This window comes from Ornithorhynchus anatinus, chromosome 2 (assembly GCF_004115215.2).
Source record: "Ornithorhynchus anatinus isolate Pmale09 chromosome 2, mOrnAna1.pri.v4, whole genome shotgun sequence".
Taxonomy (NCBI): domain Eukaryota; kingdom Metazoa; phylum Chordata; class Mammalia; order Monotremata; family Ornithorhynchidae; genus Ornithorhynchus; species Ornithorhynchus anatinus.
In genome coordinates this window covers 91438843-91583021 of record NC_041729.1, presented here as the reverse complement: position 1 = coordinate 91583021, position 144179 = coordinate 91438843, and the positions used below count along the sequence as shown (strand labels likewise).

Here is a 144179-nt window from a genome sequence, read left to right as displayed (position 1 = left end):
AGGGGAGGAAAACGTTTGCAGTTTTCCGGCCTGCTGAGATGGAGTCTGCTACTCCCTTAGACTGTGAGGCCTAGGTGGGACCGGACCTGTGTCTCATCGGATTGTATCACTTAGAACAGTGCTTGACACATAGTAAACGTTTATCAAGAACAACGATAACAATAATAATGATAATAATAATCTCACCAGTGGTTAGAGCACTGGCACGGGAATCAGAACGATCTGGGTTCTAATCCCAGCTCTGCCCCTTTCCCCCTGCCTGATGCTGGACAAGTCACTTCACTTCTCTGGGCCTCTGTTATCTTATCTGCAAAATGGGGATTAAGACTGTGAGCCCCACGTGGGACAGGGACTATGTCCAACCTGATTTGCTGGTATCCATCCCAGCTCTTAGTACAGTGCCTGGTACACAGTAAATGCTTAACAAATACCACAATTATTATTACCTACCCCAGCGCTTAGTACAGTGCCTGGCACATAGAAAGTGCTTAACAAATACCACAATTATTATTATTATTCATTCATTCAATCGTACTTATTGAGCACTTACTGTGTGCAGAGCACCTACCCCAGCGCTTAGTAGAGTGTCTGGAACCAAGTAAGTGCTTAACAAATACTATGAAAAATAAAGGAACCAAAGGTGCAGTGGCCAGATGGCGGGCATCCCTTGGGTGCCCAGGCTGGAATGCAGCCCAGTGGCACGATGCCCTAGGAACATAGTAGCCCAGCAGCACAGTGACCCAGCCACATCTCTGCAAGCCCAGCCTGGAGCCGAGAGCTGAGGAGGGGAAAGGCTACTGGGAAGGGTAAGGAGAAATGGAGATAAACCTAAGTCTTTGAACATTGAAAAATTCAGTCAAACCGCCTCTTCCTGCCCCACTCCCCTTTTCCCTCCAGTTCTCCTCATTTCCCCGTAGGAGCAGCTACACGAGTCAACTTGTTTTGGGGATGGGCAAGGGGAACATCTCAGCGGTGGGTTAGTCATTCGTACACAGGCTTCGACTCACTAATGCATTTATTTGGGAGACTATTAATAGATGAAAAGGAAATGACATCGGTCAGGAGAACTAACTGTTATTTTCTGGGGTAAGAAGAAAGGGGAGAGAGAGAGAATCAGGGACAGAGGCAAAGAGATATGAGAGAGATTCCAAAGAAAATAAGAAGAAAGGGGAGAGGGAGAAAAATAGGGACAGAGGCAAAGAGGTATGAGAGAGATTCCAAAGAAAACAGAGACCAACGAAGACTTAAAGAGATGGGAAGAAATAGAGAAGCACCCATGAGAGGGACACAGGCAGGGGCAGCCACCCTCGCCCTTCCCAGATCGTTTTTTCTCCTTTGGCAGCAAGAAAACATCAGGAGCAGCAGCAGGAGAAAGAGCAGAAGTAGCAGCAGGAGAAGGACCAGGAGAAGCAGCAGAACAGCAGCAGGAAGAGGAGCAGTAGGGGAAGGAGCAGTAGCAGCAGCAGGAGGAGGAGCAGGAGCAGCAGGAGGAGAAGGATCAGGAGGAGCTGGAGAAGAAGCAGGAGCAGGAGGAACAGCAGCAGGAGCAGCAGCTGGAGGAGAAGCAGTAGGGGAAGGAGCAGGAGCAGCTGCAGGAGCAAGATCAGGAAAAGGAGCAGCAGCTGTAGGAGTAGGAACAGGATGGGGAGTAGGAAACAGGAGCAGCCGTAGCATTAGGAGCAGGAACATGCTGGAAGAGACTCTTTCTCCACATTTGCTCAACCGCCAGCCCTAGGTCCGGCCAGAAGTGGCTGAAGCTGTCCTGGGTCTTTTCCTCATAGGGTCCGCCCCAGAGCCTCCAGAATGATCCCGGGGAGCAGCAGGGGAAGCACTAGTCCTTTCAGCCTGGACCAGGGCCCTGAAGCCCGAGGCAGACCTCATTTCCTTCACCTCCTTCACTGAGACAGCTGGATGCCCTGCGAGCCTCCCAAAGCCGCTGTGAGTTTGACAATCGCGTTTTAAGGGGTGTCCCGGCCGACGCAGCCAAATGCATCGCCCCTGGTCTAGACCAAGGTCGGGCTGCGATGGTGGGGAGATTCCTTTTGGAGCTGCGAAGACTGACCGCATCCCCTCAATCCCGGCTGCACTTTGACGTTAAAAAAAATTATTTCTAATGCTAGATATCCAAGTATAATAATAATTTTCTCCTACACACTGGGTTTTCCCTGTTCCTCCATTAGCATACATCTCGAATAGAGTAGTCCCATCCCTGGATCTTGCTAGGGGAATCCTGTAAATAACTAATGAAAATATTTGAGAAACACTTGGCAAAAGACAACGGTCTATAACCCCTTAGTAAAACATGGAACTAAGCCAGGGAGTAAGTAAAGCAATTAAAATTCTTTCTCTCGGCGGGGTGGCATCTCTTCACACGGGCTCACAATTCAGCAACCCATGTCTCTTATTGTATATTATCGAGTGTCCAAAAGGAGTTTAGTCCATTTTGTTTTCTTCCCCTGGCAAGATTAGAGTGTTGTTGATGATGATGATTATAAGGATGGTGTCCCTAAGAAGGTCGTGTTCCCTAAGGTTTCCAGAGTCTACGTTTGATGATTAATTCATTCAATAGTATTTATTGAGCGCTTACTATGTGCAGAGCACTGTACTAAGCGCTTGGAATGTACAAATCGGTAACAGATTAATGATATAGTTTTGATTTGAGAGGCATATCGAGAGGTTTTGATTCAGGTAAATTGAATATGTATTGGACTGCATCGTAATTCACAGGCTCTTTCACAAGCACCCTGCTGCATTTTTACAGTCCTGAGGTTGTGGAGGTTTCCTAGGCTAGTAACGAAAGAGAACAATTGCTAATTAACGTCGAATCCTCAGAGCTGTCTTCCTAAGTGTCTCTTTGAGCTTAAGGAGCTATCAGTCCCTTTGTAATTGAAACTAATCTCTGATTCCCAGAGTTGGCTCTACCAGGAAGGCCTAGGGGCTACACGAGCCTGCTAGTCAACTAACTATATCTCTTTTCTCTTTTTGACTTCGGCTTCTCAGTCTTCTTGGATGTAGTTTTTCAGACAAAGATCAATCAATCGTATTTATTGAGCTCTTACTGTGGGCTTTCCCTATGGAGCCAAAGTATTTTGAGCCCATGCACTTATGTATTTGTAGCGATCTTTAGCACAGACTAAATTTGCCTATTCGGTTACTTATTCTCATATTTCATCCTGGCGTATTTATCCTAAAAGTCTAATTCATTTTTATTTGCCCAAATCAGTCAGTCAATCGTATTTATTGAGTGCTTACTGTGTGCACAGCACTGTACTAAGCGCCTGAGAGGGTACAATATAACAATATAACAGATACAATTCCCAACCCACTGCACGCTAACAGCCTAGAGGACTTGTAATTTGACTTTATTTGCCTGAATAATAATGTTGGTATTTGTTAAGCGCTTACTAAGTGCAGAGCACTGTTCTAAGCGCTGGGGTAGATACAGGGTAATCATGTTGTCCCACGTGAGGTTCACAGTTAATCCCCATTTTACAGATGAGGTAACTGAAGCACAGAGAATTTAAGTGACTCGCCCACAGTCACACAGCTGACAAGTGGTAGAGGCGGGAGTCGAACTCATGACCTCTGACTCCGAAGCCCAGGCTCTTTTCCACTGAGCCCTCACACTTAACTTATCCAAAATAGAACATTCATCTTCTCACCCAAACCCTATCCTCCCCACTCACTGCTGACAATACCACCCTCCTGCCTGTCTCACATGCCCTAAATTTGGCATTATTCTCGACTCATCTCTCACATTCAACCCATATATTCAATCTGTCACCAAAGCTTGTTTGTTCCTCCCTTCACAACATCACTGAAATCAACCCTTTCCTCTCCAACCAAAGTGCTAATATGCTGATCCAAGTACTTATCTTATCCCACCTTGACTACTGCATCAGCCTCCTTTGCTGACTTCTCTGCCTCCTCCCAACTCTAGTCCTTACTTTTTAATCAATCAATGGTATTTATGTGCAACTATTCATTCATTCATTCATTCATTCATTCATTCATATTGTGTGCAGAGAATTTAGTACAGTAATATACTAAGTGCTTGGGAGAGTAAAATGCCATAGAGTTGGTAGACAAGCTCCCTGTCCACCAGGAGCTTACAGTCTAGAGGAGGAGACTGACATTAAAATAAATTTTGGATATGTACATAAAGTGCTGTGGGGCTGAAAGTGGGGTGAATATCAAGTGCTTAAAGGGTACTACAGATCCAAGTGCCTAGGCAACAGAAGAGAGAGCGATAAGGGAAATGAGGGCATAATCCAGGAAGGCTTCTTGGAGGAGGTGTGATTTTAGTAAGACTTTGAAGATGGGGAGAGTGGGGGACTGTCAGGTATGAAGGAGGAAAGTGTTCCAGGTCAGAGGCATGAGTTGCTCTTTTACCCTCAATCTGATCCTGATCACCCTGGAATGGCTCACGTGTCTCATCCATCTTCTCTGCATTAGCCCAGTGACCTAATCTATTTCTTTTCCTCCTTTGCCTGTTTATCTCACTGGGAATTTACCCTAAATTAATTTGCTCCCTATTACACTTAGCTACTTTCCTACCCTTCTCATCTATCTCTCTTTCCATCCATTCCTGTCTCCTACTACTTCTCACTTTCCACACGCTTCTCCTGCCCTGATAGCTCTTTTACCCTTCCCCTTTTCTTCTTGTAAATACTAAGGGATTCCCCTCTCTCCAGCATAATTAGTTCTTTTTTAATTAGTTCATTCTAGCCTTTTAAGCTTGTTACAGTTCTATGCTGTAATTAGTTCTAAACTGTAAGCTCATGAGCAGGCAATGTCTACCAACTCTGTTATACTCTCACAAGGGCTGAGTACAGTATTCCGCACACAGTAAGTGCTCAGTAAATGCTACTGACTGATTGATTTTTGCCTGAAAACGTACATCCAGGAATAAGGTGAGACAGATTCAGTCCTTGCTGACTCCTTTGCCTTTTTTGACAGGCTTCTAGTTGTCTGCCAGATGCACTCTCAATCTAGTCTAGACCGGCTGGTACAGGAAGTCCCAGAAATCAATGGATAGTACCTGGGCTCAGCAATTGACCCCTCTTACTCTGATCACTTATCAGAATTCCTGTTTTTCCCTGACAGGTGCAACTAAGAAAAATACTCTTGATTCTATTCTTAAGAATAGGTCTTTCTTTGAGAAGGAGTTTCTTTTATATCTACCATATTGTTCTTAGTTTTTTATAAAACTTGCATCAAATTCATTTAACACTTAGCACTGTGGTGCCTCTATTTGAGAATCGAATCCCCAAAATCCTTACGAGGGTGTGGGCCACTGTGCCTCTGAGGGTTTGTCTAGTCTTACCAGCATTATTCAATTTTCCCGGAACTCACTAACTTTGTTTCCGCGAATAATTGCAAGGGCTGGTTTGATTGGGAAACTTGTTTGATTGGGAAATCCCAAATTTTTGTGTGGCCAAAGTGATCCCCATATTCAACAACAGCTTTTGAAATAGTTAGGGACACTGCTTCGTTTGCTGCTGAGGACTCAGACATGTTTTGTTCTCCTGAACACAGTCTGCCCTTAGACCATGGGCCTGGTAGTCAGAGGTCATGAATTCTAATCTCACCTCTCACCTCTCACTTGTTTGCTGTGTGAACTTGGGCAAGTCACTTAACTTCTCTCTGCCTTAGTTCCCTCATCTGTAAAATGGGGATTAAGACTGTGAACCCTATATGGGACAGGGACTGTGGCCAACCTGATTATCTTGTATCTACCTCAGTACTTAGAACAGTGCCTGACAGATAGTAAGTGTTTAACAAATACTATCAGTATTATTATTATTATTATTATTATAACCCCCTAAACTTGTCTTTTGGCCACTTGGAGAGAGTGCAGATGTCTCAATGTAATTAATCACCACTTCTAGAAAAATAAATCAAGCATATTTCCTCCTGGTAGTAATGCACTGCCAGACTCAGGGTCCCCAAAGTACTCTAGTTCAAAGTCAGGACAAGGTTTTTCCATACTTTTATAAATCTTGTCCCTGAAGCTGAATCTACAGTAATGTCTTTCTCTCTATGTGGGCAAACACATTTACAAGCCCTAAGTAGTGCTTTATTAATAATGTTGGTATTTGTTAAGCGTTTACTATGTGCAGAGCACTGTTCTAAGCGCTGAGGTAGATACAGGGTAATCAGGTTGTCCTAAGTGGGGCTCACAGTTTTAATCCCCATTTTACAGATGAGGTCACTGAGGCCTAGAGAAGTGAAGTGACTTGCCCACAGTCACCCAGCTGACAAGTGGCAGAGGCATAATTAGAACTCATGACTCTGACTCCCAAGCCCGGGCTCTTTCCACAGAGCCACACTGCTTCTAGTAATTTATTATTATTATTATCATTATTATTATTAGCCTGTATAGAAACTTAAACGTGGCCTAGCGGAAAGATCAACACCACGGACACATCTCTCCCAGAACACCCCACTCTCCGACTCGTTGGCACAAGACAAAAAGCAGAAAGAGCATGGGCCTGGGAGGCAGAGGATCTGGGTTTTAATCCTGTCTCCTCCACTTAGCTGCAGTGTTACCCTGGGCAAGTCACTTCACTTCTCTGGCTCTTTTACCTTATCTGTAAAATGAGAATACAGACTCTGAGCCCCAAGTGGGACAGGGACTGTGCTCAACCCGATTTGCTTGTATTCACCCCAGTGCTTATAACAGCACCTAGCATGTAGTAAGCGCTTAACAAATAACATTATTATTATTAATTCTGTTTCCACCACTTGCCTTCCATGTGAACTTGGGCAAGACACTTAACTTTTCTGTGCCTCAGATTTCTCACCTGTAAATTGGGAATTTAATACCTGTTCTCCCTCCCCCTTATACTGTGAGCTCTGTATGGGATGGAGAGTATATATGACTTGATTACCTTGTATCTATCCTACTAGTGATTGGCACATATTGAAGTGGAAATTGTTAGGCAAGAGAGAAACAAACAAAACCAAAATGAATAAGCAGAATGCTCATGACATCACCCATATTACTCTGGGCATGCAGCATAATGTGATGATGTCACCGCCTGGGCCAAAGGCCATGTGCCCTACCTCTCCCCCTTCCCACTTCTTCCCTTCTCCCCCACCCAGCATCCACCTGAGGCAGAAAAAAAAAAGCAAGGGACCCCTATGTCCCTCTCAACTTTACCCACCCCATAGCCAATCTCCCAGCTTCCAGCCTTCCTCCAGTCTACACTTGCAGCTGAATGGATCTTCTTCTTGAAGTGTCACTCAATTCACAAGTATCCTCTCAAACCCCTCTATTCACTCCCAGTGTTTCTCTGAATCAGACATAAATTCTTCACAATAGGCTTAGAGGTTCTTCACCAACCCTCCATACCTGCTCTTTTAGGATAGAGAAATTGGGCCCCCAATCCAACCTTCCAGTTGCTACCCGCTTTTGATTCTCCCACCCCATCCCTCACTTACACTGGTTGCCGAGCTTGGAATTCCTCTCCTCCCTTTCTTTTCTTCCCTTCCCTGCTCCACCCACATCCAAAGCCCTCCTAAAATCTCACCTTTTATATCACTTACGAACTTGCTTTTACTTAAGCCTGACTCATGTACGTATACCCTTTTCCTTCTTCCTACTATCTGTAAATTATTTTAGTGCCTCTCTCTCCCACAGCACTTAGGTACATATCTATAAACATTTAGATTTATGTCTGACTCTCCATCTAGCAAGCTCATGGTAGGCAAGAAACATGTCTACCAACTCCTTTGCATTTTACTCTTCCAGAGCTTGGTACAGTGCTTTGAAGCAGCATGGCCTGGTGGATAAAGCAATGTCCCGGGAGTCAGAAGGATCTGGGTTTTAATTCCAACTCTGTCACTTGTCTGATGTTATCTCGGTCACTTTATATTGATGTCTGTTTACTTGTAGTGATGTCTGTCTCCCCCGCCTTTTAGACTGTGGGTAGGGAATGTCTGTCTTTATTGCTGCATTGTACTTTCCAAGCATTTAGTATAGTGCTCTGCACACAGTAACCGTTCAATAAATATGATTGAGTGAATGAATGAATGAATTTCACTTCTCTGTGCCTCAATTGTCTGTAAAATGGGGATTAAGACTGTGAGCCCCATGTAGCCCAGAGATTGTGTTCAACCTGATTATCTTGTACTACCCCAGCACTTAGTACGGTGCCCAGCACAGAGTGACACTTAACAAATACCATAGAAAAGCACTCAGTAAATATCACTGATTGATTGATTAGATTGTAAACTCCTTGAGGTGGGGATCACATCCACTGTTACTACTAATAACAGTAATTTTAGTATTGTGCTCTTCCAAGTGCTTAGTACAGTGCTCTGTACAGAGGAGGCGCTAAAGGTAAAAGACATGGTACTTGCTTATAGGAGAGAAGGCTGAATATGTAAGTAAATGATGCTTTAGAAATAGTGTTCGATCTCTGCAGTTAACATAGGAGGAAACCGACATAAATTATGGTTATGGAATAGAGGATCAATTCCAAGGAAAGAATTTCTTTTTACTTCACACAAAACTTTAAGAAGCAGATAGAGTCTCATTTTCCTAGAAACTGCAAAAAAATTAAAACATACTTTCTTCGAGAGATATTTCCTGACTAACCTCAGCTCCCTGTGGAAGGTCTTTCTGTTAACCACAATAATAATAATTATGGCGATAATGTTGATATTTGTTAAGTGCTTACTATGTGCAGAGCACTGTTCTAAGCGCTGGGGAAGATACAGGGTCATCAGGTTGTCCCACGTGAGGCTCACAGTTAATCTCCATTTTACAGATGAGGTCACTGAGGCACAGGGAAGTTAAGTGACTTGCCCACAGTCACACAGCTGAAAAGTGGCAGAAGCGGGGAGTCGAACCCATGACCTCTGACTTCGAAGCCCAGGCTCTTTCCACTGAGCCATGCTGCTTCCCCATCTGTTAAGCACTTCCTATATATGAAGCAACATAGCCTAGTGGAAAGAATACAGGCCTGGGAGTAAGAGGACCTGAGTTCTAGTCCTGTCGCTACCACTTGTTTGCTGTGTGACCTTGGGCAAGTCACTTAACTTCTCCGTGCCTCAGTTCCCTCATTTGCAAAATGGGGATTCAATACCTATTCTCCCTCCTGTTTGGACTCCGAGGCTCATGTGGAACCTGATTATCTTATATCACCCCAGTGCTTAGTACAATGCCTGACACGCAGAAAGTTCTTAAAAGGAAGCACAGTTATTACGTGCTAAGCACTGTACTAACTCCTAAGGTAGATGCAAGATAATCAGGTCGAATACAGTTCCTGTCCCATAAGAGGCTCTTCAGTCTAAGTAGGAGGGAGAACAGATATTGAATTCCCATTTTAAAGATGAGGGAACTGAGCCCCAAAGAAGTAAAGTGATTTGCCCAAGGTCACAACGTGCAAGTGGTGAAGTGGAGGTTAGAATCCAGGTCCCCTATTTCCCAGACCTGTGTTCTTTCCACTATGCCATGCTGCTTCTCATGGTGCTTATTTGAATACCTATTTGTATTCTGAATTTTTATTACATTTATTTATTTATTTTTGCCTATTTTAGTTTTAACTTTGTTTTTCCTTTTGTTCCCCCAGTAGGCTGTAAAGGGGGCCTGGGTCACATCATTTTCTATAGCATACCCTGCCTAGACGCAGCATGGCTCAATGGAAAGAGCCCGGGCTTCGGAGTCAGAGGTCATGGGTTTGAATCCCTGCTCTGCCACTTGTCAACTGTGTGACTGTGGGCAAGTCGCTTAACTTCTCTGTGCCTCAGTTCCCTCATCTGTAAAATGGGGATTAAGACTGTGAGCCCCAGGTGGGACAACCTGATTCCCCTATGTCTACCCCAGCGCTTAGAACAGTGCTCAGCACATAGTAAGCGCTTAACAAATACCAACATTATTATTATTATTATTAGACTACTGTTAGTCCTCTTGTTGAAGACCACCATGCCTCCAGCCTCTCCTTTGTTCATTCAGCATGACTTAGCAGGTAAGGCAACAACCTGGGAGTCAGAAGGACCTGAGTTCTAATCTTGGCCTCACAAAGTGTCTGTGTGACCTTGGGCAAGTCATTTTACTTCTCTGGGCCTCAGTTCCTTCATCTGTAAAATGGGGATTAAGGGTGTGGAGCCCCAAGTGGTACAAGGACTGTGTCCAACTTGATTAACTCGTATCTCCCCCTCTACACCGTAAGCTCATTATGGGCAGGGAATGTGTCTGCCAAGTCAGTTATATTGTACTTTTCCAATCACTTAATACATTGATTTGCGCACAGTAAGTGCTTAATAAATGCAATTGACTGATTGATTGATCTATCCCAGTGCATAGTACAGTGCCTGGCACATAGTAAGCGCTTAAACAATTATCATTAACAGCAACAAACAACTTAACTTTGTCTTGAGCTCATCTATCTTTGCCTTGATCTCATCCATCTTGCCTTTGACCTCAAACTCATGACCTCCTGACTTCCTAAAACTCCCTCCTCCTTCTTGTCCGTCAGACGATCACTCTCTCATATTCAGAGGCCCCCTAAAATCACATCCCCTCCAAGAAGCCGCCTCTAACCTCTCACATCCCTATCCTATCTTCCTTCTTTCTGCATCACCTATGCATTCGGGTCCTCACCCATTTCCCCCCAAGGAACTGTGTCTTAATGGACAACAATCCTGCTATTTGGTGAATTCCTCCAAAATAATGCAATGCCGTGTCGCATTATTTTACTGGGCCAGCGCTTTTCCGAGCTGTTTATGGTCCGGTTTGGCGGGGGTTTCGAAGAAGGGGTGGGGTGCAGTAAGAGGCAGGGCCTGACTTTCGCTGACCCCTGCAAGCAAGTCAGCCCTCTGAGTCCCACTTCTTCTTTCTCCCAATGAGCCGAGAACCGTGAGCCATGTATGGCAAGGTAGCACCCGGGACTTGAAGTTAGTGGAGGCGATTTTGGAGTCAGACCAGGGGCAGAGAGAAAGGGGGAGCTGGGGCAGTGGTGGTGGTGGTGACTTAAGGAAAGAGCCCGGGCTTGGGAGTCAGAGGTCATGAGTTCTAATCCCGGCTCTGCCCCTTGTCCGCTGTGTGACCTTGGGCAAGTCACTTAATTTATCTGTGCCTCAGTTACCTCATCTGTAAAATGGGGATGAAGACTGTGAGCCCTTTGTGGGACAACCTGATAATCTTGTATCTCGCCCAGTGCTTAGAACGGTGCTTGGCACAGAGTAAGCGCTTAACAGATACCAATATTCTTATTATTATTATGATGGGTCATGGAGTCAATCTTAGGCAGGGGGAAGCCAGACATGATGGTGGCAATGACCACAGCAGCAGCTCTGGTGGCTGGAGTGGTCCAGGCTGCCCCTCCACCCCGAGTTGGGAGGAAGCTTTGAGCCTGGTGAGTCTGGTGAGATCATGGGAGAAGATTCATTCATTCAATAGTATTTATTGAGCGCTTACTAGGTGCAGAGCACTGTACTAAGCGCTTGGAATGAACAAGTCGGCAACAGATAGAGACAGTCCCTGCCTTTTGACGGGCTTACAGTCTAATCGGGGGAGACGGACAGACAAGAACAATGGCACTAAACAGCGTCAAGGGGAAGAACATCTCGTAAAGACAATGGCAACTAAATAGAATCGAGGCGATGTACATTTCACTAACAAAATAAATAGGGTAATGGAAATATATACAGTTGAGCGGACGAGTACAGTGCTGAGGGGATGGGAAGGGAGAGGGGGAGGAGCAGAGGGAAATGGGGGGAAAAGAGGGTTAAGCTGCGGAGAGGTGAAGGGGGGGCGGTAGAGGGAGTAGAGGGAGAAGGGAAGCTCAGTCTAGGAAGGCCTCTTTGAGGAGGTGAGTTTTAAGTAGGGTTTTGAAGAGGGGAAGAAAATTAGTTTGGCGGAGGTTCATTCATTTTCAATAGTATTTATTGAGCGCTTGCTATGTGCAGAGCACTCTACTAAGCGCTTGGAATGAACAAGTCGGCAACAGATAGAGATAGTCTCTGCCGTTTGACGGGCTTACAGTCTAATCGGGGGAGACGGACAGACGAGAACACTGGCGATAAATAGAGTCAAGGGGAAGAACATCTCGTAAAAACAATGGCAACTAAATAGAATCAAGGCAATGTACAATTCAATAACAAAATAAATAGGGTAATGGAAATATATACAGTTGAGCGGACGAGTACAGTGCTGTGGGGATGGGAAGGGAGAGGTGGAGGAGCAGAGGGAAAGGGGGAAAAGAGGGTTTAGCTGCGGAGAGGTAAAGGGGGGGTGGCAGAGGGAGTAGAGAGAGAAGAGGAGCTCAATCTGGGAAGGCCTCATGGAGGAGGTGAGTTTTAAGTAGGGTTTTGAAGAGGGGAAGAGAATCAGTTTGGCGGAGGTGAGGAGGGAGGGCGTTCCGGGACCGCGGGAGGACGTGGCCCAGGGGTCGACGGTGGGTTAGGCGAGACCGAGGGACGGTGAGGAGGTGGGTGGCGGAGGAGCGGAGCGTGCGGGGTGGGCGGTAGAAAGAGAGAAGGGAGGAGAGGTAGGAAGGGGCAAGGTGATGGAGAGCCTCGAAGCCTAGAGTGAGGAGTTTTTGTTTAGAGCGGAGGTTGATAGGCAACCACTGGAGGTGTTTAAGAAGGAGAGTGACATGCCCAGAGGATTTCTGCAGGAAGATGAGCCGGGCAGCGGAGTGAAGAATAGACTGGAGCGGGGCGAGAGAGGAGGAAGGAAGATCAGAGAGAAGGCTGACACAGTAGTCTAGCCGGGATATAACAAGAGCCTGTAGCAGTAAGGTAGCCGTTTGGGTGGAGAGGAAAGGGCGGATCTTGGTGAAACCGGCAGGTCTCGGTAACGGATAGGATGTGTGGGGTGAACGAGAGAGACGAGTCAAGGATGACACCGAGATCGCGGGCCCGAGAGACGGGAAGGATGGTCGTGCCATCCACGGTGATAGGGAAGTCTGGGAGAGGACCGAGCTTGGGAGGGAAGATGAGGAGCTCAGTCTTGCTCATGTTGAGTTTTAGGTGGTGGGCCTACATCCAGGTGGAGATGTCCTGGAGGCAGGAGGAGATGCGAGTCTGAAGGGAGGGCGAGAGGACAGGGGCAGAGATGTAGATCTGCGTGTCATCTACGTAGAGATGGTAGTCAAAGCCGTGAGAGCGAATGAGTTCACCGAGGGAGTGAGTGTAAATGGAGAACAGAAGAGGGCCAAGAACTGACCCTTGAGGAACTCCAACAGTTAGAGGATGGGAGGGGGAGGAGGTCCCCGTGAAGGAGACCGAGAATGACCGGCCAGAGAGATAAGAGGAGAACCAGGAGAGGACGGAGTCCGTGAAGCCAAGGTGAGATAAGGTGTGGAGGAGGAGGGGATGGTCGACAGTGTCAAAGGCAGCAGAGGGGTCAAGGAGGATTAGAAAGGAGTAGGAGGCATTGGATTTGGCAAGAAGGAGGTTATGGGTGTCCTTAGAGAGAGCAGTCTCGGTAGGGTGGAGGGGACTATGAGTATGGCTGGGCAGGTTCCAGTAAGCAGGATTTTTCTGGTGGTGTGGGACCAAGCACCATGCACCCCATTTCGATCCCCCACCCCGGCCTGGAGGAGATGAATGTGGTGGGGTGATGGGAATGGAGAAGGATCCTGATCTTGATTTTTCAGAATCATTCTCACTCTGCCCCTCTGTCTGTCCTTCTATCTCTTTCCTTTTCTCAGTCTCTGTGTGCCCCCCTATCATCCCACTATTACCTGAAAAATCACCTGGGTTTTTTGGGGTTTTTTTTGTTTTTCCAGCAGCAGACAGGACAGACACCAAAGACATGTAAAAAACCATAAACATGAAATTCCTGGCCAAAGTGGTTGTGTCTCTGACATTGCCATTTACTCTTCTGCTTGACATGCAGGTTGGCAGATTTGTCCATTAATTAGATCCTGTCTGAGAAGACCAGTCAGAGGAAACAGGCTGCCGCCTCAGTCAGCTTGAGATGGGACAGAGTCTGGGGCTCAGTTCCCCGACCCCCCATTTCTCCAGAAACCAGCAGAAAGTAGTACCATGGTGGCTAAGTCAGCGGTGGAAAGGAGGGAGGGGGCTTAGAGAAGCAGCGTGGCTCAGTGGAAAGAGTACGGGCTTTGGAGTCAGAGGTCATGGGTTCGAATCTCGGCTCGGCCACTTGTCAGCTGTGTGACTGTGGGCAAGTCACTTCTATTCTCTGTGCCTCAGTTACCTCATCTGTAAAATGGGGATTAAGACTGTGAGCCCCACGTGGGACAACCTGATTCCCCTGTGTCTAGCCCAGCGCTTAGAACAGTGCTCGGCACATAGTAAGCGCTTAACAAATTCCAACATTATTATTAACATTATTATTAGAGATGTGCTGTGCTTTTAGTTTCTTTTATTTGGATTTTAAGAAAGTTTCAGGAAATGTAAACTGTAAAGCACCGGGTGAAAATATGCCCCTACACATAGATCTGCAGAATGTGGTAGCCGGGGCAGAGGCCAACCACACTTTTTCCAGCCGGCCTGCTTTCCCCTCTGCAACACTCTTCCCTATAGCTTTCCTCTTTTCTGAGCCATGGGGAATGTTGCAAAGCCCCTGGTGAGGGCAACCACCTTACCATTGTTTGGACCAGCCAGAGAACCTCGCCCCCTGATCAGGGGATCAATCAATCAGTCAATGGCATTTATTGAACGCTTAGTGTGTGCAGAGGACTCTACTATGAGGCCTTTCCAGACTGAGCCCCCTTTTTCTTCTGCTCCTCCTCCCCTCCCCACTGCCCCTACTCCCTCCCTCTTCTCTACGCCCTTCCCCCTCGAGAGCACTTGCATATATTTGTACATATTTATTACTCTATTTTATTAATCGTGTATATATCTATAATTCCATTTATCTATTTTGATGGTACTGATGCCTGTCTACTTGTTTTGTTTTGTTGTCTGTCTCTCCCTTCTAGACGGTGAGCCCGTTGTTAGGTAGGGATTGTCTCTATCTGTTGCCAAATTGTACTTTCCAAGTGCTTAGTACAGTGCTCTGCACAAAGTAAGTGCTCAATAAATACGATTGATTGAATGAATGAATGAATAAGCTTGGGAAAGTACAACATAACAGAGTGCATAGACATGTTCCCTACCCACAGTGAGTTTACAATCTAGAGAAAATAAGGATAGGCTGATATTAAGCCTGATATTCAATATTTCAATCAATCAGTCAATCAATCAATGGCATTTATTGAGCACTTACTCTGTGCAGAGCAATGAAAGAAGCACTTTTTTATGGTATTTGTGAAGTGCTTACTTTGTGCCAGGCACTGTACTAATTGCTGGGGTAGTTACAAGCAAATAGGGTTGGATACAATCCCTGACCCACTTGGGGCTCACAGACTTAATCCCCACTTTACAGATAAGGTTACTGAGGAGCAGAAAAGTGAAATAAAAATAATTGTAATAATAATAACAGTATTTGTTAATCACTTACTACGTGCCAGGCAATGTACCAAGTGCTGGGGTAGGTACAAGCTCATCAGGTTGGACGCAGTCCATGGCCCACGTGGGGCTCATGGTCTTAATCCCCGTTTTACTGATGCAGTAACTGAGGCACAGAGAAGTGAAGTGATTTGCCCAAGGTCACGTGCCTGCATCCTGGCCCCTCTCCATCAGGCCTTCACTCCAGAGATGAAGTCCCTCGGGGTCTGGTTGAGGAGAGCCTGAGCCCTGGGGAGGACCCAGGGTAGTCATTCCACAACCGCCGGCACCCAGGGGTGAGGTCTGGAGGAAATGCCCGACCCAAATTGGGGCCCTTGGCTAATAATATTACTAATAATGATAATGATGATGATGGCATTTGTTAAGCATTTACTATGTGTCAGGCACTATACTAAGCACTGGGGTGGATACAAGCTAATCGGCTTGGACACAGTCCCTGCCCCGCAGAGGGCTCACAGTCTTCATCCCCATTTTACAGATGAGGTAACTAGACACAGAGAAGTGAAGTGGCTTGCCCGAGGCCGCACAGAAGACAAGTGGCAGAGTGGCATTAGAACCCATGGCCTTCTGACTCCCTGGCCTGTCCTCCATACATTACACCATGCTACTCCTTGGCCAAGGTCATAGTTTCCCCACTGGCAACCCCCCTGCTTCCTTCATCAGAGCAGAATGTGAGGTATTATTTCCAGGCAAGGACCTCTAGGTGAGCAGGGTGAGCTGACACCTTAGACACCTGGGGACATAGTTCCAGAGGAGAGAGGCAGTCACCTTTCTGGCTGTTGGTGTGAAGAAACCCCTAGGAGGCCCTCCAGTGGGACTCATCTGAATCTTAGGCAGACCTTGTGGAACTGCAGCCTGGTCTCCACTAATAATAATAATGTTGGTATTTGTTAAGCGCTTACTATGTGCAGAGCACTATTCTAAGCGCTGGGGTAGACACAGGGGAATCAGGTTGTCCCACGTGGGGCTCACAGTCTTAATCCCCATTTTACAGTTGAGGGAACTGAGGCACCGAGAAGTTAAGTGACTTGCCCACAGTCACACAGCTGACAAGTGGCAGAGCTGGGATTTGAACTCATGACCTAGACAGAACTGAGCCCATAGAGGACTGACTTCTGTGGGGGTCCCCAGCTCTGACCCTGGTGCCGCCTGCCACCGGGGCGCTTGAGTAGGCCAGGGCGCCCCTGAGGCCCATAAACCAGAAACACCACCACTGCTCAAATCACCGGCTGCTGCATTTTGGTTCTCTCCCGCCCCAAACACATGCACATACACACACATGCACACACACATCCTGTCTGTGGGCACCATTGGGAGAATTTGGCCCTGCTTGGCAGATGCGCCCACCAATAATATCCTGTCTGTGGGAGCCAGAGGATGCAGTCCAGGAGTGGCCTATAAGGCAATCCTTTCACCTGGTGGAATACAATCAAAGGAGGTTCTTCTTGGTCCTTCACATTTTAAGCAAAGGTGCAGATTTCACAGGTTCCTGTTGATAGTACTCTCCCAAGCATTTAGTACAGTGCTCTACACACAGTAGACATGTAGTAAATATGACTAATTGATAGCACATTTGCGGTGGAAGTCAATCAACCAATCAGTGGTATTTCTTGAGCACCTACTGAATGCAGAGCATTATACTAGGTACTTAAGAGAGAAGGAAAAAATGAGAAAATGTGATCCTCAAGAAGCCTGAAGGGGAAATTAGGCACAAAACAATTGAGATAGAAGAAGAGAAAGGAAAAACGGGCATGTAGGGGAGCCATTTCCTGAATTGTAGGGTATGTGCAGGATATACGGGATATGTACGGAACTGCTACAGATGGTGGTGAGTGCATAAGTGTGCCGATGGAGCAGAGTGCTAAGGTGGGGGAAAATGACCAGGAGAAAGGAAAAATTAATTGGGGAAGACCTCCTGAGGGAGATGCGATTTCAGAAGGACTTTTGGAGATGGGGAGATTTTTGAAATGGCAGATTTGAAGGGGAAGGGAATTCCATGAAGGAGGAAAAGAGAAAGGAACCGGTGACAGGAGAGACTGCAGCAAAGCACAGAGATTAGGTTAATTTAAGAGGAACAAAGAAGGTGAGATATATTTGGAAAAGAGAGTGGATATTTTGGAAGGAGAGAACTTATGCAGTGCCCTAAAGCCAATGGTCAGGATTTCTGCTTGATATAGAAAGAAATAAAAAGCACTGTCTTTTTTGATGATTGAGGTCATACGGATGAAGTGTGGACTGGAGAGAGGAGGGTCTGAAGACAAGGAGAGCAGTGAGGAGACCAGAAGAACCGGTAGGTAAATTGGGATACAAGTACCTGAACCAGAATGGTGGTTATTTTGATAGAGAGGAGGTGGTGGATCAGGAAAATATGGATAAAAATTTGACAGAATTTAGCAAAAGACTGAATATAAAAGTTGAAAGAGAGGGAGGAGTCCAGGGTATTGCCAAGGTTACCAGCCTGAGAGACAGGAAAAGATGATGGCGTTGTCATCTGAGATGGGCAAGTTAATAGCGGCAGACAATTTGAGAGGGGAAGACGTGGAATTCAGTTTAAGACATCTGAAGGTTCCCGTGAGACATCTGAATGGATATGTCCAGGATGCAGGAGAAAATGTGAGGCTGGCAGAGAGGCAAGAAGTCAGGGCTAGTGAAATCGGTGAAAAGCAACGTGGCCTTGTGGAGAGAGCACGGTCCTGGTAGTCAGAAGGACTTGGGTTCTAATCCCAGCTCTGCCAATTGCTTGCTGCGTGACCTTGGGCAAGTCATTTAACTTTTCTGTGCCTCAGTTACCTCATCTGTATAATGGGGATTAAGACGGTGAGCCCCATGTGGGGCAGAGACCGTGTCCAACGTATCAGCTCGTATCTACACCAGCACTTAGTACAATGTCTGGCACATAGTAAGCACTTCACAAATATCATAAAAAAGAAAAAAACAAAACAAAAACCCCATGAACAGCTATGCATGAGTGTGTCACCGAGGATCTATTGCAACTTGCACACTTTCAGTAGTAATTTACTGAGAATTTCAGTGGTGAGTGTAAGTAGGAGTTAATTAGAAACATCACCACTCTCCCCACCTTCAAAGTATTATTAAGGTCACATCTCTTCCAAGAGGCCTTCCCCCAAATAAACCCTTTTTTCCCCAGCTCCCTCTCCCTTTTATGTTGTCTATACCCTTGGACCTGTGACCTCTGGGTATTTGATATTCACCCCCTACCCCCACTACCCCACAGCACTCACATACACATCTTTTAATTATATGTTATTTATTTATGTTAACGTCTGTCTCCCCCTCTAGACCTGTACGCTTGTTATGGGTGGGGACTGTGTCTGCTAATTTTGTTGTATTGTACTCTCCCTAGAGCTTAGTACAGTGCTTTGCTCATAGTAAGCACTCGATAAGTACCATTGATTGATTGATCACACTTGGAAAACTAACCAGATATGGTTTCTCGTTAATAAAAAGTAGTTTTTATCCCAAAGGTGGGAATAAGCACAGGGAATTTTTACGTGGGCTACAGTTGTTTAGGAATGTACTTGGTGCACCCCTATACATATATGAAGAGAAGCAGCGTGGCTCAGTGGAAAGAGCCCGGGCTTGGGAATCAGAGGTCATGGGTTCGAATTCCGACTCTGCCGCTTGACAGCTGTGTGACTTTGGGCAAGACACTTCACTTCTCTGGGCCTCAGTTCCCTCATCTGTAAAATGGGGAAAAAGACTGTGAGCCCCACATGGGACAACTTGGTCACCTTGTATCCCCCTCAGCGCTTAAAACAGTGCTTTGCACTTAGTAAGTGCTTAACAAATGCCATTATTATTGTTATTATTATATGTATTGGTACTCAAATACCTCTGATCAACGGGGCAACCCGATTGTCTGAACGTACCCACACTATTTCCCATATTTTCTTTCAAAATATTTTTGTTTTAATTTTAGTTGTCCTTAGTGGTCCTTGTTCCTACCTTTTTTTTTTCCAGTTTTTTGTAATTCTGTGTGGAGTTTTTCTGATTCATAATGAGATTTAATTTCAATTATTCTTTGTCCCTGAACTCTCTGGAATTTGGGGTATTTGATCCTTGCTTTTTATAGTCCCTCAGAATATATGGTGGAAAGATGTTGTTACAGCCAGCAAACCCTGGAGGAAAATAATGGTGAGAAGCGGTGTGGCCTAGTGGAAAGAGCACGGGCTTGAGATTCAGAGGATGTGGCATCTAATCCCAGCTGCCCCACATTCCTGCTGGGTGATCTTGAGCAAGTCACTTAACTCCTCTGGATTTCAGTTTTGTTATCTGTCAAATAGGGAAGAAATACATTCCAAGAGCTTAGTACAGTGCTCTGCACACAGTAAGCACTCAAAAAATACGATTGAATGAAACACATGTTCTCCCTCCTACATAGATGGTGAGCCCCATGCGGGACAGGGACTGTGTCTAACCTGATTATTGTATATCCACCCCAGCGCTCAGTACAGTGCTTGGCACAGAGCAAGATCTTAACAAAATGCCACTAGCATCATCACCATCCTCCTGGCTCATTGTGTACATATCTTTGTATATTATAAATTACTAGAAGCAGCGTGGCTCAGTGGAAAGAACCCAGGCTTAGGAGTCAGAGGTCATGGGTTCGAGTCCCTGCTCTGCCACTTGTCGTCAGCTGTGAGATTGTGGGTAAGTCACTTAACTTCTCAGTGCCTCAGTGATCTCATCTGTAAAATGGGGATGAAGACTGTGAGCCCCAGGTGGGACAACCTGATGACCCTCTTTCTAGCTAAGCGCTTAGAACAGTGCTCTGCACATAGTAAGCGCTTAGCAAATACCAACATTATTATTATTATTATTAATCATATTAATATAGAGAAGCAGCGTGGCTCAGTGGAAAGAGCCTGGGCTTGGGAGTCAGAGGTCATGGGTTCGAAACCCGGCTCTTCTACTTGTCAGCTGTGTGACTGTGGGCAAGTCACTTGACTTCTCTGTGCCTGTTACCTCATCTGTAAAATGGGGATTAACTGTGAGCCTCACGTGGGAAAACCTGATGACCCTGTATCTCCCCCAGTGCTTAGAATACTGCTCTGCACATAGTAAGCGCTTAACAAATACCAACATTATTATTATTATTAATATCTGCCTCCCCTTCTATACTGTAAGCTCATTATGGGCAGGGAACATATCTATTGTTGTATCATCTTCTCCCAAGCACTTAGTACAGTGCTCTGCACATAATAAGTATTCAATGTGTGACTGTGGGCAAATCACTTCACTTCTCTGTGCCTCAGTTACCTCATCTGTAAAATGGGGATTAAGACTGTGAGCCTCACGTGGGACAATCTGATGACCCTGTATCTCCCCCAGCGCTTAGAACACTGCTCTGCACATAGTAAGCGCTTAACAAATACCAACATTATTATTATAAATGCCATCGATTGATCATTAATGCAGGAGGTGATAGAATAAGGGAGAGGATTTAATAATGTTAATAATGTTGGTATTTGTTAAGCACTTACTATGTGCAGAGCACTGTTCTAAGCGCTGGGGTAGACACAGGGGAATCAGGTTGTCCCACATGGGGCTCACAGTCTTAATCCCCATTTTACAGATGAGGGAACTGAGGCACAGAGAAGTGAAGTGACTTGCCCAGGATTTCAGTCCCTGACATATTTATCCCTTTCAAACATTCAAATCATTGATTTCCAAAGTAATGAAATGTCTCCAGGGAAAACAACTGGCCAATATAGTGCGTTTTTTAGCGTTTTTTAGCTACCCTTTTGAAGATGCCACTGCTTTCTTCCTATTTCTACCCTCGGTACTCTCCTGGCTCCTGCAGCAGAATTCGCTCAGTGGTCAATGGTGAATATGATCTTGCTGCAAATCTCACTGCTTGAACTGTAAAGGGGGGGTGTGAAAAAAAAGTTGGTAACTAACTGCTCTTGTGAGCTGCTGGGAATTAATAACAGTGTTGGCATTTGGTAAGCGCTGACTATGTGTCAAGCACTGTTCTAAGCGCTGGGATCAATTTGCCTCATTTCTCTCGGCCCAGATTTGTTTGTTGGGCTGAATTTCATGTTTCCTTTCGTGCTTTAGTCCACATGGTGGCAGTCCTGCTGCTTTAACTGTCAATTTTTTTGTTTTGTTTTATTTATTCTTGAGAAATTTCAAAGGGAATTGCGAGCGCGGCAGAACGAAGGTTCAACTCAAGGAAACCCCGCAGCTCCGGACCGCTTCCAAGGGACTAAAGGAGGGACTGAACAGGTAGGGCCGAAGATTATTCGTAAAATTATATTTTGTTGTCGAAGGTGAGATGAAAAATTCCCTTGACATCAGATCGGACCAAACGTTGTGCTAGAATTTGCACAGGGAAGCTTATCTTTTTGTTCCCTCGGCCTCTACCTCCCTTTCTGTATAGAATTTTCATAACTGCAATGTTAGATATTAAAATTAATACTTTCTTCCATATTAAAAATAATTTCTGCCATTGAGAAGTTGGCGCTTTTTGTATTGTTTACTTTATATTGCATTCGCCCTAGAGATAGGGGGCATGAAGAGTAGGAAGGAGGAAAGAGCGAGAGATAAAAAAAGTAATTAGAAATGCATTGTGCGTCTGCTTTTCTTTTCTCCACCCACTCATAGAATAATGAAACAAAACAGGAACAATTCATCTCTATTAAATGGCAGCTTTCAACAGGGGATTGAGAAATATGGAATATAATGAATCCTGCTAAATCCAGAAAAGAACATAACACACTGAAACAGCAACTGAAATGGAATGCAAATTATTAATATTGTACCTTGGAAAAGTATTCCTCTGCCATAATTGAAATTTTTTTCAGGTTTGGTTTTCTCTCAGAAAAAGGTCCCAGAATTGTGAATTTAATTGGGAGATCCTGGTGAGAGTAGGCACAAGCGATGCCATCGTCAATTATTTATTTGTATTAAGGTCTGTAAACTCACTGTGGGCAGGGAACGTGCCTTTCAACTTTCTTATATTGTACTCTCCCAAGTGCTTGATACAGTGTTCGGCACCTGGTGAGTGCTCAATAAAACCATTAATGATCGTAAAGGGGGAGATGGATGGTATTTATTGAATGCTTTCTAGGTGCATGGTGCTAAGCACTTGGGAAAGTACAAAAGAGTAAATTAACAGTTCCAAGAGTTTACAGTCTAGTGGGGACCTTATGGTTTATACGAGAGTTCATTCATTCAATCGTATTTATTGAGCGCTTAACCATGTGCAGAGCACTGTACTAAGCACTTGGAAAGTACAATTCAGCAACACATAGAGACAATCCCTACCCAACAGCGGGCTCACAGTGTAGAAGGGGAAGACAGACAACAAAACAAAACAAGTTGACAGGCATCCATAGCATCAAAATAGATAAATAAAATTATAGATATGTACATATTAATAAAATAAATAGAATAATAAATATGTGCAAATACACACAAGTGCTGTGGGGTGGGGAAGGGGGTAGAGCAGAGGGAGGGAGTAGGGGCAATAGGGAGGGGAGAAGGAGTAGAGGAAAAAGGGGGCTGAGTCTGGGAAGGCCTCATGGAGTTCATCCAACTAGACTCTAAACTCCTCCAGGAAAGCAACAGGAGGGAAACAACACTGCCCTTGCGAGTTTTCCTACGGCGTTTTTGTTTTATTTTTAGAATGGCATTTGTTAAGTGCTTACTGTGTGCCAGGTACTGTTCTAAGCACTGGGGTAGATACACAGTTCATGTTCCATATGGGGCTCACAGTCTTAATCCCCATTTTACAGACAAGGTAAATGAAGCACAGAGAAGTGAAGTGACCTACCCAGAGTCACCCAGCAGACAAGTGGCAGAACTGGGATTAGAACCCAGGTCCTTCTGACTCCCAGGCCTGTGTTCTATCCACTAGTCCACATTGCTTCTGTTGTGGTCACTGCTGTTACTTTAATATGCACATATAGCAGGGAATCATGTTTTGGCCAAGGTCCTATTTAACTGCCCCACTAGCCCCATCCCCCCATTCTTCCCGATGCTCAGACACGGCAGGCTGGAAGTTACCCTGAGAGCTGGTCCAGACCAGGCTTTCACTAGGTAGGAAAACAATGAAAATTTCCAGGGGAGAGTTTTATTTTTTAAAGAGCTCCAAGGATGGAGACTCCATTTTGGTAATCTATTCCATTCTTCATCTCTCAGAGAGGCAGGAAGTTTTTCCTCAAACTGAAATTCCTTCCTTAATTTATGCCCAGATCGTCTTGTCTGGGCTTCAATTCCTCATAGAAACCCCACCTTGGACTTGCATTTTTCCAAGTGCTTAGAATAGTGCTCCATACACAGCAAGTACTCAAGACATACCACCAATTGATTAAACAATAATCTTTAGCTTCATCCTTTAGCTTTTTCTTCTCCATTTTATAATTGAAACTCACTCTAGATATTAATATTTTATTGATGCTGTAATTCATAGAAGGGCCAACTGCAGCTATGAAACAAAACCATTTAAACTGTGCTTGGTGGCCAGGCATTAGTGGGGAAGTGGGGAGAAGGGAAAATGAAGGACTGCTGAAATGAGTGGGAAAGCACACAGGAGCTACAGGGAAAATATTTTAAAAGCAGTAGTGGCAAGAATGGGGAAGTTGTTTTCAGAAGGGATGGAAGGCCAGAAGGGATGGGATAAATTTAAGAGTTTACCAGCATGGGACAATGCAACAAATTTACTTTGGATGTAAATAAAAATTGGCCACCATACTGTCACGGATCTGATATGGTCAGTGAGCTCACAACTGATGGACTGAGCAGAATTGAGTAATAGGTCCAGTCTATTTTGGTATTTGGTATTTGTTTGGTATTTGGTATTTGTTAAGCACTGAGCGCTGCTGACCTAGGGGATGGGGTAGATGCAAGTTAATCAAGTTGGACACCATCCATATTCCAGATGGGGCTCAGATTTAATCCCCATTTCACAGATGAGGTAACTGAAGCACCGAGAAGTGAAGTGTCTTGCTCAAGGTCACACGGCAGAGAAGTGTGCTCTATTCACTAGGCCATGCTGCTTCTCCTCTATTCAGTGCTGCTCTGAAGATGCAAGAAGAGATTGGAAATTGATGTTGGTATGGTTCCAATCCTCTGGTAAAACATTCCAATTTATCCAACTGTGAGCATCATCAAGTCCTTAAGAAACCAAACCCATCCAGAAGCCACTGTAGGCTGAAGCTTGCCCTGGAAGCACAAAAACAAGGTGGGTATTTGACTGAGGTTGAGACACAAGCTAAAATTTCCTAGGGCTGACTGAGGTTGAGACACAAGCTAAAATTTCCTAGGGCCAAAGTGCAGTGTTGATTCCTGTACTCAGTAACTAGACAATTTACTAATAATAATGTTGGTATTTGTTAAGCGCTTACTATGTGCAGAGCACTGTTCTAAGCTCTGGGGTAGATACAGGGTAATCAGGTTGTCCCACTTGGGGCTCACAGTCTTAATCCCCATTTTACATATGAGGTAACTGAGGCACAGAGAAGTTAAGTGACTTGACAAAAGTCACACAGCTGACAAGTGGCAGAGGTGGGATTCGAACCCATGACCGCCGACTCCCAAGCCCGGGCTCTTTCCACTGAGCCACGCTGCTTCTCTAAGCACTCAATAAATACAGTTAAGTTAATTTCACAATTCCAATATTCATAAAAAAAATCGTCCCCAGAGGACTTTGCAGTACTTATTTCTGCTAAAGTGCATGTTTTCATAAAACCACTTGTTGGACAGCCCATAATGGGGCAACTGGGGAAGAACGTTGTAGATACAATGCCCCAAGCGGGGCAAAGAGGAGGAGGAAGAGTTTCAGGATACTTCAGCAGGAAAGCTATTCAGGTAAAAGAGAGCATCTTGTGAAAACCTTGTTATCGGTCCTTCTCTAGCATTTCGAGTATTTAAAAATCACTGATTCCAAGAAACTGATTTGAAGCTGTGCAAATTGATTTCTTGCCTGGGAATACCAGGCAGGTAGATTGACTGGCACGATTGTTCAGGCAGGCCTAGTCCCAGGAAGAACCCAGGTTTACAAGTTCATGATCACTGACTGAGTCCTGCCATTCCACAGCTAGATAATTCTTCATGCACGCAGGAGCTGAGTGACCTACCGCTAAATGTTGTGCAAATCTGATTCTTGGGAGAAGACTTCTGATTCTGCTTACAGGTCTGGCTCACAGGACCAGGGCTGCAGGTGAGGATTCATTCATTCATTCATTCAATAGTATTTATTGAGCGCTTACTATGTGCAGAGCACTGGACTAAGCGCTTGGAATGTACAATTCGGCAACAGATAGAGACAACCCCTGCCCATTGACGGGCTTACAGTCTAATCGAGGGAGACAGACGGACAAAAACAATAGCAATAAATAGAATCAAGGGGATGTACATCTCATTAACAAAATAAACAGGGTAATAAAAATATATACAAATGAGCGGATGAGCACAGTGCTGAGGTGAGGGGAAGGGAGATGGGGAAGAGCAGAGGGAAAGGGGGGAAGGGGGCTTAGATGAAGGGAGGTGTTGGGGGGCAGAGAGGCAGCAGAGGGAAAAAAGGGGGAAGCTCAGTCTGGGAAGGCCTCTTGGAGAAGGTGAGCTCTCAGTAGGGCTTTGAAGAGGGGAAGAGAGTTAGTTTGGCGGAGGTGAGGAGGGAGGGCAATTCCAGGACCGCGGGAGGACGTGGCCCAGGGGTCGACGGCGGGATAGGCGAGAACGGGGGACGGGGAGGAGGTGGGCGGCAGAGGAGCGGAGCGTGCGGGGTGGGCGGTAGAAAGAGAGAAGGGAGGAGAGGTAGGAAGGGGCAAGATGATGGACAGCCTTGAAGCCCAGAGAGAGAGGTTTTTGTTTCATGGATGGAAGTGGGAGAAGACTCCTCCCCACCCACTCACCAGCACCACCAATGCCAGTGCCCCTCAGAGCAAACAATAATAATAATAATGTTGGTATTTGTTAAGCACTTACTATGTGCCGAGCACTGTTCTAAGCGCTGGGGTAGACACAGGGGAATCAGGTTGTCCCACGTGGGGCTCACAGTCTTAATCCCCATTTTACAGATGAGGTAACTGAGGCACCGAGAAGTTAAGTGACTTGCCCAAAGTCACACAGAGGTTCAACTGACGTGACTAGGGAAAGGCAAAGAGGCAAGGGGCAATCGTGCCCCCATCAGCAGCACCCACCTCACCTGAATAGTGGGGCGTCTTGGCCCTGGGGCGAGCAGGGACCAAATGGAGCGGATCCCAGGGAGAATTCCCATCCCCATGATCTTGCTGCTGCCCCAGGACTGACCTTCTGCCGACTTTGGGAGGCCTGGGGAAGGGAGCACTAAGACAGCGTTGTATTCCCTCAGGGACTCCCTCTCCCCCTCAACTCCTTTATAATAAGAATAATAATAATGTTGGTATTTGTTAAGCGCTTACTATGTTCAGAGCATTGTTCTAAGCACTGGGGTAGATACAGAGTAATCAGGTTGTCCCACGTGAGGCCCACAGTCTTCATCCACATTTTACAGATGAGGGAACTGAGGCACAGAGAAGTGAAGTGACTCGCCCAATCACATAGCTGACAAGTGGCAGAGCCACGAGTCGAACCCATGACCTCTGACTCCCAAGCCCACGCTTTCTCCACTGAACCACGCTGCTTCTTTGCTTTATGTTGGAACTCCTCCCCGACATACAAACACAACATCCATTGGTGGGTGGGCTTAGCCTGGGGGGCAGAAAGGAGGAGATCCACTCAAGATCTTTAAACCAAGGGTGCCCAGGCCAAAGAAAGGGCACAAAGAGACTTGAAGTCATCCCACCCACCACACTGCCCCAGCCGTGGTATTTGAATTGTTTCCTGGTGTAGTGGGGCACCATAGCCGGTGCCCAGACTGAAGAGTGAGGATGGTACCACATGTCGTGGCTCAGTGGAAAAGAGCCGGGCTTGGGAGTCAGAGGTCATGGGTTTGGATCCCACTCTGCCCTTTGTCAGCTGTGTGACTGTGGGCAAGTCACTTCCCTTCTCTGGGCCTCAGTTCCCTCATCTGTAAAATGGGGATGAAGACTGTGAGCCTCACATGGGACAACCTGATTCCCCTGTATCTACCCCAGCGTTTAGAACAGTGCTCTGCACGTAGTAAGCGCTTAACAAATACCAACATTATTATTATTATTATGTGTGTGCTGGCCCCGATCTCTCCAACAGCCAATTCGGAAGGAAGACGGCAACCAGGCACCCGGGCCCTGGTGGAAGGGGTAACGGGCCCCTCCCTACGTTCATGTGATCCCGCCACCAATTCCCCCAACTGGGAAAGGTGAGAAACCCGAGTCTTTAAATGTTCACCCTTCCCCGTGGGTTGCAGACATGATGAAAGCAGGCCAAAATAGGCACCAGGTTGAGGGGTGGGGAAACTGTGCTTGACCTGCCACAGAACTTACCCCCAGGGATCCTCTTTGCGCGGGCCTGACACATTCTGCCTGCCTGCTGATGATTAGCAATGTATGTATGAAATAACATACATAGTTCCAGCTTTATAAGGCTAAAACTTGAACTTAAACTTTAGAAGGCTTTTTTTGTTTTCCCTAACCTTCTTGAATTTCACCAGGTGTGATAGAAGTCCTTTATGTCAATTGTTTTCAAAACACCATTTCTCACTGAAATATTCATTTTGGATAAGGGCCGGGGAGAACTTTGCAGGGAGTCAGACTACAGTGTTATATAGCAAATGCCCGTAGGAGGAATGAGATTGGAGGATCATTCAGTGACTCCTCTTCCAGTGTGTGCAGAACCAGGAATTTGTGCTAGAAACTCCTATGTTCTCTCTTCATTCCGGTTTTCACATTCACTAATAATAATAATAATAATAATAATAATGTTTGTATTTGTTAAGCGCTTACTATGTGCAGAGCACTGTTCTAAGCGCTGGGGTAGACACGGGAATCAGGTTGTCCCACGTGGGGCTCACAGTCTTAATCCCCATTTTGCAGATGAGGTAACTGAGGCATAGAGAAGTTAAGTGATTTGCCCACAGTCACACAGCTGACAAGTGGCAGATCTGGGATTCGAACTCATGACCTCTGACTCCCAAGCCCGGGCTCTTTCCACTGAGCCACGCTGCTGCACACACATAATAATAATAATAATAATAATGTTGGTATTCACTCTGGAACTCCAAGTCAAGAATCTGGAACCCCGAATCAAAAATCTGGAACCATAAAACTCAATTTCAAGTATTTTATTTTTAAACTCAAAGGTTCCCATGTATTTGGATACCCCTTTATATCCCACTTAACCATGACAAAAAACAAGTGATTTAGTTGCCACCATTTTAGCACCTAATATATGTTTTAATTAAGGGAAATGTAAAAGACAGTCAAGGAAAAAAGACCCTCTATCCTATTTATTTTAAAAAATCAAAGGTTCCCATGTATATGGGGACTTCTTCATTTCCTACTTAGCCATGACAAGGACAAACAATTTGGTTGGCACCTATTTAGCACCTAGTACATGTTTTAATTACGAGAAATGCAAAGGACCTACTTGAAAAAGAGGCCCTCTGTACTACTTTTAACTGTCCAGTGCACAGCAAAAAAAATGGAAGGTTTGTGATGGGGGATGTTTATGCTTGTCTACTTGTTTTGCTTTCTGTCTAGACTGTGAGCCCGTCGTTGGGTAGAGATGGTCTCTATCTGCTGCCGAATTGTACTTTCCAAGTGCTTAGTCATTCAGTCATTCATTCAAACGTATTTATTGAGCGCTTACTATGTGCAGAGCACTGTACTAAGCTCTTGGAATGTAATAATAATAATGATGTTGATATTTGTTAAGCGCTTGCTACGTGCAGAGCACTGTTCTAAGCGCTGGGGTAGACACAGGGGAATGAGGTGGTCCCACGTGAGGCTCACAGTCTTCATCCCCATTTTACAGATGAGGGAACTGAGGCACAGAGAAGTGAAGTGACTTGCCCACAGTCACAATTAGGCAACAGACAGAGACCATCCCTACCCTACAACGGGCTCACAGTCTAGAAGGGGGAGACAGACTGCAAAACAGACAACAAAACAAATAATCCAGCGCTCTGCACACAGTAAGTGCTCCATAAATACGATTGAATGAATGAGAATACTCAATGCGATTGGATGAATGAGAATATTCTTAAAAAAAAATCTATATAAATTGGGAAAAGTCAAGAAAGCCTCTCGGTCCAACGACTTCTGGCTCAGCACTCCTAACTCTCAGTCGGTGACTTTGGTGGGTCAGCGGGTCACGCACTCATTCATTCAATAGTATTTCTTGAGCGCTTACTAGGTGCAGAGCACTGTACTAAGCGCTTGGAATGGACAATTCGGCCACAGATAGAGACAGGCCCTGTTCAACGACGGGCCCACAGTCTAAACGGGGGAGACAGATGACAACACAAAACAGGACAGAACAAAAACAAGGCAACATCATCAAGATAAATAAAATCAAGGAGATCTACACGTCATTAAGAAAATAAATAGGGTAACAAATAATATATACGAATGAGCACAGTGCTGAGGGGAGGGGAAGGGGGGAAGAGCAGAGGGAAAGGGAGGGCTCAGTCTGGGAAGGCCTCCTGGAGGAGGTGAGCTCTCAGTAGGTCCCTTTTTCTCTTTAAGATGGGGCTGTCGCGACCCCCTTTAGGTTCCGAGACCCTCGCATTTCTGGTCTTGATGAGATAAAAATAAATCAAAATAAGTACTCTGCTCCCCCTCCTCTGCTCCTCCCCCTTCCCCTCCCCTCAGCACTGTGCTCATTCGTATATATTATTTATTACCCTATTTGTTTTGTTAAGGAGGTGTATATCTCCTCGATCCTATTTATCTTGATGATGATGCCTTGTTTTTATTTTGTTCTCTTTTGCTCTGCTGTCCGTCTCCCCCCTTTCGACTGTGAGCCCGTTATTCATTCAGTAGTATTTATTGAGCGCTTACTATGTGCAGAGCACTGGACTAAGCGCTTGGGATGAACAAGTCGGCAACAGATAGAGACAGTCCCTGCCGTTTGACGGGTTTACGGTCTAATCGGGGGAGACGGGCAGACGAGAACGATAAATAGAGTCAAGGGGAAGAATAGCTCGTAAAAACAATGGCAACTAAATAGAATCGAGGTGATATACATTTCATTAACAAAATAAATAGGGTGATGAAAATATATACAGTTGAGCGGACGAGTACAGTGCTGAGGGGATGGGAAGGGAGAGGGGGAGGAGCAGAGGGAAATGGGGGGAAAAGAGGGTTAAGCTGCGGAGAGGTGAGGGGGGGTGGTAGAGGGAGTAGAGGGAGAAGGGGAGCTCAGTCTGGGAAGGCCTCTTGGAGGAGGTGAGTTTTAAGTAGGGTTTTGAAGAGGGGACACTGCGCTCCTTTCTCTATATTATTTATTACCCTATTTATTTCGTTAACGAGGTGTACATCCCCTTGATCCTATTTATCTTGATAACGTTGTCTTGTTTTTATCTTGTTTTCTTTTGCTCTGCTGTCTGTCTCCCCCGTTTCGACTGTGAGCCTGTCGTTGGGCAGGGATGGTCCCTCTCTGGGGCCCAATTGTCCCTTCCGAGCGCTCAGTAATAATAATAATAATGTTGGTATTTGTTAAGCGCTTACTATGTGCAGAGCACTGTTCTAAGCGCTGGGGGAGATACAGGGTCATCAGATTGTCCCACGTGAGGCTCACAGTCTTAATCCCCATTTTACAGATGAGGTAACTGAGGCACAGAGAAGTGAAGTGACTTGCCCACAGTCACCCAGCTGACAAGTGGCAGAGCCGGGATTCGAACCCGTGATCTCTGACTCCAAAGCCCATGCTTTTTCCACTGAGCCACGCTGCTTCGCACAGAGTAAGCGCTCAATCAACACTAGTGAATCGACGAATGAATCAGATGATCGATTCAATGATTATTTAAAGATTGTTATTTTGATTATTTGTTTAGATTATTTAGAGAAGCAGCGTGGTTCAGTGGAAAAGAGCCAGGGCTTGGGAGTCCGAGGTCATGGGTTCAGATGCCCACTCTGCCACTTGTCAGCTGTGTGACTGTGGGCAAGTCACTTCCCTTCTCTGTGCCTCAGTTCCCTCATCTGTAAAATGGGGATGAAGACTGTGAGCCCCACGTGGGACAACCTGATGACCCTGTATTTCCCCCAGCGCTTAGAACAGTGCTCTGCACATAATAAGCGCTTGACAAATACCAACCATTATTTAGAAGCAGCGTGGCTCAGTGGAAAGAGCCCGGGCTTGGAAGTCAGAGGTCATGGGTTCAGATCTCGGCTCCGCCGCTTGTCAGCTGTGTAACTGGGCAAGTCACTTCACTTCTCTGGGCCTCAGTTACCTCATCTGTAAAATGGGGATGAAGACTGTGAGCCCCACGTGGGACAACCTGATGACCCTGTATCTCCCCCAGCTTTTAGAATAGTGCTCTGCACACAGTAAGCGTTTAACTACCAAACATTATTTACGTATCCTTATTACATCATCAATTAGAGAATTATGGATTTATCCTTCATTACATCATCGATTAGAGGATTATGGAGTTATACTTAAATCAATTAAATGATTATTGATTTATTCTTCTCAAATGGGCTCAGTGGAAAGAGCCCAGGCTTGGGAGTCAGAGGTCATGGGTTCGAATCCGATTCTGTCACTTGTCAGCTATATGGCTTTGGGCAAGTCACTTAACTTCTCTGAGCCTCTGCGACCTCATCTGTAAAATGGGGATTAAGACTGTGAGCCCCACATGGGACAACTTGATTACCCTGTATCCACCCCAGTGCTTAGAACAGTGCTCTGCACATAGTAAGCGCTTAACAACTACCAAACAGTATTTGTGTATCCTTCCTTCCATCATAGATTAGAGGATTATGGATTTATCCTTCCTTATATCATCGATTAGAAGATTATGGATTTATCCTTACTTACACTGTCGACCATCCCCTCCTCCTCCATACCTTATCTCACCTTGGCTTCACGGACTCTGTCCTCTCCCGGTTCTCCTCTTACCTCTCTGGCCGATCATTCTCGGTCTCCTTCGCTGGAGCCTCCTCCCCCTCCCATCCTTTAACTGTTGGAGTTTCTCAAGGGTCAGTTCTTGGCCCTCTTCTGTTCTCCATTTACACTCACTCCCTCGGTGAACTCATTCGCTCTCATGGCTTTGACTACCATCTCTACGTAGATGACACGCAGATCTACATCTCCGCCCCGTCCTCTCGCCCTCCCTTCAGACTCGCATCTCCTCCTGCCTCCAGGATGTCTCCACCTGGATGTCGGCCCGCCACCTAAAACTCAACATGAGCAAGACTGAGCTCCTCATCTTCCCTCCCAAACCTGGTCCTCTCCCAGACTTCTCTATCACCGTGGATGGCACGACCAATCCTTCCCGTCTCTCGGGCCCGCAATCTCGGTGTCATCCTTGACTCGTCTCTCTCATTCACCCTACACATCCTATCCGTTACCGAGACCTGCCGGATTCTCCACCCAAACGGCTACCTTACTATTACGGGCTCTCGTTATATCCCGGCTAGACTACTGTGTCAGCCTTCTCTCTGACCTCCCTTCCTCCTCTCTCGCCCCGCTCCGGTCTATTCTTCACTCCGCTGCCCGGCTCATCTTCCCGCAGAAACGATCTGGGCATGTCACTCCCCTTCTTAAACAACTCCAGTGGTTGCCTATCGACCTCCGCTCCAAACAAAAACTCCTCACTCTAGGCTTCGAGGCTCTCCATCACCTTGCCCCTTCCTACCTCTCCTCCCTTCTCTCTTTCTACCGCCCACCCCGCACGCTCCGCTCTTCCGCCGCCCACCTCCTCGCCGTCCCTCGGTCTCGCCTATCCCGCCGTCGACCCCTGGGTCACGTCCTCCCGCGGTCCCGGAACGCCCTCCCTCCTCACCTCCGCCAAACTGATTCTCTTTCCCTCTTCAAAACCCTACTTAAAACTCACCTCCTCCAAGAGGCCTTCCCAGACTGAGCTCCCCTTCTCCCTCTACTCCCTCTACCACCCCCCCTTCACGTCTCCGCAGCTTAACCCTCTTTTCCCCCCATTTCCCTCTGCTCCTCCCCCTCTCCCTTCCCCTCCCCTCAGCACTGTACTCGTCCGCTCAACTGTATATGTTTTCATCACCCTATTTATTTTGTTAATGAAATGTATATCACCTCGATTCTATTTAGTTGCCATTGTTTTTACGAGATATTCTTCCCCTTGACTCTATTTATTGCCATTGTTCTTGTCTGCCCGTCTCCCCCGATTAGACTGTAAGCCCGTCAAACGGCAGGGACTGTCTCTATCTGTTGCCGACTTGTTCATTCCAAGCGCTTAGTACAATGCTCTGCACATAGTAAGCGCACAATAAATACTATTGAATACATCACCGATTGAATGATTAGAGGATTATGGATTTATTCAATAGTATTTATTGAGCGCTTACTATGTGCAGAGCAGATGTACTAAGCACTTGGAATGTACAATTCGGCAACAGATAGAGACAATCCCTGCCCATTGACGGGCTTACAGTCTAATCGGGGGAGACAGACGGACAAAAACAATAGCAATAAATAGAATCAAGGGGATGTGTCCTTCCTTCCATCATCGATTAGAGGATTATGAATTTAGCCTTCCTTACGTCATCGATTAGAGGACTGGATTTATTCTTAAATCGATTAAATGATTATTGATTTATTCTTCTCAAATCATCCGTTACATCTCTGGTATTAAATGAAGGAAAAAATGATGGTTTTATTTCACTGCCGGGCTGGAGGAAGGGTCAGAGGTCAGGGGATTGGGGGACCACCCCCCCAGGTTTAGGCCTTAAAGAAATTCATTCAATAGTATTTATTGAGCGCTTACTATGTGCAGAGCACTGTACTAAGCGCTTGGGATGAACAAGTCGGCAACAGATAGAGACAGTCCCTGCCGTTTGACGGGCTTACAGTCTAATCGGGGGAGACGGACAGACAAGAACAATGGCACTAAACAGCGTCAAGGGGAAGAACATCTCGTAAAAAACAATGGCAACTAAATAGAATCAAGGCGATGTACAATTCATTAACAAAATAAATAGGGTAACGAAAATATATACAGTTGAGCGGACGAGTACAGAAATGCAGCGTGGCTCAGTGGAAAGAGCCCGGGCTTGGGAGTCAGAGGTCATGGGTTCTAATCCTGGATCTGCCCCTTGTCAGCTGGGTGACCCCGGGCAAGTCATTTCACTTCTCTGTGCCTCAGTTCCCTCATCTGTCAAATGGGGATGAAGACTGTGAGCCCCACGTGGAACAAACTGGTGACCCTGTATCTCCCCCAGCGCTTAGAACAGTGCTCTGCACATAGGAGAAGCAGTGCAGCTCAGTGGAAAGAGCCCGGCCTTGGGAGTCAGAGGACATGGGTTCTAATCCTGGCTCTGCCCCTTGTCAGCTGGGTGACCCTGGGCAAGTCACTTCACTTCTCTATGCCTCAGTTCCCTCATCTGTCAAATGGGGATGAAGACTGTGAGCTTCAACGTGGAACCACCTGATGACCCTGTATCTCCCCCTGCGTTTAGAACAGTGCTCTGCACAGAGTAAGCGCTTAACAACTACCAAACATTATTTATATATCCTTACATCATCAATTAGAGGATTATTGATTTATCCTTCCTTACATCATCGATTAGAGGATTATGGATTTATCCTTCCTTACACCATCGATTAGAGGATTATGGATTTATCTTTCCTTACATCGATTGGAGGATTATGGATTTATACTTGTCAATTAAATGATTATTGATTCATTCTTCTCCAATGGGATCAGTGGAAAGAGCCCAGGCTTGGGAGTCAGAGGTCATGGGTTCTAATCCCGGCTCTGCCACTTGTCAGCTGGGTGACCCTGGACAAGTCACTTCGAGGTGCCTCAGTTCCCTCATCTGTCAAATGGGGATGAAGACTGTGAGCCCCACGTGGAACAACCTGATGACCCTGGATCTCCCCCAGTGTTCAGAACAGTGCTCTGCACAGAGTAAGCGCTTAACAAATACCAACATCATTATTATTATTATTAAAAAGGGGATGAAGACCGTGAGCCCCATGTGCGACCACCTGATGATCCTGGATCTCCCCCAGCGCTTAGAACAGTGCTCGGCACAGAGTAAGCGCTTAACAAATACCAACATTATTATTATTATTATTATTAAAAAGGGGATGAAGACTGTGAGCCCCATGTGGGACCACCTGATGACCCTGGATCTCCCCCAGTGCTTAGAACAGTGCTCTGCACAGAGTAAGCGCTTAACAAAGCGCTTAACAGCGCTGCTTAATGAGAAGCAGTGTGGCTCAGTGGAAAGAGCACGGGCTTTGGAGTCAGAGGTCATGGGTTCGAATCCTGGCTCGGCCACTTGTCAGCTGTGTGACTGTGGGCAAGTCACTTCACTTCTCGGTGCCTCAGTTACCTCATCTGTAAAATGGGGATGAAGACTGTGAACCCCACGTGGGACAACCTGATTACCCTGTGTCTACCCCGGCGCTTAGAACAGTGCTCGGCACATAGTAAGCGCTTATCAAATACCAACATTATTATTATTATTACCCTGTGTCTCCCCCAGTGCTTAGAACAGTGCTCTGCACACAGTAAGTGCTTAAATACCAACATTATTATTATTATTCTCTGTGCCTCAGTTCCCTCATCTGTAAAATGGGGATGAAGCCTGTGAGCCTCACATGGGACCACCTGATGACCCTGGATCTCCCCCAGCGCTTAGAACAGTGCTCGGCACAGAGTAAGCGCTTAACAAATACCAACATTATTATTAAATACCAACATTATTTAGTAAACAAGGGCCTCAAAATGGTGGCCACCCAGCACCCGGGCGGAGGCTGGAGGGAGAGGGGAGGTTTAGCCGCCCGAAGCGGGCAGGGGGGCGGGTCCCCGTCCGGTGGCGAAGCTCCCCCATCCCGTCCCGTCCTACCCGGCTCCTCTCCCGCCCCCCCCCCACAGCTCCTGAGCGCCTCCTCCGCGATGGCCGCCGGCGTAACCTCCCCCCACTTCCTTCCCGGCCGGACTCCGCCCGGCCGGTCCTGGCTTCCTTGGCCGGGAGCAGTCGAGACCGGAAGTGCGCGGCTAGACGGCCGCCTCTCCCGCCCTTTCTCCCCCCCTCCGGCGGGGGCGCTCTAGGCGGGGGGGCCCTCTATGGCCCCGCGCGGCGTTGTGGGGCGGTGGCGGGCGGGGACCCGGAAGGACAAAGCGCGAGGCAGCCGGGGCCGCGGGGCGCGAGGCTCCCTAGCAACGGGCCCCAGCGGGACTTCCATGGAGACGGGGCCGCTCCTCCTCCTCCTCTTCCTCCTCCGCTCCTCACGGTCAGCCCGGGGGGCAGGGGAGGTTTTGGGGGGGCTCCTGGAGGGGGGACAGGCCTCTGCGGGAGCCTTCTCCCCGGGGGGAGGGAAGGCCTCTGCACCCCCCTCTGCAACCCTTTCTTGCAGGCTTTGGGGAGCTCCTCTGCAACCGGCCCTTGCAAATTTGGGGGCCTCCTTCACCTGGGGAAGGGAAACCCTCTGCAACCGGCTTTTGCAAACTTGGGGGGGGCCTTATAGTGGGGAAGGGGAGGCCTCTGCAACCGGCTTTTGCTAATCTGGGGGAGCCCCTTCTCCTGGGGAAAGGAAACCCTCTGCAACCGGCTTTTGCAAACCTGGGGGGGCCCTTATAGTGGGGAAGGGAAACCCTCTGCAACCGGCTTTTGCACATTTGGGGGAGCCCCTTCTCCTGGGGAAAGGAAACCCTCTGCAACCGGCTTTTGCAAACTTGGGGGGGGCCTTATAGTGGGGAAGGGGAGGCCTCTGCAACCGGCTTTTGCTAATCTGGGGGAGCCCCTTCTCCTGGGGAAAGGAAACCCTCTGCAACCGGCTTTTGCAAACTTGGGGGGCCCTTATAGTGGGGAAGGGAAACCCTCTGCAACCGGCTTTTGCAAATTTGGGGGAGCCCCTTCTCCTGGGGAAAGGAAACCCTCTGCAACCGGCTTTTGCAAACTTGGGGGGGCCTTATAGTGGGGAAGGGGAGGCCTCTGCAACCGGCTTTTGCTAATCTGGGGGAGCCCCTTCTCCTGGGGAAAGGAAACCCTCTGCAACCGGCTTTTGCAAACTTGGGGGGGCCCTTATAGTGGGGAAGGGAAACCCTCTGCAACCGGCTTTTGCACATTTGGGGGAGCCCCTTCTCCTGGGGAAAGGAAACCCTCTGCAACCGGCTTTTGCAAACTTGGGGGGGCCCTTATAGTGGGGAAGGGGAGGCCTCTGCAACCGGCTTTTGCTAATCTGGGGGAGCCCCTTCTCCTGGGGAAGGGAAAACCTCTGCAACCGGCTTTTGCAAACTTGGGGGGGCCCCTTATAGTGGGGAAGGGAAGGCCTCTGCAATCGGCTTTTGCACATTTGGGGAGCCCCTTCTCCTGGGGAAGGGACACCCTCTGCAAGGGTCTTTTGCAGATTTGGGGGAGCCCCTTCTATTGGGGAAGGGAAACTCTCAGCAACCCTCTTTTGCAAATTTTGGGGAGCCCTTTATAGTGGGGAAGGGTCTTTTGCAAATTTTGGGGAGCCCCTTCTGGGGAAGGGAAGGCCTCTGCAACCGGCTTTTGCAAATTTGGGGGAGCCCCTTTTCCTGGGGAAGGCCTCTGCAACCTGTTTTGTAAATTTTGGGGAGCCCCTTATAGTGGGGAAGGGAAACCCTCTGCAACCGTCTTTAAATTTGGGGGAGCCCCTTCTCGGGAAGGGAAGGCCTATGTAACCTGCTGTGTAAATTTTGGGGAGTCCCTTATAGTGGGGAAGGGAAACCGTCTGCTGCTGTCTTTTGCAAATTTGGAGGAGCCCCTTCTACTGGGGCAGAGAAGATCTATACAACGGTCTTTTGGAAATTTGGGGGGAGCCCCTTCCACTGGGGAAGGGAAACCCGCTGCAACCGTCTTTTGCAAGGTTTTGGGGAGCCTTAGGGAAGGGAAGGGCTCTGCAAAAGTCTTTTTAAGGTTTGGGGAGCCTTATCGGAGGGAAGGGAAAGGCTCTGCACGGTCTTTTGGAAATTAACGGGAGCCCCATATACTGGGGAAGGGAAACCCCCTGCCACGGTCCCTTGTAAATTTGGGGGAGTCCCTTCTATTGGCAAAGGAAAGGTCTCTGCAACCTGCTTTGGAAATTTTGGGGACCCCCTTATAGTGGGGAAGGAAAGACCTCTGCAAAGATCTCTTGTAAGGTTTTTGGGAGCCTTATCCTGGGGAAGGGAAAGCCTCTGCAATGGTCTTTTGTAGGTTTTGGGGAGCCCCTTCTACGGGGGAAGGAAAAGCCTCTGCAAGGGTCTTTTGTAAATTTTGGGGAGCCCCTTATAGTGGGGAAGGGAAGGTCTCTGCAACGGTCTTTTTAAGGTTAGGGGAGCCTTACACTAGATAAGGGAAGGTCTCTGCAACGGTCTTTTGTAAGGTTTTTGGGAGCCTTAGCCTGGGGAAGGAAAAGCCTCTGTGAGGGTTTTGTGGAAATTAGGGGGAGCCCCTTCTACTGGGGAAGGGAAGGCCTCTGCAGCAGTCTTTTGTAAATTTTGGGGAGCCCCTTATTGTAGGGAAGGGAAGACCTCTGCAACCGTCTTTTGTACGGTTTTTGGGAGCCTTATATTGGGGAAGGAAAGGTCTCCGCAACGGTCTTTTGTAAGGTTTTTGGGAGCCTTAGACTGGGGAAGGGAAGGCCTCTGCAAGGGTCTTTCGAAGGTTTTTGGGAGCCTTAGACTAGGGAAGGAGAGGCCTCTGCAAGGGTCTTTTGTAAGGTTTGGGGAACCCCTTATACAGGGGGAAGGGAAGACCTCTGCGAGGGTTTACTGTACGGTTTGGGGGAGCCTTATACCGGCGAAGGGAAGGTCTCTGCAACAGTCTTTTTAAGGTTTGGGGAGCCCCTTATACCGGGGGGAGGGAAGGCCTCCGCAACGGTCTTTTGTAAGGTTTTTTGAAGCCTTATTATACCGGCGAAGAGAAGGTCTCTGCAAAGGTCTTTTGTAAGGTTTGGGGAGCCTTATGCTGGGGAAGGGAAGGCAAAGCCTCTGCAAGGGTCTTTTGTAAGGTTTGGGGAGCCTTACACTAGAGAAGGGAAGGCCTCTGCAAGGGTCTTTTGTAAGGTTTGGGGAGCCCCTTATACTAGGGAAGGGAGGGCATCTGCAAGGGTCTTTTTAAGGTTTAGGGAGCCTTATACTAGGGAAGGGAAGGCATCCGTTAGAGTCTTTTGCAAGGTTTTTGGGAGCCTTATACCGGCGAAGGGAAGGTCTCTGCAAAGGTCTTTTGTAAGGTTTGGGGAGCCTTAAGCTGGGGAAGGGAAGGCATCTGCAAGTCTTTTTAAGGTCTGAGGAACCTTATACTGGGGAAGGGGAGGCCTTTGCCAGGGTCTTTTGTAAATTTGGGGGAGCCCCTTAGAGTGGGGAAGGAAAGGTCTTTGCAAGGGTCTTTTTAAGGTTTAGGGATTCTTAAACTAGGGAAGGGAAGGCATCTGTGAGGGTCTTTTGTAAGGTTTGGGGAGCCCCTTGTACCGGCGAAGGGAAGGCCTCTGCAAGGATCTTTTGTAAGGTTTGGGGAGCCTTATACCGGGGAAGGGAAGGCCTCTGCAAGGGTTTATTGTAGGCTTTGGGAGTCTTATACCACGGGGAGGGAGGGCCTCCGCAAGGGTCTATTGTGGGCTTTTGGGAGCCTTATATCGGGGGGAGGGAAGGCCTCTGCAAGGGTTTATTGTAAGCTTTTTTTTATACATATATGTGAGGGAGGGGACCACCATGGAGGGCTTTATCCAGAAATGGGAGGGGGGGGCCGTAGGATGCGGCCAACTCGGGACGGGGTAGGTGGGAGGTTCTTCTCGGGGGCTAATACGTGTTTTAATTAAGAGAAATGCAAAGGACCGTCAAGGTTGGTGGGGGGGAGATCCTCTGTACTGTTTGTTTTAAAAATCAAAGGTTTCCATGTATTTGGATACCCCTTTATTATTAATAATAATAATGGTTTTTGTTGAGCGCTTGCTATGTGCCAGGCACTGTAATAATAATAATGATGATGGTGTTTGTTAAGCGCTTATTAGGTGCCAGGCACTGTAATAATAATAATGATGATGGTATTTGTTGAGCGCTTATTAGGTGCCAGGCACTGTAATAATAATAATAACAGTGGTATTTGTTGAGCGCTTGCTATGTGCCAGGCACTAATAATAACGGTGGTATTTGTTGAGCGCTTACGATGTGCCAGGTACAGTAATAATAATAACGACGGTATTTGTTGAGCACTTGCTCTGTGCCAGGCACTGTAATAATAATAATAATAACGATAGGTATTTGTCGAGCGCTTACGATGTGCCAGGCGCTATAATAATAATAATAACGATGGTATTTGTCGAGCGCTTGCTGTGTGCCAGGCACTGTAATAAGAACAGTGGTATTTGTTGTGTGCTTACGATGCGCCAGGCCCCGTGCTAAGCGCCGGGGTAGATACAAGCCCATCGGATTGGACCCAGCCCCCGTCCCACGTAGGGTTCACAGCCCCAACCCCCAGTAGACAGAAGAGGGAACGGAGGCCCAGGGAAGGGACTTGCCCAAGGTGACCTCAGCAGACGGGCGGCGGAGCCGGCATTAGAACCCACGACCTTCCAAACCCCGGGGCCCCGGGCTGTAGGCACAACGCCATTATTTTCCCACTTAGCCGTGGCAAAGACCAGCCCTTAGGTTGGCACCTCTTTAGCCCCCCGGGACATGGGATCCAGGGCGATGAGGGGGAGGGGCCGCGGGGCATCATCCCCACTCCCCCATGCCCATCCCCTATCCCGGGTGGCCTTTAAAAGAGCCGCCCCCCGCTGCCGCCTTGGCATCGCCACCCACTTTGCGCCGGCCGTTGGAGAGGCACTGGAGAAGGGGAAGCATCCATTAGCCCATCTTGGGAAAAAGGAAGCCCTGCAGAGGGTAAGTAGCGTAAACCCAGGAGAGAGGGGAGTCAGGGTGAGGATTTAAGGGAGTTCGATACTAAAATCCCCCCTGAATCCCCTCTTCCACCCCCACCCCCTTATTTATTTTTCTCCCCCCCTCCATCTCATGTGCATCTGCTGGCTCTTTGGTCGTCGGGTCTAACTTATTCCGCCCGCTTTCTGTCCGCCGCTATGATCGGTTCCGCTCGCTCTTTTTTATCATTTTTGTCAGTTCGTCATCCCTGTTGGGTGGTCAGCTCCACGAGGGCAATTTGCCCAGTACCATATGCCCCCCCCCCCGGCCCCCGCCTCCCCTAAGTGCCCAAAATAGCGCTTTGCTCAGTAGGTGTTCAGAAAGTGCCCTGGATGCCATGGCGATGGTGGCAGTGGATGTTAGAGAAGCAGCGTGGCTTAATAATAATAATAGTAATAATAATAATAATGTTGATATTTAAGCGCTTACTCTGTGCCGAGCGCTGTTCTAAGCGCTGGGGTAGATACAGCGTAATCGGATTGTCCCATGTGGGGCTCACGTTTTTTAATCCCCGTTTTTACAGAGGAGGTAACTGAGGCATAGAGAAGTCCATTGACTTGCCCAAGGTTACACAGCAGACAGGTGGCGGAGCTGGGATTAGAACCCACGACCTTTGACGCCCAAAAGTCAGAGGGCTTGGGAGTCAGAGGTCAGGGGTTTGAACCCCGGCTCTGCCACCTGTCAGCTGTGTGACTTTGACCTCTCGATGCCTCAGTGACCTCATCTGTAAAATGGGGATGAAAACTGTGAGCCCTAAGTGGGACAACCTGATTTTTACCTCGTATCTCCCCCAGCGCTTAGAACGGTGCTCGGCACAGAGTAAGCGCTTCACAGATACCAAGATTATTATTATAATTATTATCTTCCTCCACCACGGAGATCTCGGCATGCCCTCCGCCCGCTGTGGCCAGGACCAGCAAGTGGGAGATAGGGGAGGAATAAATAAATAAATCAAGCCAAGGAGAGGGCATCTGGAGCAGCCTAGGAGAGAGCAGAGTTGTAGGTCCTAGAGGGAGTAGGAAAATCGTAGGAACAGCCGTGACAGCACCTTGGGACAGAGGGGGTTTTCCATTTGCTCTCTGGAGATTTACAGTTGATAATAATCTGACTACCAAATTTTTTATCAGCATCAGATCTCTTGTCTGTGCCAACAAGTATTCTCCTAAGAAATCCTAGATAATCCTCAGGTAGCTACAGGGTTTTCGTAATTGTTTCCTTTCCTCCCTTGCTGCCATCGCTCTCGGGAGTTTCTGAAGCAGGAGCTCACATGGGGCAGCAGGCATTTAGAAGCGTGATGTCAGCGCTGTTCATCCTTGTTAATTTTAGGAGGCAGCGTAGTTGAGCAGAGAAGAGCGCCGTGTGGAAGAGTTTCGCTTTATTTTCCTCTCTCCAGTTGAAGAAAAATGACGTGATCACTCTGGGCCAACCCTGTCGCCCCAACAACCCCTTCTTACTTCACGGGATGTTTGGAAGACTGAAGGACAGAGGGTGTGAAAATTATTTTTAGATTTTTCTGAGATACGGCATTATGGAATTTCAAGGTCGTAGTAGTCTTGTTTGTTTGCTAAAATTGAGGCCCTAAGAAAAGATGCTTTTATTTAAGCCAGTCTGAACTGTGGACAGAAATTAAATCTGTGTAAATACAGACTAGCTGCTTTCAGGCGAAAGACCTTTTATGGCAACTAATCATCTTTGTAACGATTAGTTGTAATGATTAGTTGAGGAGTTGTGTGGTCTAGTGGAAAGAGCTTGGGTCTGCTAGTCAGAGGCCCTGAGTTCTAATCCTGGCCTTGCCACTTGTCTGCTGTGTGACCTCCAAGGTCATCTAACTTATCGGTGCCTCGGTTTCCTTATCTGCAAAGTGGGGATTCACTACCTCTTCTCCCTCTTACTTTGACTCTGAGCCCCAAGTGGGACCTGATTATCTTGTATCTACCCCAGCATCTAGTACAGTGCTTGGTTATCTAGATTATGATAAATGCTGAAATGGCCTTTAAAGGTTAATTATAAAATAGACCTTGTGCATGTGGCCATTTACCGTTATGCTCAAATCATGTTTTTTCCAGATTTCTGGAATGCTGAACCGTGGTAAGGAATTTGAAAAAATGGTCATCCACCTACTAAAGACAGTGTAGTAATCACCACAAACCAGTAATGTGTGAAAAATGACTTTGGTGGACTTGTGCAAGTATACTAGGTATGCAGAATATGTTTGTGATGTCAGAAATAATCAGAGGTACACATGATTTCTGAATTTTCTTAGATGTTCTGTTGCCTTTAAAAGGTGGATGTGGTGCATTGTTTCTTCCTAGTGGAAAGTACTTCCTGGATAATTCAGTGTCTGGCAGAAATACACCGGTGGTTTTTTCTGAATGCATGTGGTCAATAATATAGTCTAGTGAGTAATTTCCTTCCTCACTACCAAAATGCTTCTGATAAAATGATTAAATCTATGCTAACCTTTAATTTTGAAAGAAATAAAAAATAGTGGAATGTTGCCTGGAGATTGTCCGTGGATCAATTCCTATTGTGCTTTAATTTTTTTTTTTTGGTTTTGCTGTGACCTGCTTTGAAGTAATTCCTTAGGTGTTAAAGAAATGAAACAAGGAAGTAATCATGACCTTCTGAGCTGCAAGAGCACAGGCATTTTCTAATTGCAGCTTTTGTGGTGACCTAAACTCTCCAACCCCATAAGTCTTTTAGAAGATGATACGGGGAGGGGAGTTGGAGGAGGGGGGGAGTGTGTATGTGTGTAAATAGTGATGGGGTTGTCTTTTATCTGCTGGTGAATACTAGTAATGGGTTGGGGATAATTGATTTTACTACCTTCTCGATTGTTAGCTTCTAAAACTGAGGAATTGGTTGACTCCTCTAAGAAGGATGTGGATCCTTTGGGATTATTCTGCACTAATACGAGTGATGTCATTTCCTTGCAGGTCTCTTTGAAATTTTACACTGTAGTATTTCGGCTCCGATTAATCAAAACTGACATACAATTTTTGTTGGAAAAAAGATGAAATGAGTGATTATTGTTAAGTGTTTTTCAGCCTCATAAAGGCTGCTTCTTGTTAGAGTGGTTTTTGAGGCTCACCCGTTAAAGCAGTGAAGGTTCTGTCTGTGATCATCAGTCCCATTAAAAACATATTGGCTGAAGTAGGACTTTCCCCACTTTAAAGCCCTGGGCCGTGCCCCTTTCCCTCTCTGTCTTGCCCAGGCATCTGGTGATTACATATGGCAGATGGGCTTGGTGGGGGAGACAGAGAAATGGGGGGGGGGGACAAGGTGGAGGGAGGGGGAGAGATGGAGTGAAAGAGAAAGACAGACACACTGTTCTGAAAGGAAAGCCAACAAAGCCCAATCTGGCACTCCGCTGCAGCAGCTAAAGTAACGTTTCCCCTTGGATTTGATTTTTTCATTGTTGTTGTTGTTGTCAGCCATGTTGCACTTGAGAGAATAGACGTGAAGGGCTTCATTACTGTTTTATTGAAGTCAGTCAATCATTCAATTATATCAGGCAGATAATTGCTGCCGTTCCCCACTTCAAAGCGCTACTGAAGGCCCATCTCCTCCAAGAAGCCTTCCCTGACTAAACCTTCCTCTCCTCTTCTCCCATTCCCTTCTGCTCTGCTCTTACTTGCACCTTTATTCAACTTCCCATCACCACAGCACATGTATTTATATCTGGAATTTTATTTATTTATATTAATGTCTCTAGATTGTGAGCTCTAGACTGCGAGTTCGTTGTGGGCCGGAATATGTCTGTTGTTATAGTGTACTTTCCCGAGCGCTTAGCGTACAGTGCTTTGCACACAGTAAGCGCTCAATAAGTACGGTTGAAGAAATGAATGAGTATTGAGCACTTACTATGTGCAGAACGCTGTGCCTAGAACTTGGGAGAGTACAGTACAACAGTTTGACACATTCCCTGCCCACATTCTCCCAAGCGCTTAGTACAGTGTCCTGCACGCAGTAAGCACTCATTAAATCAGAGAAGCAGCGTGGCTCACTAGAAAGAGCATGGGTTTAGGAGTCAGAGATCATGGGTTCTAATCTCAGCTCCACCACCTATCAGTTGTGTGACTTTGGGCAAGTCACTTCACTTCTCGGCGCCTCAGTTACCTCATCCATAAAATGGGGATTAAGACTGTGAGCCTCACGTGGGACAACCTGATTTCTCTTATGTACCCCAGTGCTTGGAACAGTGCTTGACACATAGTAAGCACTTAACAAATACCAACATTATTATTATTATTATTATCATTAAATCTGATTGATTTTTTTGAGGGCTACATTCACCAAAATTGGACAAGGTTAGGAAGAAACAATTTTTATACTTCTGTTCTGTTATCTATGTGTAATTTGAGAATGATCTGTCTTCACTTGTGCTATTCTTTGCAGGATACTACACATAAGTCATTCTTTTATCCTGTCCGGCCATCTTACAGCACAGAGGTACTCAGGCCCAGAAGAAAGGTTGGGGGAAAATGGGGTTATAGGAAATTGCAGGAGAGGGAACTGGTGGTGGTAGCTACATTGAGCTGTAGGGATCCCTTGTGAGGATTTGCCCTTGCGCTGATTCTGTCCCCCGATTACTCCCCGATTTGTGGACTGCAAGCAAATGATTCTGTACCTTGCAGCTTGAGACTCTACAGATTGCGAGATACTGTCTATGGGGATTTAAAAGCCGCTATTTCGAAGAGTCACGTCCTTGGAGAACCTCTTGTTCAGTCACCACTGATTCAGTGGGAGGTAATAGGTTGGAGAGTAGGCATTGTGAAGATACCATCAGGACTCAAATTTTTTGAAAGAAATGCGCATGTTATTGTTACATTCTCCACTCATCCGAATGCCCGGCACCCTGGCTATTCACTGTTATTTTATTGTATAAAGTACTCTTTAAGGGTGCAAAAACACAAAATACCGAACAGTTAAGGCCGAGGCAGAGGCTAGAAAGTGTGGCTCTATTATGGTTTGATCCACTTCACCCTTGTGAGTCCATCTCTTTCTTCTTACCCTAAATCTTAGTACAGTGCTCTGCACATGGTAAGTGCTCAATAAATACTATTGAATGAATAAATCTACTTGCGCCATCTGTGGATCATGATAGATCCAAAACAAATTTACGTTATGGGGTGAATGTTCCCTAATTCTTCCATCACGTTCTGTCCAAATCAGTGAAAACATGGGTTGTAGCAGAACTGGGTTCCCTCGAGGCATTCAGACCATTTATCCACTCTTCTGTCTTCCACAGTCATCTTCTCCCCTTGCTCACGCATTGGACAGGCCCTGTAAATAAGCTCCCTTTCCCAAACTCTGCACTGCCCCAGATCTAGTTTTGCTCATTTGGGAATTATGGAAGTAATGATGAATTCTTAAGAGAACTTCAATTGGATTTTTTGTGAAAGTAGAAAGTCCTATGACCCTATCTTATTAGATAGAGACCGGTTGGGTGGCCTAGTGGAAAGACTATGGGCCTGAGAGGACCCGGATTCTAATCTTTCTAGGCTGTAAACTCATTTTTTTTGTTTTTTTCTTTGGTATTTAAGAGCTGGTATCTTCCGGACACTGTATACTAAGCATTGGGGTAGATCCAAGGTAACCAGGTGGACGCAGTCCATGTCCTTCATGGGGCTCACAGTCTTAATCCCCATTTTACAGATGAGGGAACCGAGACCCAGAAAAGTGAAGTGACTTGCCCGAGGCCACGAAGACGAGCGGTAGAGGTGGGATTAGAACCCAAGTCCCCTGACCCCCCAGCCCTCGCTCTTTCCATTTGGCCACAGTGCTTCTCTAGCAATAAGCTTGTTGGGGACAGGGAATGTGTCTGCCAAGTCTATTGTACTTTCCCGAGGGCTAGTACAGTCCTCTGAATAAAGTAAGTGCCCGATAAATACCACTGACTGCTTGATTCTAATCCCAGTTCCACCACTTATTTGTCGTGTGACCTAGGACAAGTCACTTCTCTGTGCCTCAGCTTCCTCATCTGCAAAATGAGAATTCCGTACCTACTCTTTCTCCTGCTTAGACCGTGAGCTCCATGTGGGATCTGATTATCTTATATCTACCCCAGCACTTAGTACAGTGCTCGACACATAGTAAGTGCTTAACTAATCCCATTATTATTATTATTATTTCTTTATTAGTGTTTATGCTAGTTTCATTATTCTGATCATCCTTTGATTTTTGTCAAATGCTATTCTCAAAAATTTTGATTAGTGTCTTCTCTGTCCCCATCCACTCAATTGTATTATTCCAGCTTTTTCAAACCAGAGAGCTGGAGAGAAGTTATGGTAAGGGAGGGAGGGGAGGCAGGGAAAGAGTCTTAGTGAAGGCATACTTTTCAGGATTCGTACTTGAGATGAGTTAAGCCTAATTAGCCTTAGTAGTTTAAGCAGCATTTATCGATTAGACTGTAAGCCCGTCAAAGGGCAGGGACTGTCTCTATCTGTTACCGATTTGTACATTCCAAGCGCTTAGTACAGTGCTCTGCACATAGTAAGCGCTCAGTAAATACTATTGAATTTATGATTGCTCACTTGGTGCGGAGCACTGGACTGGGTGCTTGGGTTGTACAGAATAACAAACTAACACATTCCCTGCCCACAAGGAATTTATGCTTTAATGGGGGAGACACACATAAAATTATTTTCAACTAGAGAGGGCAGAAAGAAAATGGGCATACAGACATGCGTGAAATAAAAAAGGTGGATTTAGTTAGACTAATCATTAAATTCACATTATAATAGCAGTTCTACCAATTTGAGTAAATAAGAAATTGAAATGTAGTGTGCTATTTCATTCCCATAGTGCAGATCGGGAGTAAACTTGAAAGTGTAACAGTGCAGAAAAAGGGGGGAAATTAGGAAAATGAGAGAGAAGCTGAGAGAAGTATTTCCAGCAAAGTATATGTTTGTATCTTTATAATGGCAAGCAATACATCATCCTCTTGAGTCCAGGGACTGGGTCTAGATCCCATCCTGGCCCTCTTTCCCAGCATTTAGTGCAGTGTCTTGCGCCTAGTAAGCCCTAAATAAATACTAATCCTACTACTGCTATTACTCTGTAAAGCATTTAAAAAAAATGATTATTAGATTATAATCAGGGCTGGTTGGGGAAACATTGAAGTGTTTATTTCTAGGTAAATTGAATCCTCGGTAGAAGTAGTAGTAATTTTGAGCATCCATTGAGTACAACACATTATACTAAGTGCTTGAGAGGGAAAAAAAAAAAGCAAAAACATACTCCCTACCCACAAAGACCTTACAATTTAATAGAGGATTCAGACATACACTATTATTTACTAATAGTGGAAGCAAGAAGGAGAACAGGAATCAGGTAGAAGTGCAAGAATGCTGGAATGAAATAGAAAGAAACCAAATTCCTAATTGAGTCTACAATCGAGAAATGCCCTTTCACCAATTCCCAGGTTACAGTCACCGTGGAGATATCACCTTCATTGTGTGATGCCTCATCCTGCACATATGCTCAGCCAACCTCATGGTTTTGGTTGAGGGCTACAGGTAAATAATGATAATAATGATAGTATTTGCTAAGAACCAACTGTGTCAAGCACTGTTCTAAGCTCTGGAGTGCAAGTGGATCAGTTCCCAAACCGGGCTCATAATCTAAGTAGGAGAGAAAACCGGTATTTAAACCACCATTTTACAAGAGAGGAAACTGAGGCCCAGAGAAGTGGTGATTTGCCCAAGGTCACACAGCAGGCGAGTGGTGGAGCCAGGAATAGAAACCGCGTCCTCTGCCTCTCAGATTGCTCTTTTCACAGGGCCAGTCTGCTTTTCACATTGTTGTCACCTGGGCTATGACTAAGTCTTAAGTGTATTTTGGATGAAACTCTGCCCACACTTTGTGTCACATTTTCAAGGCATTGAAGGGACCCTTTGGAAAAAAAAAAACCCAAGGAAGTTGTGTGAACCGAAGAGCCAATTTAATGCAGAAGTGGATAATGTAGATGACGATGAATGAATTGCATCTCATTTAGAAGAATCGCCCAACAAGGACCTCATCAAACTTTGATTAAGACATTGCATCAGTGCAAGATCCCCAAATGGGTGAAGTTACGGTTTCTCCACTACCAGCTAAAATCTTGGGATTGAAAAATTTTTACGTGAATTTTCAAGAGAGCGGATAAACCTGTAAATATGATTAGATAAGAAGATCGCAATAATGAGAAATGTTCAGAGGTGAGCCAAGGTGTGTAGAAACACATTTTTGAAACACATTTGACTGCCACAAGATGTTTTAAAAAGAAACGAGGGATGTGGTTCAGGATAAAATGGGCAGGAAAAAAAATCAGTATCACAGTTGGTAGAAGCTGCTACTTTTGCAGTCTCCTGCAAACTCATTCATTCAGCTCATTCGTGTAAAATTTTGCTGTTATGCTTTACGTTACTCTCATAGAGTCAAACTTTGTTTAGTGACGTGTTATCACAGTTAAAGCCTTTCTAAAGTCCCACCTACCATAAAAAGTCTTTCTTAACTCCCCAATACCTGAGCTGTATAAACTCAATTGCTACCGCTAGCTCTTATGTGTATTTATACCCACCCAAATCAATTGACTAGATATTGTACATTCCTTTTGGTTAGTCTGTAAATATTTTTGAATTTTATCTTCCCAATTAAGTTAAAGTGTAAGCTCCTTGTGGGCAGGGAACATGCCTCATACTTCTGTTATACTTTCCCAAGCACTTAACACGGTGTAGTGTGCTCAACTGGTTTTCAATAAATACCATTTTTCCTATTTGTAAGTTAATTTCATGTTTTATGGAGGCTTGGGAACAGATCTGTACTTATACCATGGACATTTGTAGGAAAACAACCCATGAGACAACCCCAGGGTCATGAAACGTAGCCTGGTTGCGTTGTCCAGTGGGGTAACATTTCGGAGTCCCTCCACCCTTTCTTCTGGTTGGAATTAAACCTGAAAGCTCTTCGTATGAAGGTTTGAGTGTGCGCCAGTGATCCAAAGCCTTTAGGTTTTTTTCTTCCTAACAAAATGGGATGGTGGTTTAGATTCACTGTAAGGTAACTTCACTAAATTAACCTCTAAAAACACTGCCCACCATCTCTTGGCCTCCAGCGTGGCTCAGTGGAAAGAGCACGGGCTTTGGAGTCAGAGGTCATGGGTTTGAATCCCGGCTCGGCCACTTGTCAGCTGTGTGACTTTGGGCAAATCACTTAACTTCTCGGTGCCTCAGTTACCTCATCTGTAAAATGGGGATTAAGACTGTGAGCCCCACGTGGGACAACCTGATTCCCCTGTGTCTACCCCAGCGCCTAGAACACTGCTCGGCACATAGTAAGCGCTTAACAAATACCAACATTATTATTATTATTATTACCTGGGCCCTCTTTGATTGCGAAAGAATCGCCTGGAGTCCAGCTAGTTGTTACACTCACATCTTTTGTGACACTGGGCCCACTTTGCCGTCTTAACCCTGGACCAGGAGAGACTATATTTGGTCTATTAATCCTTCTTCTCCCAATGCACTGCAACAAGACAAAGGGGGTAAGAGACCCGAACAGCCTCCAAATACTAGCGCTGCGAAAGCCTCGTTAACCACGGCAGGTAGAACATTGGCCAGCAATTAATATTTAATCAATATTTGCCGGCCATTATTCTGTCTGGGAAAGCTGGGCAGTGCCAAAAGGAGATGCAAATAGAGTTTTAAAGTCCCTGAGTGATAAAGTTGCACACCGTGCGTTCAGGTCACACGTGCACTTAACTCTAAGGTTTTTACTTGGAAGAGGAGTGGAATCACAACCTCCCAGGGTATGTCCCCGTGACCCTGGCCCATTTTACCAGTTATTGGTTAAGAAGAGAGAGTGTGAAAAATTCACCACATGTCAGAACAGGTGCAGGTTTGTTTCTGGCAGAGACCCAAGCAAGCAGCAGTAGAGCGGAGAGAGCCGGCAGAGAGCGATTTGGAATCTGAGCCCTCACCGATAAAGGTGGGCATAGGTTACCACCTTGGACAATGGAGGCAGACATCCAGCACCTTAGCTTCCTGGTACACGCAGCTTTTTTTTTTCTTCCGTGTAATTTCTGGGGTAAGTCACTTCACCTCTCTGGTCACATATGATTAGAAAGTTTGAAAGTATCCGTTCTTAGTCAGAAGACTGACTGGCCCAGCTTTGGCCCAGCCTTCTCACTTATAATTATTATTATTTTTAAATTATGGTATTTGTTAGGCACTTACTTTGTGCCAGACACTGTTCTGAGTGCTGGAGTAGATACAAGCTAATCAGTTTGGACACAGTCCATGTCCCACATGAAGCTTAGTCTTAACCCCCATTTTATAGATGAGGTAACTGAGGCCCAGAGAAGTGAAGTGACTTGCCCAAGTCACTTCCTGAGAGCTGCTTGGAGAAACTGTTCGGTAACTCCTTAGAGCTACCCAGTTGTAGAAGACCCGTTCCGTGCAAATCTACTCACTCCGGCCACCCAAATATTTTGAGTGGAGATCCAAATCGGTACTTTTAATGTAATAATAATGATAATGTTATAATGAGAGTATTATTAGGTGCCAAGCACTGTACTGAGCACTGAGGTAGAGACCAGATAATCAGATCAGGCACAGTCCCATTCTCACAGGGTGCTCACAGTCTAAGAAGAAGGGGAAACTGCGATTTTATCTCAATTTCATGGATGAGGAAGCTAAGGCATGGAGAGGTTAAGTGACATACCCAAGGTCCCACAGTAAAGAGGTGGTCGAGCTGGGACTAGAACCCAGGGCTCCTGACTCCCAATCCCATGCTCTTTCCACTAGACCGTACTGCCTCTTCCATGTTAAGACATTTAGCACCGTTATATTAATTAGATGAGGTATAAACAAAGTCCAGTTTTAACCCATATCTTTGCAAAACTTATTCACCATCCCCAGTGGCCACATTCCCCCCAACCCCTTGCACTTCTTTGCAACAGATTTTCTGTGGTCCACCATGTTTTATAGATCTTGCTGGACCCCTCCTGAACCCAGTTTTCATGGAGAATTTCACCGCCTCGTGGCTCGACCCTTAGTCCTTCTTGCAATTTGTATATATTATTTCTTACCCTATTTATTTTGTTAATGAGATGTACATCTCCTTGATTCTGTTTATCTTGATGCTGTTGTTTTGTTCTGTTTTGCTTTGCTGTCTGTCTCCCCCGTTTAGACTGTGAGCCCGTCGTTGGGCAGGGATGGTCTCTAACTGTTGCCGAATTGTACATTCCAAGCGCTTAGTACAGTGCTCTGCACATAGTAAGCGCTCAATAAATACTATTGAATGAATGAATGAAAGGTTACCCAACTAGAGACCGACCCCCGCACCCAGGCCAACCTACGAACCCATCGTTACGAACTATTCCAAAATGCTGGTGGGGCTTCTTCCCCACCTAGCTAGCCTTCCTTTTCCCAATCCTCTTCTGGGATAAACCACACCTTACGCAGCAACTGGGCAATCTCTTTTAGGAAGGGGCTCCAAAGGAGTGAGCCGCCTTTCCCAAAACTTCTAAATTTATCTCCCCATTTCCGAGCACGGGTTAGCTAACCTAGTTCGCCCGTCATATAGGGTATGCCTGTGTCTATCCATTAGAGCTGTATATAGCCTAGCGCTGAGGATGGATTTATACATAAAGTGCTAGAGGGGGCTGTTAAGTTAAGATGACTCAGATCTCAACTCTGTTTCCTTCCTTTCTTCTCACTGGTATTAAATTATAAGGAAGAAAAAGGGCCACTGGGGAGGAGATCGGGTCGTTCGTCTGTTGTGGGATGTGATTCTCCAAGCTGGGCGCGTAGGTTGCATGAAAAGTTTACAGGTGCCATCTTATGGGAGCGGGTCTTGATGTGGGGGGTAGGAGGCACACCCTTCTGGCCATCCTACTGGGGGAATCGTGACGGCTGCTATATGCAACTTTAGCAACAGTTCCGTGTCCTTTTCTTCTTTCTGTCTGCACAGGGAGCTGTGTTTCTGGCTGTCGAATTCAAATCAATTCATTCATATTTATTGAGCACTTACTGTGTACAGAGCATTGTACTAAGAGCTTGGGAGAGAAAAGACTGGCGGCTCCCTGGAAGTGTTTCTCTTCAAGCTAGTGGGTAGAGGAAAGAACATGAGAAAGGGTCGTGAAGGGAGGAGTGTATTCCCCGCGGGCCCAGAAAAGGGGTGGTGCACACCAAACCAGAAGACAAGACTGCAGCTCATGGGGGTCGGTCGCAAACATTAGCAGGGCTGGTTAGCTGCAGATAAGCCCCTCTGCTAGCATCGGTCAGTCTTAATAATAGTATTTATTAAGCAGCTATTGTGGGAAAAGACCTGTACTAAGGGCTGGGAAAGAATACCCAGGTGGGCATTAGACATGGTCCCAGGCCCCCAAAGGACTCACTGTCTACAAGGAGGGGGAAAGGAAAGGTTGGTGGCAGAGGTGGAAAAATGAAACGGTAGAAACTTAAAAGACATGGACAATGATAAATATGTTAAGAGGAACAGGGGACTGCCGCTAAAGGAACTGAGCTCAGGCTCCTTGCAGCCAAGTTCAACAGTAACAGCCATCACCACTTTTCCAATGTTATTACATTAGTAATTTGAAAATGTCTCTCCCCCCATGCCTTTCACTCACCAAACAAGCAGTACATGTCTAAGCAATTATCCCATTTGTCCTATGAACACAATTAGTAGCTGATTACTAAGCAGCGTGGCTCAGTGGAAAGAGCCTGGGCTTTGGAGTCAGAGCTCATGAGTTCGAATCCCAGATCTGCCACCTGTCAGCTGTGTGACTGTGGGCAAGTCACTTAACTTCTCTGTGCCTGTTACCTCATCTGTAAAATGAGGATGAAGACTGTGAGCCCCACGTGGGACAACCTGATTCCCCTGTATCTACCCCAGCGCTTAGAATAGTGCTCTGCACATAGTAAGCGCTTAACAAATACCAACATTATTATTATTATATTTGTAAAAATTGCCGGCACAGGGTTTTCCGACCTGTCTTTCAGGCACCTAAGAGCAAACTTAGAGCCAAGAATGATATGGGAGCCTCTGAGCAAAGCAGAAGCCCTGGGATGTTGTTCATCTTGTGAAGGGGAAGATAGTAGGAAACTTAGGAAAACACTTTGGTGGTTCAGATTTCCCTGAAGTTAAAACCCTGTTACCCTAACCTCCCTTCCCTTATCTCGGTGCATAAGTGTTAGCTACCTTACCAGTTCCCTTCTTTCCTTTCTTTGTTTCTCCAATCAGGGGCTCTCAAGATGGAAAGAGACGTTGAGTGGTATTCTTGTCCAAAGCTTCTCAACGTTTTTTTGATTTGAACACACACCCCACAATTGCCCAACCCTTGCAGGAGCCTTTGGGTACAGCTGCTCACAGATTCCAGCTCTGAGGTGCTGCCATTTTTTATTCCACAACAAAATAGAGCTATTGGTGTTGTGAAATTCTTGAAAATATTCATTCCTTCAATCGTATTTGAGCGCTTACTGTGTGCAGCGCACTGTACTAAGTGCTTGGAATGTACAATTGGGCAACCGATAGAAACAACCCCTGCCCAGCAACGGGCTCACAGTCTAGGAGTGCCAAAGCCATACTCCTGTCCCACCTCACATTAGGTGGGAGCTGATGATTTAAGCCAGATCTCTGTGCCTTCAATAGTAATAGTAGTGATGGCGGTGCTTATTGAAAATCCACTGGTTACAATGCACTCTTCCAAGGGCTTGGAAAAATACAACAAAATTAAGAGATGTTCAAATTTTTTAAAAAGCCCTTACAAAGAGTGATTGGCATAAATAATTGAAGGTACCATTGAATAAACATAAATATTCATTTATTCAGTTTTAATTCAATATTCAATTTATTAATTTAATTCAATTAATTTAATTTAATATTTAATTCAATAAATATTCATTGTTGGAGGAGATGAACATAGGGAGAGCTATGGCCTTTGAAGATGATAAAGTGGGAAGCGGCAGGATGTGAGGGATAGAGCACAGGCCTGGGAGTCAGAAGGTCATGAGTTCTAATCCTGGCTCCACCACTTGTCTGCTGTGACCTTGGGCAAGTCACTTCACTTCTCTGGGCCTCAGTTAACCCATCTGTAAAATTCTCAGTCTAAATCAATTAATCAATCAATCCTCACTAGTATAGTGGTTAGTATCCCTGCCTGTCACGTAGGAGACCAGGGTCAGGGAGGTGAATATTCCCTCTAGACTGAAAGCTCGTTATGAGCAGGGAATGGGTCTGTTTCCTGTTGTATTGTGCTGTTCCAAGCGCCTAGAACAGTGCTGTGTACAAAGTAAGCACTCCCTTACTATTGAATACTGTTGAATGAATGCATGAATCAGTGGTATTTATTGAGCTCAAAGTATATGTAGAATACTGAACTAAGTGCTTGGGAGAGAGTAAGTCAGCAGAATTAGCGGAGACATTCCCTGCCCATAATGAGTTTACAGTCTTGAGATATTAAAGGGGAGGGAGAACTGGTATTTAATCCCCATATTACAGATGAATAAAATTAAGCACAGAGAAACTAAGTGATTTGTCCATGATTATGCAACAGGCAAGTGGCAGAGCCAGGATTAGAACCTCTGTCTCTTGATTTGCAGTCCTTTGCTTTTGCCACAAGGCCACACTGCTACTATAAAGTCTTCCTAAAACCCCATCTCCTCCATGAAGTCTTTCCTGGCTAATTCACAACACTTAAAATCATCTTAACCCAACAGCCAAATTTTAAAACACACACACACATACACACACGACCCCCCCCCCCCATTTTCCTCCCCCCACCCCCCAAAAAACAAAATGTATATTTCAACCAAATAGTCAACTGTTGTTCTTTATCCTGAACTCTCTCCACCTTCAAAGCCTTATTAAGGCCACTTTCCCCCAAGAGGCCTTAATATTAAGCGTTCTTTTCCCCTACTCCCGCTCCCTTCTGCATCTGCTGTGCAAGCGCTCAATAAATACTATTGAATGAATTGAATGAATGAACTTTGATCTGTGACTTTTGAGCATTTGCTATTTGCCCAATCCTCAACCTCATAACATTTATTTACATATCTGTAAATTATATATTATAAAGTATTTATGTTAATGTCTGTCTCTCTCTCTAGACTGCAAAATCCTTATAGGCAAGGAACGTGTCTACGAACTCTGTTGTATTGTACTCTCCCAAGCGTTCAGTACAGTATTCTGTGCACAAGAAGCGGTCAATAAATACCATTGATGATTATGAAAAAATAACTTGGGTTTTGCTTCTCTTGTACTTTCACAAGTGTTTAGTATATTGTGGGCTGGGAATGTATCTGTCTATTGTTATATTGTACTCTCCCAAGCACTTAGTACAGTGCTTTGCACACAGTAAGTGCTCAATAAATATGATTGAATGAATGAATGATTGTGTTGCGTGCACTCAAATAGGCACTTTAAAAATACCACTACTATTCTTCCTTTTTCAAATCACGCAATATTTGATATCACTGCAGAGATGTTTGAGAAACTACTTTCTTGCCCTGTACTAGAGCTATGCCAAGCCTTGATGGAAACACTTCTGAAAACTAGGCTTTTCAATCAACCAATCAGGGAATTTATTGAGCACTCACTATGTGCAAAGCACTATACTAAGCACTTGGGAGATTACAATGCAGTAGAATTGGAGACCTGATCCCTACCCACAAGGAGTTTACAGACTAAAAGACCATATCAGTAGACTTTGTTAGATGTAAGAATTTAGGAACCAAAGCAAAGTATTTCTGGTTCCCTAAATGTTTCTCAGACACCATCGTCTACTGTAATTTTGGTGTGCCTCTTTTCGGGATTCCAGTAGTGCCTAGAGATTAAAAAGAGGTGGCAATGTGAGCAAGGCAGGATTGACCCTCGGGGAGGTGGCTTGGGAGAGTTCGTTCATGTGGGGCCGCCATATATCACGATGCCCAGTGTGACGATGGCCTCATCGTCGAGGCCTTCGTCACAGGAGCCTAAGAAACCCACCATGCTGAGGGGGAAAAGGTGGAGTCCCATAACCTGCCCCATCTCTGAGGATTTCCTACCAGGAGGGGTTTTTAGTTGGCCAGAAGCAACCGAAAACAATATCGAGATACAGGTCTGAAGAGGAAGCTGTCACGTGTTTGCTGCTGTGATAATCTCACAAGCCAACACAATTGACACCTGCCTGCTAGGTATGTACTAAAAGGGGCAATTAACATCTGAGAGGGACCTATTTATTTTGAACAATCAACCAACAGTTCAGTGACTATTCCGTGGGTTAATTGAGTTCAGCTCCTAGGGCAAACTGGTATTCTGTGCCCCTAGGGGGTTTAGTATAGGGTCACCGTGGGGAGTTTCACTCATTAGATCTCTGGGCCATTGGGATTTAAACAGGCCATCTTCCACCCGGTGTTTGCCTCATCCAACTCCCTTTCCAGTTGCTCGCTTTATTTCACCCTCATCAGAGAAGAAGATCCATGGAGAAGAAACTCTGGAAGAGAGAGAGTGAGTGATGAGTGAGTATGTGTATTGTGTGAGAGAGAGAGAAAGAAAAAGAAGGGAAGGAGGAAAGAAAGAAAACAGGGTCTCCCTGTCGCCGCTTTACCTCTTCCATCCTTTGGGTCGCATCGTAGGCATTAGCCAGGAACAGAAAGAGAAATGGGAAGAGAATGTGGGCTTGATGGCACTGGCGGCGGCTAGGTCTGTATTTGTCTTTTCTCCCAGGGCTGGAGCAAGGAGGTGAGGCTACAGCGGAAACCGGAGGGAGTGTCGCTTTCTGGGGGACAACCGAGGCAAGAGACCAGCACTTCAGTACTTGGCAGGGACTGGGGGACGTTGGGGGGGAGCCAGTTCGCTTGATCCAGCCATACTTCTGGGTGGCTTTCAGTGGCGGCAATGGCTAAACTGTTGCTGCTGCTGCTGGTCTGGAACTGTCCTTGACTCCTAGGCTGAAGCCCCTGCATTATTAGTCTGGCCCTGGACAAGGTTCATTTGGGGCCCATGGCTCTGCTTCCCCGATTCTCTGGGATCGGATCCTTGAATTTCAGTATGTATTAACAGCGTGGAGGCATTCCTCCCAATTTGTGGTTGTAATGATGATGCTTTAATGTAACTTTACTATTGAAAGTGCATCACCATAGAAACCTTTAATAAACACCTCAGAGTAATAAACTCTAAAGTGGAGTTGTTTAAACAGTCTTAAAGCCGGAAATTGAGCGTTTACAAATTTTTACATTGCAGAATGCACAGTTCACTCCATTTCGATTTACAAAATACCACTAATCAGCAAAATCATTTTACCTTGAAAAACCAAGTTTCTTACTGTCCAGAAGCTGGTATCATACTAAATCTTTACCTTTTTTTCAAAAGGTACATATAAAACTTTGCATTGGTGGAAACATGAAGTCGAGTGCCATTTTTGTTATTCCGCTTATGTTTATTCTGGTTATGGTTATTCTGGTTTGTTATTTAGTAATGGCAGTGACTGTTTTATGCAGGCAGTCGATTGGTAAGTGTAAATATTCAGTCTGTTGTTTGATTTCCATAGATAAAAATAGTTCTTATGTAGCTGTACTCGTGTCAGTCGCGCTAACGGTACTTTCTCACATAATTATTTTTACCCTTTCCTTCCAATAGAAAATTCCAGTTTCTAAAAAAAAATAAAAAAACGTTTTGGAGTTAATAATCTTTCAGGGAGTACGCTAAATTAGAGGCAATGATCAACAGGCAGCATTATTACATTTGAAGCTAAATGTGAGCATCGCTAGCCCAGTTAGCCCTTGATTACGCATAAATCGACTGTTATCACCAAACCTGCCCTCTGCAACATTGTTGTGTTTTCTAGGCTCTCTGGGCCTGGGACTTTCTTTCCCATATCCAGGTTGGTTTCTCGGCTCTCTCCACCTGGGTCCCCGACTGTCTTCCTTGTTTTGTATGTCACATCCCTATTCCTTTACTATGGAAAATCAAGAGCTGATTGCACCGTGTTCAGTTCTTACTTTATAATGCAAAAAAAAAGCAACAGCTCATTCCCTCTACCTTCTTAATATAGCTCTTCCCAAATCTCCCTTGCCTCTGCCATTTGCTGCCACATTACTAATTGTGATTATGTAGCATTTTGTATGAACGCTGTGAAAAGGGTTACCCTTCTTGCTTTTTCACTGAAATCAAAGCACTGGCAGAGATACACATTTTAAGATCATCAAGAGAGTCCCTGAACTAGAATTAAAACATGCAGTCAGTCTTCATTAGCACTAAGACAGCCCCCAAATATATGAAAGACCTATAGGAATCACTTCACTTGTCTCTTAAATACCGTGACAACCAGTTGAGGTTGGCTATGTTTTTGCATCATTGTCATCCTGAAGAAAAGTGGGTCTGGATACAGAAGGATGAGATTCAGGTAGCAGGAGGGCAGCAAGTGGAATAAGCTCTCTCTTCTCTCTATATAGTGTGCTTTTTTTTATCAACTTTCATGACAGTTTGCTGGCCTAGGAAAAGGGGGGTTCTGGGGAATTGTGATTTCCTTGCCCTATCCCTGTTGACTAAAACAGAGTAAGAGGTTACTCTTTGGCTTCATCCCGGGTTTGGAAATATGTCTTCTCCAAGGAGCGGAACGTGGTACTGAGGTGGGTTTGGATACAGAGGGAACAAGAAGCCCATTTTGGATGCAGAAGCAGACAGCAAGGTGGCTAAGCCATTTCTCTCTTGGCTCTTGTCTTCAACCACTGACTTGGCCCAGCAAAGGAGAGGCTTCTGAGGAAGCATGGTTTCTCTCCTTTGGGGCGAGCACCATAAGTGGGGTTTTTTAACGTTTTCTATCCCTCTCCGTCACTACCTAGAACTCTCACTTTACCTTCTCCCCCTTTCAACCTGAACACCACGACCTGGGCAATGAGACAGGCACGTGGGCCTGGCTGGGTATGGAATCAAGTAAAACAGCAATGAGTGAGGTTTCCCAGCCTGAAGAAGGGCAGCTCACAGAGGCAGGTGTTTAATGGACCATTTCTCGGAGCAGCTTTCTCTCATCAGAGTGGTGGCCAGGAGGAAGGGATGTACCCGGAGAGGGATGGAGGGGAGATTTCACTGTCTCCTTCCAAATCTGACCAGAGGTAGTAGTGACCATCAGGTGATGCTACACTGCTCCCTGAAACAATAGCCACAAACTATAACGTGGCTCAATGGAAAGAGCATGGGCTTGGGAGTCACAGGTCATGAGTTCGATTACTGGCTTTACACTTGTCAGTTGTGTGACTGTGGGCAAGTCACTTAACTTCTCTGTGCCTCAGTAACCTCATCTGTAAAATGGGGATTAAGGCTGTGAGCCTCAAATGGGACAACCTGATTACCCTGTAGCTACCCCAGCGCTTAGAACAGTGCTCTGCACATAGTAAGCGTCTAACAAATACCAACATTATTATTATTATTAGCTTTCCTCTGCTCTGTTCCTGCTGTTGTTTGTCTCTGGTCTATCCAGATGTGCAAAAGACCTGTGTATATTTTTGGCCTCATTGTTCTTAGTTGTGTTTTTGTCTTTCCCTGGTTTTTGAAGGAAAGTGGAAGTGAAAAAGTCAAGCCCAAACCTTACTCAACCACTTTGGCTATCACATTTTACAGCGGCTTATGAGAGGGGTGATGGCCAGTAGTGCCTGCGGCTACTAAAGTGACAGAGATATTCTGTTCCGTGACCACAGGCTGCACCCGCTATCCCTGCTAGCCATCTGGCAATGTCTGCTGCTGGGGGAATAAGTGTTCTGAGCATTGGGTGTTGGGTGGTTTGTCACCACAACACCAAAAACCACTCATACACATGTTTTGCTGGTAGTAGGATGTAACCTATTCTCTCATCTCCTAACCCTCGAGTCCCAAAAAACGTCTAGAGCCCCAGCCTAACTACTTGCTGAAGGAGAGGCCACTCGATGACAAATTAGTTCCTGAGCCGTGCTCACTCTGAATGGCAGAGGTCCTGAGTAGATGCCCTTTTAAATTTTCACAAGTACAGTGTCTAGGTGTGCATGAGATATTGCTTGGCACATAGTAAGCGCTTAACAAATGCCATCATTTTTACTAGTAGCAACTTTCTTATTTATGGTTGCCATTTTGCCATTATCAGAGTGATAGCTATCAATCAATGGTATTTGCTGAGTGCTTACTGTATGCAGCACCCTGTACTAAGCACTTGGGAGAGTACAATACAACAGCATTGATAGACATGTTCCCTGCCCACGAGGAGCTTTCAGTCTAGAGGGGGAGACAAACATGAATATAAATAAACTATGGATATGTACATAAGGGCTTAGTACAGTGCTCTGCACATAGTAAGTGCTCAATAAATACTATTGAATGAATAAGTAATAATCGCGGTATTTGTTAAGTGCTTTCTATGTGCAAGCACAGTATTAAGTGCTGAGGTGAATGCAAGCAAATGAGGTTGGACACAGTCCCTGTGTCACATGGGGCTCACAGTTTTAATCTCCATTTTAGAGATGAGGTAACCGAGGCACAGAAAAGACTTGCCCAAGGTCACACAAGCAGACAAGTGCTCTGGGACTGAGGGTAGCGTGAATATCAAGTTCTCAAAGGGAGACTATATCAAGTGCAATATCAAGTATCACTATCAAGCGCAACTATCAGGTATCAAGTGCAAGGGAGAGCTTTTCTAAGTGTCATCGTATTCTGCTTATTAAGCAGCCACACATGCATGCTCCTGACTGGGAACAAGCAAGTGATGGGGTCTCCCGGTGGGGATGGAGAAGCAGTGTGGCTCGGTGGAAAGAGCCCGGGCTTGGGAGTCAGAGGTCATGGGTTCTAGTCCCGGCTCCGCCGCTTGCCAGCTGTGTGACTTTGGGCAAGTCACTTAACTTCTCTGTGCCTCAGTTACCTCATCTGTAAAATGGGGATTAAAAACTGTGAGCCCCAAGTGGGACAACCTGATCACCTTGTATTCCTGCCCCCCCACCCCCCCCCCGGCTTAGAACAGTTCTTTGCACATAGTAAGCGCTTAACAAATACCATCATTATTATTATTATTATGGAGGGCGAGGCACAGCTCTCAGCCTTTCAGGACTGAGAAGCATGCCAAGGAACGGATTGGAGTGTTAGCGGTTCACGCGGCGCCACTCATCATTTGTCATCTCTGCCAGGCGTGCTCCCACTGGAGCATGGATTGCAACGGGCAGGGGTGCGGCACATTGCCAGGTGCACACGAAGCCTTTTATACACCGCTCCCCTTTTCAGCTGAACAGCGCTGATGCCGTACCATCACCCCATGGCTTGGCAGGCAGCTCTTCGGGTCGCCGTTGGGGTTTTTGCCACTCACTCTCACATTAGCCGGCTATTTTTCAGGGTTCTCTCTGGGTCTGTCTGCCGGGCCAAACACCATGTGTGGTTCTTGAGTCAGAAACCTTCACTTCCGGTGGTAGAGGGCCACTGTGATTCCCAAATCAGTGCTCTTGTCCATGGGCCTCGCAGCAGGACTTGACGAACAAGTCAGACAGACACGGTGCCTGCCCTCTAGGAATTCAGAGTTTACAAAGATGCGAGGATTGTGGACAAACACATGCAAGGCTTAAAATTGTAACACAGTAAACTAAGAGTCTCCACACTAGACTCATGAACATGTAAACATTGGCACTGTAAATGCTCAAGATTCTTTTGGAGAGGGGTCAGGAAGATAGAAGATTAGGACACTGGGCAAGGAAAATCATTTTCCTTAGTATGTTAGGAAAGGTGTGAGTAGTTATTGGGACTGTAAGAAATCCACACGTGAGAGGAGGGGGAAGAAAGGAGGAGGGAATTGGTAGTAGAGAACCGGGCAAAGGGAATGGTGAGAAGGTTGGTGTAGGCAGAGCAAAGGGAATCAACAAAGGGAATAGGGAGCTTAATTGTGAGAGGGTAGAGAGCCTTATGTAGCAAAAGAAAAAGATGGGCTAGGATGCCAGAATAGTGTTACAAGAAACTGTATTAAATTCATGCTCAGGATGACAGAATAGCCAGAGAGCAGTGGTAAAAGTAGTGAACAGTGAACACATTTGAATTTTTTGGAAGTGATTGGGCTGAATAACTGGCTGGTATTGCCTGGGATTCTGGGATTGATGTGTTTTAATAAAACAACCACAGTACTTTCTTCAAACGGAAGGACAAATCTACCACCACTATTACAATGGAATAACTGGGTTTAGCCATTAGTTGTTTTTTTGGTGGTTGCTTTTTTGGTCGGGACCCACAGAGGCAGAATTTGGCAAGCAAGCAAAATTGTCATTGGGGACAGTTTGAGTTTCAGTGAGGCCTAGTAAGCACAGGACTAGGAGTGAGCTTGCTGCTGCCACTTGCCTGCTGAGTGATTCCGCTCAAATGAAGTACCTTCTCTGTGCATCAGTTTTCTCACCTGTAAAAGAGGGAGTCCTCTCTCCCCCATAGATTGCAAGCCTCACTTGGACCAGGGACTGTGTCTGAATTGATAGAATGATATCTATGGGATTGGCACATAGTAAATGTTTAATAAATACTATTCTTATTTATTTGGTAAAGGAAAAACTATCCTAAGATCATAACTGCGATAGTCCTATGGTTTCCCAAACAGGCTCCTCCTCCCTCCCATTATAGATTTCTCCACACCAAGAGGAGATGTTTTGTTTTATTTTAAATCTGAGACAAGAGTGCCACCTACTGAATAACAGTATTTTTCGTAACTACTCGTTAGGTTTCCCCAGCTTATGACGGACTCAAACAGTCCCATATCTAAATGTAATCTTGTTTCAGAATGCAAGTTCCTGGAAGCGAAATGAAATCAGTTTCAACTGTGCAGCACTCACTGCTTCTAAGGAGCATATATAGTGGTTACCATGACTGTTTTTTAAGTTCTTTTACTGTTACTTTCTGTCTGCCCTGTTTGTTTTTCCTTCTTTCCTTTCTCATCCATTACTTTAGTCTTTGGTCTCTCCCTTGAGCAATTCTGTAGTAACTTGGAAAGTTTTTACACAAAGGAGACTAATTTGTGATTTTAATCGATTGCCAATTGTAGCCTGGGTAATGTGTAAATAGTCTCCAAACTCAACCATAAATGAGCAGTAGTTTGTTATCACACACAGTCTCCTGCCTCAGTGAGATGAGATAAAAATGCAGAAAACTGGAAAGCAGGAAGTGTAGGTGCGCAATGTGATGTGAGCCCAGAGCTGTGTCAGTGAATCAAGAAAATGTGTTTCTGTCCATGTCCAACTGCTAACAGGACTCACTGAGGCCTTTGAATCGGTCAGAAAGGCTGAATGTCTGCACAGTCCTTGCTCCTACAAGACCTTGCTCCTACCGCTCCATATGACCCATAAAAAAGCCCCCACTCAATGGGAAAAGGAGGAAATGTGCAGTCCTGGGAACAGGCTCACTCTGGGGAGTGAGGGAATTTTGGCCTGGGCCTCCTTAGCTTCCTCTTGGCTAGTGTCATCTGGTGTTTCATGCTGCCTTGCAAAAGATCCCAAGGGTCTGGAGTCGACCTCAGGGGAGCTAACTACAGTGGTGTGATTGGGGCCGATCAACCCAATACAATTGAGATAGGAGAGGACTAGTTGGAAGTTGGAATTTTGACAGGGCCCCGGCCTTTCCTTTCTCACACTCTTGCCTCACTGGGGTTGGACTACTCCAGGCCTCACCTCTCCTCCATCTCTAGGTCATTGGTCAATCAGTCAGTATTTATTTAGTGCTTATTATGTGCAGAGCACTCTACTAAGCACTTGGGAGAGTAGAGTATAACAGAGTTGGTAGACTTGTTTCTTGCCCTTAATGAGGTCTTTTGTCAAAGTCTAACACTCTAACCCTGGCTTTCCACTGAGATGTTGGACAAGTTATTTATTCTGAAGAGAGGTCAGAAAAACAGAGGATGATACCACTTGTGGGCCATACACAAAATTGTTGTTTAAATACATGATGAACGTGTTTATGTTCTCTAACTAAGAATATGTCTCAGGGGACTAAGTCTAGAACTGAAAACTAGGCACTCCACATTTGCCTGTCTAATTCTGTTTCGTAACTTTTTTGTCTACGATGGGAGAATTCCATTTTACTTTAGGCAAACGGGCTGTAAAAATTAGCTAATGGATGAAAAAGCAATTGGCAAATTCACCAGGCTACATAAATACAGTTTTTTTCCCTTATTCATTAGATAAGGTGCTGTGCTTTGCCATTACAAATAACTTTACATTCTACCCAATTATTTATTTTCTGGTGATCTTCCTTGCATTTAAATATTCAAAAATTTTCTCACCCAGTAAACGCAGCATAGAGACACATTCAGTCAACTGTGTTAAATTGCCTGTTTTATTTTCCTTCTCAGGATGTGATCTTCATGGTGTGCTTGTGGGGAAGCTGAGTTTTTCAACCACCCCAATGGATGCAGACAGCGACGTTGCATTGGACATTTTAATTACAAACGTAGTCTGTGTTTTTAGAACAAGATGTCATTTGAACTTGAGGAAGATAGCTTTGGAGGGAGCTAATGTGATTTACAAGCGTGATGTTGGAGTAAGTGAATTTTAATATGGGGCTCATTGATCTGAGGAAACTTAGAAGAATCTCAAGAGACTGGACTTGGATCTACATTGTACTTTGATTTATCTAGAAAAGGATCATTTGGTACAAAGAAAAATTGCACTGCAGCTAGATTTGCCTCTTCAAATTATTTTGCAGTTGACTAGACTTTTGTTAGGCTACAGACCATGAATTATGTGATAAGTTTGTAAGAAAAAAATGTACCTGTCCATTTATTACTTTTAAAACAGTGATTCTCCGTTGTGACCACCTGGTCATTGTGGTATAGCCCCCGCCACACCAAAAGAATGGAATAACCAAAGTAGTAAGTGCTCTTACTGAAAATTTCCATGTGGATATTTTACCTAGACACCTTCATCTTAAAGCCAGATGTATATCCCGAAAGCCAAGCTCTGTCCACTGTATTAACTTAGCGTGAGCAGCAGAAGAAATGATAATGGAGATCCCAAGAAAACAGAGAAATGGCAGTGATGGTCTGGCACCAAGGCAGTGGACATTAAACTCTGAGAGAAGTGGCTAGACACATTGCTTTTACCAAGAAAAAATGAAGATTGTTGACCTTAGTGGAATGTGAGATTGATTGAGCAGTCGGACAAGAATGAGAGCGGGATGTAGGTCTTAAGAGATCTGGGCCAGAAATCTGAGTTCAGAGTACTGGAATCATGATGGTGAGCTGAACAAGAGAGAGAGCAAGAGGAGATTACTGGGCAAGAAGGTGTGTGGGATCCCAGGGGTGAGCTGGCCAAGATTAGTGATGTGTGATAGGTTTAACAGAACAGTGAGAAGATACCCGTAAGAGATTAGAAAACAGGAAAGAATCATGTATTTTTCACAGGTTTCAGCTGTTTATGATTACTAGTTGAATTTTAAAATGGTGCACCCGTAAATTCTCGGAAAAACACTTAAAATATAAAAATGCTATTCAAAGTTGAAAGAAAAAAATGGACAACTTTAAACTTAATGTTTTTGTAAATAACCTATTCATAGTGATCATTACATCAATGCCATGTCCAGGTCAATCAGACAGTCATTAAAAATCAAAAAGGTCAATTGAAGATAAACAAATTGTCTGTTGATCAGTTGTCAGCAGTCCGATTGTCAACATAACAAATCATTGACCTCTACCTCTAAGGTCAAATCCCAATCCTGCCCCTAACATTAACCTAAACATTGACCTAATAAGAGTGTTTGAGGATTGAGGCCATCAACTCATTGACTTCAATTTTAGGAAATATTGATCAGAATCAGCGATTGGGCTTTAAAGCATTTGGTTTTCCATGATTTGTTGCTTCACCCATTACAGGTCTACAAACTACAATCCACCTATCACTCGAGGCCCTGAAAGGAGTTAGGTTGGGCATTAGAGAAGTCAGGCTGCTGCAGACAGTTCAGTAGCATAAAGTTATTCCTATTCTTAAATTCACTGTATCAGGTAAATTTGGGTTAGGAGAGATGGGGAAAAATGTCGTGTGCTCATCCATTAAGTTAACTCTAAGGCTGGGTTGTTTTGTCTGTGCATATTTTGTGTTCAGGACACCCAGTTCTTTTGCATTCTCACAAAACCCCACCCTAAGGAACGTCCCATAGGATGCATTGTTAAACACAGCACACATGAACACAGGCACTAATCATTTTTTATGGTAGAAGTTATTATATAAATAGCTATACTGAGAAGTAAAATCAACATTTATTCTATTTTTTAATTAATTGTTACTCTAGAGAAGTTTCACTTCAATACTAATGCCTGGTTTGTTTTTATTTTTCCAATTTTTCAGAAAGTATTAATGAAGCTTAGAAAACCTAGAATCACGGCCACAATTTGGTCCTCAGGAAAAATTATCTGCACCGGAGCCACAAGGTAAATATTTTTGAGGAGGAAAAAAATCTTGAAAAACAAAACATTACCTAGATGTCCGACTGTAAAACTTGATGGAAAATAATTACTGTGCAGTTCACTACAAAAGCTTTGGTGTAGTATGTGATTCTTTTGAAGGTAATATATTTCCATCTCTATGTTTGAAACCATAGTGAAGAAGAAGCTAAGTTTGGTGCCAGACGACTAGCCCGCAGTTTGCAGAAACTAGGTTTTCAGGTAATACTGGCTATTCAAATTATAAATCTTCAAAGGTTTGTGAAATGATTTCAAATTTCACTAAAATATCATTAAAATTTTAAGTGAAAGATAGTACCGGGTTCTGATGATGTATGTTCTAAATTCAAAATGATATTCTTTATGATTTTTCCAGGTTTAGTGTTAAAAGTTTAAACTAACAAAAGCAAAACACAATAGAGCACTAAGTAACAAAGCGAACAGTTAGAATAGTATAGCCTGAATTGTTCAGGCCGAACATTCTTTTTTTCCTTAATAGTTTTTGGGTGGGTTTTTTTTGGTTCAACATACCACTTTTCTTTGTAGAGATTTGATCACAGGATAGAATTTACACCTTATAGAAAATTTAGGAGTGTCGCTGCGGTGGTAAAAACTAGTGGCTAACTCTGAAGCCAATAGTAAAGAATCAGTGGTATTTCTTGAGTGCTTACTGTGTGCAGAGCATTGTACTAAGCAGTTGGGAGAGTTCAGTATAACAGCATTTGTGTATATGTTCCCTGCTCAAGATGTGCTTGCAGTCTACAGAACATTATATTGGATAATGGGCAGAAGGAGGATCGGGGGGGATAATTAGGCTCAGTGTGGGTACACTTAGACCAGAAGTGTACTATAGGTAATATACAATATTAAAAATGCTCCCCCGGTGATTTAGCTCAACTACAGTATCCCCTACATGAGAATGCAGATCTAAGGATGCAGGAGGCGCTCAGTAAATACAATTGATGTGCGGGAATGTCTTGGCTGGAATTTAATTTACGAACCTTACTGATAGCTTTCATCCTAATCGCACCTCCTTTTGAACTATCTCCTTCTGCACCCATCCATACTCACAGTGTTCTTGTTCCTTTCCAACAGCCACAATAGCTCTTAGGTACAGGTTAGATTGAGAATGAATGAACAAAAAACCCAGAGTATCTGGAAACCAAATTGTCTGGAGGATGTTACTTTCTTTCCCTCTCTATTTCTGGACTCTCACCCCCAACCCAGCTCACTTAATGCAAAACATGGTTTGCTTTCAAGTGGTCCGCCTCCCCAAAGCTCCATGTCAAGGATTTTTCATTGCAGTTTGCTGCAGGTAAATTGAAAGAAAGAATGGTGTTGGAGACATGTAAAAATCCATTTGAGGCTAATACTGTTTTTTTACATCCCTTTGATGATGAAAAGAATTCTGTTGAACAAGTCATTCAGATCAAGTATTTTCTAATTATGTACTTCTCTTGTAGGTAATATTCACAGATTTTAGAGTTGTTAATGTTTTGGCAGTGTGTAATATGCCTTTTGAAATCCGATTGCCAGAGTTCACCAAGAAAAACCGACCTCATGCCAGGTAAATTTGAGAGATTAATTGCTTTTTGTAAAAGGCTGCCTACCAGGATTACCTATAGACTCAAGTATGGCTTTTTCTTTTCTCTAGTTATGAACCAGAACTTCATCCTGCAGTGTGCTACCGAATAAAAACCCTAAGAGCTACGTTACAGATTTTTTCAACAGGAAGTATCACAGTAACAGGTACTTTATAATCTCCAAACCCAATTTTGAAACTGTTCACGGAATGTGACACGTCTACGTTAGCACAAGAAGAAAGAAATGAAAAATGTCAGCTTCATAAATGGTGTCCAATTCTCATTCACTGGTATTTACTGAGTACTTTCTGAGTGTGAAGCATTATATTAATTCATTCATTTAATCGCATTTATTAAGTGCTTACTGTGTGCAGAGCACTGTATTAAGAGTTTGGGAAAGTACAACGATAAACAGTGACATTCCCTTTCCACAGTGAGCTCACAGTCTAGTGGTGGGGCGGGGGGCCACTATACTATGTGGTTAAAGGAATATCTCTATCCTCCATGAGTTTTTAATCTGATGAGGTGGTCAGATATACAGAAATTATTTCCCGATAGTGGGAGCAGGAGGAAGAAAAGTGATGTAACAGGAAGTAGATCCAATATATCGGGATGAACTAGCTGAATAAATAATTAAATAGCCAAAGAAAAATACTTCAGTGTTCATTATTCTGAGGTAGGAATGAAATATATGCATACTAAGGATGGCATTGGATAGACATAAATAATGATGGTATTTGTTAAGCGCTTACCATGTGCCTTAGCACATGGGGTAGGTACAAGGTAATCAGGTTGTCCCATGTCGGGCTCACAGACTTAATCCTCATTTTACAGATGAGGTAACTGAGGCACAGAGAAGTTAAGTGTCTTGCCCAAAGTCACACAGCTGATAAGTGGCAGAGCTAGGATTAGAACCCATGACCTCTGATTCACAAGGCCTTGCTCTTTCCACTAAACCACACACTGCTTGAGTGAGGGATTTGTGCATGTTGCCTTTAAAATACAAAGCCAAAAATAGAGGGAATATGTTCCCAGACACTCCCTGGGAAAATGTTAAGTGTATATTTACCTAATATTGGCAACTTCATCTTCATGTGGGCAAATAAGTATTCCAACTTTTGAGCTCCTCCTTTTCAGATTAGATTGCATTTCTCTAGGATAAGGCCATAAATTCCATTTCTCATCCTTATGATCATTGCTGTACTATAACTCGGTTTCTATACTATACTATATATATAGTTTTACTGTAACTCGTAAAGAGCATTTAAGCTCTTGACACTGTATTATGGAAGTATTAGCTTTACAGGAAACTGTAAACCAGGTTCTTACAGCACTAGGTTATGCACTGAGTCTAGTATTGTTGGAGTTGCAGAATACACATATGAAATTCAATATTTCCTGGAAGGAAGTAAAATGCAGAGCAGAGGTCATGGTAGACATTTTTATATATTTTATATATTCTTGTATGGTCTCCACAGCCAAAGTGAAACAATGAGGCAATTATCTAAGCAATTCAGGTACAATCTCTCTTTTGACTGAATTACCTAGGTAGTGACTTCTACAATTTTTTTTTAAATTTCCCAAATAAATCAGGTGAAAACATTTGGTTTTTTTTGGCTAACATCACTCCAATAAATTATCTTCAGTTCTTTGTATTTAGAGGCCATTACCTATGGTGAGCAATACAGATTTGCAAATATAGCAAGGTTAGGCTGATTATCATTAATTTGATAACTACCAAGGATATACTGTATATCTTGTGATGTAGGCTATTCTGGAAGGCTAGGAGAATGAACTTTACAGCTTGACTCAGAAGGGAGCATTTGGACTTGTCTTTTTCAACCACTCACCACTGTATATACATTTTTATTAATATTTTAAGCTTTTTCAGAGTATTCTAAAAGCTCTTGCTTTAGTTGAATAAATTTAAGTGGAATTTTTCTTTTAATCTCTGCTGTTCCTTTTAGGTCCTTCAAGTTTACTTTGTGCCACTTCATAAATTGGCACAGTCTTTAGGTTGAAATTAAGCTTCATACTATTTTATAGGCTAGGTAATTGTTTAAGCACTTGAAGTCCATTAACTAGCCAAGTCTGCATGGGGCAAATCTAAAGACAGGTTGAGAACATTTTAGAGGTTTTGCCTGAATCTCAAATGCTGCTGCCCTGTCTTTTATGCCAGCTAATGTGTGGTATTTGAAATGAAGTCAGTATTTTTAGTGCAGTCTAGTAGGATTCCAAAACCAATAGGCGTGTGCTTGCAAATCAAGTATTATCCTGGGAGAGTGCCTCCTGAAAAGTCCCTCCTGATTGAACCGGGGCTTTGCCTTTTGACAGCTTCTGCCCAGTAACGGTGGGTTACATTGCCCCCTGGGAATCAGAAGATCAGGGGTTCTAATCCCGGCTTCACCACTTGTTTGCTTTGGGACCTTAGGCAAGTCCCTTCACTTCTCTGTGCCTCATTTACCTCATATGTAAAATGAGGATTGAGACTGAGCCCCATGTGGGTCAGGGACTATGTCCAACCCAATTTGCATGTATCCACCCCAGCACTTAGTACAGTCCCTGGCTCCTGGTAAGCGCTTAACAAATACCACAGTTATTATTACCCAGCCTCAGCCCTCCACCAGGCAATGTGGAGGCGTGCCCGAGGCCACCTGGATGGTGTGAAGAGGTGAGAGGGAAGAAGGGACTGCTGATGGAGTTGCTCAGTGGGGCTCAGAAGCAGAACTGGAGATACGAAATTCCACAATATCCTGTCCTTTATATCCAGTACCAACCATAGTACATTATTCCACCTTGGCTTCATCTACAGAGTCCTTTCCTGGTTCTCCACCTATCTTTCTGGCCACTCATTCTCAGTCTCCTCTGCCTCCCCACCCCATAACTGTGGGAGTCCCTCAAAGCTCAGTTCTGATTCCTGGTCTGTTCTCCTCCTACAACCACTCTCGTGGTGAACTCATTTGATCCCATGGCTTCAACTCCCAGCTGTATTCAGATGATTCTCCCATCTATATCTCCAGCCCTGATCTCTCTCCTTCTTGGCAGCCTTGCATTTCCTCCTGCCTTCAGGACATTTCTACTTGGATGTCTCACTGACACCTCAAAACATAACATGTACAAAACAGAACACGTTTTCCAGTGCAAACCCTGTCCTCCCCCTGACTTTCCCATATCTGTAGAGAGCAGCTCCATCCTCCTCACAAGCCCTTAACCTGGTGTTATCCTCTACTCATCTCTCTCATTCAATCCATATATTTAAATATGTTACCAAATCCTGTTCAACCTTCACAACATCGCTAAAATGTACCCTTTCCTCTCTCCATCCAAGCGCTTATCTTATTCAAGCACTACCACGTTAACCCAAGCACTTATCCTATCCCGCCTTGCTGCCCTCCCTGCGTCTGCTTCACACTGCTGCCCAGATCATTTTTCTACAGAACTGTTCAGTCCTTGTTTCCCCACTCCTCAAGAACCTCCAGTGGTTGCCCATCCACCTCTGCATCAAACAGAAACTCTTTGCCATCAGCTTTAAAGCACTCAATCAGCTTACCCCCTCCTACCTTACCTCCCGGGTTTCCTACTATAACACAGCCTGCACACTTTGCTCCTCTAATGCTAACCTACTCAATGTGTCTTGATCTCATCTATATCGCCACTGACTTCTTGCCCACATCCTGCCTCGGGCCTGGATTGCCCGCCCTCTTCACATCTGATAGATGGTCACTCTCCCCACCTTCAAAGCCGAATGAATTAAAAGCTCATCTCCTCCCAGAGACCTGCCCCAGCTAAGTCCTTTGCACTTTTCAATCTCTGTAATTCATTTATATTTATGTCTCCCTCTCTAGACTGTAAGCTCCCTGTAGGCAGGGAACGTATCTCCCAACTCTGTTATACTATACTCTCCCAAGCATTTAGTACAGTGCTTTGTGCACAGTAAGCATCCAATAAATACAACTGACTGGTTGATTTATATGTCTATATGTCTATAGGGTATATTTCCATTACCCTATTTATATTGTTAATGAATTGTACATCGCCTTGATTCTATTTAGTTGCCATTGTTTTTACGAGATGTTCTTCCCCTTGACTCTATTTATTGCCATTGTTCTTGTCTGTCCATCTCCCCCGATTAGACTGTAAGCCCGTCAAACGGCAGGGACTGTCTCTGTCTGTTGCTGACTTGTTCATCCCAAGCGCTTAGTACAGTGCTCTGCACATAGTAAGCGCTCAATAAATACTATTGAATGAATGTCTAGGGCCTTACTATTGTGAGCTCGTCAGGTTAGCTTTGAACAGATGTGGGTTAAAAGGGAAATTTTTGCTATGAAAATGATTTTCAAAATAAACTTGGAATCAGGCAGACATGGGCTGTTGACTTGTTGAAATTATTTCTTAAAAGCTCACCACAATTTAGAGAGATTTCATTTTTGACCCAGAAGCAGCACTTTGGAGAAATGATTGAATCTTTTAACCCTGGGCTAAATGCTTTTAAAGTCGTAATAATGGCACTTTGTGTTTGTAAAAGCTTCTTGAAATTGTTCCACTGAAGGTTAAAAATAATGTGGGGTTTTTTTGTGTATATGTCAACCAGCCAAAATATGTGTCTGCAGCGAGACTTTATTTGTTGCCAGCCTATGGACGAGCAGTAGTGAATCCGGCTGCAAAGTTTTTCACTATGTAACTGACATGTATTATATAGGACTCTGCCCTCTGCCCATATTATGTCCTATAGTCGAATAATGGGTATGCTTGCTGGTATGTAGGTACAAGTTCTTATTTAAAAATTGCATTTTTGAACCACACTTTTAAATGTAAGCAGCAAAAGCATGGAAACAATGTCTCTTATGAAATTGCACAGGCCAAAGACTTGGTGGTTGACCTGTACTACCAGCAGGTCCATCCCCACTCATTTCCAGCAGGTACGTTCAGTGAGTCATGGGGAAACGTGATTGGCTGGGTCCAGAGGTATAATTCATTCCCAAGGTGCATCCTGACCCTTTTTCCTGTGCCCAGAACTTTCTCAAGTAGCCCAGGGGTTTTGCAGCCCAATGCTTACTTTGAGGATGCCCAGAACAGTCAGAATCTGGGCTGTCTCACCTTGTGTTTGAAAGTTGTTGGCCATGTTACTCTGCTCCATGATGCTTAATTTTACCATTACTATCACCCACATAATATTAATTGGAGGTTCTCATGGAGGGTAGGAGTCTTTTCATTATTTATTCTCTTTTGAAGAACCCGGGGATGAAATGGATGAGGCACTGCTAGGGTAGCCATGGGTATTTGTGTGTGATGCCGGGTTATGTATTCTGCAACAGTGACAGAGATCCCAGCCTCCCATTTATGTGATAAAATGTGCACTTAACCTACAAAATGTACAGAGTTTTGTTGAAATATTTTGAAATGCTTACTTTTCCCCATTTTGTTTTCTTCCCCCTTTTATGTCTTAGGGCCAAGTGTAAAGGCTGTTGCTACGGCTGTGGAACAGATCTATCCCTTCGTGTTTGAGAGCAGAAAATAAATTTTTTAAGATTCACCACTTCGTTGGTTAGGTTTCCTAACTGAGCACCTTTTAAAAACTGCTGCACATTGGACTCAAAGCAAAAGGAAAGCAGGACCAACCGTAACCGAGGAAACAGACTCTTATTTGTTCGTAGCCCCACTGTAAGTGCCAGTCCCTTTGGGTTTGATTTGGAACAGTGCTGTAGTAGAAAGAGAGAAGTTTACAAAGACATGAAATTGCTGCTTTTACAAAGGACATTCTATTTATTTTCGCAGTAATTCTTGTGTCCTATTAAGCAGAGCTGTCACGGTGTGCACTACCCTTAAAACATTTTTTTTTTTTCAGTTTGAGCTAATGTGTTTTATTTGTGAATAGTCTTTTACATTTTTGTAAGCTGAATATGGGCACCAAAGAAGCTGTAAACGTTATCTTTTTCAATTGATGAATGTGCACAAATAAAGGTTTCAAAAATATTCTCTCTTCATACCTGTTCTATTACCTTTCTTCTCCCTTTTCTATTAACTGAAATTGTATTATTCAAAGTTCATTTTTTTAACTATGCAAATTTAGTCTTTTGCTGAAGTGTTTTTGGCTTCCATTTGAAGTGTATTTTGTATATATGCCACTTGTGTACAGTATGTTCTTAATGCTGTGTTACCAAATGTTAAATAGAAACTTTCTTGCTATTGGAAATTTTAAAAAATGTATATAAACTGTAGGTAATAGAGTAGAGCTTTATAGATATGTAAAACATAATGGCTTACATTGTTGACTTTTTAAAGATATGCTAGAGAATGTGAAATCCCTTCGAATGTCAAGAAAAACTAGTTTTCACCGGGAAGGTTGTTACCTATGGGCCGGCTGGGACAGAGCATCAAAGTTGAGTGGCAGCTCTCGTTTACGTGTGTTACCTTGGAGGTCGGTTAGCCTCAATTGAAAGAAAGCGGTTCCCTGGGTCAGTTATCGTAGGCCAGGGCCAGGCATTCTCTTCTTCAAGCATGGTAGATGATTGATAAAGTTGTGTTGTCCTCACGAATTGCCTGCAGGCCTCTGAGCTTGGCTCTGTTAGGCAGTTTTAATGGGGTTCAGCATAGACTTGAAAGCCATTTAGTGAGACATGTCTTTCCCCCTCGCTGCATCTTTCTTCATGGAGCCAGAGCACTGATGACAATTTAGTTCAGTCAAGTGAAAATGCTACTCATTCAAGTTACAATAAATATGCATCTGTGACCTGGTGTCCTTTTGGCTACATCCCTGAGCAGTGGAATGGAGTCTAGTAGTAATGTTCTTCCCTTACACCATACCAGTTGTGTGTAAAGAAGAAGTTGGGTTAGCTCTGAGCTCAATGGACAGTGTGCAACTTAGTCTTCCACTAAGGCAAGACGATTAATGTGTAATGAAACGTGAAAAATAATCAAAAGAACTCACTTGGCTATCCAGTGGAGCTCCATTGAAACCCTCTCTCTGTGCACTGTATTGTTTGAAGGCTTAACTTCTTCAAATTAGTTGCACGAGGCTATATAAGCTGCAGTGTTTTACTTTTCCTCTGTCTCTTCTTCCCCACGAGCTCTCTCCTCCCACCCCCTTCCTAAAAATGCAGAGGGGCACAGTTGGTTTTAAAATAAAGTTCTTTCCTTTGGGCCTGACACTTGAGGATGATTGTGAATCAGACTGTTTGTCAGCTCATTTCTGCTTTGCTCTTTATAATGCATTTCACATGTTTGTTTCCTTCTGAATACAGCAGGGTGAAAAAGGTATTACAGGTTCTGTACTGCTATTTGAGAATACAAATTTTCATGTTAATGTGGCCACCTGATACTCAGCACTTACATGAATGTTAATTTCAATAAAATAAATTAATAGGACTTGAGGAAGCTAGGCTACTCAGTCCAACGATGCATTATTCCTTAAGCCATTAGAAAACCAAACTGGATACCAAAATACACTATTCTAGAGGAATAGAGAAACCTGAATATCTCGGGGGGTTGATTTAAAAGTTCAGGTAGCCTAGAATTTTGACAGCACAGTTTATCTGAAAACGAGAAACAGGTATCATGGCTACACCGGGCGCGAGAACTGCAATTGCCAAAATCACAGGGCCCCTCCTAAGCAACCCCGACTGGCTGCATCTACCTAGGCCAAACCATCCACAAATAGCCTCACCATAGGACCCCACACACGTGATTGTTCCGGGTTGATGAACTAGAAGTTGCAACGGCTCTTAGGGACAACCAACACACACACCAACTTCCTATCCTCCTTTCCCTCTGCTGCCCCAAGCTGAGTCTGGCCCATACCATTCCAAGGCCCAGTGGTCTTGGAAATACAAGCCAGGCCCAGTTTACACAGGACTGTGGGAGAAGAACCTGAGAGCAGGTCAAGCACAGGTTTGGCCAACAGATAGGAAAGAGAGAGATTAGATATACATGCAGAAGATAGCTTCATTTCTCCCCCCTACATACTTAGCCACCGAAAGGTCTGCTGTAGTTAATGTGAATTCACATAATCACCTTCATGAGAAGCACCCACTTCTTATGAACATCTGGGAGGTCCTATTAGAAAGCCACAGTAGTACCTAGTTTGAAGTCACACTTCCACTAGTCTTCTAGACATTGAAATTAGATTTGTTGTAAAGGTGAAAGGATAGAGTTCTTAAGATATGGGATAACAAAATACCAAACAATGGATCAATAAATCAATAATTTACCACAGTAGACACAGGAGTATTTGAAAAGAAATGGCCACTGTAGAGATGATAATGTCAATTTATGTCACTTTATGAATTTCCTAGAAGGTAACAAGGATCCTTAGCATAGAGATTACACAGGAGGAGAAACTGATTTCTGAGCTAACAGCCATTTATTACAGATATTGATTGTATGCCTATGACATCTCCCTACCCACCACCTCCATAATCTGTGTCCCAGGGTACATTAACCTTACTCCAAATTTATATCTTTTAAAAAATATGGGCCAAGCAAGGTAATCTCTAACATACTGTATATTCCATATCTATAGAAACATGCAGGATCCCAGGGTTCTCTCCTCCCTCTGCATGGTGAAGGAATAGAATTTCCATTTCAGAGGATTTTCTAGTCCCTCTTCTAGTGGGTAAATTTACTGTGAAACAGTCTGAGGCCATAGGCCTTCTATTAGTCTCACACATATTCATTCATTCAGTCATATTTATTGAGTGCTTACTGTGTGCAGAGCACTATACTAAGCACTTGAATACAATATAACAATAAACAGACACATTCCCTGGCCCCAGTGAGTTTACAATCTAGAGCTGAGCTTCATTTTCCTGCCTTAGTAGGAGGGGATGATACATTGTCAGCAATTTTTCTAATATTTAAATTAAAACCAGCTCCCTAGTTTCCCGTGCCACCTGTAGGATTAGCTTTATATCAGAGGGAAAAAAGAGCAGTCCCAAAGTTGGTAATTGATGTGTAAGATCCTGTAATAATTTCAGTGGTTCTAATGCTAGTTTTGATTTTGTTTTGAATCAGTTTCAACAATTCTCTTTCCCCCTTTGGTGAAATTAAAATTTAACAAACTCCAAGAGAGTTGTGAAAGGAAACAACTATCTCAGACCACCCCTCCCCCCCCACACACAATCACACACAAACTCTCACACACTCTTCCTCTCTCTCTCCCCCTCCCTCTCCCCTTTTCTGATGTTTTTCTCTGTTTCATGCGGTTTGGACCAATTAGCGGTTTGGATCAAAACTCTAGAGGTCCTTTCCACTGTCAGAAATCTACACAGTCTGGAGGTAAGCTGTAGCCAGGGCCTAGAGAGTCATAGCCTGAGGTAGTGAGATTCCTGAGGCCTGCTAGGGCTTACACAGAAGTCTTTCTTCAGCTTGGTGTGACTAGTACACCTCTTGACTGAAAGTCTTGTTGGTGGGGAGACACTTTCTAAAGTTCATCTTAAAACAAAATTCATTATTTCAGAAACGGAGCTAAATAGTTCAAGAACTGTTAAATGATCCCACCTTTTTCAGATTCACCAAATATTTCACTTGATTTGTGACAAGGAGGGGAACGTTCTGCTTACGTATTTTCCTCCATTACCGCAGGCTTGTTCTGTCCTTTATACGCCTTGGCATTTTAATCCTCATGGTCTAATAAGCCTGTGGGATGTGGAAACAGCAGGATTACTCACACAGAGTTGCACACAGTTATTTGGTTTCTAAATAGAATTTCCCAAGAAATTGGTTTCTGAGTTTTAAAATGTAGCACTTAGGGATCTCACATTAATGAACTGCCCAGAAAGGAGGAAGTAAAAACCAACTCTGGTCATCAAAGGAGAGCTGCTGTTCCAGACAGACAGTGGGAGGATTCTGGGTTTTCTCAACAATAATGTTCTCCTTTACTGCATATTGGGTTAGAAGAGCAAAAGTGGAAAGTAGTTTTCAGACTGCCCTCACTGCAGCATTTGTGCCATAAGGTTATTACCCACGTCTTTATGCGCTCTCACACAGAATGGCAAGAAATCACCAGTTTCATTTGCAGGTTGCTATGTGAACCACTCCCTCCTTCCTAAGGCTGTCGAAATCCAATTTGCGGGACATCGTTATTTGGCTCTGATCCATTATCCCCTCACCTAGCCTGGCAAAATCGAAATCGCGGTTTTTGTAGGGTTTGTTGGGGTTTTTTTTGGTAGGGGGGAAGGAAGCAAGGAGAATGGATGGACCATTTTAAACCATTCCTGATAAATACAGAATACCAAGGCCATTAGCTTCATGCTTCTGATAGGAAGCTAAGAGTATATCAAATATGTGGTGGAACAAGAGGCAGTACTGAGGGTTCGTGTGTCACATCATCATCCCAGACTGGGGCCATCGGGTTTCTTGGGAAGACTGCCTTGGCTTCCTCTTCCACACAGCCTTTTACACTCTAAAAACTGGTCTTGGTGGCTCTTTTGAAGCTCGGTTGGCACTAACTTCCCTCTTCGATGACTCATAAAGCAAATGTTGTTTTTCACATAATCCCTGAAAGAGAAAGAGTCATTGATGAAAACAGCATTTGCCTTAGGCTTACAGGGCTATTTTTAAGGTCTATTAATGATAAACATTTCTACAGAGACCCTGGGGTTTAGTCTTTTCTATTACAACCTAAGCAATCCACAAGAAAGGAATTATCCCCAATCCTACTTACTGCTTGTCTATAATAGGCCCTTATTTGAGTCAAGACAGTGATCATAGGGGAAGCTTGAGGCCCACAGTCAAGTAAAGGATGGTGGCTAGTCTCCATTTCCACTGAGAACAGCAAGAGGAAATTACCTTCAGCTGCTGCCTAAGGGAGTATGTAGGTTAGAGACAAAGAACAATCTTCTTGAGACTGTGTGGATGTAAACTGGAATAGGCTGTAAAGGGTGCTTGTGGAATCACCTTCTCCACAGACAAACAAGAGCGCTCATCTGTCCCACTGGTTTTAGGGAAATGGGTGACCTTTCTCAGTCTCTTACCAGCCCTATAATTTTATGAAAATGAAAAGCTTTTCATGAGTGGGGATTTGGGGGTCATTTTCTGATGAAGCTTCAGCTTCCCAATTGTTCTGAAAATTACATCAATTTGTCCTTTAGAGGTTGGGGATTTGACAGCAATTTTACTTAGTAATTGAGCCACCTAATGATTTCACCAGGTTAGAAAATTCTCTCTGCTTTCAAAGCAACAGGAAGTGTAGAACATTGCTTAAAGGTTGTCAAGCCCTGAATATTTGATTTTCAGAGCAAAAATGACCTCAATACATTTATGCATTAAGGGCCTGTCTCATCAGAAATAATATGAACATTCATTCAACCATATTTAGCAAGCGCTTACTGTGTGCAAAGTACTATACTAAGCACTTGGGAGAGTACAATATAATAAACACATTCTCTGCCCACAACAAATTAACAGTGATCATATTTATTAGGCGCTTACTATGTGAGACTTGAGATAATCAGGTGGGACCCAGTCCTTGTCCCTTAAAGGGGCTCACATTCTAAGAAGGAGAGGAACAGGTATTTTATCCCCATTTTACAGATAAGAAAACTGAGGCAAAGATAAATTAAATGACTTGTCCGAGGTCACACAGTAGAACAGTGGCAAAGCTGGGATTAGAACCTGGGTATCCTGGCTCTCAGGTTGGTGCTCTTTGCCCAAGGTCACACATATTTTTGTTCAGCATGGAAAGCGAAAAGACTCACCCAAGGGCATTATGAAATTATCAGATTATGAGAAAAGACTTAGAATTCTCAAAATCATTTTCAATGGGTGGACTTTCACTAGGCAAAGCACGCCTCTACACTTTTGGAGGGAATGTTGGGGAAGGATTGTGGACTGACAAAATAATGAGGAACCTTCAGTTTCTCACACCATTTACAATTTTAAAAGCACAGCCAAAACTTGATCTTACCGAATTTCTCAACTTCTCCCAGATTTATCCTGAACTGGGCTGTAATCCGTCCCCCATGAAAAAGTCTCAAAGAGTTTAAACTTGTTGCAGATAAACTGAAGGAGAGAACTGTAGACTACTACTAATAATATTATGGTATTTGTTAAGCACTTACTATGTGCCAGGCATTGTACTAAGAGCTGGGATGGATACAAGCAAAGCAGGTTGGACACAGTCCCTATTCCACACAGGGCTCACAGTCTCCATCCTCATTTTACAGATGTGGTGACTGAGGTACAGAGAAGTGAAATGGCTTGCCTAAGGCCACACGGCAGATAAGTGGCTGAGCCAGGATTAGAACCCATGACCTTCTGACTCCCAGGCCCCTGCTCTAACTGCTCCATGCTGGTCCTACAGACTACTACTCTATAGACTGTAACCTCGTTGTGGGTGGGGAACAGGTCTATCAACTCTGTTATAGTGTACCTTCCCAAGTGCTTAGTACAGTGCTCTATACAGTAAGTGCTCAATAAATATGACTGATTGATTGGATAAAGGGGAAGCCACTGAACTTCCTAGGTCAAAAATCAGAAAAAGAAAACCGTTTTCATCTGGTGGGTAATCACGGAACTCATTATTACAGGATGAAGTACAGGCTGAAAACATCAGCAGGTTCAAGAGGGATTTGGATCAATTCATGAACGAGGAGCCACTAATGGTTTACTGGAGGGAAAGTTAGTGTTGTTAGACGCCCGTCCCTAATCACTTTGGGTGGACCTCTAATAGGGCAGCTCTCCAACATTTCCTCCCCTCACCCTGTAACTACTGCTGGAGACAGAGCCTGGGCCGGATGGACTACTAGTCTGATTCAGTAATGGCCTCATGCCTGACTTTAATAGGAGTCACATTTATCTAAGAATTGTTCAAGTTTGCCAGCCCACACACATTCCCTCTGGTGGTGACTGACACTTTGGGAGCCAGGTCACCAAGAAGGTGTAAGGTACTGCACACTTCCTTTCCATTTAGGGGGATATTCACGAGGCAGAGGGGTCAGATGCCTGGCACGGGTGGCAGAGAGCCCCGTTTTTTAGAGCTGCACAAAGGTTAGGTTACATCTCTTCCCTGGCAGCTAGGCTGTTTCAGTAGTGTTTTAGAAATCCTGTCATTGGAGACCAGGCAGCTACGGTCAGGATTTAGCCCCCAAGTAGCCCAAGATATCCATTTCTGGGTGAGGCTTTTCTTCCTATTTATTTAGACTTGACAGGAATGGGAGAGAAGAGCAATCATCCTCAGCTGAAATAGCAAATACAGACAGCCATCTCCCTTTGAACTTGTTCCAGCTCCACATTAGGTCACAACAATTCAGGCAAATTGCATTATTGCTGTAGGAGACCCTTCTCTGACCTCTGTTGGCCAAGTCACTGTTTATGTTCCTTGCCAGAGTTTGAATGTGTAGATCTATTTTCTCAACCTTGCAGGCATACTCTGTACTAGAGATGGAAGGACTTAACCTTAGTCCTATAAGGGAGGGATAACGTTAGGATAAAGGAAATCGAGGGTTTAGAGTCATTTAGGAATTGAGATCATTTTTCATTTTCTCCCTGGAATAATAATTTGGGTACTTGTTGGGCACTTACTGAACTGAGCGCTTGGGTAGACACAAATTAGGTTGAACACTATCCCTGTCCCACAGTTTAAGTAGAAGGGAATAGGGCTTAACCCCCATTTTATGGATGAGATAACTGAGGCACGGAGAAGCAAAGTTACTTGCCCAAAGTCACACAGTAGGTAAGTGGCAGAGCAGAATTAGAATCCAAGTCCTCTGATTCTCAGGGCCATGCTCTTTCTACTAGCCCGTGCTGGAAGATACACTATTACTACTACAACCTTCAACTTGCAAGGCACTTTATTTGCCCCCCAAATTTGCCCATCAATCATGTCATTTTACCCTCATATCCCTGCAAGGAAAAAGGCCAGCAGAAACATTACCTCCATTTTACAAAAGAGAAGACTGGTACCAAAAGACTAAGAGAAGCAGCGTGGCTCAATGGAAAGAGCAAGGGCTTAGGAGTCAGAGTTCACGGGTTCTAATCCCGGCTCTGCCACCTGTCAGCTGTGTGACTTTGGGCAAGTCACTTAACTTCTCGGTGCCTCAGTTCCCTCATCTGTAAAGTGGGGATTGAGACTGTGAGCCTCAGGTGGGGCAACCTGATTATCCTGTATCTACCCTGGCACTTAGAACAGTGCTTGGCACATAGTAAGCACTTAAACACCAACATTATTATTATTATTAAGAGACTTGCCTGAAGCCACATTGCCGGCAGGTAGCTAAACCAAGGCCAGAACCCAAGCCTCCTAACTTTCAGATGGATGTTCTTCGCACTAGGCTTTGCTGTCTCTGCAACAGATGTAGGGTGGCCTAATGGACAGAGCACAGGCCTGGGAGTCAGAAGCAGCTGGGTTCTAATGCTGCCTCCACCACTTGCCTGCTTTGTGACCTTGGGCAAGTCACTTAACTTCTCTGTGCCTCAGTTAACTCATCTGTAAAATGGGGAGTAAGATAGGAGCCCCTTATGGGACATTGACTGTGTCCAACCTGATTAGCTTGAACTTACCCCAGTGCTTAGTACAGTGCCTGGCACATAGTAAGCACTTAACAAATACCATCTAAACAACAACAACAAAAAGGATGTTTTCCCCAGGAGCCCTTATATGTACTCTTGGCTCAGCAATCTCCCTCCCTCTGGACAGCCTCTGGACTTTGACTAAGGATCATAAGAGAGGCAGAGACTTTGTAAATACAAAGGGATCTGAAATGCAATTGAGCTGAGGGGGTGAGAGATGTGTGAAGAGGGGTACTTAATAATAACTGTGGTATTTGTGACGCACTGTACTACACACTGGGGGAGATATGCAAGATAAATGGGTCTAAGAGGGAGAACAGTCTAAGAGGGAGAACAGTTTTTCATCCCCATTATACAGATGAGGAGACTGAGGTATGAAGCAGTTAAGTGACTTACCTGAGGTCACAGAGTAGACAAGTGTGGACCTGCGATTAGAACCCAGATTCCCTGACTTGCAGGCCACGCTGTTTCTCATTTCTGTTTCACCATGAGGTATCTAAGTTCAAAGCCACTTAGTAAAGAGCCTCAGGCAGCTTACCCCAACACAGGAGAAGTGGTCTCTGATACATTATCAAGATTAAATATTATCATCCTTGATTATGGTCATGGAGGATGGGGTATTGTAATATCTTTAGAAAATCTGTAGCTAAACCAACACCTTGAGGAAACCCTCAATTTTGTATTCTGATAAATGAGTTAGGGCAGCTGGCTTGAGGGCTTTTAAAACCAGGTTTGATGAAATGCTAGAAGACCTGAGTGGAAACTCTCCTAGCTAAGGGTCCCTTTCTTCATAATCTCTGATTTTGCATGAAGGTGTGTATTCCCTACTTTACAATGGGATTAAATGGCTTAAATTGATTGACCTGACTGCTTGCTGTCTTTTTACTTCACAAACTTTTGTCTGCTGCTGCTGACATCTTGGATAAAAGCCCCAGAATCTAAAAGATCTCTTAGTTAGTCACGTATGGAAGGTCTTTTCCTTCCCTAATCCACGCCTGAAGTCGAGCCTGGGCTTGGGAGTCACAGGTCATGGGTTCTAATCCCAGCTCCACCACTAGTCAGCTGTGTGACTTTGGGCGAGTCACTTCACTTCTCTGTGCCTTAGTTACCTCATTTGTAAACTGGGAATTAAGGCTGTGAGCCCCACGTGGGACAACTTGATCACCTTGTATCCCCCCAGTGCCTAGAACAGTGTTTCCAGTGCTTAGAACAGTGCTTGGCACATATTCCTTCATTCATTCATTCAATAGTATTTATTGAGCGCTTACTATGCGCAGAGCACTGTACTAAGCGCTTGGGATGAACAAGTCGGCAACAGATAGAGACAGTCCCTGCCGTTTGACGGGCTTACAGTCTAATCGGGGGAGATAGTAAGTGCTTAACAAATATCTAAATATATATATATATATATTTAAGTCTCCTCAAGGTACAGCTTCTGCCAACCTTTGTTAGTAAGAAAGGGTTTGTTAGTAAGAAAGGTGGAAAGAGTATGGCCCTGGGAGTCAGAGGACATGGGTTCTAATCCTGGAATGGCCACTTGCCTGCTATGTGACCTTGGGCAAACCATTCCCTGTGCCTCAGTTTCCTCATCTGTAAAATGGGGATTCAGTACCTGTTCTCCCTCCTACTTATACCAGAAACTCCATGTGGGTCAGGGACTCTGACTTGATTATCTTGTATCTACCCCAGCACTTAGTGTGGTGCTTGGTTCAGAGAAAGCAGTTAATACTATTATCATCATCATCATCATCATCATCAGTGATGACAGTAGAAACAGTGTGAAGGATAATGCGCTCCTTGACATCCATACTAAGGATTAGAATGTTCCACCTAAAATCTTGAAACTATTCTCTTTCCATCCCTAATTTTCCTCTCTAGTAACCACTTAGGGCCCCTCATCCATGAACATATACAAACCCTTCTTGAGTCTATTTTCAGCACACCTTTCTGTGATAAAACATATATAACCCTTAGGTGCCTCATACAATTTACTCTCCATACCCATTTAAATTCTTCAGATTCAGGAAACAGCCATGCTGGCAACTTGGGACTGTGTCTAAAGGTAACCCGGTTGGCAGCCTAAAATATTAACAGAATTTTTCTTTCTTAATACATTTCAATTCATGTCACTAGGATTTCTAACTATGGGAGTACACAAGACAAGGCTTGTGTTATGCATCCTAGAACTAGAGAGGGAAGAATGGGGTGAGATGAGAAGTAGAGAGGCTTAGTGGGAAGAACATGGGCTGGGAATCAGAGGACCTGGGTTCTAATCCCGCATCTGCCACTTCTCCTGCTGTGTGACTTTGGGCAAGTCACTTACCTTCTCTGTCCCTCGGTTCTCTCATCTGTAAAATGGGGATTAAGACTGTGAGTCCCACGTGGGACAAAGACTGTGTCCAACCTGATCATCTCATATCTACCCCACTGCTTAGTACACTGCCTGGCACATAATAAGTGATTAACAAATTCCATTAAAAAAAAAAAAGGATGGATTGGGGGTGCAGCCCACCGATCTCAGAGTCTCTGTTCTCCTGTTCCTTCTTAGGATGGCTTTAACCTGAAGCAGGTTGCATTTTAGTCAATCCAGGAGAGAGGGAAGATCCAGAGAGCTGGAGCGAGTTGTGTTTTGGGCTGCTGCCTTTCCCTGCCTTCATTTTTCAAAGCTGTCTGGCAGCTCATTCAGCAGCAGGTGGGATGTAGCTGTAGAAGGCACGGATTTCCTACCCCTGACCCCACTTACCCAATCGCTCCACCTTTCTCTCACGGGCAACCACGTTAGGAACACACAGTATATTTTTGCCAAGAGTCATGTGAAAAGATACATGAGACCTTCGGGCTTCGTTGAGAAGACTGAGATGGAACTAATGTCAGAAACATGAGTCCCCAAGGGGGGCCGGGGACCATGTCTAATTTATCCTCTATTGCTCTCTTCCCCCGTGCCTAGTTTAGTGCCTTGTGTACTGTAGACATTCAAATACTACTGTGCAGATGACCCAATCGAATGGCCACAAAAATATGGGAAATCAGAGCCTAGAAAGGCCTGTATGGCACACCAACGAAAACACACTGATAAATATCTCTCAATGGGAGGACAGAAGATTCAAAAGCCTCCTGTATGTAGGTGTGAAGAGAAGAACCACTGGAATCTCTCTGAGTAATTGGATATGTAGGCTGGGGACTGAGATTGAGGTAAATATAATTTCCCTCCTCTATTCGAAAGGGAGCTCAAAAACCTCCGCTACGTCTGGAGTAGAGAAAAATGAACTCTGAGGGCCAAACCCAGACATCTGCCACAGTCTCTTGGACAGGTGGTGGCCCAATTCTCTTACTATTCCCTAACCGCATCAAATCAAATGTGAAAAAACAAATCCCAAACTGTCTAGCTAAAAAGGCCCAGGTTGTTTCAAAGAGCCAAAGAGTCGTCGCCTTTTTTTTTTTTTACCACCTTGTGAGACTGCACCTGGTGTTTGCTCAAAGCCGTCAACCTGGAGTCTTGGCCTCCAACCTAAGCCCAGTTCTCTGAAAGTGACCCAGTTCGTTCCCGGCTCTCAACATTCGTTTCTATCCACTACTTGCTGCCAAGAAGCGTTTTATGCTATCTGCCCACTAGATGGGAGGTTTGAGTTTCTTTTGGATTCCCTTTTATTTTCCCACTTGGCTGGAATCCCAGAGGTCGGACCTGCTCTGCATGAAAAGAACACCCACGGTTTTGTGAGATCTCCTCTCCACAGTGAGCCCTGATTATCTCTCACCCCTCCCCGACCCAACCCTGAGACAAAGGGGAAAGAAGAGGGGGAGAGTGGGTGGGAAGGGACCCGAGGATAGAGCTAGGGGAGGGGAAAAAGGGAACTGGTCCTCAATTTTTATTCAACGGATTCATTATCCTACTCTTCCTCCTCCTCCTCCACCTCCTCAGGGCCCCTGTTTTCTAGTTGTCAGTCAGCTCTAGTCCTGAACTGTATTATTTATAAGCGATTGTAAAAGCTTTCTCCACAAAGGGCTTTCTGTGAGCTATTTCCATGGCGACCACTAAAATACTTACTGTACCAGAGGGGATGAAATTGGTGCCATCAATACTTAGGGACTCTTTCCTGTTTCACATTTTGACCCTGGGTTATTAGCACTCAAAGAAAGATGCTGGCAGCAGGGTCTAGAGGAAGAAGCATATTCCAGGGCACCGAGAGATTTTATTCTAATTTCATTTTGACCTGCTTTGTGACCTTGGGCAAGTCACTTAAGTTCTCTGTGCCTCAGTTCCCTCATCTGTGCATGCAAATAAGACAACCGTTCTCCCTCCTTTGATTACTGCCCTGTGTGAGGTAGGGAACCATGTTTGATCTGATTATGTGGTTATCTGCCCCAGTGCTCGGCACATACAGAGCACTTTGTAAATGCTAACTACTGCACCAATTTTCATAGAATCTACTTGTGCAGTGTCTTGAACTGGCTGGACCTAATCCATGGGTCCAAGAAACTGAAAGATTGCAGATCTAGTTGATTAGGCACAAAAATAACTTTGATCAAGTCAGAGCAAACTGGGACACCTACCCTATCTTCCCATTCTTTTTTTCTTAGTTTCAGGCCAGGTGGCAAGCAAGCTGTGGGACACGGCCTAGTGGACAGAGCATGGATGTGGGAGTCAGAGGGACCTGGGTTCTAATCCCAACTCTCCCACTTCTCTTCTGTGTGACCTTGGGCGAGTCACTTAACTGTGCTACGCCTCAGGTACCTCATCTGTAAAATGGGGATTAAGACTGTGAGCCCCATGTGGGACAGGGACTGTGTCCAACCTGATTAGCTTGTAACCACCTCAGTGCTTAGAACAGTGCTTGACACAGAATAAGAGCGTAACAAATACTATCATTATTAGGAAGTGGCTTTTGCTCATAGAATCAGAGTGGTTCAGTGGCAAGAGCCTGGGCTTGGGAATAAGAGGGCATGGGTTCAAATCCTGGCTCTGCCACATCAGCTGTGTGACTGTGGGCAAGTCACTTAACTTCTCTGTGCCTCCGGTCCCTCATCTGCAAAATGGGGATTAAGACTATGAGCCTCACGTGGGGCAACCTGATTACCCTGTATCTAGCCCAGCGCTTAGAAAAGTGCTCTGCACACAGTAAGAGCTTAACAAATACCAACATTATTATTATTATTATTATTATTATTACTAGTTGTTCCCTGGGGTTGCTGGAAGTTAAAGTCCCAGAAGCCTACAGGAACAACTATGCACCTGCCATGAACGGATGGAAAACCCACATGGGAGCGAGCCTGGATGCACTACTTGTTTAGCCTTGTACTTAGCTACCAGGGCCCTCAATCTCAGTCAACAAACCATATTTACTGACCACTTGCTGTGTGTAAAGCACTGTACTGAGCACTTGGGAGAATGCAATATAATAGAGTTGGTAGACACATCCTGGCTTGGTGGAAAGAGCAGGGGTTTGGGAGTCAGCGGTTGTGGGTTCTAATCCCGGCTCCACCACTTGTCAGCTCTGTGACTTTGGGCAGGTCACTTAACTTCTCTGTGCCTCAGTTACCTCATCTGTAAAATGGGGATTAAGACTGTGAGCCCCACATGGGACAACCTGATAACCTTGTATCTATCCCAGTGCTTAGAGCAGTGCTCAGCACGTAGTAAGCGCTTAACAAATACCATCATTATTATTATCCACAATGACACCATGACATCTGTCTCAATCGCCAGATAACTGTAGGGGAATTTGATACCAGTAACTTAACCAAAAGTGATACAGTATGTTTGTTTGATCAGGGTTGTTGTTTTTTTCCCCACACAAGCGTGTGTCCTGATAATAATAACTGTGGTATTTGTTAAGCATTTACTATGTGTCAGTCACTGTACTAAGTGCTGGAACAGATACAAGATCATCAAGTCAGATACAGTCCCTGTCCCACACAGGCCTCTCCCTCTGAGTAGAAGGGAGATCTGGTATCTAATCCCCATTTTACAGATGAGGAAACGGAAGAATGGAGAAGTTAAATGACTTACCCAAGGTCACACAGCAGGCAAGTGGCCGAGCCGGGATTAGAACCCGGGTCCTCTGACGTCTAGGCTCGTGCTCTTTCCACTAGGCAACACTGCTTCCCCTCACATGCCTCCTGAGCAGGTCAATTAGTCCGACTGTCAGGAGGAGTAGCCTTTTCTCTCTACCTCACAGCCTACTGTCTACCCTGCCAACCTGGGGACTACCTGAAATCCCCAACATCAGTGGAATAGGGAGGAAAGTGTTAGGATTGTGAAAGCCTTGACATCAACCGAAGCAGCATTCTCATGCCAGACCTCTTAGGGTCCACATGAGGGAGAAACTAGCATTTGGTGGCTTTGCCTCAACGGCCAACTTCCCAGGAACATCTGTTTCAATAAATCAATCTATGGTATTTATTGAATGCTTAGTATGTACTGAGCACCACAGTAAGTGCTTGGGACGGTACAAGTCAACAAAATTAGCAGATATGCTCCTTGCCCATAACGAGCTTATGATCTACAGGCTTTGTACATAGTGGGAGCTTTGGATGGATTCCAGATGGATCGATCCTGGGCAGATCGATCAGTAGCCTCACCACGACAGAAGTACAGTGTATGACTTTCCAGTTCCACCAGAAGGAAGAATGAAACCCTCACTGGAGAGAAGCGGGGAGCCAAGGTTTTTGACTACAGTGCTCATCCCCAAAAGAGGTTCATTCAAACATTCAAGTTAGTGGCCTGAAACCTTATGTCTCAACATTCATTAGAGAGAAACAAAACTCTAAACATTAAACATTTTCATTGTTCAACCGATTAATGAAAATTAGACAGCTGGGAGCTGAATTGTGTTTCCTTGTTCTCTATTCAAAGTGAATATCCTAAAAGCTATTGTAGACATATGATTTGATGGTATTGAAAAGCACTGTACCCAGAGTAGTGGCAGAAAAAAAGAGAGAATTTAAATACTTACGCTTTAGCTAGTTCCATTGATATCTGCTCCAGGGAATATCCTTTTGTCTCGGGTATAAACACAACCACAAAAACCAGAGATGCTAGGCTCATTATTGTGTAAATGAAACACACCCACGGCAAGCCGATGAGATCTGTAAGAGACCCCGCACCCCCAACACACAAAAAAATTACTCTTCCATCTCTTTTGTTTTGCAAGGGCTTTTTCCGGTGGGTAGCCCACACCTCACAGATAACAGACAATTCCGAGATGGTCTTTCAGGAACGTCTGCGAAACAGGTTCCAGATAAATGAAACCTATGCAGGTTCAGAAGGTTGCACTTTCATCAAGTACAAAACTCCTCCGCTGAAGCTCTTAGCAACCCCATTACTATTTGATTCAGGCACACAATGCCATCGTAATTGCGAGGACGCCATTGCTGTTGGCAACAGACTGTGAGTTTTGGAAGACCATTCTCTGGGATCAGAGGGAGAAACTAAATTTCTCCAGTCCGAGTGCATCATGATATGAAGTTATACGGTCAATCATCAGGGTCCTCAAGGTGTGCTCCCCTCTCATCCCCCTCAACCAATGGAAAAAAAGATATTTTCCCTCTCCACTTAATGGCAAATTGGACTCTACCACACTGAAGCTAGCCTTCAGTTTGGTTGATTCACACCTCCTCTCCCAGCTTCTTGACCTTCACGATCTGAAGCTGTACCTCAAGACAATGTAGCAGTTAAGGGAGCAGAATGCAGTGAATCTTATGAGGGGCCATTTCCTTTAAACTGTAAGCTCGTTATGGGCAGGGAACGAGTCTAATTCTGTTGTATGGTACTCTCCCAAGCCCTTAGTATGGTGCTCTGCATATAGTAAGCCCTCACTAAATACCACTGATTAACGCCCACATTATTTATATCCTTGCTTATCACTCATGAGTATATATGGATTCAATTATTCATTTTGCTCACTTCAGCTGTATGTAGCTTTATGTTCTGTTCCTTCCATTAGTGTGTCAGCTCCTTGTGGGCAGGGAACCTGTCACTTCTCTATTCTGTACTTCCCAAGCACCAAATCCTATTCACTGCACTAAGTGGATACTCAATAAATACTATCACCATCACCACTTCTAATATTACTACTTAGTGCTATTATTACATTCAGGACAAAACAAAGAACCCAACGAAAATGTCTTACCAGTAATGGTCAAAAACGTCAATGAGACAAGGAGATTGATGCTCCAGTTCATACTGGAAGTTAAAGCCATTGCTCGTCCTCTAATCCCACCAGGAAAAATCTCACTGAGCACCAGCCAGGACACTGAAACAGACAGAGGAAATTGGAGGAGAAAGAACAGCATGAGAAAGCTACATCCACTGACTCAACAACCAGTCCTCAGTCTTGCTCTGCCACTGATGATGGATGACATCAGCTCAACCAGAATGGACAAATACATTACTAACACTAATTTTTATTAAGTGCTTACAGTGTTCAGAGTACTGAGAAACAGTGTGGCTTAGTGGAAAGAGAATGGGCCTGGGAGTCAGAGGACTTCGGTTCTAATTCCAGACTCTGCCATTTGTCTGCTGTGTGATCTTGGGCAAGTCGCTTAACTTTTCTATGTCTCAGTTACCTCATCTGTAAAATGGAGATTAAATCCTCCTTCAAAGCCCTACTGGAAGTTCACCTCCTCCAGAAGGCCTTCCAAGACTAAGCCCCCCTTTTCCTCTGCTCCTCCCCCCGGCCATCGCCCCAACTCCCTCCCTTTGCTCTACCCACCTCCCTGCCCCACAGCACTTATGTATATATGTACATATTTATTATTCTATTAATTTTATTAATGATGTGCATGTAGCTATACACATCTATTCTCGCCTATCCCGCCGTCGACCCCGGGCCACGTCCTCCCACGGTCCTGGAATGCCCTCCCTCCTCACCTCCGCCAAACTAATTCTCTTCCCCTCTTCAAAGCCCTACTGAGAGCTCACCTCTTCCAAGAGGCCTTCCCAGACTGAGCTCCCCTTTTCCCTCTGCTCCCCCTCTAGCCCGCCCCTTCATCTCTCCTCAGGTAAGCCCTCTTTTGCCTCCTTTCCTTCTGCTCCTCCCCCCCTCCCCTTCTCTCCCCTCAGCACTGTACTCATCCACTCAACTGTATATATTTTCATTACCCTATTTTGTTAATGAGATGTATATCACCTTGATTCTATTTATTTGCTATTGTTTTAATGAGATGTTCATCCCCTTGATTCTATTTATTGCTATTGTTCTTGTCTGTCTCCCCCGATTAGACTGTAAGCCCATCAAAGGGCAGGGACTGCCTCTGTTACCGCTTTGTACATTCCAAGCGCTTAGTACAGTGCTCTGCACATAGTAAATGCTCAATAAATACTATTGAATGAATAAATGAATCAATAATTTTGTTTATTTATATTGATGGTATAGATACCTGTTTACTTGTTTTACGTGTCTCCCTTCTAAAAATAATAATAATATTAATTATGGAATTTGTTAAGCACTTACTATGTGTCAAACACTGTTTTAAGCATTGGGGTAGGTACAAGGTAATCAGATTGTCCCATATGGGGCTCACAGTCTTAATCACCATTTTATAGATGAGGTGGCAGAAAGAAGAAGCATCAGTAGAACTGGCTCCCTTGACCAGGACAGTAGTATTGGACCCTTGGTGGAGTGGAGTGAGTGTGTGTATGTGTCACTCCCTTGCATGGGTAAAACTAAGTAAAAAACTTTTCACAGTAACCCTGATCAGGGATGAGATTTCACTTCTACTAAGCGTCACCGAGGCTTCCCCGGTCCAGGAAGGTCCTTGTTGGTACAAGCCGGTGGCTCACAATACATGGGAGAGGGTAAATCAGAGCCTTTACCTTCTAATTTAAAGTCCTTATTATATGACCTTCTAGACTGTGAGCCTGTTCTGGGCAGGGACTGTCTCTCTTGTTGCTGAATTGTATTTTCCAAGTGCTTAGTACAGTGCTCTGCCCACCATAAGCGCTCAATAAATATGACTGAATGAACGTACACAGTAGAAAGAAAAATAAATCTTGACAGGGACATCTAATTTAATGGGAAGATAAAATTTTTGAGGAAACACATGGCTTTTCATTTTTGATACAAAGTTGTAACATCCTGAGACTCATCACTTGGACCATGTTTTAACGTGCTTTTGAAAAGTAAGCAAGTTAATTTTTGTCCCAAACACAAAATGCAGGTCCCCATATCTGAGAAAAAGCTGTTAAATTTTCATTTCAAGGGGAAGTGCCACCCAATAGCAGTCTCGCCCGCCCAGAAGTGCCCACAAGGGCAATACTTCCATGTGTCCCAAATTAGTTATCCTTCTGGGCTCTGGTTCCCCATCCTTTCAGGAATTGGGAAAGCAGATAAAAATACAACTCCAGCTGAGCAGCGCTGCTACTCATGAACCTCAGGGCTACACTCACAAGGTCCTGCACCAGCTCTCAGGACCAGCTAAAAAGGTGACCCACTGCTCCATTAGTATACGTTCAAAGGTGACCCCACTTTGCTCCAGCAGTGCCAAACACTAGAATAGTTAAAATGGACTTGAAAGGAGGGAAGGTTCAACGTGGAGGAGAGATTGTGCAGATTTACAGCTTAGAAAATGGAAAAAAGGAATTCCAAGGCTAAAAGGGAAGGAAAGGTTGGTAACAAACTATAGGAAGGAGAGGTGCTATACGATAAATGATGTAATTAAAACTTCAGACCATAAAGGACTGTATAAACAGTTTAAAATATCCCCTAGCCCTCAAGGCTTGAATATGCCCATGTCCATTTAGAAAGTTTGGGGACAGTCCATGGAAAAAGGGAGCCCACTTCTTCTTAGTCTCTTTCATGGCCTCCTCCTCTGCCTCCCACTCCCTAAATGTTGGAGTTCCTCAAGGCTCAGTTCTGGGTCCCCTTCTATTTCCCATTTACACCCACACCCACTCCATTTACTTGCTCCTATGGCTTCAACGGCCATCTCTATACAGATGATTCCCAAATTTACTATCTCCAGCCTTGATCTCTCTCCTTCTCTGCAGTTTTGCAGTTCCTCCTGTCTTCAAGACATCTCTACATCTCCACTGTCAGCTCCAGCTTGACCTGTCCAAAATAAAATTCCTCAACTTCCCACTCAAACCCTGTCTAGCCCTGACTCTTCCATCACTGTAGACAGCACCACCATCCTTTCTGTCTCACGAGCCCATAACCTTGGCATTATCTTCGATTCATCTCTCTCATTAAACCCACATATTCAATCTGTCATCAAATACTGTCAGTTCAACCTTCAGACCATAGCTAAAATCCATCCTTTCCTCGCCATCCAAACAGCTACCACTTTATCCAAGCATTTATCTTATTCCACCTTGATTACTGCATCAGCCTCATTGCTGATTCTCCCTGCCTTCTGTCTCTCCCCGTTCAGTCCACACTTCACTCTGCTGCCCAGATCATTTTTCTACAAAACTGTTCTGTCCATGTTACCTCACTCCTCAAGACCCTACAGTGGTTGCCCATCCATCTCCGCAACAAACAGAAACTTCTTACAGATGGCTTTAAAGCACTCAGTCACCTTGCCTCCTTTTACCTCACCTCACTCCTTTCCTACTACAACCCAGACTGCACACTTCACTCCTCCAATGCCAACCTACTCATTGTACCTCGATCTCACCGCCGAGCTCTCACCCTTGTCCTCCCTCTAGCCTGGGGTGCCCTTCCTCTTCATATCTGACAGACGATCACTCTCCCACCTTCCAAAGTTCATTAAAAGCACATCTCCTCCAAGAGGCCTTCCGGACTAAGGCCTCAGTTCTTCTCCCACTCCCTTCTATGTCACCTTTGCACTTAGATTTGCATGCTTTATTCATCCCTCTTTCAGCCCCACAGCACTTATATATATATCCATAATTCATCAATGTCTCTCTCCCCTTCTAGACTGCAAACTCGTGAGCAGAGGACATGGCTACCAACTCTGTTATATTGTACTCTCCCAAGCACATAGTACAGTATCCTGCACACAAGTACTCAATGAATATGATTGATTGGAAGGTGAAGAAAGAGGATTCATTCAATAGTATTTATTGAGCGCTTACTTTGTGCAGAGCACTGAACTAAGCACTTGGAATGTACAAATCAGTAACAGATAGAGACAGTTCCTGCCCTTTGACGGGCTTACAGTCTAATCGGGGAGATAGACAGACAAGAACAATGGCAATAAATAGAATCAAGGGGAAGAACATCTCATTAAAACAGCAGCAAATAAATAGAAGCAAGGTGATGTACATCTCATTAACAAAATAAATAAGGTAATGAAGATGTATTCAGTTGAGCGGACGAGTAGAGTGTTGAGGGGATGGGACAGGAGAGGGGGAGGAGCAGAGGGAAAGGGGGGAGAAGAGGGTTTAGCTGCAGAGAGGTGGGGGGGGGTAGAGGGAGCAGAAGGAAAAGGGGAGCTCAGTCTGGGAAGGTCTCTTGGAGGGGGTGAGCTTTAAGTAGGATTTTGAAGAGGGGAAGAGAACTAGATTGTCGGAGGTGAGGAGGGAGGGCGTTCCAGGACCGCAGGAGGACATGGCCCAGGGGTCAACGGCGGGATAGGTGAGACCGAGGGACGGTGAGGAGGTAGGTGGCAGAGGAGCGGAGCATGCGGGGTGGGCAGTAGAAAGAAAGAAGGATCAGCCTATTAAAGCTTTGCAGATGACATCAAAATTGAACAGCCCCTCCCTTCCTCCACCACTGCCTCTCTCCCAAACTCACCTTTCGCTGAAAGTCTGGTCAGCATGGTCAGTGGATCAGATCCATCGCAGACCTGGCCCCACAGCTCCAAAAAGGGAAAAGGTGGCAGAAGCTATTCCCCACCCAACTAACCCCAGACAGTCTGGCCCAGTTCACAGTCATCCCAGCTGAGACCAGCACCGAGCCATCAATCTCACTCTGTAAACTGCCTTTTACTAGGGCGGATCAGAGATTGGGCTTCATCCAAATTCTCCATGAATGCCAAAGGAGTCAAATCTTGGTGGTTGGCCTGATGGAAAGAACAAGTCCCTGGGATTCAGGTTCTAATCCTGACCCTGCCACTTGCCTGCTGTATGACCTAGGGCAAGTTACTTAATTTCTCTGGACCCCAGTTTCTTCATCTGTAAAATGGCGATTCAATACCTGTTTTCCCTCCCCTTTACACTATGAGCCCTAGGTAGGACACAGACTGTGTTCACTCTGATTATCTTGTATCTACTCCAGCACTTCATACAGTGCTTGGCACATAGTAAATGCTTAACAAATACCACAATTATTATTATTATTATTATTACTGTTACCCTTATTGTTACTGGGGAAGTGGGAACATTCATCTAGCTGCATTTCCTAATAGGACCTGGGGTTACGAGGCATTAAGGAGAAAGTAAAATCGATTATAGTTAATCCAACTTTGAGAGCTGTTTTCTGGATAAAACTTATTATGGTACTCATTAGGTGCTTACTCTGTGCCAGGCACTGTTTAAGTGCTGGAGTAGATACAAGATAATCAGGTTGGACACATTCCTTGTCCCACATGGGGTTCAAACTCTTAATCCTCTTTTAAAGATGAGGTAACTGACGCCCAGAGAAGTAAAGGGACTTGCCCACGGTCACACAGCGGACATGTGGCAGAGCCAGGATTAGAACCCAAGTCCTTCAGTTCCACAAAACATTACCCTATCCACTAAGCCATGCTGTTTCTTGACATTAAAACAACATTAAGAGACTAAGGGCAGTGTGAGGGAGAAACAGAGAATACTTATCATTTCAGAGAATCATCGGATACTGCATAGACTGACAAGCTACTACTTACTTCTCCCTGGGAGATTCACACCGGCCATCAGATGAGCGTATCTTTGCTATATATACATTCATCACCCTATTTATTTTGTTTAATGAGATGTACATCACCCTGATTCTATTTATTTGCCATTGTTTTTATGAGATGTTCTTCCCCTTGACTCTATTTATTGCCATTGTTCTTGTCTGCCTGTCTCCCCCAATTAGACTGTAAGCCCGTCAAAGGGAAGGGAATGTCTCTATCTGTTGCCGATTTGTACATTCCAAGAGCTTAGTACAGTGCTCTGCACATAGTAGGCGCTCAATAAATACTATTGAATGAATGAATGCTGTTGAAGTAATGGTACTTATTGAATGCTTACTGAATGTGATGCACTGTACCAACTTCTGCTTACACTTGCAAAGGTAAGTCACTTGGGCAGGGAACATGTCTCTCCCAAACAGTATGGGGTTCTCCACACAGTAAGTGCTCAGTAAGTATGATGGATTAATTGGAAGGACTCGTAGGCAGCAGAAAAGTTGAGGCAAATTTCAATACCCCAAAATGTTTCTGAACCTATTTGTCCGGCTAATTTGGCCACAAGGAAGGTCTATCCTTCATTTATTTTAATTTCTCTAGACCGCTATGTGTCTACCAACTCTGCTGTATTATACTCTCTTAAGCGCTTAGTACTGTGCACTGCACACAGTAAGCACTCTGTAAATAACACTGACTGTCTCCCCCTCTAGACTGTAAAGCTCCTTGTGGGGAGGGAACACGGCTAACTCTATTGTATTGTTCTCTCCCAAGAGCTCAGTACAGTACTCTGTGCATGGTAAGTGCTTAATAAACATCATTGATTTATTTATTGATATTTCTGACCAAATGTTTTGTTACCAGAACTGGCTGCCAAACTCTGGAGAAGGGCCCAGGGATGGTTTTACTGGAGGGTCAGGGCATGGCTAAAGCTTGAAAACAGGGTGAGGAAATTGCCTAGCCAAGCTCTCCTCTTTCCAAACACAGAATGCTATAAAAATGCTCATTTCCTCCCTCTTTTGTTATCCAGTGAAATTTCTCTGAGACATCACTGCTTAAGTCTGAAAGATATTAAAACTGCCACAACCAGACAAATTAGTCAGAGCAGGACGTTTCAAAATTTCACTAAATCTCTTTGTGTCAAAATTACACTTCTGGGGAAGAGGATTAAGTGCATTTGCTTAACACACAAAAATTTGTAATAATGTCAAACTCTCAGGTGAATGATGCCTCTTAAGGACAAAATGCCATTTCCTTAACCCTCAAATGACCATTCCAAAGTAGGTAAGTTTCCCGTTTTCGCTTCTGTGACACTATTCTCACACTCTCAGCCGCCTGGCTGAATTATTGTTTAGCAAGTCACCTGATTTAGAGAGTTTCTGGACCTCGGGTCTGGGAGTACCCTCTCTGATGAAACAGCTTCCTTGAAGAACAAGGGGCCCAGAGAATCTGGGCTTCGGGAACTTCCCTCTTCAGTTGTTCCGTGCTGTCGGATCACTTAGTGGTTTTTCTAGGCAACCTGGGAGAATTCTCTCATTCATTCATTCAATAGTATTTATTGAGCACTTACTATGTGCAGAGCACTGTACTAAGCGCTTGGAATGTACAAATCGGCAACAGATAGCGACAGTCCCTGCCCTTTGACGGGCTTACAGTCTAATTGGGAGAGATAGGCAGACAAGAACAATGGCAATAAATAGAGTCAAGGGGAAGAATATCTCATTAAAACAATGGTAAGTAAATAGAATCAGGGTGATGTGCATCTCATTAAACAAAATAAATAGGGTGATGAAGATATATACAGTTGAGCGGATGAGTACAGTGCTGAGGGGGTGGGATGGGAGGGGGGAGGAGGAGAGGGAAAGTGGGGAGTAGAGGGTTTAGCTGTGGAAAGGTGGGGGGGGCAGAGGGGGCAGAGGGAAAAGGGGGGAGCTCAGTCTGGGAAGGCCTCTTGGAGGAGGTGAGCTTTAAGTAGTGTTTTGAAGAGGGGAAGAGAATTAGATTGTCGGAGGTGAGGAGGGAGGGCGTTCCAGGACCGCAGGAGGACGTGGCCCAGGGGTCGACGGGATAGGCGAGACCATCCTCCACCTCCTCATTTCTCAAATACTGTCTGTACTCCGAGGAGGTGAAGGAGAGTTAGGGGCCCCAGTGAATTTTTGATATGCCTGTTGCTCTCTTTCATGGCTTTCTTTCAAAAAAAGTCAGGGCTCTCTCATTGTCCAGCTAGAACACCCAGCAATCTTTAATCCCAGCATTAAGGAAAAGAAAACCAGCAGCTGCAGCAGCAGCACACCCCTTGACCTCGCTTTCCACCACAGATGAGCAAATCTACGTGGAACCTGTCATCTTCCCATGATGACATTCAGAGCCCTCAGCATCCTCTTCCACTGGAGGCCTCGCTGCCCCAGGATCCTTCAATGGCTTTCCTCCACTGCCCCGAGCAACCTCCATTCTGCCCTGCACCACAACTGGAACAGAGAAAAGCAGCCACAACCTGATGCCTCCTCCAAAAAACCTTGGGAAGACTGGGGTAGCTACTGCTGTAGCAATCACTGTGGCCACTGTTGTGACTGTGGACTCTGAGCCATGGGGAGCCTGAAATTCTGTTCCCTTAGACACAGTACTTTACTGAGCTTTTTTTAAAAAAAAAATTCTGTACTTTTCTATTTCTTTATGTTGTTTGAATGTTTTGTTTCATCATGCCTTATGTGTTTATGGCCAATCCCCTTTCCCCATTTTTTTTCTTCAATTTTGAGCTCCTTGAGGTCCAGAGACTGTATCTAATTCCCAACTCTATATTCTTTCCCAGCATTTAGTAAATGCTCTGCCTAAGTGCACAATAAATACCATTTCTGCAACCATTCCAGAAGTATTAACACTCAATCTGTCCTGAGCCAGAATTCCATAGGTCGATTGCACTTCCTTTTAAGGTTTTTACACTAAAGTCCATCACTATATCCTGTTGGCCCTACGTGCACAACATAGCTAAAATCTGCCCTTTCCTCTCCATCCAAATCACTCACTCCATCCCAATCACTCATTCTATCCCACCTGGATTACTGCATCAGTCTCCTTGCTGACTTCCCAGCCTCTTGTCTCTCCCCACTCCAGTCCATATTTTACTCTACTGCCTGGATCATTTTTCTATAAAAACCAATCAGGACATGTCACCCCACTCCTCAAAAAACTCCAGTGGTTGCCCATCCACCTCCACATCAAACAAAAACTCTTCACCATTAGCTTTAAAGTACTCCAACATCTTGCCTCCTCCTACCCTCTTCTCTCCTTCTACAACCCAGCCCTCACATTTCACTCCTCTAGTGCTAACTTTCTCACTGTGCCTCAGTCTCTTCTATCTCACTGCCAACCCCTAGCCCACATCCTGCCTCTGGCCTAGAACGCCCTCCATTCTCAAATCCAACAGACAATTACTCTCCCCCGCTTCAAAGTGTTATTGAAGGCACATTTCCTCCAAGAGGCCTTCCCAGACTAAGCCCCAACTTTCCTCACCTCCCACTTCCTTCTGCGTCATCCTGACTTGTTCCCTTTGCTCTTCCCCCGTCCCAGCCCCAAGCACTTATAAAGATATCTGCAATTTTATTTATCGGTATTGATGTCTGTCTCTCCCACTCTAGACTGTAAGCTCATTGTGGGCAGGGAATGTGTCTTTTTGTTGTTGTAGTATACTCTTCCAAGCACTTGATACAGTGCTCTGCACACAGTATGTGTTCAATAAATACAATTGAATGAATTGAATGAAGTTGAGACCCTCTCTGATACAATGGCTTCACATATATATGTGTGTGTGTGTGTATATATATATATAATTATAGCAGTAATAATCATAATAACTTACTATGTGTCAAGGATAATCAGATCAGACATAGTCCCTGTCCCACAAAGGGCTAACCTTCTATTGGGTGAGAGAGACAAAGTATTTAATACACATTTTATAGATGAGAAAATTGAGGCACAGAGCAGTCAAGTGACTTGCTCAAGGTCACACTGCAGGCAAGTGGCAGAGCTGGGATTAGAACCCAAGTCTTCTGACTTGCAGTCCTTTGCTCTTCCCACTAAGTAATACTGCTAATAAAAGGAGCCAAGTGAATTTAAAAATTAGAACCTGCTGTTCATGTTCCTGTGCTTGACCTAATCTTGAACTATGGGAACATCACATGTTCAATTGAGCTGTGGAAAAAAAGAGTCAAGTCATTTTAATACAAAATCCTCAATTAAATCCCTAAAGAGAGTTGCTTTCCCTACAAAAGGTGATTTTTTCCTTGCTCAGCTCCTGCATGCATTCTTATACTCAATAATTCCTAATCCTTTTAGGATTTCTACAACTAGTTCACACTATTCTCTTATTTCAAACAAGACCCAAAAGACCAGCAGGAATTTTTGAGTGCTTATTATTAAAGCAGCACACTTTTTTCCAAAGGGTTTTCTTAATTAACCTTGGATTGCCTACCTTTATCTAAGAGCGTTATTAGATGCAACTATTGAATCAGGATAATCTTCTGAGGCATTTTAGCAGCAGCAATAAGAAACACAAATATTCATTAAAGAAAATCTGTTCCAAATCCCACCCAGGAAGAATGTGGAGAAAAAAGTTTACCACTTTTTATGTTATTTGTTAAACTCTTACTGTGTATGGGCCAATCACTGTTCTAAACACTGGGTTATATACAAGCTAATAAGGCAGATACAGTCCCTTAGTGAAACTGTATATGGCCTTAGTGAATTTATTTTTAGTGAGAATGAACATGTTTAACTTTTTCCCTTTCATTCTTTCATTTGTATTTATTGAGCACTTACTGTGTGCAGAGCTCTGTACTAAGCGCTTGGAAAGTAGAATTCAGCAATTAAGAAAGACAATCCCTGCTCACACCAGGTTTACAGTCTAGAAGGAGGGACAGAGACATCAAAACAAGTAAACAGGCATCAATATAAACAGAATTACATATATATATATATATAATTCTGTAATTCTGTCTATATATATATACACACATACACATCAAAACAAGTAAACAGGCATCAATATAAATAAATAGAATTATAGTTATATAGAGCTGAGGTGAACCAGGAATGGCCTGTATTACCTCAAAGCCTATAAGGAAAGCTCCAGTCTGTGCCAATTTAGTCTGAATTTCTAAAGCAGGATCCGCTAGTGGGTGCCTGATTTGGAAATCATTGGGGGCCACAAGCTTTGAAAACGTGGGGCAAAAGTGCCTTGCCCCTAGCTCAGCAGGCTGTAGGGCAGGTCCAGCAGGGCCCAGAGATGTATTTGGCATATTTTCATCTTTGGCTGCTGCTTCATGAGAAGCAGCAGGGTCTAGTGGATAGAGAATGGGCCTGGAAGTCAGAAGGACTTGGGTTCTAACTCCAGCTCTGCAGCTTGTCTGCCGTGTGATCTTGGGCAAGTCACTTCTCTGTGCCTTAGTTCCCTCATCTGTAAAATGGGGATTAGGACTGTAAGCCCCATGTGGGACAGGGACTATGTCCAACCCAATTTGCTTATACCCCCCCCCACCCCAGCGCTTAGTATAGTGCCTGGCACATTGTAGATGCTTCACGAATACCATTATTATTATTATTCAATCCCCCCTTGTCTTCCAGCAAAGGAGGTGGGTTTCTTCAAAACTCAAATATGGATAGAGGAGACCAAAGGTGGGGCCCAGGGTTGGGGATGGGGTGAAGCGTCAGGAGCTCTTGGCTGGCGGGGTGTAATTGCCTGCCAGGGTGGTCATGAGCATGAGACAGCCAAGGGATGAGGTACAGGGTTTACCAGTGAGCTCCTTGTGTGCAGGGATCGTGTCTCCCAACAATATCCTACCCTCGCAAGTGCTAAGTACAGTGCTCCGTGCACAATAAGCACTCAATAAATACCACTGATTGACCGACAGGCCAGGGTAGTAGCTTTAAATCGCTGCTCCCAGCCTGGGCAAACAAAGGGACAGGGTGGATCAGAAGATTGGATGGAGGATGATTCAACCTGAGTTTTTCTGTTGCTTTACTGACAGCCTACTGAACCTTGGAAGGGGACAATCCATTCTGAACTGAAACCATGAAAACACCAAGCCCAGGTCTCCCAGTGACCATGGTTATAAGCTGGTAGCAAAATAGACCCTTTGGATAGAGCATGCCTCCTTTTGCACTATTAGAAGCTGTTTAGTACACTTCAGCAGTGGATGCACAACTGAAAAAAAGCAATGAATAAAACACTCTCTAGATCGTAAGCTCATTGAGGGCAGGGAACGTCTCTGTCTTTGTCTTATGCAGTCGAGTCATCTCCGACCCATAGCGACACCATGGTCACATCTCTCCCAGAACACCCCACCTTCCTCTGCAATCATTTTGGTAATGTATCTATAGAGTTTCTTGTAAAAATATGGAAATGATCAACCGTTGCCTCCTTCAGCGCAGTAAATTTGAGTCTTCACTCTCGACTCTCTCCCATGCCGCTGCTGCCCAGCACAGGGGAATTTTGACTAGCAGCAGATTGCCTTCCACTTGCTAGCCACTGCCCAAGCTAGGAATGGAATGGACAGGCCTTTGCTTGACTCTCCCTCCTGTAGTCGAGACAGGAAGAGTACTGGAAACTCTCCAGGCGCAATCCTGAGAGGGGAGGGAACGTGCTACCAGCTCTACTGTTCTGTGTCTCCCAAGTGCTTAGTGCAGTGCTCTCCACACAGCAAGCACTCAATTAATACTGTTGATGGATTTATCCATGAAGCAATACCATCTTAATCAATTAACTTCTTATTGTGTATAGAGCACTGTCCTAAGTGCTTGGGAGAGTACAGTTTAACAGAGTTGGTAGCCATCATCCCTGCCCACATTGAGCTTTCAGTCTACTGGAGGTTATGGACAGCAGATGGAGATTTATGGTGTATTTGAACCATAATACACCATAGTGGTTTCAGAGAGTGATTATGCTTATTTTATTATTGGGAAGTAACCTGAGGCACTGAGAAAATTTGTTCAGAAGTTTTTATAGAAGCCATCATACATTATTCTTGAGAACTTCTTAATAATTGGCATAAGCCATTCCTAATAATAGCCCTGTGAGATAGGTAAGATGCATGACAAAGTCAAGTAAAAATTGGGAGGAAAGCCATGAGTAAAGAACATATGTGCAAGCTTTTTTAGAAACAGAATACAAAGTAACCACTGGTACTATTCCCAGCTCTTTCCCTGACTTACTGGGTGAGCTTGGAGAAATCCTTAACTTCTCTTTGCATTTATAGAATCCATTTTTTTTAAACAGGATAATATGCTGAGAGAGGTTAAGAGATTTATAATATGTCACTGGAAGATAATTACAACTTTTTGAGTGGGTAGCTTCTGGATTAATGAGTTAATGTATGGAAAATACTTTGATCTCTTTGGTTAAAAAGATATTTTCAAACTTGAATTCCATATAAAGAAAGACATTAAGGCAAGTTACACAGGTCTTATACGAGCAGCTGTGGGGAGTGTAGCAAGGGCTCTGTAGCTAAGGCATTAAGGTTAGTTGTACTGATTCCCTTGTATCTACCCCAGCACTTACACAGTGCTTGGTACATAGTAAGCACTCACAAATACCATAGTTAATAACATCCAACACACATTCATAAGAGTGTTGCTTTTTTAAAAAAAAAATGGGGGTTCAAAGGGTTTAAAATGAAAAACAAAAATCTTCCTCTGTGAGACCATGAAGCAAACAAAAGTTTGGAAGTCTAAAATTGCATTCGTTTCTACCACCCAACTTACTAGAAACCCTTAGAGAACGGAGAGGAATAGGAGTAAAATGCTAATCTAAAACTCTGGACTGGAGGAACTTTCAATTAAAGATCCCAAAAAGGTTTTACAACCTATGAAGGGGAATTGCTACCTAAGATGCCCAAGACATAAAATCGATTAGACTGTAAGCCCGTCAAAGGGCAGGGACTGTCTCTATCTGTTACCGATTTGTACATTCCAAGTGCTTAGTACAGTGCTCTGCACATAGTAAGTGCTCAATAAATACTATTGAATGAATAAAATGCTGCGTCTGGTTTAATAAGGGGCTATGATGTGGGAAAGCAAGCTTGGGTCACTCTAGAGGAAGAGAATTCTGGAAAAAACTGTCACACAGACCCAGAAAAGGAAGAAATGCCAAACCATTCCCAAGAGGTTTAATCTGCGCTCAGAATTTTGCTCTGGGAACAGTAAGCAAGATCCCTTCACGCCTTTGTCTACCCAGAGGACTTGGCCTCTTCAGGAAGCAATAAACACTCTAAGTGAAGCAGCTGATTAATAACCACATCAGGTTAATAAGCTTTTATAACATGGAATTGAAAGACTTGTTTCCTAGAACAATAACCTAGAATAATAAACTTCTTTCAACTCGTGTTGTTACACGTAACATACTAATGACTGGGAAACTTTTTTTCTAGGTCAATTTGCAACTTCTTAGGTATGTTTTCATTGGAAAAAAATAAAAGGATGACACATTCTACTTAGCATCCAGTAGAACACCACACACCCTGTGGGGTGCTCAAAAAAAACACTTATTTAAATATATTTGCTATCATCAACAAGATAATATGCCCAGCTGAACCTTCACAAGGAAAATGAGCAACTAGTTTGGCTCCATAGTGAAAATGTATGGGCTGTGTTGGTCATAGGAGTGAAACACCAAGGTCTCACTGAGGTGGGGGTGGGCGGGGGAAAGGAAGGTGTAGGGGTCCTGCTGGGACCTGCAACTTCAGCCCACTCCTCTCTCACCACATACCCAGCCATATTCCTCAGGTCTCCATCCAGCCCTCGGTACTTAGAAGGAAGCTGTGGAGCCTGGGGCTGGGTTCATGGAAAGTGGTCAATCCTGGAGGAGGTAAGAATCCATTTTTCTCAGTCAATCAATCATATTCATTAAGCGCTTACTCTGTGTAGAGCACCATACTAAACGCTTGTGAGAGTTACATATCAAAAACAGACATTCTCTGCCCACAGTGAGCTTACAGTTAAAAGGGGACGACAGACATTAATACAACGAAATAAATTACAGGAAGCAAGTTGGGGCGATGTAGAAGGGAGCTGGAGAAGAGGAAAGGGGAGCTTAGTCAGGGAAGGTCTCTTGGAGATGTGCGCCTTCAATAAGGCTTTGAAGAGGGGGAGAGTAATTGCCTGTCGGATTTGAGGAGGGAGGGCATTCCAGGCCAGAGGCAGGATGTGGGTGAGAAGTCCACAATGAGATAGATAAGATTGAGGAACAGTGAGAAGGTTAGTATTAGAGGAGAGAAGTGTGCAGGCTGGATTTGGGGGTGAGTGTGCTGGACCTCTCCTCATTCCCCACATAAAACTGCCTTTCTGAATGATACATTAAGATGACTGAAAAGGTTGACACTCTGGTGGAGGTGCAAGTGTTTTTTGTGTGTGTGTGTGTCGGGGGGGTGCAGAACAGAACCTTCCTCACTCAGGAGGAAGCAAAGTGGTCTAGTGGAAAGACTGTGGATTTGGGAGTCAGAAGACCTGGTTTCTAATCCTGGCTCTACCTTTGTCTGCTCTGTGGCCTTGGGCAAGTTTATTAACTTCTCTGTGCTTCAGTCACTTCATCTGTAAAATGGGGATTAAGACTGTGTGCCCCATGTGGAACATGGACTGTGTTCAACCTGATTATCTTGTATCTACCCCACTGCTTAGTACAGTCTCTGGCACATAGTTAGCATCTGACAAATTCCATATTAAAAAAAGGGAAAAAGAAAAAAGACCAGGGATCATGGATTCATGTTTGATTTTCACATACATAGGAGACCTAGGAACATTTGACTATAGCTTCCTTGGTTAAAAATTTACTATTTTTAACACTTGGCATTTCTTTTTAGATTCCCTTAGAACTTCTATATAGGCTTGTCTTACCTTTGGTAGAAGCTATCAAGCCAGAAACTATTGATCAACCTCATAGAAAGGATGGCTTTAGGGTCTCACTTTCCTGGGTCTCCCACCCCAAAGGTGGGTGAGAAGGCCCATAGAAATTCTGACTCTCTTGCAGTCCAGAGGTTGTGGAATCAACGCTGCATGAGAACTACAATCTCCTGGTTCCTTTAGTTAACATTTGGGTGGGCTCCAGGGTGGGACTCCCACCATGATAAATCCTTGTCTCCTTGTAGCCCTGAAGTCCTGGAGGATATAAATATATAAACAAAAACCAAAAAAAAAAAAAAAAAACACCCTCTTGCTGGGAGTGAGGACAACAGGGGAATTAAGACCCTTCTGGCTATTTGTAGTGGGCTCACTGAATCTTGGCTTTACAGCCCAGAGTTCCCTGGGGTCAAAAATCAGCATTTTTGACTTGTTCTGGGGGAGAAGTTGGGTCACTGAATACCAGTACTTCTCTAATTGCCTCCAGGCCTGGTCCCTCCTGGTTTTGGCCATCAAATCAATCCTTTCCTGGGCAGGAGTAGTTTGGCCTCGTGGAAAGGGCATGGGCCTGGACGTCAGAGGGACCTGGGTTCTAATCCCCGCTCTCCCACTTGTCTACTGTGTGACTTTGGGCAAATCACTTCACTTCTCTGTGCCTCAGTTCCCTCATATATAAAATGGGGATTAAGACTGTGAACCCCATGGGGGACGGTGACTGCGTCCAACTTGGCTAGCTTGAATCTACCCCAGCACTTAGTGCCTGACATATAATAACCATTTAATAAATACCATGAAAAAAGCAAAAACAAAATAAGCATCCTAACTAGGAGGTGGAGGGGTAGAGCACACCAGGGCAGAAGGAATGATGATGTAGGTAGTAGAGAGAGTAGTCTCACAACACTGCCACAGCATTTGGTCCTAGAAATCTCTCTCCAACAGAGGTCTCTCGAATAACAAGGGTGTTGATGTTTGCCTTAGAGGTGCCAGAGCTCCAGCACAGATGCCAAGACTCTCTGCACAGCTGCTAGGGCTACACTTTGGTTAGAATGGCACAAATGAATCCCTGCAAATAAATGGTTGTGAGCCATCACATAGTGACTAAATGACCCCAATATACAAACAGGAAGTCTGCAAACAGCAAGCCTGCACTGATGTTCCCCTGGGGCAAACTGCCCAGGTTGGGGGGGGGGGGTGTCTAAACCTAAATAAAATTTTTACTTATCCAGGTAGTATGGAGTTGGGAATGTTCTGTTGGAAGCCCAGACAACTGCGTGTAGCATTCCAGAGGAAAGGTTCCCTTCCCATCTGCCTTCCCCATCTCAACCATATTTCCCGTTCCCATGGTGTCATGGAAAAAGCCATTACCTGAACCTAAAAGTCAATCAGGCTATTAAGCAAGAATTCTTTAACATCCAAGCCCTCTGACAGATATTGCATTAGCTCTAAGCAACTAGAAAGTGGGGAAAATTTTTGGGTGCATAAGCATTTTTTTGGACAATAGATTTTTCTTGGTGTGTGTGGGTACGCTTTAATCCATTCTGCAAGCCTGAACACCACTGATGCTCTTGTGAATCATATGAACTTTTAATAATGTCCCAGCAACAGCTTGCATGATTTTGATTTGATGTGCTTTTTGAGAGAGGATTTTTCCAGGACTTGAATATTAAAAAAAACCCCAAAACAAAAAAAACCTAGGTGTACAATAGGGTTGCTGAAGCACTCAGAGCTGGGCATCTGTAATTACTATGCACAACCTGGGCCTTGAGCTGCAGGTAGGATATATGAAAAGATCAATTCCTCCCTTCTGCATCAGCTTTGCACTCAGATCTGTACTCTTTCAGTGCTTGATATTCACTCCACCCTCAGCTCCACAGCCCTTATGTACTTATCCTAACATGCCAACTCTCCCATCTGTAATTTAGTTTAATGTCCATCTTCCCTGTCGACTGTAAGCTCCTTGCGGGCAGGTATCATGCCTACCAACTCCAAGGTACTGAACTTTCCCAAGAGTTTATTATAATGTTCTACATACAGTAAGCACTCAACAAATACCACTGACTGATAAAAGCAGACTTCCTCGTATTTTGCAGATGGAGAGACTGGGATCAAGATAATAACACTAATAACTATGGTATTTGCTAATTGCTTACAAGCACTGAACTATGTGCTGGACAACAAGGGAATTAAGATCCTTCTGGGTATTTGTAGTGGGCTCACTGAAACTTGGCTTCACAGCCCAGAGTTCCCTGGGGTCCAAAATCAGCATTTAACTTGTACTGGGGGAGGAGTTAGGTCTCTGAATAGCAGCACTTCTCTAATTGCCTCCAGGCCTGGTCCCACTAGTTTGGTTTTAGCCATCAAATCAATCCTTTCCTGGGCAGCAATAGGGTGGCCTAGTGGTAATTGCTTACAAGCACTGAACTATGTGCTGGGTGAAATATAATACAAGCATAAGAAGATCAGACTGTGCCTGGTCCATAAGGAGGCTCACCGAAGTGGGGAGAGAGCAAGCATACAGAAAGCGTTACCTAAGTATCATGAATTGATTCATCTCCATTTTTACAGATGAGAAAACTAATGCACGAAGTCAAATGACTTGCCCAAGATCACTCAAGCACATTTTTCTTACAAACATTACCACCTTCCACATATCCAGTTTTGTGGACACTCACACTTCTTGCTTCTCTGTGAGTCCCATGAAGGACAGGGACTGTGTCCAACCTGATTTGCTTGTGTCTACCTAGGTGCTTAGTACAGCGCCTGGCACACAGTAAGCACTTAACAAGTACCATAATTATTCCAGCTGAAGCAAGTCACTTCACTTCTCTGGGCCTCAGTTACCTTTTCTGTAAAATGGGGATTGAGACTGTGAACCCCATGTGGGACAGGGACTGTGTCCCACATGAGTTGCTTGTATCTACTCTAGCGCTTAGTACAGTGGTGCCTGGCACATAGTAAGCCCTTAACAAATACCATAATTACTGCCAACAGCATGGATAAAGACAACATACAGTGAGAGGGGAGGGAGTTAGGGTGAACCAGAGTGAGCTGAAACAATTCAATTTTCTGTTTGCTAAGAGTTTTCTGAAAGGGCTGGAGGAAGAGGAGATGGAAATTATTGGCTAAAACTGGGGCTGAGGGTTGATTTTATTACCCATTCTTTTTGGCTCCTATTATCACATATAAGCAGCGTGGGCTAGTGGATAGAGCACGGGCCTGGGAGTCCGAAGGACCTGGGTTCTAATCCTGGCTCCACCACTTGTCTGCTGTATGACTTTGGGCAAGTCACTTCCCTTCCCCTCTGCCTTGGTTACATCATCCGCAAAATGAGAATTAAGACTGTGAGTCCCATGTGGGAGAGGGACTGTGTCTAATCAGATTTACTTGTATCCCACCCTAGCGCTTAGTACAGTGCCTGGCATATACAAGTGGTTAATAAATACCACATTTATTATTATTATTATTATCCTCATCTTCATGATGCAAGTTTGGCAGGCAGGAATGTGGACACCTTTGGGGGTTGCAATTAAGGATGTTGTTTAAAGACTCTGCATGACTTTAATAGCATTCACATAAATCTCCCCAGCAGATATGAAATAATAAAACAAATTCCAAGTGGAGGCGCTTCTTTCCCCGGCTTGGTCCTCAAAATACCCAGTGCTTACTCGTCCAACACAACTAAGGCGTAGGCCAGGTGAGCAAGCTGATAAGAACTGGGGACTGGATTTATGGATTGCCTAGATAATAATCCATTGTGTACCTCCAGAATTATATAATGAGCGTGGGGCATGCAAATCTTTTAAAATGATGATGTTAATGATGATGAGAAAAAAAGAATGCTGATTCATTCCTTTAACTACCACCACACCCCCACTGGTACAGGTGGTAAATGTGTAATACTTACTTAAAAGGCCAAACAGGTCAATCAGTGGTATTTATTGAGTGCTTACTGTGTGTAGAGCACTGAACTAAGAACTTGGGAGAGTACAATAGAACAATATAACAGACACATTCCCTGCCCACAGCTAGCTTACAATCTAGGGGTCTGCCTTTACCTGACAAAATCTTTTACCAGGAGTCTATGGAATTGCCAAAAGAAAGATGGATTTTAAGGTCTCTTTGGGCCGGGAATGTGTCTATTGTTATTCTCTACTCTCCCAAGCGCTTAGTACAGTGTTCTGCACACATTAAGTGCCCAATAAAAGCGATTGAATGAATGGGTCCAAATCTCTTTAGATTTTAGAACACTGAAAATTGAAAACTGAAGGGTTTTTGAGGGGCTTTAAAAACACCCTCTACTCAATACCAAACTTTTATTCCCATTCAATACATTTGAAAACCCTTGGCACTGATTTGGGAGGTCAATACATCAGCTGCCAATATACTTCAAACAGCAAGCATTGCCTAAAAATGGAAACAGCTAGAAAATGGGCAGCAGGATGCCTTGGGCTACAGGGCAAGAGACAGCTGCGAATGCTGTAAGCTCCTTGTGGGCAGGGAATGTGACTGTTTATTGTTATATTGCACACAGTAAGCACTCAATAAATATGATTGAATAAATGAATGCCACTTTGAAGATCCATATGACTGAGCCAGGTCCCGCCTCCCCCAGCCCCTACCTTGCACTTGGCCTCCAGCGGTGGCAACGGAGTTGTGGGAAGACCAAGCCAGCAGTACCAGCCCCTGAGCTCCAGGAGCCAGGTGTGGCAGCGACCCCGGTCGTGACTCTGTGACATGTATCTAGACTGTCAGCTTCTTATAGTCAGGGAACAGGTCTACCATCTCTGTTGTACTTTCCCAAGTACTTAGTACAGTGTTCTGCACACAGTAATTGCTCAAAAAGTACCACTGATTGACTGATGCATCATGCTGAATCTGGCCTTCCTCCCCTCGGCCCCAACCCCTTGGCCTCTCTCCTTCCCTTCTCAGGACAGTATAGCACCATGTCAGCCTACTCATATATATATATATATATATACATATATATATATACACACATATAAATATACATGAATTCTTCTCAGAATAGTATAGTCTAGTTTTACCATGGTTATCTTAGCTATCTTCTTTCCTAAAGAGATACAAGGTCTAATAGAGCATGGCCTTGGGAGTCAAAAGGACCTGGGCTTTAATCCACTTGTCTGCTGTTTGATCTCAAGCAAGTCACTTCACTTCTTTGTGCCTAAATTACTTTACCTTTAAAATGGGGATTAAGACCGTGAGCCCCATGTGGGACATGGACTGCATCCAACCTGATTAGCTTGTACCAGAACTTGGTACAGTACCTGGCATATAGTAAGTGTTTTACAAATATCATAAAAGAGTACTTGCTATGTCTCTTAATGGGGAAGGTAAAAAAATTGACACAATTAGCCTTAACTGTCACAGCAGGAGAAGCAGATACCTAAACTAGGAAAACCTAAGTGAAGGATAAAGATTCTCTAAAGATTTTCCTCCCTTAACCTTACAGCTAGCTCTTTAGGGGCTCCCAGCTCTGATCTTCAAAACCAACACCACTAATAATTGTGGCATTTGTTAAGTACTTACTATGCAGAGCTCCGTATGAAATACGGGAGTAGATACAGTATAAGCAGATTGGACAGAGTCCCTGTCCCACGTGGGGCTCACAAACTGAGAAGAACAAGTTTTTTTAACAGATGAGGAAACTGAGGCACAAAGACGTTAAGGTTCTTGCCCAAGGTTACACACCTCTCTCTTTCCTCCCAAATAACCCCAGGCTCTCAGTCAGGCCTGGGCCTGGAAGACCACAGGGTTTTTTTTCTTATAGGTTAAAAAAAAATGCTGTTAACACCATTCATCCACCTATGGTGTGCTGGGAAATCAATAATCTAAAAAGATTCGATAAGAATGGTTACATCCAGCTGAAAATATCTTTGTTTTGATACTAAGGAATCTGGTTGAATAAGTATTTTGCCATATTTCTCTGATTTACCTCACAATAAGATTTCCGTCTGAATTCAGTATATTTTTCCTTAAAATACTCCAAAAACCCAGCCCACAGCCAAATCTGCACAGACCTTAGAGTCTTTAGCCCAGACCCTAATGACTCAGGCGGTAAAGTGGGGAAGCTTTCTCACTAGAAATGAAACATCCCTGGGTAACAGAAGCACTAGCAGTTATGATTCTATTGGGACAACAGAATTGACTCTCTTTCCTGCCTTTTATGAAATTTTTTTTAATCAGTCAATTGCACTTACTGTATGCAGAGTACTTTTTACCCATTGCCAGTGAGAACTGGTCTCTTTCATTAATTGGCCACTTGAACCAGATTGTGAAGCCCTCAAGGGACAAGGACCATGTCTATTTCCCACCTGTGCATTCTTTCCCGGTGCTTAGTACAGTGCTCTGCCCACACTGTCCTTAATCAATAACAAATATGATTACTACTATCCCCACTCAGGATAGAAAGCAACTGGGGAGGATGACTTTTTAAAAACAGGATGAATAAATATGACTGACTTTCACACTTTTCTTACTGACAGAGCCAAACTGTCAGAGAGTAGGCAGTAGATGAGGTGAGGGAGGGGAATGGAGAAAGGAAGGGGACAGCAGCTGTTTCCTCTAGAGCAGCCGGCCAGACTCACGACAGACACCGTAGAAATCGTTCTCAGCAGTTGTCAGCCCTGACCCTATCCAGCACCTCTTGCCTAGGGCTGGGGTCTCCTTGTCTGCCCCAAGCAACAGCTGGGCAGCAGCTGAGGAAGCGCCCCGGGGACAGATATGAGCAGGCCGGGAGGAGGGAAAAATGGATGGAATGAGCAACCCTGGGGTAGAGGTTGAAGAATGTGGGTGACTTGGACAGAAATGACTGGTAAGCAGCACTCAGAGAAAGGGGAGGGGCTCCTCTCTGCCACAGGTAGGATGGGGGATGGGGTGGACTTCTCTGGAGTAGGGGGTGGATCACCAGCTCCTCAGGGAAACCGAGGTCCAGAAAAGGCCCACACGCACTCACCAGGCCTGAGGGAGGGTTGGAGGAAGAGCCTTCTGCAGGTCCCCATCACTTTACACGCAGAGGAAGCAGCCCAACATTTATGGAGATGGCCTATTTTAGCTCATTTGTGTGGACTGTACAAAAACTCACCGTGGGTTGGCAACTCTGCAATTGAGCCAGCTTTTCTCAGAGCTTGAGCTGTGGCCCTGGTTGTAAAATACGTGCCTTTAAAAGATCCATTTGAACTAGAGACAACCTAACAGGAATAATGAAGAGCAGAAAAACTGCTCCCTTGGTCGTTTGTACTGTCGTCTGCTGTTCAGATGTTCTTTTTTGCTTTAAATTTTTATTTTATTTTTTATGGCGTTCATTATGTGCTTACTATGTGCCAGGCATTAAGTGCCGGGGGTAGATACAAGATAATCAAGATGGACAGTCTCCGCTCCACATGGGGATCACAGTCTAAGTAGGAGGGAGGGGGATTCAATCCCCATTTTATAGATGAGAAAACTGAGGCACAGAGTTAAGTGATTTGCTCCAGGTCACACAGCAGGTAAATGGAGGAGCCGGGATTAGAACCCAGACCCTCTGACTCCCAGGCCCGTTCTCTCTCCACTAAGCCATGCTGCAGTTTCCTTCTCCACCCCAACACTACCTTCTTGTATTAGACCGTGAGTTCCATGTTGACCAGAGATGGGGTCTGAATTGTTGTCTTTGCCTTGCACTTCATACACTCGTTTTTCCAGGATGCAGGTTCTCACTATACAGAGCTTTTTGCGGGCAGGGAACGATATACACTGCTATATTGTACTCTCTCAAGTACTTAGTGTAGAGCTCTGCAAACAGTAAGTGCTCAATAAATACGATTGACTGACAGACTGAACTCTACTGGAGAACTAGGGAACATTCTTTGGACAATGTGCAGCTCTGTGAATAGAAAGAACGTGACGCAATGTGGGAAGAACTGGTTGGGCCTGTGATGTCAATCAAGGCGTACATGTTACAGTGAGCGTCTTCCTTAATGAGGGGCTCATCAGCAACGTACCCAGAGTACCCGAGAAGCAGCCTCGCTTAGTGGAAAGAGCATAGGCTTGGGAGTTGGAGTTCGTGAGTTCTAATCCTAGCTCCACCACTTGTCAGCTGTGTGACTTTGGACAAGTCAATTAACTTCTCTGTGCCACAATTACCTCATCTGTAAAAGGGGGATTAAGACTGTGAGCCCCATGTGGGACAACCTGATTACCTTGTATCTACTCCAGTGTTTAGAATAGTGCTAGGCACGTAGTAAGTGTTTAACAAATACCATCATCATTATTATTAATAAACACTAATGGCACTCATATATATCAGCCCCATTGTGGCCAACTAGAAGTAACAGAAAGATTTCACGAGCTTTACGATGGTTACGCAGTGTAACATAGTGATAACCTAAAGGAAGTTTTATGGAAATCCAGAGCCAGGGGACTCCAACATTCTCACCCTTCTCCAGAGCTGCTGCTGTTGCCTTCCCCCAAATCACTGTAACAGTATCAGACGTAAAAAGGAACCCAGGGCCCTATCAGTACTAGACAGGGATAAATCCAGCTGTAAACTATACAGGCTGGTACCACACTAGAGGAATGACCATCCTGAACATAATCCCTGGATTATACGAGAACTGAGTGCACAGTGGTTTGGAAAAGTGCTTAACTGTAGCAGTAATTTACTGAACCCTGGAGTTCCAAAAGAGTTAATACCTTCCACCCCCCCAGCTCCCAACTGGGGTATAACTTGCCGGCCAGTTCGGTCCAGAAAGCTCCAGCCTCCCAGCCTGACTCAGGGCTCCCCAAGGACTCCTGTGGCTCCAAGCCCAGAGCTCCAGGCCCTTTTCTGTTGCTGGATGCTCTGGGAGCGGTGATTTGTAAGAGGAAATGATTCACTATGAATTAACGTTACCGCTGGTGCTCAAAAGGCCCTCTCCCCACTGCAGACTCTCCCACTTCCATCTCCTCGCTCGCACTCTTCCCCGGCTTGGGGCTCCCTCCCTCCTCACATCAGACAGAGCACAGCTCTCTCCCTACATTTAAATCCCTCCTAAAATAATAATGTCAATAATAATGTTGGTATTTGTTAAGCGCTTACTATGTGCCGAGCACTGTTAATGTTGGTATTTGTTAAGCGCTTACTATGTGCAGAGCACTGTTCTAAGCGCTGGGGTAGACACAGGGGAATCAGGTTGTCCCACGAGGGGCTCACAGTCTTAATCCCCATTTTACAGATGAGGTAACTGAGGCACAGAGAAGTTAAGTGACTTGCCCACAGTCACACAGCTGACAAGTGGCAGAGCTGGGATTCGAACTCATGACCTCTGACTCCAGAGCCCATACTCCTTTCACTGAGCCACGCTGCTTCTCACGCTTCTCTTAAAATTTCCCCCCCCTTTACTATTAGCCTTTCCTGATTAAACTCCCAATCTCTGAGCCTATAATTTCATCAGCCAACTCTAGCATTGATGAATTTATTTATATCTAGCCTCAGTACTTATGCATATATGTACTTAGGTGTATATATACATATGTACATATATATAATAATTAAATAACGGTATTTGTTAAGCGCTTACTATGTGCCAGGCACTGTACTAAGTGCTGGGGTGAATACAAGCAAAGTGAATCAGACATATTCCCTATCCCATGTGGGACTTACAGTTTCAATCCCCGTTTTACAGATGAGGGAACTGAGGCACAGAGAAATGAAGTGACTTGCTCGAGGTCACACAGCAGACAAATGGCAGAGCCAGGATTAGAACCCATGACCTTCGGACTCCCAGGCTTGTATTCTATCCGCTATGCCATGCTGCTTCTCATTTAAGCTCATCCTTTAGACTGCATGCTCTTTGTGGGCAGGAAATGTGTGTCTGTTGTTGTATTGTACCCTCTCAAGTGCTTAGAACAGTGTTCTGCACACAGTAAGCACCCAATGAATATGATTGAATAAGTGCGTATAAATATGTACACACACATATATTGTATTCGATTATTTATTTTGACCTCTCTAGTTGTAAATATTTTTTGTCTTCCTTTAGACTGTTTGTTGTGGGCAGGGAACACATCTACCAACTCTGTTATTTCGTACTCTCCCAAGTGCTTAATACAGTGTTCTGCACACAGGCTCAGGAAGTACGATTGACTGAATACTAGAAAAGCAGCATGGCCTAGTGGAAAGAGCATGAGCCTGGGAGTCACAGGACCTGGGTTCTAATCCCTGCTCTCCTATGTAACAGCTGTGTGACCTTGGGCAAGTCACTTAACTTTCTGTGTCTCAGTTCCCTCATCTGCAAAGTGGGGATTCAATACCTGTTCTCCCTCCTACTTAGACTGTGAGCCCCTTATGGGACTTGAATATCTTGTATCTACCCCATTGTTTAGAACAGTGCTTGGCACATACTAAGAGCCTAACAAATGCAATAATTCATTTTTATTTTATTTCTAAGATCCTTACCTATAAAATGTTATCTGTTCTCTCTCTTATTTAGAATGTGTGCCAGATGAGGGACAGGGACTGTGTCCCACCTGATTATCTTGTATTTACCTTAGCACTTAGTACAGTGCTTGGCATATAGTAAGCACCTAACCATAGCCATTTAATAACCCAATAATGGGTGCTCAATAAATCCTGCTGCTACTGCAGATGGGCAGATGAGTGAAAGGGGATTCAGTGACTCCTGTTTTAGGTCTATAGCACTTTCTCTAAGAATTCTTCTGGTATTACCAGTTGAAAAGATTGGGGTTTGTCTTCAGTGAGTTCCATCGATCACTAGGTTTTACTTTTAGAGATCTAAAACTTGAGATTTTTAACTAGGAAGATCTCTTTACCACTTTTTCAACCTCCTTACTTTGGTGTCCTGCTCTTTGGATTCAGATTATTGTTTGATTTTTCAGTAAGTCAGGCAGACAGGATCAGAAGGGACCGGGAAATGATTTTTCAGAATTGAGCACAAAAACAAAGTTGCTAACATGAAACTATGTGGACGGTACGTCAAGCACGACCTGAACTTCACCAAACCAAGGGAACTGACTGTACTTAATAAGATCTCTCAGCAACACTGTGGAAGGCAGCACACATTCAAGATAATGCTCAGTCACTGCCTTTGTGATGGGTTCTTAGTGGTTTTCCTTAAGGGCAAATAAATGGCCCCTCGCATTTCATTAACAAAGCAGCGAGGTAAGCCATATATTGGGGGGTAAGCCACATCTTGGGGGCACACAAAGACAGGCTGCTATTGGTGGTACAAAACTTGCCATATAATTCTACAAATGTTACATCCTGGTGGCAGGGCCCTAGGAAAATTCACAGACATTCAATTCACACAGACATTCAGTGTGATTCCAAGACCTCACAGGTCAATCCTGTACAGAAAGACACCTCCATTTGGACTTCATGTACACAAAAAACCTCCATTGTTTGCACTTCCAAGACCACTCATTGTACCAGCTCAGTTACAAGTAGGTGCATTTGCTAGCTGCCACTGGCCAATACAACATAAATGTTTCTGACCTTGGGAATTGCTTGATCCAGGTAAGCCTATCTGCTTTTTTCTTTTCTTTACCACCCTGTCTTCCATTTTTCTTCTGTGCCCCACTCACCCTACCTTCCTTTGAACTTGTAAGACAACAGCTGCACAGGTTCTGCCCACACCTGTGGGTTTTAGGACCCCCAAAGTTGTCCCAGAGTGTGAGGATATGGAATGGGGACACCCAGTGGGACCACTTAAGTTTATACGGTGCACATTGTAAGCTCTTAACCAATACCATCACTATTATTACACAGTGACCAGCTAGCCTGAAAGAATGATAAAATACAATTTTACAAGTTTTTGAATTAGCCTTAACAGCCCTTCACTGATATGCCCTCCAGTTGAATAAAGCAGAGACAACTTAAACACCAAATCATTAGGCTTTTAAAAGCCCAATGCTACTCTACCTGTCCTCTTTGTCCCTCCCCAAAAAATACCACTCGAGGACTTCCTGTGCACAGAGCAGTTTACTCAGTGCACCCCCAGTTCAGAACACACCCTCTCTAGACTGAGCTCATTGCAGGCAGGGAATGTGCCTGCTTATTGTTATACTGTACTCTCCCAAATGCTTAGTATAATGCTCTGCTCTGCACACAGCGCTCAATAAATACGACTGAATGAATGATTGAATGAAGGATCGACAGCAGCAGGGTTTGGAGATATCCATCAGTGGACATAGATAAGTTGAAGAGTTAGTCTGGAAGAGTGGAAATGGATCCTTGAACAACGACTAGGGAGTCCTGGCTTGGGGGCACTGGCCTTTTCATCATTCTTTTCAATACAAATGTTCCAAGTGGCTTTTCCTTTTTTTTTTATTTTAATGGTATTTGTTAAATACTTACTATGTTCCAGGCATTATACTAAGCACTGAGATAGATACAAGATAATCAGTATATAATTCATGTTTCACATGGGGCTCACAGTCTTAATCCCCATTTTACGGATGAGGTAAGAGGCAGAGAGAAGTTGAGTGACTTGCCCAAAGTCCCATAGAAGACAAGTGGCAGAGCTAGGATTAGAACTCAAATCCTCTGACACCCAGGCCTGTGCTCTTTCCACTAGGCAATACTGCTTCTCTACTAGGCCATGCTACTCTTAAATCAGCCTTTTAGATGTACACTAAATAGAAGGTTGGCTCTGGAGGGGTTTTTTGGGGGGGGGGCGGGGGAGGGAATCAGGGAATGGGAATGAAGGACAGCAGCTAAAGAGAGCATCCATGTAGTTAGTAGACCAACGACCAAGATGGTTGATGTAGTTTAATCAAACTGTTCAATCTTTGATCTTCCTTAGCAGCCTGATCAGGATAAAATGGACCAAACAGCAACTTATTGTTTAGAAGTTATTTGCGCTGTGCTGATCTGGAGCAATGTGACTCCAATCTCCCCTGGGGAATTGATGGGAATGAATTGTGGGCCTCCGAGGTTACACTAGCAAGCGAAGTATCCTTTAAATAAATACTGCATTTTTCCCTTAAGTGTTCACCCAGGGAAACCACGGCAGTATCACCCCTGAGATCTGACAGAGTCAGCTGATTTCCAAGCACTATTTGGCCTGTGGTAGGGAGCACCCCATGTCTTTCAGTAAATAATGGTTTAGGGTAGGTTTGTTGTGAGACCTTTTGGAAAAATCAGCTCCCAGGGAGGGGTGAGGGGAGTGGCAGGCAAGAGAATGCAGATAACCAACCACTTTTAGTTGCTAGGAGGAATGATAAATCCATCTAGTCCAATCCCCACTGGGGAGTTATGCCTGGAGCAAACGACTCGGGTGGGCTTGATAACATGGATAACCAACCACTTTTAGTTGCTGGTAGGAATGATAAATCCATCTAGTTCAATCCCTGCTGGGGAGTTATGTCAGTCACTCGGTCAGTCATAATTATTGAACAGTTACCCTGCATAGATCACTGTACCGACCATATAACAGACAAATTCCCTGCCCACAATGACCTTAGAGTCCAGAGAGACAGACAGTCATTAATATAAATTACAGATATGTACTAAGTGCTGTGTTATGTTTGGAGTGAGGGGCTATCTTGATCAGTAGCTTTTCCACTAAAAACAAATTTACCATGTTCTTTCTGCTTAATAATTGATCAATCAATGGTATTTACTGAGTGGTTCCTGAATTTAAAGCCCTGTACTAACCCCTTGGGAGAACCCAGTAAGAGGTGAGATACAGTGAGACTTGGCAGTGAAATGGCTTGCCCCTTTTTCACGTAGACAGTTAAGACTTACCCATCTATTCAGTCCCCATCCAGTGAAGTTAAAGAAATATAACAGAGGAGGATCTGGATAAGACTTTTAGGGTACTGACTGAACTCCACCCAGATCAGTGAATCAACAGTTAATAAAAGGGTTTGGTTAGATGGGTGTAGGAATAAGGTATAGTGTATTCTCCTCACCACAATGAAATGAATCAGAAATAATAGCAGCAGTACCCCCAGAGCCGAGAAGCATGGTTGCCTAGTGGGAAGAGCACAGCACTGGGAGTCAGAAATCCTGGGCTTTAAACCTAGCTCCACCAGTTGCCTGTGTGATAATGGGTGAATCTCTCAAAATCTCTGGGCCTCAGACTCCTCATATGTAAAATGGAGATTAAATACTCTTATCCCTCCCTTTTGGACCGTGATCCCTTTTGGGGACAGGAACCGTGTCCATTCTGATTGCATTGCATCCACCCCAGTGCTTGGCACAGCAGCACGTACTTAATAAATATCACAGTATTCCCAGGCAGGTAAGTTCTTTTCATTGCAGAAGTCTCTGTTCGGGCTAATAAATTGAATTTCTAAAGCATGTAAGGGAGGGTGGAGAAAGAAGTACTTACTTGGTCCAAGACCTATGGAAAAAGCAGCAACATAAACCAGTAAACTGGCCAAAGACAACCACTTCAGAACAGGCGGGACCTCTCCTCTATCCGTTCCCACGTGATGTTCCGTTTGGCTTCTTCCAGAGACTCGAGCATTTTGCAAAACTGCCCAGTTCAGTCCTTCAGTGTCAGAGATGTCATTCCTCAGAGGCTTAGGGAAAGTCTTCCTGAAGAAAGCCAATCTCACCACCTGCTCCCTGAGGCTGTCGTTACTAGCTGACAGGTTCCCCTGCCTATAAAAGGCAGAATCTTCCAGAGATTGGTTGAGAGGACGGTGACTGGTGCAGATATTAGTGAAGTTCACGTGGATGTTGAGGTTCACAAGGCCCATGGTCACCAAGGATGCGGCCATCAACGAAGAGCCGACGCACAAGAAGGTTTTGCTCCCAACCTGGTCCACGAAGAGGGTTGCTGGGATGGTACTGATGACTTTGACCACCCCCACTCCCGTGGAGGCCAAGCTGGCTGCCTCGTTGCTCTGAAATCCGACCGATTTCAATACCGTGGATGCGTAGAACAAGATGTTTGGCTGGCCGGTGATTTGCACAAAAAACACCAACACCAGGCCTATCAGCATCCGGGTCCTCATGTTGTCCTTGGGACGAAAGAGATCCCAGAAACTATACTGATGCTCGTCCTTCAGGGAAGACTTGATCGCCGTGAGTTCTTCGGTAGTGTCGGAGACTGCCCTCAGCTTCCCAAGCACCTTGCTGGCAGCTTCATCGTGACCTTTCATCACCAGAAACCGAGGGCTTGGGGGAAGGAAATACATAGCGATGGCTTGCAAAACTCCTAGCGGAACCACAAGACCAAACATGTACTTCCAACCGTGGGCAACATTGGCAAATGCGTAATTTGAAATGTAGGCAAGAAGGATGCCGATCACAATCATCAATTCATTCAAGGACACCAGGAGGCCTCTTCTATGCGCGGGAGCAATCTCGGCAATGTAGACACACGTGGCGATCGAAGAGAGCGATATCGACACCCCTATAGCAATCCGGCCCACAATGAGAACTGTGTAGGAGATACTGAGTATCAAAACTGTACTCCCCAGCACCAGTAAGCAAGATGACAAGATAATAGCAGTTCTTCTTCCGTATCTGTCTATCAGGAATCCTCCACTAAGGGATGCTAGTAGGGCTCCGATGAGTAGGGAGCTCACCACCATTTCCTGCTCCTGGCAGGAGAGGGCCAATAGTCCACTTAATTGCAGAAGAGCCCCAGAGATGAGTCCTAGTTCATAACCCACCAGCAGTCCACTGACAGCAGCAGTAATGGATGAAAGGAAAGTAAACATGCCGCAACCTACAAGGAGGAAAAATAGAGATGTCAGTCCTTCTATTATCATTTCTGTTCCATATATGAATTCCCAAAATAAGCCTTAACCCTGCACCTATGATGAGGTGACCTAAAGTACTCAGGACTGAATGCAACACTGTAGACAAGAGATCACTGAAGCTTAGAAAGAATTTGGTGTGAAGTGGAGTGGGGGAGGGATGTGGATGGGAAATGGGGAAGGGAGAAACAGAAAGCATTCATTCAATCGTATTCATTGAGTACTTACTGCGTGCAGAGCACTGAGCCTGGAAAGTACAATACAGCAATAAAGAGAGACAATCTCTGCCCACAATGAGCTCACAGTCTGGGGGTGGGGTGGAGGGTGGGGAGGGGCAGGTATCAGTATAAGTAAACAGGCATCAATATAAAGAAATAGAATTATAGATATATACATATATACATAACTGCTGTGGGACAGGGAAGTGGGGAGGCTTGCTTTCAGTAGGGCTTTGAAGACGGGAAGAGTGACTGGCGGATGTGAGGAGGGGGGCAGTTCTAGGCCAGAGGTAGAACGTGGGCCAGGGGTCGGCGGTGAGACATGCGAGACCGAGGCACACTGAAAAGGTAGCAGGAACGGAGGGATGGAGGCAAAGAAGGCTGAGGGAGAAAACATTTTGAAGGCTTTTAAATAACTTAAAGGCAATTGAAAAGCCTCTTACTCAAAGGGAAGCAGCATGGCCTAGTGGAAAAAGCAGGGGCCTGGGGTTTAGGGGACCAGGGTTCTAATCTTGCCTCTCCCACTTGCCTGCTGTTTGAACTTGGACATACCACTTAACTTCTCTAGGTCTCAGGTTCCTCATATGTAAGGGAATTCAATACCTGTTCTCCCTGCTACTAAAACTGTGAGCCCCATGTAAGACAGGGACTGTGTCCAACCTGGTTATCTTATATCACTCCAGTGATTAGTATGTGCTTGGCACATAAGCCCTTACCAAATATTGGTCAACCAATGGTGTTTATTGAGCACTTACCTGCACTGTACTAAGTACTTGGGAAAGTATGATATAATAGAGTTGGTACAATTCAGTGGCAATAGAACTGACTGAACGTTTCCATGGTACGGGACCCTTATCCTCCTTCTTCAAAAGTAGAAGAATGTTCAGCCACATCTCAACCAAATCTAGTGTGAACACTGAACTACTTAGGATGAGGGAAGATAGGGCCCAGACCCTCAAACATGAGGATGCACATAAGGTTCCTGGACAGCCCTAAAAGTCTCACCCAACATTCAAATCAAGCATATAACAAATTGTGAAAATTCCAGTTACTTTCTTCCATCTTTTCCCTTATTCCATTATTAGTTCCTGAAATTCCAGAACTCAGTGCTTTGGGGGCTCTGGCTCGAACTGGAGCCCAAAGAATTAAAAAACAAGATACTCTAAGCCACTCATCCTGCCCCTAACATCCATAGCTTGTGGTCAACAGCGTCAGTTTCAAATTTGAAGGATACACTTAAACTTGCTCTAGGTTTGCATGAATGTACCCAGGCACCCACACACAGACATGTACACAAACACTCTTCTGGAATGTGATTCAGGCCACAGCATTTATTATTTGCCGGACAACTCAATTATGGGATCTAGTGCAAGTCAGCATGGCTCAGTGGAAAGAGCACGGGCTTTGGAGTCAGAGGTCATGGGTTCGAATCCCAGCTCGGCCACTTGTCAGCTGTGTGACTGTGGGCAAGTCACTTCACTTCTCTGTGCCTCAGTTACCTCATCTGTAAAATGGGGATTAAGACTGTCAGCCCCATGTGGGACAACCTGATTCCCCTGTGTCTACCCCAGCGCTTAGAACAGTGCTCTGCACATAGTAAGCGCTTAACAAATACCAACATTATTATTAAGTCACCGAGAACAGATCCCAGATGTCAAAAGGTGGCTTCTTCAAAGATGTGGACTCTGGTGCAACTGCACCTAGCTTGGCTCTTATAGCAGATCTCAGTACCAAACTCAGCGTTTTAGTAAAAAATAAGGATGAAATGTAGTCCCTGTCTCTCAAGGAGCTTATGCTTTAATGAAGACAAGACAAACATGGAGGCTGATAATCCTAACTGGAATCTTACAGATAGTGGTGGAAACCACATAAGAAAATATGTTTTGGGAGGAGCTATATAAGGCCATGAAGTACTGGGAAGTTTCTCACATTGAAAATTTAAGCTCCTTGAGGGCAGGGAACAACATGCTTCTGTTGTTCTTTCCCAAGCACTTAAAAAAGGGCTTTGCACTGGTGCTTAATGAATACCACTGATTAACTTTAACCTTATTATTGTCTAAATTTATGAAAATGTAGCCACGAGAAGCATGGCCTAGTGGATAGAACATGGGCCTGGGAGTCAGTGGACCTACTTTCTAAAAGAATGCTCTGACATGAATCAGAGGCTTCTGTAATAATTGTGGTATTTGTTAAGCACTTACTATGTGCCAGGCACTATGCTAAGTGCAGGGGTAGATATGAAATAATCAGGTCCCACATGGAGTTTACAGTTTAAGTGGGAAGGAGAACAAGCATTGAATCTCCATTCTTCAGATGAGGATACAGAGGCCCTGAGAAGATAATGACAATAATGGTATTTGTTAAGCACTTACTAGGTGCCAAACACTGTTCTAAGAGCTAGGGTAGATACAACGTTGTCCCACGTGGGGTTCACAGTCTTAATCCCCATTTTACAGGTAAGGTAACTGAGGTACAGAGAAGCTAAGCTACTTGCCCAAAGTCACACAGCTGACAAGTGGTGGAACTGGGATTAAAACCCACAACATGTGACTTCTGAGGCTGTGCTCTTTCCACTAAGCCACGCTGCTTCAGTTAAGTGATTTGGCCAAGGTCACACAGCAGAGTTGGTGGAGTCTGGATTAGAACCCAGTACCTCTGACCCCCAGGTCCATGTTCTTTCCATTAGACCACACTTCATTCCTCAGGGGCACGCACAACAAACAAAGCCAGCCCAAATTAGCGTAAACATTCCCGGGTTGTTCCAACATTACTCTGAACAATACAAGCTTTGTCTTTTTACCATAGCTTGTCAGAACAAACACTTCACGAAACATTTAGTCCTTCAGTACATACACCCAGCTGTCTTAGCCTCCCTCTTCCACTTCAAGTGACTGATTCAGTGCACAACACCCTGTTGATATGCAATAATGACAGTACTAGTTGACAGATCAATTCCAGTTCTGAAACTAGAGAAGACTCTTTTCTCATGAACATCCCCAAATCATTTTCCTTAATTCGGCATGAAAAATATCCAAAAAGTTGTCAAGTTTAAGGATAAGCTCTTAAACTAGCTAATTTGCTAATTCTAACCAGTATTTTGATCACTGGACATCTTTTAAAGCTTATGTTACTATTATTGATCTAAGTTTGTTGTGGACAGGGACTGCATCTACTGACTGTGTTATACTGCACTCTTCCAAGCACTTAGTACAGTTTTCTGCACAGAGTAAGCACTCAGTAAATTCCGCGGATGATGATTATTCTTGGACAGGTGGCATGAATTTAGTAATAGCTCAACTCTCCATTCTCTGCTAAATCTAACCAGTATTTGGGCCGCTGAACACCTATTGCCTCACTTCACTGAAATACACAATTTTAAGTGTTCCAAGAATTTGGCATTATAGTCTATTGAACTTCAGTCTCATAAGACACATAGTACTTATGTGCAGTAGTACCACAATTTTTATCTTCTTCATGGCACACAGCTTGGCCTAGTGGGCAAAGTACGGACCTGGGAGTCAGAGGACCTGGGTTCCAACCTCGGCTCTGCTTTTGTCTGCTGTGTGACCCTAGAAAAAATACTTAACTTCTCTGGGCCTCAGTTACCTTATCTGTAAAATGGGGATTAAGACTGTGAACCCCATGTGGGTCAGAGACTATATCTAACCCAACTATCTTGTATCTATCCCCAGTGTTTAGTGCAGTGCCTGGCACAAGGTAAGCACTTAAACACCATAAAACGTATATCAAGCTTGGTATAAGAACTTTTTAGCTACTGAATTCATACCACTTCTTTCCACTGTCCTATTCACTTTTACTAGGCATCCACTATGAACACGATACTTAAATGTAAGCCAGTGTATGTGAGAGGTTTGACGCAGGACGGGGACTCTCTGCTCTCACCCACAGGACGGGGACTCTATGTCTATAGCTACAGTTTACCCATCTTACCCACTGTGCCCCAATCTCATCTATCTCACTGCTCACCCCTTGCCCACATCCTCCCTCTGGCCTGGCACTCCTTCCCCCTTCATATCCGACAAACCACCACGCTCCCCACCTTCAAGGCTTTACTAAAATCACAACTCCTCCAAGAGGTCTTCCCTGGCTAAGTCCTCATTTCATTCAATAATATTTATTGAGCGCTTACTATGTGCAAAGCACTGTACTAAGCACTTGGAATGTACAAATCGGCAACAGATAGAGACAGTTCCTGCCCATTGACAGGCTTACAGTCTAACCGGGGGAGACAGACAGGTAAAAACAATAGCAATAAATAGAATCAAGGGGATGAGCATCTCATTAAAACAATAGCAATAAATAGAATCAAGGTGATGGACATCTCATTAACAAAATAAATAGGGTAATAAAAATATATACAATTGAGCATATGAGCACAGTGCTGAGGGGAGGGGAAGGGAGAGGGGGAGGAGCAGAGGGAAAGCCGGGAAAAGAGGGCTTAGCTGAGGGGAGGTGAAGGTGGGGGGAAGAGGGGCAACAGAGGGAGCAGAGGGAAAAGGGGAAGCTCAGTCTGGGAAGGCCTCTTGGAGGAGGTGAGCGCTGCTCAGTAGGGCTTTGAAGAGGGGAAGAGAATTAGTTTGGTGGAGGTGAGAGGGAGGGCATTCCAGGGCCGCGGGAGCACGTGGCCCAGGGGTCGACGGCGGGATAGGTCAGAACGGGGGATGGTGAGGAGGTGGGCAGCAGAGGAGCGGAGCGTGCAGGGTGGGCAGTGGAAAGAGAGAAGGGAGGAGAGGTAGGGAGGGGCAAGGTGATGGAGAGCCTTGAAGCCCAGAGTGAGAAGTTTTTGTTTCGTGTGGAGGTTGATAGGCAACCACTGGAGGTTTTTAAGAAGGGGAGTGACATGCCCAGAGAGTTTCTGCAGGAAGATTCATTCATTCACTCAATAGTATTTATTGAGCGCTTACTATGTGCAGGGCACTGTACTAAGCGCTTGGAATGAACAAGTCAGCAACAGACACAGTCCCTGCCGTTTGACGGGCTTACAGTCTAATCGGGGGAGACAGACAAGAACAATGGCAATAAATAGAGTCAAGGGGAAGAACATCTCATAAAAACAATGGCAACTAAATAGAATCAAGGCGATGTACATTTCATTAACAAAATAAATAGGGTAATGAAAATATATACAGTTGAGCGGACGAGTACAGTGTTAAGGGGATGGGAAGGGAAAGGGGGAGGAGCAGAGGGAGATGGGGGGAAAAGAGGGTTAAGCTGCGGAGAGGTGAAGGGGGGGCGGTAGAGGGAGTAGAGGGAGAAGGGGAGCTCAGTCTGGGAAGGCCTCTTGGAGGAGGTGAGTTTTAAGTAGGGTTTTGAAGAGGGGAAGAGAATTAGATTGTCGGAGGTGAGGAGGGAGGGCGTTCCAGGACCGCGGGAGGACGTGGCCCGGGGGTCGACGGCGGGATAGGCGAGACCGAGGGACGGTGAGGAGATGGGCGGCAGAAGAGCGGAGCGTGCGGGGTGGGCAGTGGAAAGAGAGAAGGGAGGAGAGGTAGGAAGGGGCAAGGTGATGTAGAGCCTTGAAGCCTAGAGTGAGGAGTTTTTGTTTGGAGCGGAGGTTGATAGGCAACCACTACAGGTGTTTAAGAAGGGGAGTGACATGCCCAGATCGTTTCTGCGGGAAGATGAGCCGGGCAGCGGAGTGAAGAATAGACTGGAGCGGGGAGAGACAGGAGGAAGGGAGATCAGAGAGAAGGCTGACGCAATAATCCAGCCGGGATATTACGAGAGCCTGTAGCAGTAAGGTAGCCGTTTGGGCGGAAAAGAAAGGGCGGCTCTTGGCGATATTATAAAGGTGAGACCGGCAAGTTTTGGTGACGGATCGGATGTGTGGGGTGAACGAGCGAGCCAAGTCAAAGATGACATCGAGGATGTGGGCCTGGGAGACGGGAAGGATGGTCGTGCCATCCACGGTGATAGGGATGTCAGGGAGGGAAGATGAGGATCTCAGTTTTGGTCATGTTGAGTTTTAGGTGATGGGCAGACATCCAGGTAGAGATGTCTTAGAGGCAGGAGGAGATACGAGCCTGAAGGGAGGAGGAGAGGACAGGGGCAGAGAAGTAGATCTGTGTGTCATCTGCATAGAGATGATAGTTGAAGCTGTATAATGATGGCATTTCTTAAGCGCTATGTGCAAAGCATTGTTTAATAGTTCTAAGCGCTGGGGAGGATATGAGGTCATCAGGTTGTCCCACATGGGGCTCACAGTCTTCATCCCCGTTTTACAGTTGAGGGAACTGAGGCACAGGGAAGTTAAGTGACTTGCCCAAAGTCACACAGCAGATAAGCGGCGGAGCTGGGATTTGAACCCATGACTTCTGAGTCCCCAGCCCCTGCTCTTTCCACTGGGCCATGCTGCTTCTCTACTCCCTCTTCTTCTCTGCCTCCCAGCAACTGGATTTGTACCCTTTATTCATCCCAGCCTCAGTCCCACAGCCCTTTTCTATATAATTTACTTATCTTAATGTCTGCCCACCCCTCTAGACTGTGAGCTTCTTGACATCAGGGAAGCTCTGTTGCAGTGTATTCTCCCAAGTGCTTACTACAATGCCCACATGAGTGCTCAATAAATACCATTTATCGATTGATTCCTTTTAACCTCAACCTTGTGTGGGAAAGGGATGATTTCCCGTCTGATGACCTTGAATCTAGTTTCAGTTTTAGCACAGTACTTGGCACATAGTAAGCTAAAAATAGTATTTAATGAACACAAAATAATGAAAGCATAAAGCCCTTTTCAGCAGCTACTCCAGTATTTCCCAAGAGCAGCCCGAGGTTTCTGAGCATCTTGGTTTCCCTAAGTACTGTGACTGACAGGGATCATATTTTTGGCTTCTACTGCAAGTTCCCCAGCACCCAAGTCAGTACTTCAGCGTGGCTCAGTGGAAAGAGCCCGGGCTTGGGAGTCAGAGGTCATGGGTTCGACTCCCAGCTCTGCCACTTGTCAGCTGTGTGACTGTGGGCAAGTCACTTCACTTCTCGGTGCCTCAGTTACCTCATCTGTAAAATGGGGATTAAGTGTGAGCCTCACGTGGGACAACCTGATTACCCTGTATCTTTCCCAGCGCTTAGAACAGTGCTCTGCACATAGTAAGCGCTTAACAAATACCAACATTATTATTACTACGCCATCTCTACTACTGCAAAGGTACAGTTCTTGCAGGTGGTGGGACACAAATTTGCCCTCTTCCCTACTGAACAAGTAAAGAGCACAGGGCTGGAGATCAGGAGTTCTGGGTTATAATACAAGCTCTGCCACTTGTCAGCTGTGCTATCTTGGACAAGACATTTAACTTCTCTGTGCCTCAGTTTCCTCATCTGTATAATGGGAAATCAATACCTTTTCTCCCTCTCCATTAGACTGCGAACCTGATGTGATACAGAGCTTGTGGCTGGTTTGATTGTATTGAATCTTTCATAACACTTAGCTTAGTGCTTGGCACATAGTAAGCACTTAAATACCACTATTTTTAAATTGTTATTATTAATGTCCACATAACACTTACCTTAAAGGCCAGTGGACAGGAGAGTGGCACTAGTGTCTTTACCTGGTCACAGTTTGGATGGAATTCTCTCTCAAAGACACACTCAATAATGCAGTCTTACCACCAGCAGCGCCATCTTGGAACCAAAGGACAACTCGGCTATACAGTGGACTCCATAAATGGATGATGGTCATGAACCCAAAAGTCAACCCTTGTTCCCGCTTTCTCAGGTGTCCCTTCTAGCCCTGTGCCTTCTAGCCCCTCTTAAGGCCAGAAGTGACCTCTGTTTATTGGACTCTTCTGTGATCCTCTCAGGTACACTGGCCACGCTTAATAGCCTAAGGTAGGTTTAAGTTCACAGAGCAACATTTTACTCGACACAAGAATGGGTGCGGAAACCCGGGTTACTTGGTCTTACAGTAACTAGGGATCATCTATCTGTCTCCTCTGCCCCAACCTCTGCTTCCCACCCCTTTTTGTTTATTCCCCCCACCACAGCATTCTTCTGGTTCTCTCATTCTCATCCCCTTCCAAGTGAGGACTACCCGCTTCTAGGGAATACATCTATTAAGATACGCTGTCTTTTGCTTCTCGTATATGCTCTCCACTCCAGTCCACACTTCATTCTGCTTTACAGATCATTTTTATTAAAAAAAAAAATTCAGTCCATCTCTCCCCACTCCTCAAGAAGCTCCAATAGTTCCCCATCTACCTCTGCATCAAAGAGAAACTCCTTAGCATAGGCTTTAAAGGACTCAATCAGCTCGCCCCCTCCTGCCTTACCTCACGGATCTCCTACTATAGTTCAGCTTGCACACTTCACTCCTCTAGTGCCATCTTACTGACTATGCCCTAGCCTTGTCTATCTTACCATCGACCCATTCCCACTCCCTCCCCCTCCACAGATACCAGATCATGATTCTCCCCACCTTCAGAACCTTTTTAAGGTCACATCTCCAAGAGGTCTTCCCTGATTAAGCCCTCTTTTCCTGGCTTTCCTTTCTTTTTCCTTTCCCTCCTGCGTCGTTTATTTACTTGGATCTGTTAACCTTTGGGCATTTAATATTTGCCCCACCCTCAACTCCACAGAATTTACATATACATCTAAAAATTAAATATACTTTATATTAATATCTGTCTCTCCTCTAGACTATAAGCTCACTGTGGGCAAGGAACGTGTCTATCAGCTCTGTTGTATTGTGCTCTCCTAAACACTTAGTATAGTGCTCTTAATAAATACCACTGATGATGATGACATTGATGATATGCACTCATATCTTTAGAACAATGCTCTCCACAAAAGTGTTCAATAAACACTCTTGATTGACTGAGTCTGGGACTCCAGACCCCACTCTTTGGTTCCTTTAAACTGAATTGCCTTTAAAGAAGCAGTATGGCCTAGTGGGAAGAGCAGGGGCCTGGGAGTCAAAGGACCTAATCCCAGCTCCACCAGTAATAATAATAATAATGATGATATTTGTTAAGCGCTTACTATGTGCCAAGCACTGTTCTAAGTGCTGGGGTAGATACAAAGTTATCAGGTGGGGCTCACAGTCTTCATCCCCATTTTACAGATGAGGTAACTGAGGCACAGAGAAGTTAAGTGGCTTGCCCAAAGTCACATAGCCGACAAGTGGCGGGGCTGGGATTAGAATCCATGACCTCTGACTCCCAAGCCCGTGCTCTTTCCACTAAGCCACACCTGCTGTGTGATCTTAGATACCTGGCATCTCTGTGCTCAGTTTCCTCATCTGTAAAAGAGAGATTCAACACCTGTTCTCTGTATGTACTCGTACCTACCCCAGCTGTTTAATGCAGTGCGTGGCACAGAGTAAGCACTTAATGCCATTATTATGAATGATAATAATAATAATAATAGGAAGGTGTCAAACGGGAGACTCTGTAAGGAGCCAGGAGACTAGCACCAGGCAACCTTTTTCTAGTTTCCAGTAGTAAAGCCCTTTCCAATTGAGGAAGAAGAAAGTGACATCTTCATCCAAGCCCTGGATAAAGATTCAATTAGGGACTCTTCTCCCCGCCACCCCACTCCCCAAACCATTCAGTTCTAACTTCTGCTTTTTAGGAGTGTCTAAGTTCAGGAATATATCGAACAGTTTACCTCTTTTCTCACACTGTGAGCATATGCACCCTCCACTAATAGGAATCACTGATATTCTCATTACAGGGCTGAGAATGATAAAAGAAGGAAAAAGGTAAATTTTAAAAGTTGGAAATACCTTACATTGGCTTGGACACAATTTTTATTTTCAACTCAAAAATGCAGCTAAATTCAGCTGATGCAGCTCTTTAAATATCAAGGAAGAAGGGCCAACAAAGAGCTTTTATAAAATATATCCTAGAGGACACTTTATTAATAAAACAAATACTAAAATTATCTTCTGAAGGTTCAGTGCTTTCACATTCTATTAAACACAGGAGCCCATATAATAATATGGAACAAATATAATGATTGCAGAAGAGAAAATATTATGGTCTAAATCTCCTGTTACTCAATACTAGTGTACGTTACTTGTATTTATGTTGGTAATACAATTGATTAGAACTGAACAGAGCTACACACATCCCCACATATGTGAGGGGGAAGGAGGAGGCAGGGAGGAAGAGATAAGATTCCATTTGGGTCATGGGATCCTTGTTTGATGGGTGTTGGCACAAAGCTGGAAAAATACATTCTTGGGCACCTGCTGAGGGGAAGAATCCAAGACTTATTTATTTTTTTTCCATTAAAACCCTGCCAGTGGGTGGGGTTTTTTTTGACGCACCCCGTGAGGTAAACAAACTTACTCCCTAGACTTTGAAATACTCAAATTGATCAACAGTCAAATCGAACTATAGTATTTGTTGATCAACTGTATACAGAATACTTGCAGTAAGTACTTGGGAAAGAAAAATGGAAGTAATAGACATGTCCCAACCCTCAAGGATCTTACAAATCTAAGACATCTTCATGCCAGGGACACATGCTGTCACCAAAACTTCATTTATGCTTTGCCTCAATTCAGAGAACACTTCTCTCCCTAACTAACTTAGATACAAAGCTGGATACAAAGCTTTTCCTCATCTGTAAAAGGAAGATTTAATTCCCACTCTCCCTGCTACTAAAATTGTAAGCCCCGTGTGCGACAGGAATTAGATCTGCCCTGATTATCTTGCATCTATCCCAATGCTTAGTAAGGTGCTTGGCATATTACTAAGTGCTTAAATATAATTATTATTGGACTTACCCAGAGTCAGACTGCAGGTTACCTAATAGACCAGTAGCAGAGCGGAAATTCTCGAAGCAGAGTGGCCTGGGGGAGAGAGGCTGGGTCTGGGAGTCAGAAGGACCTGGGTTCTTTTCCCAACTCTGCCAGTTGTTTGCTGTGTGACCTTGGAAAAATCATTTAAAAACTCTGTGCCTCAGTTTCTCCAACTGTAAAATGGAGATATCTGTTCCACTTCCTACTTCAGCTGTGAGCCTCCTATGGGCCAGAAGTTAGGTCCTACCTAATTAACTCGTATCTACCCCATTGGTTAGAAGAGTGTTTGACACAAAGTGCTTAACAAATATCATAAAAAACAAAACAAAACAGACCCACACTTGGCTCCCAAACCATGCTCCCTCCACTAGTCCAGGCTCTGCCATACTACTTCCCTCAGGAGGTCATTAGACCACAGGACTCTGGCCCCCTGATAACCAGATCTTGCTGCCTCTTGATGAGAAAGCAGTATATTTCTGTTTCTCCCCCAAGGCAGCCTCTCCAACTAGACTATCAATCAGGAAAGCAACATGGCCTAGTGGAAGGCTTGTAATCAGAGGACCTGGGTTCTAATCTCAGCTCTGCCGCTTGTCTGCTGTGCACACTTGGTCAAGTCACTTGGCTTCCCTGTACTTCAGTTTCTTCATCTGTTCTCCCTCAGACTGAATACTGTGTGGGACAGGAACTGTGCTCAATCTGCATACACTGTATCTACACCAGCACTTAATACAGTGCTTGGAACATAGTAAGTGCTTAACAAATACCATTTTAAAAAAATAGGATTCAATCTCATTCAAACACAAGAGGCCAAACATGAGTAGGTTGAAAGACCTTGCATAACCCTTAATATCTGCAGTCATGAGATTTGACTCATTTGGCACTTCTAAATCTCACGGGATTTCAGAGTTTTAATTAAAAAAATCCTTTTTTTTATGGAAAGTTGTGGCTATCGAGCATGGCCTTGAGGTAGAAGACTCTTGCCTTCTCTTTCGCCCATTAAAATCCTGATTTCATTCGAGGGTCCTTCATTCATCTGTTTCACCGTGTCGTCTATATTCCCAAAGAGTCCCTCAGTTGCCCTTCCCCCTGTGAGTCTCATCAAGCAGGCTCTTGTTTAAGCCCTTTAGGTAGTGAGCTAGCCCCTCAGTGGGCTACAGAAAGGGGTTTGTGTGTGTCGGGGGGAGTTGGGTGGGGGGGTTTAATCCCTTAGCACCTTCTTAGCCTAAACTCAGGTGGCCTGTGTTTCGTTCTTTTTTTTTCCTGCACAACACAACTCCTGAAACCCAATTTGGAAGCTACGTACTCTGTTTTAAAGCTCGCTAATGTTTTCTGACTTCTTAAAGGTCACCTTAGAAGCATACTTCACTAATGGAACTTTTACAGTATTTTAAAAAAAGGGCATCATTTACAGCTTTGGCCAAATTAGGCCATTGTCTATATATGTCCCCAAAGTACTACTGAAGTGCCAATATTCTGCATCCCTGGTAATTGTTGAGGTTATAAATTATAATCCATTTTATTTGCAAACTCCTAAAGATTGTGCAAAAAATCCCAAAGACCTTAGCTCATTCATCTCTCAGCTGCCCAGACTTTGCCTCAGGTCTAGATCGGGGACACACGGTAGCAAGGGAGAGGTGAGTTCCTTGGTTGTGAAGTTAGGCTGACCTCACAAAGATTTTCACCAAGGACACTGCACCATTAGGGGGCAGGAAAAAATGCCACCACTCCTTTAGACTAAGTTCATCGTGGGCAGGGAGTGTATCTGTTATATTGTACTTTCCCAAGCACTTAGTACAGTGTTCTGCACACAGAAAGAGCTTAATACGATTGACTGACTGATGTAAGTATGCCACGCTGGGAGCACAGGCAGCAATCTGCGTGACAGAATTACCATATGTAGCATAGCACGATGACATCATTTGCACCATTTTGCAGAAGTATGTTGACCTTCCTCAAACCTAGAGTGTTTCTCAATAGGGGACCCCTGACTCTCCCCTGACCTTACTTTGAAATCATTATATTCTCCCCCTAGGTGCTTGTCAACACATATGCTGTTTTCTATGAATGAGCCCTTTAACACCTTTAGCCCCCTGTCCCACGATGGTATGCCTCAATACAACTATCTCACTGTGGTATCCCAGGCTATGAGTCTTCCCTCCTTAGCTTAGTGATAGCCTCCTCCCAGCTGGTCACTGACATTTCAGATGGGCTCTGCTTCTCAAAGGAGGTTCTGCACCCCCAGGGGGAAAGAGAGGGAATTGGGAATGTCAAGGTCCATCCACTGTCATCATGAACATCTTTTATGTCCCTGATGAGGTGTTTTGTGTATTCAGGGGCTTTAGGGAGGAAAAGCAGTGAGGTCTAGCTGAGAGAACACGGGCCTGGGAGACAGAAGGATATCAAGCGCTTAGTACAATGCTCTGCACACAGTAAGTGCTCAATAAATATGATTGAATGAATGGTTTCTAATCCCAGCTCTACCAATTCTTTGCTATGTGACCTTGGGCCAAACACACATTCTCTGTGCCTCAATTGCCTCAACTGTAAAATGTAGATACCTGCTCAACCCCCTACTTAGACTGTGAGCCCCACTCAGGTCTGAGACTGTGTCCAACCTAATTAACTTGCACCTACTTGTCTGACGCATAGTAAGGGCTTAACAAATACCACAGTACACTTATACACTTATAAATTATAAAGTCTGGGTGCCTGCCTTTGAGGCATTTATAATTTAAACCTGGACAGAAAAGGGAATCAACACAAAGAAAGTTAAACAATTGATTTCTAGGCAACTGCAAATGGCACTGCGAGAAAGATTAGTAGAACTGGAGCCAGGGAGGGGTACCTGGGACACAGCAGAGGGGAACAAACTGATTGCAGGTTCAGGGCTTATAAGAGGCTGACATAGCTGACTCTCTCAAGCTCCTTGTGGATCACAGGAAATTTCAGTCTGCTACTGGCCAGTGAATGCTCTGACAATAGCATGGAGAAGGGTGTGATGGGGCAAGGGAAGCCTCTCAATAGCCCTGCCCCAGGACTATCTTTTAGATGCTGTGTCCCTGGTGGACTGGGGAGTCTTGAGAAAGAGAAGGGCAAATCTTGGTGCAGGGAGGGAAGATGGGGAAAAGAAATTCAGCCCTGGGGACTGACCCCAGAAAGGACAGGGACTGGGAAGACAGTTTCCTTGGCTGGATCTTTAGAAGCTAAGGAGCAGCAGAGAGGGCAGTTTAGGGGATGGATGGACAGTGAAAAAGGAATACAAGAAATGGAGAGGTCTACATTATTGGAAGACACCCCCGACTGAGAAAAAAAACCAACAGCATTCAAATCAGATCACAATAGCAGCTTTATCCCACAACTAAAGGAAAAAGAAATCTCATTTCTAGCTTTGAAAAAAGAAACTTGCCTTTGTAAAAAGTTATTTTTCTAGACATAGATTTGAAAAGCAAAAATCGGGTTCACAGTCAATCCCCATTTTGCAGTTGAGAAAACTGAGGCACAGAGAAGTGAAGTGACCTGCCCAAGGTCACACTGTAGACAAGTCTGACTCAGTGGAAAGACCCGGGCTTGGGAGTCAGAGGTCATAGGTTCGAATACCAGCTCTGCCACTTGTCAGCTGTGTGACTGTGGGCAAGTCACTTAACTTCTCCGGGCCTCAGTTACCTCATCTGTAAAATGGGGATTGACTGTGAGCCTCACGTGGGACAACCTGATGACCCTGTATCTACCCCAGCATTTAGAAGAGTGCTCTGCACATAGTAAGCGCTTAACAAATACCAAAATTATTATTATTAAGTGGCAGAGCTGGAACTAGAACCCTGGTCCTTCTGATGCCCAGGCCTGAGCTCTACCACTAGGTCACGCTACTTCTTCAACCATCCTATCAACTTCCATCCACTCACCCAGCCCTATATATTATCTAACCCATCATCCTTCCCTTTGTACAATGAGATCAGTCTTGATGTTTGGCCAACTTGACCGCTTCAGTGTTTACATTTGATTCATGTATGGCCCTACAACTGACTATATAAGCAAATGATAAACCCCCGCACCCCTCCACAACCTAGGCTCAAAGATAATTTCAAGTACTTTGGTTAACAGGCTGAATTGATTCTGGTCCTGAGGTCTTATAAACTTGTAAGACATCAAGGTTAGTCCAATCTGAAAGGAATCTCATCTACCAGTGGGGGCCAATTCTATCTTTGTGCTAAGTCCAAACTTTGCTTATTTAACAAACATTAATGGTGACTCTCCCACCTTTCATCTAGACCTTTCCGCTGCTGGAAATTCTCTCCCCGACCACATCCTTCAGCTTTTCTACCCTTCAAAAAGCAACAGGGCCTAGCGGAAAGGACACGGGATTTGGGGGTCAGGAGACTTGGGTTCTAATCCCAACTTCAGTATTTGACTTTGGGCAAGTCACACGACTTCTGTGTCTGACTTTCTGCACCTGTAAAATGGGGATTAGATTCCTGTTTTCCCTCACCCTCAGGTTATGAGCCCATGAGGGACAGGGACTGTACCTGATCTGATTGTATTACATCTACTGCAGGATTTGGCACATAGTAAGCACTTAAATACCACTATTATTTTTCTGTGGCCCTAACACCCACAGAGAGGATCATGGGCAGAAGCTCCTGAACACCAGTGAGAAAACTGGGAAGGTGGTGGGTGTTTGGACCAGAATGGTCCATCCTGGAACAGTGAAGAACAAAGACTATCCTCCTCATCGGCAATCACCTGTGGCTACTATTGTTCGTCTCAGCACATTCTCTTTCTTCTCTCTCTTTTCCTGTGTGCCCGTTCTCCCACACTTCCATTGTGATCCAGGCAGCGTATCTGAGTCAATGCCCATGTTTTCTCTCTAGTGCTTCTCCCATGGCAAACACTTAATCAATGCTATTTTGATTGACTGCTGGCAGGGATCTCATCTTGGTTTTCTATAGGCCCTCCATGTGCCAAGGCAGAGCTCGGCATAAAGTAGGTGTTTAACAATGATGATGAACTATGTCTCATAATAGTATTCATGTCTTCACTCATGCAGTGGTATCTAAAAGACTTCTCCTAAGAAAGGGCTCTGTAGTGCTTTATATTTTGCAGATCTTTTGAAAGCATGTTCACTCAGAGCCCACACAGAGGATTTGGATTAGCATTTAAACAGAATGTAGGCCCTGGAACAAGCTGCTTCCACTGGTTAATGCATGAAAGACAGTTGGAATCTTTTTAGGTAGGTCCTTCCCAATGAAGGAAAATGGTAAGGGGGAGGCGAGGAAGAGAAGAATCCTCGGAAAAGTGGGCTCTACAAATGTTCAAGTCACTACATAGTGTCATGCCAGTTAGTAAGTGGATGTGCCCAACACATCCAATCACAGAGGCACTGCCAATGGAGATGCAGACACCATTACTGCGGTCTGCTGACTAAAGACCACGAGAAATGATAGTGGGGGAGGTGAATATGGGGTGTGGAAGGTTGGTCATGCCAGCAACAGGCACGGTAGCTAAAGATGGTCTTAGCCTCAGGGTTCAAGGGGCAGCAGGGCCCAGAGACATGTAGGTGTGGGAGGCGGGCTACTCCCTGGGTTCCCATGCTGCTCCTGCCTGGAGTTTCCCTAGGCCCGCTTTCGTCCTGGCTCTCCTGCAGCCTAGCAGGGACGGAGAGGGAGGTGAATGGCAGGATGGAAGTTGATTGGTCAGAATTCCCCATTCCAGGCAAAAAAGAGTATCTCTTGGCCAACAATTTTGCTACATTAATAGAGAGGAGAGAAATGCTGCCTTCCATGTTTCCATGATTTCCCTTCTGCCAGTGCTGGGACTTGTAGTGACCTTTCATCGGAGTTTATTCCATTGCTACTAAGAAGCAGTAGGGATTAGTCTTATCAGAAACAATGCTGGGAAATACGAATAAGTCTTCACTTGGTCCATACCAGTTGGAGAGAATGCACTTGTTTTGTAGGTAAAGAAAATATTTTTAGGTGTTTATGATTTTACAGAAACCTGCTAATCTGGATACTCTTTTAGTCGGAAAGGAGCAGGTTCAGGAAAAGGAATTTTGAAATTCAAAGTTTTTGCTTATGCATCCTATTAAAAATTAGTAAACATGAATTGCAAAACAAGAGATCTTGGCTCTAGATGTCAATTCTCTCCTCTTTGTGTAACTCATCTGTCACAGTGCATCAGTTTCCCCCTTCTGTAAACTGGGACTAATTTACCACCTACCTACTTTAGGCATAACAATTAATGAGAAAAATGTTCTGTGTCTTAGTCTGATAGATGAAAGGGCATGCGGAAGAACAAAGGGGCATCCAAAGGAGTGTTCCTTTGTTCTTCTATAGCTCCTTTCAACTGAGTTGTTCAGGAAGAGCTCAACAGTTCTTGGCAAATCTGAAACCTCAACATGCAGGTGAAGCAGGTGGAAATCTGAATCCCATTTTAGGGAATGGAAGTTAACTACTTGCCTGCTACAGAACACTCGGCAGCGTGGACCAGCACACAACACATGATTCATGATGGCCTTTGATTCAGATACCTAAGTATATATTAAATTAGAACACATAAAACCCTTGAAAGTTCATATTCTCATGGAAATAATTTATTAATGACTGTAGTAAAGACTGCAGTTCAAACCCAAATACTTTAAATCTGTTACACTGAATGGAGTATTATTTTTACCAGTACTAATTGTGATGTAAGAGGACATTTTGGGGAACTTTATTAAATTAGCTTTTAACTAAAATCTTTTGAGTGAGTTTTACTGATGTTCCCTGTAAACGACTCTTTCAAATGCAAGCTGAAGTATATATGATATTGAAAAAATATGTTTTACAACATTAAATGTCCCACTTCCATATGTGAAACTGATTGTCAACCTTTTAAATGGCCTAAAACTTTCCCCACTTGACATGTCACCAGATTTTTTTTTTTTTTGAGGTAAATCTGCCTCAGATTTTCAAGACAGTTTGAAAGTTGCATCTCCTACGGACACCCTTGGTGCAAGTGATCAGAGATAGGCACACCTGAAATTACACTAAATTACTTCTAAAGGGGGCAGGGGGAGGGGAAGACGTACTGGGAGAGAAACAGTTTTCCCAAAACTTTAAGACTAGGAAAATCTGAGGGCACCCACTTAAACAACATGGGAGTGAATGAACCTTATAGTTTTAGGTTTTTAACAGGTGACTGAAACTACTGAAAACAACTGGTAGATGTGAAGATGTGAAAAGAAAATTTTGTGCTAATGGATCACTCAGGCCAGTGAGTTTTTTTACATGTACCCTACTTGCAGATATTTATCTTTTGATAATAATAATAATAATCGCATTTGTTAAGAGCTTTCTATGTGCCAAGCACTGTTCTGAGCGCTGGGGGGATACAAGGTGATCAGGGTGTCCAACATGGGGTTCACAGTCTCAATCCCCATTTTGCAGATAAGGTAACTGAGGCACAGAGAAGTGAAGTGACTTGCCCAAAGTCGCACAGCTGACAAGTGGCACAGCCGGCATTAGAACCCATGACCTCTACTCCCAAGCCCGCGCTCTTTCCACTGTGCCACGTTGCTTCTCATTGGATAAAATAAAGCTTTTGATAAAAAATAGCTACTACTGTGAGCCCGTTTGGGGGCAGGGATTGTCTCTACCTGTTACCGAATTGTACATTCCAGGCGCTTAGTACAGTGCTCTACATATAGCAAGCACTCAATAAATACGATGGAATGAATGCTATTACTACTGCTTGCGCTCTGTTGTCAAGACTTTTTGTTTTGCTTTCTGAAAGGTGAAAATCCCAGCCTGCATATATTTGGGCACGTGTGCGCAAAGGGTGGATCTGTCATTTTCACAAGAGGTGCCCCCGCACCCACAGATCAAACCCTAATAATTCATTCGATCGTATTTATTGAGCGCTTACTGTGCAGAGCACTGCCCTAAGCGCTTGGGATGTACACGCCTGCCGTTAGAAGGAAGCGGGTCAAGGAAGCTTCTCGTGACTTTCCAGTCCATGTCATGAGAAGGATGGCATTTGTTAAGCGCTCACTATGGGCAAAGCACTGGGAGAAGCAGCGTGGCTCAGGTGGAAAGAGCCCGGGCCTGGGAGTCAGAGGTCATGGGTTCTAATCCCGACTCCACCGCTATTCAGCTCGTGTGACCTTGGGCAAGTCACTTCACTTCTCTTAACCTCATCTGGAAAATGGGAATAGAAGACTGTGAGCCCCCACACGGCTTGTATGTGCAGTGTTTGGCACACAGTAGGCGCTTAACAAATCGTGGCTCCGTGGAAAGAGCACGGGCTGGGGAGTCATGGGTTCAAATCCTAGTTCAGCCGCTTGCCAGCTGGGTGACTTTGGCCAAGTCACTTCACTTCTCTGTGCCTCAGTGCCCTCATCTGGAAAACGGGGATGAGGACTGTGAGCCCCACGTGGGCCAACCCGATCACCCTGTATCCTCCCCAGAACAGTGCTCTGCACATAGTAGGCGCTTAACAAAATGCCATAATAATAATAATTACCTACCAACCTTTTTTTTCCCCTAGCAGAGCACACTCTCCCTGGCACAAATGCCAACTTTCAGAAGGATGGTTTGCGATGTGCAGTCTTCCCCCCCCCCACCACCACCCTATTTTCTTCCAAATCAGCCCAAAGGGTAGAGGACCGGCCATAAAAACAAAAAATTCAAGGTCCCCGGCTGTCATCCCTCCAGGATCAGCCATGACTTTAAAAAGCAATTCTTGTTCCCTGCCTGTCATCCCTCCCTCTTTTTTTTCCCCCTCCCGGACTCCTGCCCCGGTCGGTGGAGCCCCGGATCCCGTTCCTGGAAAGGTCTGCTTTTCCCGGACGGTCCTGCCCGGGAATTTACCTCCGGCCTCCCGGGATGGAGAGGGGCAGCTGCGGTGGTTGCCATCCGTCGGGGCCTCTGGGGTTTTGGGGCAGAGCCGGCCGGGGTCCTCTGACTTTGGGGCAGGTACCATGGCGAGAGGAGCTGCACCGGTGCCCTTCAGACGGGAACCCATCCCCTGCCAACCCCAAGGGCACCGAGGAGGGGGCCCATGCCAGCCCGGCAGGCGCCCCCCAAACTTCAGGTCCCACCGATCCGTGAGCAACTTTTGCTGCTAGTTCAGAAGGCTTTGCCCTTGCCAGTGACACGGGCCTGTTGCTATTCTGGGGAGCCTATCACCGGCGAGGGGAGGGCCATCTTTAGGAAGTCGCCCTCTCCTCTCTCTCTCTTGGTTTCTTTTTTTTTTTGGCAGTGAAACGTGCTGGCTCGAAGGAGGCGTTTTGCCGGAGTGTCCCTCCTGCTCACTTCCCATGTCCTCGGGCCCGGGCACCTTCGGGAGGGAGGGAGGGAGGATGGAGGGAGGGGTGGGATGGGGGAGGGAGGAGGGTGGAGGATAGAGGAGGTGGGAGGGGATGGAGGAGGAGGAGGAAAGGGGAAGGGGGGGGGATGGAGGAGGGAGGAGGAGGGAGAGAGGAAGGGGAGGGAGGGATGGAGGAGGAGGGAGAAGGAGGGAGGGGCGGGATGGAGGAGTTGGGGGGGAGGGAGGGGTGGGATGGAGAAGGAGGGATTGGGAGGGAGGGGTGGGATGGAGGAGGAGGGAGGGGTGGGATAGAGGAGTGTGTAGGATAGAGAAGGTGGAAGGGGGAGGGAGGGAGAGAGGGATGGGGAGGAAGGGGTGGGATGGAGGAGGGTGTGGGAGGGAGGAGGTGGGATGGAGGAGGGTGTAGGATAGAGGAGGTGGGAGGGGAGGGAGAGAGGGATGGGGAGGAAGGGGTGGGATGGAGGAGGGGGGGAGGGATGGGAGGGAAGGAAGAGGGTGTGGGAGGGAGGTGGGATGGAGGAGGGTGTAGGATAGAGGAGGTGGGAGGGGGAGGGAGAGAGGGATGGGGAGGAAGGGGGAGTGAGGGATGGAGGAGAGGGAGGGTGAGGGAAGGGTGGGATGGAGGAGGAGGGAGGGGTGAGATGGAGGGGGAGGGAAGGGTGGAATGGAGGAGGGAGGGGGGAGGGAGAGATGG

General features: G+C 44.8%; 2 protein-coding genes and 1 non-coding gene across 5 annotated transcripts; 1 reads left to right on the top strand and 2 right to left on the bottom strand.

Moving 5' to 3' along the window:
- Positions 1–36601: 36601 nt before the first annotated feature.
- Positions 36602–76722, top strand: TBPL1 (TATA-box binding protein like 1). Of its 2 annotated transcripts, none has more exons than XM_007671623.3 (7): positions 36602–36735; positions 65658–65845; positions 67648–67730; positions 67901–67964; positions 69206–69309; positions 69397–69491; positions 74773–76722. In XM_007671623.3, the coding sequence occupies exons 2-7, from the start codon at positions 65711–65713 to the stop codon at positions 74841–74843; spliced, it is 552 nt and encodes a 183-aa protein (XP_007669813.1). In that variant the 5' UTR covers positions 36602–36735; positions 65658–65710; the 3' UTR covers positions 74844–76722. The 2 variants fall into 2 exon arrangements, with proteins under 2 accessions (XP_007669813.1, XP_001506923.2); XM_001506873.5 differs by lacking the exon at positions 36602–36735 and adding an exon at positions 41310–41329.
- A 790-nt stretch (positions 76723–77512) lies between these two features.
- Positions 77513–143387, bottom strand: SLC2A12 (solute carrier family 2 member 12). Of its 2 annotated transcripts, XM_029058340.2 has the most exons (5): positions 143026–143381; positions 121819–123168; positions 91960–92082; positions 90784–90916; positions 77513–79819 (listed from the first exon to the last, which is right to left on the bottom strand). In XM_029058340.2, exons 1-5 carry the CDS (start codon positions 143177–143179, stop codon positions 79651–79653), a joined length of 1929 nt encoding a protein of 642 aa, XP_028914173.1. In that variant the 5' UTR covers positions 143180–143381; the 3' UTR covers positions 77513–79650. The 2 variants fall into 2 exon arrangements, with proteins under 2 accessions (XP_028914173.1, XP_039767111.1); XM_039911177.1 differs by lacking the exons at positions 77513–79819; positions 90784–90916; positions 91960–92082 and adding an exon at positions 99904–100071 and having other exon boundaries at positions 143026–143387.
- LOC114809386 lies at positions 104094–104231 on the bottom strand. Its single transcript, XR_003757173.1, has one exon. It is a non-coding gene; the product is annotated as a small nucleolar RNA SNORA7 (small nucleolar RNA).
- Positions 143388–144179: the final 792 nt, after the last annotated feature.

Excerpts from the sequence above, each read along its gene's own strand:
- TBPL1 (XM_007671623.3), top strand. The coding sequence starts at position 65,711 with ATGGATGCAGACAGCGACGTTGCATTGGACATTTTAATTACAAACGTA. Across the intron at positions 65,846-67,647 it reads TTTACAAGCGTGATGTTGGA|AAAGTATTAATGAAGCTTAG; the intron begins GTAAGTGAATTT and ends CCAATTTTTCAG. Across the intron at positions 67,731-67,900 it reads ATCTGCACCGGAGCCACAAG|TGAAGAAGAAGCTAAGTTTG; the intron begins GTAAATATTTTT and ends TTGAAACCATAG.
- SLC2A12 (XM_029058340.2), bottom strand. The coding sequence starts at position 143,179 with ATGGGTTCCCGTCTGAAGGGCACCGGTGCAGCTCCTCTCGCCATGGTA. Across the intron at positions 90,917-91,959 it reads GACGTTTTTGACCATTACTG|ATCTCATCGGCTTGCCGTGG; the intron begins GTAAGACATTTT and ends GGTCTCTTACAG. Across the intron at positions 79,820-90,783 it reads TCAATGGAACTAGCTAAAGC|GGATTATGTGAAAAACAACA; the intron begins GTAAGTATTTAA and ends TTTCTCTTTCAG.